Source organism: Eumetopias jubatus, unplaced genomic scaffold, assembly GCF_037043125.1.
Source record: "Eumetopias jubatus isolate StellerSeaLion01/CBP00866 unplaced genomic scaffold, mEumJub1_p1.0 scaffold_2, whole genome shotgun sequence".
Lineage (NCBI taxonomy): Eukaryota > Metazoa > Chordata > Mammalia > Carnivora > Otariidae > Eumetopias > Eumetopias jubatus.
This window is the reverse complement of record NW_028274808.1, coordinates 102,588,971-102,733,149: the sequence shown is the minus strand read 5'-3', so window position 1 is coordinate 102,733,149 and position 144,179 is coordinate 102,588,971. Positions and strand designations below refer to the sequence as shown.

Here is a 144,179-nt window from a genome sequence, read left to right as displayed (position 1 = left end):
AAGTGAAACTAAAAAAAATACTTCAGAGGAATATATAAAGTATTAAATATGTGTCATTTTCAAATTTGATACGGGAAAAATTAACAAATCAAAACCAAAAACTACTCACCAACTTACTAAAATAAATCAGTTTCTAAAGGATCCGGAAATTGTTGAAGGAATAATGACATGTAATCTTGGAAGTATCTAGATATAAAAACTTGAGGTCTGTGGACTTTAAAGTTTAAATCACATTTAGTTTAGTGAGTTCTTAAAAAAATTGACATTGTAACAGGACCCAATATCCAGCTGTTCTGTGGCCAAATCTGTGTCTTTATCCCAAAGGGAAAAATTTGCAGAAACATATTGCCAGTTCGCTTTTATTCCATACTGATCAAATACCTTACTCTTAATTTTTAAAATGTAAAACAAGCAACATGTTTTAAAATCTTGGGTCAATTAATATTATATATTTTATAATTTCCAAATATTTCAAAATACTAAAATGCATGGATTCGTTGGCTTGCAGTTTTTAGTGATACAAAAGAAAGAGGGAAGGTGTGAATATAGCATCTTTGGGTTTAGGAAATGTGTTCAGCAAGTAAGCAGCCAGGAATATACCTTCATTTGTCATTGGCTTGGGCATTGGTGGGCTACAGAAAGCAAATGTCAGGTGTCATCTCAGAACAGGCAAGAGATCTATACACATATCCAAACACAGCTTCATCCTAAAATGGTGTGGTTTTTCCCAGAAATATTAACTGAATTTAGGATCAGCATACCACCATATGATGCAATAAAAGATTAGCAGTTTTGTTCTGTATGTCATGCTATGTGATTCTTTTGAACAATAACAGCAAAGTATTTACTTTTCTTCTTAGGTGAAAATTAACATGTGGAAGCATGAGTGTGTGTATCATGGGTGTCAGTTTGCACTGTAATATAATGTTAAAATAAGGCAGAATTTAGTCTAACTCCAGGGTTTAAATTGCAAAGCATTAAGTGGAGTGTTTAAATATTGGAGCACTGTAATTTTGAAATCCATTTGAAAGTAAAGATTTAGTGTGATTTCCTATTTACTACTCAACTATAACTTGTTTAGTTGTTGCTTCTACTGAATGATTGTGAACCAACTAGAAAAGAATAAATTATATTCTTTGGAATAATTGTTCCAAAATAGACATTTAGAGGTTCTAGACATTGTTTCGAGGTCAAGTGAATAATCTGAATGACTTTTGTAGATTACACTTGCTTTTGACCCCATATGGATGGCTATGGGATATGCTTTCTTCCTGGTGACTAAGATGATGGCAGCTGACCCTGGCGAGGTCCATTCATTACTTGGATGCTACCAAGAGTGCAGGGCTCCTCAAAACAAGACCTAACACAGAGATGGGGAGCAAAAAAAAAAGTGTGAGAGCACTGCTTGGTCACTAGACTCAACCACCTTGTCACTGGAATAACTAAGGGAGAAAGATTAAAATAATTTTAGTCAGTGCACATTATGTGGAATTCACACTACTCCTTGCTATCTGTTAACTCAGGCATAGTCCTTACGTTTCCAATATCTACTCATTCACTGTTGCAAAGTGAAAAATAAGTTCTGTCCTAACAAGGACAACAAAAATCAGTTTGAAAATAAAAATTCTGGCCTCTTGATACACTGAATAGAAATACTATAGGAACAAACACAGGAAGATAACAATGGACAGGTACATTTTATTTCTACCTTACAAACTCCTTCATTCCAAATAGAGTTCTACAACACAAGTTTTCCCTTATCGCACAGAGAGTCTGGTCAATAAATCCAAGTGAGAAAACTAATATCGGAATCACCGGGTTCAGGAAGCCAGCTGAAAAATTTGCTACATTAAGTTATCTGCAGACTGATCCACGATGGATGGCTACCTTGAATGTAAGCATTCCCTCAGCATGGTATTGCCAAGATTATGACATCACTCTTTGCTTTTTACTATTCATGTTACCGCATGAATGTTCAATAGACCCAGGACAAATAAAATGAGGGTCAGGGCTTCCCTCATTCTTAGAAGGATATTTTTCAATTATATATTTTGTTACATCTTAAGAGATAAAAGCTGTGTCTGCAAGTGATTAAAAGATGTTTTATATTCATGGTTTCATTTCTGCTGAAATAAATGCATAATTTAAACCACACATAATTCCTAGCAATTTAGGCCCATTACAGAGTTCTAGCTTCTTTTTTATGACAGTTACTAATTAAAACAGAGTGTTGCTGCCACGTGGAGCCTGCGACTTCCACATACAGGTTTAATGAATAAAATGTCCTGACATAAAAATGAAAACAACAGAGACAAAGCTGCAAGCTGTTGTGTTTCTAGTGTATGGTAAAGATTAAGGACCTTCGCTGAAGTTAGGAATTATGCAGAGAAAACACTTGTTAATTTTGTTCTTTAAAGGAAGCATTAAAGGGTTTTTTAGTGAAATCTGAAATAGTCACTAATTTTTCTAACTTCTGGACCCCTCGTTCCCAGCTGACTCCTCCTCCCAAATAGTTTAAACTCATCAGAGTCACGTTTAAAGGATAAATGATGGGATATTTTAATGTAATCCTGCATATAGGTTTAGATTGAAAATGGGAATTGGGACCATAATTAATTATGTTGCCAAGTTTTTTGAACTTTAAGGAGACAGACTGAGGCAAACGAGGGCATTTCATAATACTGCAACCTTCTAAAAGTTCATGGGTTAAAACTTTGGTAAAATGACAGTATCTTTTTGACATTTAATTAATTCCATATGCAGAATGAGTGTGAGGAATTAATACCCTTTTGGTGTATTCACTTTCTGAAACCACTGTAGTAAGAGACTGACACAAAATCAAAACCAAATATAAACAGGGTCTTCAGCTGGGGTATGGCCTTATTATCACACTTAATAAACAATAATTAATAATGATAAATACTGAGATCCCTCAGTACACTCTGCTCTCGCATCCATCCATCACATCTTTCAGGATAATAAAACAATTCAATCCCATCAAATCCTCAAAACCGCTCCCTCTGGAGGGATGTTTTATCTCTACTTCTGCCAGCCCAGGGAGGATTTTACTTGTTCAAAGGGGGCGGAGAATGGAGCGGGGTTCCTATTTATTTCCATTGACGACTCCCCTGGTTCTCACAAGCGCTCAGGGACCGGGTGGGAGGAAAAAAGGAGGAGGTGCGGAGATTCCCTCCTTCAGAAAAGAAAAAGGGTTCAGGAAGCGAGGCAAAAGAATGGGTGGGCGAGGGCGGTGGGGGGGAAGAGGGTAGTGTGTTTGGAGAGGTCAGCGACTAAATGAAAAAAATAAATTGTTTTTTTGATATAGCAGGATAGAATGATGATGAGAAGTAGACAAATTAACCAGCACAACTAAGTTGCTAAAAGGAACTATGTTAAAAAAAAAAAAAATCAAACCCAGAGACATTTTCTCAGGTTCATTTCTCGCTCAAGGTCTTGGTTTCAGGGAGCTCCTTGTACCCAGAGCAGGAGATGGACAGCGCCCCGAAGGGGACCCGGAGGGGAACCGCGATCTGGCCCGAAGGACAGCTCAGCGCCCTTGCAGAGGTGCCCGCGGCAAACTCCAAGGGCCTCGGCGACCCGCGTGGACCTGGTGCTGGGGGCTGCGGCGAATTCTCCAGCTCCGGGCGGGAGTACAGGGGGGAGGGGGCAGTAAGGGCGCACAATGAAACGAAACCGCACCCTAAATTGTGCAGTTTGCGAAGTGTCCCAGGAGAACAGCTGGGACCTGGAACCACTCGTTCGGATTCCTGAGTGTCGGGGCCGCGCCACCTCTCTGCTCGGTGGTACTGAAGGTCGCGCCAACTAGAGCGGACACCGACTGGTGCACAGACAGGGCTAGGGCACGACGCCCTGTCGGCTGGGTCTGGGGCGGGAGGGAAGGTCCCCTCGGTGGCTGCTCTGGTACCCCGGCAAAAGCAGGATCAGGTCCCAGGCCTCCCTGCCCAGCTCGAGGAAGTTTCTCTAACGATGCTCGCCTAGTCGGCAGAGGACTAACGAGGAGCCAGAGCGGTGGGGGTTCAGTTGGCGGAAGGGGACCGAGATCTCAGAGCCCCGGCTGCGGGGCTGGGGGCCGCCCGCCAGGAAGCCGCTCCTGCCCTGCCCGCGGGCGAGCCCCAGGCGCAGTCCAGACCCCTCGCTTTTCGTCCCACACTCACGCGCCTCCAAGACCCCAGTCCCGCAGACTTTCTCTAGAGGAGGGTAGAGGGCATGAACCTGAGGGGGAGGCAGCAGCTCTCCCGGCAGGCGGGCAAAGTAAGTGTCCAGGCCAAGTCCGGGATAAAGGTTCTGTGGCTCTCCGAACTCCGCCGCGCCCTGGGTACCGGGAACCCCGTGTCCCCGGCCTGTGCACGGTCTCTCCACCTCTAACACGGTTCGCGCCGCCCAGCCACGAAGCCAGCGTGGAAAACCGAGAGAGACCTGCTCCACGCCCCTTAAGCCCTCGGCTCCTCGGGATCTGGTGCCCTCGTCCAGCGGTGACGGAGAACCTCGCTGGGTCCCTCTGACTTAGGGGACGCGCGCCTCCACCCCCCATCCCAGATGAGCCCTCGGGTGTGAACACTCCCTGTGCCAGGTCTTGGGGTGGCGGGCTAAGGCGTCGGGGCGTCAGGAGTTGGCTTTCCTCTCGCTACTTACCTTACAAAAATCTGTTTGATTTTCCTGGGAGGGGGAGAGGAAAAATCCCTCCCCGAGGTGTGGTGTGCGAAACAGTCCACGTCCCCGGCACCGGCCAAGATGCTAAGCACCAGTACTCAGGAACCGAAGGGGCTGGGAGACGGAGGAGGAGGCAGATAAAAGAGAAAAATTAAATCGGCCGAAGTGTCCCAACTTTGCCGTGGGCGCTGCAAACTTCAAAGGCGGGCGAGGCTGGCGGCGCGCGGCCGCCGAAGTTGCTGCGAAGTGGAGCGGGGAGAAGCGCGGGGCTGGGGGATCCCGGGACAGAGCGGGGAAGTGGCGGGAGGTCCTTTTAAAAGGCGGGGAGCGTGCGGGGGCTGGGCGGCGGGAGGATGCTGCCGAGCCCAGCGGGGCTGTCGCGGGCTCCGCGGGCGGCCGCTCGGGGCACCGGCGCCTGGCTGGAGTGCGACGCAAGGAGAGCCGGGCGCGCGGCGGCAGCGGGTGCGCGGCTCGGTTCGCTCCGCTCTCTCGCGGCTCCGAGCGGGGAGTGTGTGTTCGCTCCCGAGTGTCACTGCTGAAGCCCAGAGCCGCTCCCCCTCCCGCCCCACCGCTGCCCGCCCGCCCCCTCCCTCCTCTGCCCGATGCCTCCCCCTTCAGTTCCTCCCTCCCTCCCGCTGCGCGCCACCGCGCGCGCGCGCGCAAACACACACACACACACACACACACACGCACGCACGCACGACCCAGCGCTCGCCAAACAGGGACCCGCGGGCGGCATCGCAGGGGACACCCCACCGTCCTTACCGCCCCCCGTGTCTCGAGGAAGAAGAGGGAGACCCACCGAGACCCCCTCAAAGCCACAAAACCTAGGGAGAGGCGTACGCTGGGCCATCGCACCGTCAGAGAGACCCGGGTGCACAATAAGGGGGAACTCTGGGGTTGATGGGGGGGAAGTGGAGAGACGAGCTAAATCCAGAAGGTTGGAGGCGGAAAGCAGAGTGTGCAAACTGTGCATTCATGTCCCACTTTTCACCCTACCGCCTGCCTACCACAGCCTTCACTCAGGGAGCGCTTCCCCCTCAGCGCACACCGAGCCTCCTCCGTTTTGAAACTCAGCAGCTGTTTTAACAATTGAAAAGCGGCCCTACAGGACCAGTGAGAGACGGAGCAGAGTGTGTGAAGCCATTAAGGCTGACTAGGTAATTATGATAAGAAGTTACCTAATTAGCAACCTGGCCAGGGCATAGAAAAAAGGCGGGGGGCGGGGGGAGGGGAGTGAGTGATTTAGTGATCTCATTTTCCCAAATGCGAACCTAATTTCCAGCAAACCTGGTTTTTATACTCTCGAATTTTAAGTTCTCAGAGCATAGTTTATTAAGATAGCGTGTCAGTATTGAAAGTGTGAAAAATACTTGCCCTCTTCTTATTGCCACCGAGAAATGGAGATAAATAAGATGAAAATCAGCCTTACCGAGGTCATATGAACAACTATGGTCTTTTTGTTAAATACCTGGTCACAGGGGGCGGTGCAATGAGGCTCCCGAAGTTTTGTGGCTCCTAGGTGAGAATACTGCTGTAGATGGATTTATGAAACTGTTTTTACTCCACAAAGTAGTTTTGTAAAAGCCATGGAACGTTTAGACGCCAAAAGAGATGTTGATATCACCATGCAGGTTTGCTTATTTATTTATTTAGGATATGAGACAATGAGGTGGGAAAAGGGGATCTCTTGGGCTCTGCTCAGAAGATCTGGAGAAGTGACTCCAGCCCTTACTTAACAGATGTGACCCAGAGCTGGTCCTTGGGCATTCATTAACAAACATTTATTAAGTGCCTACTGTGTACTATGTGTATCTTTGTGCTGTGATTTCAAGGTAAGACAGAGTGCGAGCTGACTTTAAGGAGCTCACAGCCTGGTGGGGAGACAGAGGCATTAATGTAAGTAGAATTATCCCCATAATAAATGTACCTGTTGGGTACATTTCTGTGTAGGACCATTGGAAAGGAAACAGCTAATTCTTCCTTAGAATACTCTTGATAGAGATTTTAGTGTAGAGTCCTGAAGGATGAGGAAGAGAATGCAAGGCAAATAAGGATGGGGAGGGAAGAGCATTCCACTGAGAAAAGCAAGTGAAGAGGTTAAGAAAGTGTTAAAGTACTTGAGGTATGTCCTGGGAACTGGGAGAAGGTAGGTATGGTAGATTGCAGCTGGAAGTAAGCATGGCCAGGCCACACCAGGCTCTACAGGCCCAAAGAGCCAAAACTCTCCTGAAGGTGGTGCATGGCTGGGAAACTATTAAGGGCTTTATGCAAGGACAGATTATAAGGTTTCTAACTGTCATCCAATAAGAGTTTTAGAAAGTTTTGTCTGCTCTTGTTGTGGAAGACAAATAGGAGAGAGATGGCAGTGAGGAGGTTATTTCCAGAGAAAAAGTTAGGGCTCAACTAAGGCAATGGAAGTACCAGTTGGGAGGTTGGGACAGCTCTAGAGATATTTCAGAAATAGAACAGACAGGACCTAGTGGTTGATTGGATATAGAGGGTAATGGAGAATAGGAGTAGTCTAGACTGACATGGAGGTTTCTGGTTGGGGCAAGAAGGAAGGAGATGGTGCTATTTGCCAAGAGAAACAACATATAGAGAGGAGCAGTTTTGGTAGGAATGTAATGAGTTCTGTTTTAAATTTCTTGAGTTGGGGCCGAATGTGGGATATCTGAGTGCAGCACTATTTAGGCTGTTGGAAGGAGTGCTCCTAAGAGAGAGGATCCAAGCTGGAGGATCCACGAGGAATCATCAGGATTCAGGTCTTTCTTAAAGCCAGGGAGAAGAAGAGGGCAGCCAGGAAGAGACTTAGAATGGAACATGGCAGAACACCAATGTTCCATCCATGTACGAGTAGATGGAGGAAGAGGAGCCGGCAAAAGAAAGAGATGGAGACTAGAGAAGGAGATGGAAACTGGGGAAGAGCAAGATTGATGAAGCCAGGAGAGGAAGGGACTGTTGACCAGTGCAGAATGTGGCAGAATGATCAAGGCAGCCAGACTGAGAAGCAACTGCTACTCCTTACAAATGTCTCAGTGATCTTCACCTAAGCAATTGTAGCTTATAGCATATGCGTGTGAAAGATCCAGATCATAGCAGGTAGACAAGGTGGGGACCATGGGGACAGAGAACACAAGCTCATTTTCCTAGCAGTTTGGCCTTGAGGGAAAGAGGAAAAAGTTACAAGAAAAGCACTTGTGTAGAGGTTGTACTTTTGTTTGCTTTTCTTATGTGAGACGCTTGGTCTTAATTTCATGATACTAAGGGAAAAGCAAGTGGAAAGGGAAAGGCTGAGAAGTCTATGAAGTTCTCTGAGGGTCAGTTCCCTCCTCAGTATGGACAGGGCACCCTCCCTGGCCCGTGAATCTCACAGAGTTAGTGGGGAGTTTGAATAAACCAGAAATGGAGATAGTACTTTAAAATTGCCATTAGGAAGAAATGGAGTCCAAAAGGTGTGAAAGTGACTTATCATTAATGCAGACAATTCATGACAGACCAAATCTATGTGACAAGTTCTGTAAGAACTCTGTAAAGGATATTTTTATGAAAGTTCCTAAAAATATTTCTGTTTTGAACATCAGGGTTTGCGTATATCAATATATCTTTCTTCTCGAATAATATATATGTCTTAAATATCTTCAGACTTGGGTGATGTGCTGTATTAGATAGAACATGCATTATTTAGTCAGACAGACTTGTATTTAATTCTAGACTCAGGTAATTATTTGCTATGGGGTAAATAGGTTAGCCTCACTGAGCTTCAGTGTTTTGTTTTTTCAAGTATAAAAATGGAACAAATTATAGCTGATTTACAGATGTTTTGTGAGGGCGAGGTAGTATGCCATATTGAAGTGTTTGGCAGAGATTTAGTTATTATTTCTGAAATTACTTTTAGATTATGAAATTTATTGTTATTTAATTGGGGGAAAAGCCCCAAATGATTATAAAATTAAGAATATAATTAAAGTCTGTGTAAGAGAACTCTTGGTTCAAGCCTGTGTCTTAAAGTAGCAATCCTCAAAGTATGGTCCATAGGCCCTTTGGGGATTCTTGAGACCCTTTCAGGGAGTTCTGCAAGGCCAAAGCTATTATTATGTTAATTAGAAGATGTTAATTTTCTTTTTTTTTTTACTATGTTGACATTTGCACTAATAGCACAAAAGCAACGGTGAGTAAAACTGCTAGCACTTTAGCATGAATCAGGACAGTGGAACCAAACTGTCCTAGTAGTTGTAGTCTCCGCTGTCACAAATGTCACTTTCACTTAAAAATGTCTTTGATGAAGCAGTAAAACTTATTCATTTTATTAAGTTTAAACCCTTGACTCTGTCCTTTTACTATTCTGTGTGGCAAAATGGAAGGCACACATAAAATTCTTCTGCGGTATCCCAAAGCACAGTGTTAGTCTTGAATTAAAACCCTCAGGTAATTGGGTTGTGAGCTAAACTAGCTGCCTTTTTTCATGAGACATATTTTTACTTGAAAGAACAACTGACAGACAAGCTATGGTTATTTACACTTGGATGTTTTGCAAATATTTTTTTTTCAAAACAAATTAAGTGAGCCTGTCACTTCAAGGTAAACAACTGGAAGTATTTATTTTCAATGAAAAATATGGGCTTTCAAGTAAAAAATAGAGAATTTAGAAAACTTGTCTCTGCCACCATGAGCTTGGTAGCTTTCCTATATTCAAAGTCTTTTGTATTAAGATTGTGATCATTTTAATTAATGTGTTTTTGGTATTGTAAAGCGAAAAGTATTGACATTTGGAATATCTTCATGACTCAGTGAACCAGTATTTTCCAAATGACCAATGATGGGTGATGTTATAAAATCATTCATGAGTTAAAAGATCCATTCAAAGTACAAGATAGATCGAAGAATTTTAATATAATGGAGTATGAAAATTTAGCTGACACAGTTTCATATTCCACACTGAAATTAGAAGGTTTAAGAAACTACCACTTGTTGAATCTTGGTGTAGCATCAAAAAAGAATATCCAGAATTATTAAAAGTGTTACTAAAATGCTGCTTCGTTTTCCAACTACACATCTGTGTGAAATGGGATATTCTTCATCTACTTCAAACAAAACAACATACTGCAATACAGATTGAATATAGAAGTGATATGAGAATCCAGCTGTCTTCTACGAAGCCAGACACTAAAGAGACTTGCAAAAATGTAAAACAATGCCACTTTTCTCACTAAATTATTTTCTTTGGAAAATATAGTTATTTTCAGAAAAAAATGTTATGTTAACATGTAGCAGATACACCATAGTTACTTTAAAATAAATCTATGAATAGTTTAAAATGTTATGTTTACATTTCTAACATAATGAATACTGATAGCAATAACCCACATAAACCAAAGTTCCTTGGGTTCCTCAATAATTTCAAGACTGTAAAGTGTTCCTGAGAACCACTATCATATGGAATAAGCTCAATCATGAAAATAGATTGAAACATTATCAATAGACTGAATGATGATTGTTGGAAAGATCAAATAGAATGAAGATCATCCATGCTATTAGAGTATTCTGCCTATCGATTGGCCACCACCTTAATTGTATCTCTACAATATATTTCTCATTTCACACATATACATACACTTTCTATACATATAGGTAACTTCACAGAGTGTTGTGGTGGACATCTCCACTCTGGGGACTGGGACAAAAGAACTGGTGGAAACCATCGTACAGATCCTGAAGCTTGGATGAAACAGTATCATAGTCCTGGCCATACCACTGAATCGGTACTGGGTAGTCTTTTGTCTGTTGGCTCATTTTCAATCCCTTTCCCACCCCAACCCACCCTCTCCATGGCAAGGGTTGTTACACAGTTCTTGAAGTGGGTCTCTAAATTTCCTTTGAAATTAATGATTACCTCTACTTTGATGACTCTTACACACTGAACCAATGTAAAGTTGAAACGTTAAGCCTGAGTCACCTTCCATTCTTCCTGAGGGCATTCACTCATGTAATAAATATTTGTTAAGCACATACTATATGCCATGGATTATGTTAGCTGCTGGAATAAAAAGAATAGACAGGGCCCTTGCTCTCCAGAAGCTGTAGTTTAGTGGAGAATTAGGTAATTACCGTGTGATATAATAAGGGGTGGGGGTGTGATGTGCAAGTCCATGAGGAGGGTGGGAATGGGACATCAGGGAAAGATTCTTGAAGAAAGTAATATCCAAGTAGAGACCCAAAAGATGGATCAGTCATCTTGGGCTACAGGATGGGGCCGTGGAGTCAATGAGGGTTTGAAGGAAGAAAGAACTTATCTAGGGAATGTTATCTACTGGGGACATATGTTACTTTAGGGAGTGACATATTTAGGGAATGTTACAAAGAAGCCATTACTATAGAAAATTGCCTTAATTAAATCACTTAAATTATAAGGGTCTAGATAAGATCAACACAATTTTCTTGAGTTTTAGTTTGAGAAAAAAATGGTATATTTAAAAATTACTATAGTATATTTAAATACATTAAACTTAAATCAGAATCACCATTATCTTGTAAAAGCATCACTGGATTAAAAAATATTTAATATTTTTTAGAAACCTCAAACATTTTGCATGGATTTTCAAAGATTAACTTAGTACATGGAAAAGAAAATTACTCTTACTTTGTTCAAGGCACTGTGGTCACTGCTGAAAGAGATACCAAAAAATACATAGAATAGTATGTATGCAGGACAACTCTGCAAGAAGAGTTCCGACATTTTTTCTTTCCTTTCTTTAGACATTCAATAAATATTTATCGGACAGATCCTGAGGAAGTATTATTAAAAAGACAGAAGTTGCCCCTGCCCAGAGGGCTTACAGCACAATGGTGCCAAACTAGTTGGCTTTCAAATTTTGGTCACAACATCAGACAAGGGATAATTGCCACGGGAGTAGTAAGCATCATAACATAGAACTTACTCACCTTGGGAAAGGTTTGGATCAGTGGAGAAGAGGGTGAGAGCATTAAAGCCACAGAAATGTCGTTGGGAAAGGTTCAGAGGAAGGAAATACCAAGAGGCATTAAGAGGCAGTGAAGAGTACAGTTTGGCCAGGATGGGTATTGCTAATGGAATTAATATAGAAAAAATAATTAGATATATAGGTTGGACAGATTGGAGTGACCGTGGTAGAAGAGGTCTGGAGTCGATGCTCTTGGCAATGGGGAAAACTTAAATAAATAAAACATTAAAGCAAGCACCATTTGCCACACTTAAGAAGGACCCTCCTGGTTTGTAAAAGAGGCGTTCTTTCGATTATAGTAAATGAGTTCCTCTTACAAAAAATCCCCTATTTGTCTCACTTCAAAGTAGGTATCTGTTCCTTCATTGCATTTCAATCTACCTGTGCATTTCAATATATATTTTAATATATCAATTAATAAAAGCAACATTTCTGATATATTACACTTTATCAGTTATGTGCTAGAAAAACTAAAATATTTTTAAATGTCAATCCAGAAAACATTTCCTGAGAACCTCCTATATTCTAGAAGAAGGAATCTACTGATGACATTGAGTCTCAGCCTGTGGTATCCTATCACTCACTATTCTTAATTGGTCCAGGCTGGTTGACCAAATCAGCATGGATTGCTGTTTTCAGTACCCCGCACCAGATCAATTATATAGCCATGACAAACAGTGCTAGCCTCAGCTAATAGCAATATTGTAAGGATATTAAAGGTATATGCACACAAAGATAGATAAGAAAAGTCTGGAGTATAAAAAGAGCTGAAAGAAACAGGGGTTAGGATGCATTCTTAGCTATAACAGGGAGTCCAGGGGTATGTGATTAATATGCTCCTATAATGTGGGATCGATCATTTAAAAATTGTTTTATTTTCTATATCTCATGGCTTGTTTAGGCACAGCTGAAAAGAAAACTCTTTCGTGCGGGCAGTTTGGCCCAAGTGCCCAATAGTTCCATGCCAGTGATATCATACTGCCTTAAGGCCACACAGACACCAAGCCTGGTTATTTTTTAAATGTTGTGAAGCTGAATGGCATGAGATAGAGTGGAAAAAACACAGACTTCTGAGTCAGAGATCTTGGGTATGATTTCCTACATTGCCTCTTAATAACTCTGTCACTGTGTGAACTTGGAAAATTATTTAATCCCTCTGAGGCTGTTTTCTTATCTGTAAAATGGGGATAATAGAATTTCTCTGGTAGGGTTACGGTCAGAATTAGACAGTTTTAAATATGTAAAGTGCCTGATACAAAAATAAGTACTAAATAATTGGCAGATCTTATTCCCTGGATTCAATTTGCCTTAAATTTAAATTCAACTTGCATAAATCATTTGCCCCTACCTAATCAGAAAACCGTTTTTAAGTGAAAAAATAACATGAACGGAACATTCAGAACCTGCTCATTAGGATGACCAAAATGAGAGATTCGTGTTTGACAAAATGTACTATATCTAGTACTCTTCCCTTTATAAATTTTATCTAGTTTATTCCTTAAAATATCCAGCGAAAAGGACATAATTTTCCGTATTTCTCAAACGAGGAAACAGATTTAGAGGCATAAGTGGCCAGGCTGGGGTCTGATCCAAAGCCTCTGCACTTAACCAACTCTCCAGGCTGTCCTGATACACTACGTGGAGACTTTCTAGCAACTATTTTCACAGATTCATTTTTCTCCTTTTGGAGCTGTCGTGTAAATGGGCAATTTTTAGAAGAGGATTTTACCACAGAATTTGATTTGGTGGCTCCTTGTTGGCACTCCATAAGAGCAAATGTAACCACACATACTATTTTCACAAAAGCGTCCGATTTATCAGTTCTGGCCACAAACCTCTCAGGTCCCAAGTCTGGAAGATTAAACCAGAGGGAGGTGGAGTAGTCCAGACTGAGTCAGCCACTTGAGTCTTTTACTAGACAACCATTTAAGCTCCATCCTATTGACACAGTAGGTTCTTCCCTAAAGGTACTTAACAAGTGAGCTTGTCTATGAAAAATGGGATGGATAGGAGGCCTAACATAATTTCAAAAGTCTTAACATGTGCAGCTCATAAAAAAAATAGACATATGATTATACGTACCTTTGAGTCAACCAGTTTTCATTGCTAGTAATTTGTTAACCCTAGAGCTCAATTACTTAAAAAAAAGAAGAAAAGCCATCTCCACATTAATGCTTTGAGTGTCTAATCCTTGTATTGAGTGGTGTCTACATGCTTGCTACTGTTACTGCTCACCAGTATGCACAAAGGCCATCTTCCAGCGGTATTATTATGATCCCCATTTTAGAGATGAGGCTATTGAGGCTGTCGGAATTGGTCGTATTTCTTGCCAAGAAGAAATTTGAACCCAAGCAGCACTTTCTTCTATGACACTCTCTTCTCCCCTTTTGGAATAGATTCAAGGTGGTCCCTCACAAATGTGGGGAATGAACTAAATTATGAAAGAATAAGTCAACTCCAGTCATAGCAACATCCATTTTCAGCTATTTCTTATAAACATTTTCCCTTTGAGAAAATAAAACTTTTCTTGAATAGAATAGCATTATTTAAAAATTCCATTAAGCTTCTTTGGGTGTGTTATCAGACTCAAATACACTAAATTCCTTTTTGGATTAGAGCAGTTAAGGTTGGATTTTGTCACATTTCTAGTTTTAAATCTAGGAAAGAAATGTATTAATATTTACTTCAGTGTGCCAAATCAGATTCTGTTGTAAAACTAGATCAAATATGAATCACTACTCTAAAATTCAAAATCTCTATGTTCAAGGTAATGAGAAACAGAGGTGGTTCTCATTTTCTGAGCGTAACTTCTCAACTCTTATTATGCTCTATTGAAGAAAAAGATTGCATTATTTCGGGTCATGTAAAAGGAGTTAAGCCATTTTTTCTGGACAATAAATTGTAATTGAATCACTGGAATTATTTGGGGAAAACAGCTTTCGTTCCAACAGAGTCTGATGTGACTCTGAAAACTTCTGCTGTTATAAAGGAAAATTTTGATTTTTGCTTATGTAAGCTTAAATGATTTAACCTAAATCACCTTCATTCTTCAGATTAATCCTTATATGACATTTTCTCCCTATAGAATATAACCAATATAGAACCTTGAATTTTTCTCTTTTGTCTTCCTAGCATTTTGTCAGTAGCTGTTGATATTTCAAAGTGCATATATTTCTCTTAATGTGATAATCATAGTGGTACTGTATCCATTCCAGTCCCTAAACCTGAAACTGCCCAGTCAAAATTGGAGGGAATTCCTATTGTGAAGGAACTGCAAGTTGAGGGGTTGGACATTTTTCCACAATTAGAAGAAAATAACATCATGAACATTCAAATAGGTTAGAAATTCAGAGGTCATTTGAAATACTAAACTCCAAAGAACTCATTTGTGCATCTGTCAAAACATAGGAAAATCATTCTGATTTTGAAAGAACTTTTCAATGACCTTATCTATGTGGGAAATTGCACACTGACCTCTAAGGCGTATGTAATTTGTGTTAAACACTGAGTCTCATTCAAAAACTAAAGATAATCTTATAGCCAATCAATTCTAGACCAGAATGTTTGTAATTTGACTGGGAAAGTTCTTAAGGGAATAAGTGATCCAAATCCAGCAGGATCCAAGTGCAGAAAGACCTTCAAAAGTGCTAAAATGTCTGACTCTATCTTTGCATGAACAAACACATTTATGAGCCTCCTACTTGCTCTTCCTCTGTACTTTGAGCCAAGTCCAGCAAGACACATGTAGGGGAAGAAATACAATAAGAAGGAGAAGAAAAGCAGTGGGAAATAGGGATAGAGAGGCGAAAGTAGTGAAGAGAAGAAGAGATAGTGGTTAAGAGTTTAAAATAGAGAGTCATGAGAAAGTAAAGAGAGCTAGCAAAATGGTTAAGGTGAAGGACAGTGGTAGAGGGCTCAGAGGCAGAAGATTTAACAAATGAAGAAGGCAAGAAAATAAAGAGCGAATGCATCAGAGGAGTGGAGAAATCCAAGAAAAAAAAGGGGTAGTATGTGACTTAGCACCAAATCTAGAGTAACATCATAAAACCAATATTTATACAATGGGAAACAAATCGGAGTAGGGACAATGACATTTACTGGTGGTGGGTGTGGGCAGGGTAGACTATTTCAAGAATTTCCACCTCCTTACCAGTTAGGAAAGCTTCAAAGAAGAGCTTGATTTTCTTCTGAGTGAAAGGAAAAGGGATAGAAAGGTGAAGTAAGGAGGATCTTGAAGGTAGAGGAGTCCTCTTAGAAAAAGGAGAGAAAGTAAATTGGTTTGTATATTTGTACCAAGTGGGATTTGAGCCAATATGCCTTAAAGCAGAATTTCCCCAAAGTTCTCTGTATTTAAACATAGCTTCTACTATTACTTGATTTGTTTAAACTGCAGACTTTCTTTTTTACTAAATAGCTTATCTAAAAGGGAAATTAACAACCTAAACAGTAATATCTGTTTCGTATACTGGTTATATTCTTCTTTTCTCATACACATAAAATAAATAAAATATTTGCCATGGAACCAGTCTAAAGAAATATCTCATGACATGCTGCTTTGCATGCACGTGAAGTGACACAGTCCTAGGCTGAGAAGAAGGCAGGATGGATCTTGTCGAATCTACAGTGTTGGGAAGCTCCTGAAGTATCCTAAGGAGACAGGAAATACAAGAGAGCAATGGGCAGTGAACCCCAAGGCCTGGAAGAAAGGGGGCAGAAATGAGGAAATGGCCCCTTGACATCTGGAATGGAGGTCTCTCTCACCCTGCCACTTCTGTCTCATTCTGTTGATCAAAGCACCTCACGAAGCCAGCACGGTGTCAGGAAGTGAGGAAGTAGACTCCACTCCTTGATGGGATGAACTGTAAAGAATTTGTGGCCATTTTTAATCCACCTGGACTCATATAATCACGGGCTCAAAAACTTAAGAGTCATCAACATAATTCAGAAGAGGTGATATGAATCTGGAAAGTCATTTTCATGTTTTTTTGGAGACATAGTATGTTTGGGGCTGACTTTGACAGAATTAGGTCAGGTAGGAGAGGAATGGATCGACAGTTTTATTCTAACTCTTGCCCTTATTTTGGAATGCCGAGTCTCGTAAATCCTGTTTGACATAAATACACACACTCACGTAAACACACCCCTTCCAGGTCTGTAGGTCTATTGTAGGTTTCTTGCACTATCTTTGTTCCATTGAACTAGAAAAGCATTATAATATAATATGAATGGGAAGAACCAAATTAAAGGCCAACTTAATTTATTTTAACCTAAAGTAAACACAAAATGGCTTGTTTTTATATGACATCTTTCTGTGGGTGAAACACCCAATTCAAGCATTTAAAGAGACAAATATTCATTTAAGGTAGAAGAATAGCTCCACTTCAGAGTGGAGATGGAAAAAGGATTTCTATTCCCCTTAATTCTTAACTAAGAGTACTATTGTAGTGTTTTATTGAGCACTTCTAGAATATTATTGTTACCTCCAAAGTAGAGAAGAGAATAATTTATACATTCTGTTGACCAATAGTTAAGAAGCAGTGGAAAGTTCACAAATCTTCCTAAAACAATGGGTTAACTGAACCTTATTTTTTTTTTTACGTCATTGCTAGGGCTTGGAAATGATGCTTTTCCTTAAGTCTAAACATAGATGAGGCTCTCTCTCGAATATATAAATGTGTATGTTGCATACATAATATATACCATTTTGTGCCTGGTATTAAGCTCTTTTCACTCCATTTTGTACTTGCCTCCCGCTCCCTCCCCTGCTTTGTGGTGTTGAGGCTGGGACCCTGCATAAGCCACTTGTGCTTTGCCTTTGCCGCTGCTCGGGGTCGGGTGGGGTTCTGCCAAGGGGGTGCAGGGTGCGGGGTGCGGGGGGTGGGAGCGTGCAAGGCTGGAGGGGGAGAAGGAGCTCATTCCTTCCTCAGCGCTTCCGGTTTTACTCCGTGGCTGCTTTCCTTCCTGTGCCTCCCTACCGCACCCAGACCGAGACCCTTGGCAGTGGTGGGGTTTTGCAGTTCCCAGCCCTTAGAGGCAGGCAGCCTCGCGACACCCCCTCAGGGACACAGCGCTGCTGCGGGTCCTGGCGGGGGAGGGAGGAGGAGGGGTCTGGGTTCAGTCCGGGTTTGCAGGCCAGCAGGGCCCTCCCCCACGGGTCAGCGACCGCAGCATGAGCCTGACTGGGCCTCGCCCTCAGAGTGGGGCATTTCAGCTGCTTGGAGCTCCTCCACGCGTCTACTCCAGGCTCTTGGCTTTGGGAAGTCCATCTCTTTGTGCCCGTGGGAACCCACTGCTTTCTCACTTGCTACCTCTGCGAGACCTCGGTGTCCCCCTTTTTGCCCTTCGTGTACCCTTTCCAATTCTTTCATACTTGGCTATATTAAATTCTCTCTGTTTTAAAGAACAGATCTGATTTCTGTTTTCTGATGGACCTTGACTGACACACATGATTTCTTGTTTGAAAAGAAATTCGAATTTTTATATCAGCTCCCTTCTTAGTGAAGAAATTTTGGTCAATAAAGTGACTGAAGGGTAACATAGATGATAAAATAACAATATAACGGTCATCTTGATCATTTTAGGCACAGTCTTTGAAGTTCAGGATGTACCTCCCAGAAGGCTTTAAAGAATACAATCTTTAAGAAGTTTCAGGCTTTACCACAGTGGGAGTAGTTTAAGATTAGGGAGACTCTCTAATATGAAAACTACATAACATAATGCAGACTTCTTACCTCAAGATTTGGAAGTGCTCTGTAATAGGGACACTTAAATTAGTTAATCTGCACAATAATCTTGTGACTACGATAGGAGGTAAATATCACATACCTGTCAGTCAAAGATTGGGATTGGGATACCAAACAAGGTATACTTGTTTCAAGCTAATAGAGGGGAAAATCCAAATAAATCATTTCATACACATCTAAGTTAAGCAAGGGCATGTAGAAGAAAAATAAAACAATTGATTTTCGGCGGATTGCAGCTTCAGTTGGAATGTGTGAGAATAGGGACCATTTAAGTTGTTATGGTTCTGAGCAGAAGATGTAGCAACTTTGGGCTTCACTGGGCCCTGTGTCCCCTGTGGGGATTGTGTGCCGAGAAGGATGGTCTTTTCAGACTTGTGACAGAATTTTTCTCAGTGACTGAGTGATTCTTAGTAGTAAATACAGTTAACAGAGCAAGTAGGCCAATCGTAGGTGTCAGCCCTGGGTGTTGCTGGCTTTAAAGGTGTTAAGTGGAAACTTAGGTTGCAGGAAGGTGTGGGGGGCAGTTGAAGAGTTTATTAAAAGGTACATAATAAATTTCATATAAATGTAGTATCTGTGGGAGTATAAATTAAAAACTGATGATATCTCTTGTCCTGAATGAGGGATCTGAGTGGCTGGAAAGGCTGGAAACAAGACTGGGAGAGGACTTGCCTGTTACTGTGCATTTGTATTTTTTGAATTTTATGCAAAGTTTACATATTACCTATTCAAAATTAAAAAAAAACCAATTGTTTAATTCATATTTGTATTGCTCTCTACAGTTTCCAAATGGCTCCAACTTCCATAATTCTCTCTGCTCCTTACAAAAAACCTGTGAGGTGAATATGGCAGGATTCTCCTCATCCTTATGCAATGCAAATGTCTGACTTCTTCAGTATCATGCAATCATTTAAAGCTTAGGTTAAAAACAAGGGTTTCTTGCTCCAAATTGTTCTTCCATCATATTGCACTGCCTTAGGTGTGCAAAGGATTACAAAACAGAGTGAATAGAAAAAAAAAATCTGCCTTTACGAACCAGAGTTTACAGGCCAATCTCTGGGCCATGTATCCCTCAATGCCTGGTGGAAAGACAGTTACTGCAGCCACAGCAGCCTACAGACCAGAAAGCAGAGCAAAGCTCCACGCTGTGTGCATTAAACCGATCACGTATTAAATAATGATATACCTCTTTACTAGTTCAGGGCTGAGGACCTTATACGCATTATTTCCCGTCTTAGCCGAAGTATTACAAATAGCTCTTCTCCCCAGTTTTTGTAGTTGGGGAAATTGAGATACAGAAAAGTTACATCACCAAGAGATGAGGTCAAAAAAATTATAAGGCTAGGATTTGTCTTCTGTTCGTCCTTCCCAAAGGCTATTCTGTTTTCAAAGCACTGGGCTAGTTGTTCTGGTGGATGCATAGGTAAGTGACAGCACAACAGTCTTCAAAATAGAAGTGTGCAGGGTGCCTGGGTGGCTCAGTCAGTTGAGCGTCTGCCTTCCGCTCGGCTCAGATCCCAGGGTCCTGGAATTGAGTCCCGCATCGGGCTCCCTGCTCAGCGGGGAGCCTGCCTCTCCCTCTCTCCTTGTTCCTCCCCCCATTCATACTCTCTCTCTCTGTCAAATAAATAAATAAAATCTTACAAAAAAAATAGAAGAATGCATTGTGGAGAGGAGTGGATGGCAGAGCAGAGAGAAGACAAGTACTGCGAAAGCTGTGTAATGAACCCAAGTATGATAAAAGGAGTCTGAGCAAAATGCCATGGGGTTTAAAGGATGAAGCAATCTCAGCCTCCTTTGGGTGAGTTTGACATGACTTCATGAGAGAGCTAGGATGCGAAATAAGCGTTGAAAAATGACTGAGAAATTGAAATATGGAGTGGACTTGGAGTCATGAAAAGGAGGAAAGTGACGCACTGCAGATGAAATGTGTGAATGTTTTTATGGCTGGCCAGTGCCTGAAACATAAACTATGTTAATAAAAAGAAAGATTTGTCTATTGATTCCCCAAGATCAGGTCTCCAAGCAGCAGGAGTAATAGCTGAGATGCTGGGGACCAAACCCCCTCAGGGGAAAAGAGTACTAAACAAACAAACAATTTAAAAAATGTTAAGTGACTACATATAAGGCAACAAACAGAAAAGAGAGCACCATAGCCCCTGTCCCCCAATTTTCTATCATTTTGTCTTGGGTGATCTCTGAGTTATATTACTATCTTATTGTGGTAATTATTATTTAGTGCTTGCTTGTGATAAAAACAAAACAAAACATGACAACCCTCCACACTATTAAGGCACATAAGAGCTCAAGGAGAATGGCAGAATCCAGAATTCCTGTTGCCAAATATCCACTTCCCTCAGGCTCGTTTTCCAACTCTGCTCTCTAGATATGTTGGACCTTTGAAAAGGCTTCAGGAATTCCACAATGAAGATTTAAATTGCCTGGAAAACTCATCCTTTGATTTTTTATCTGTTTTTTTTTTTATTGTAGGTCCAGATAAGATTTTATTGTTAGTAGTAATTGTATTTCTTTAGAAACCCAGCTAGACAACACATGTCATTGAAATACATCCTCAGCGTTGCAAGACTTAGAAATTCTGAGCCAGGCAAAGGGCATTTAAATGAGATGCAAAGGAAGGGAAATGAGGGAGGTCAGCAACAACACAGTGTAATGGAAAGAGCCCTGCGTAGGAAGGTGTGACAGTGGTTTCCACTATGATCCTACTAACAAGAGGGGGATTTGCCCTTATGTGGTGGCATGACCTGAGCAATGAAATCTGGCCTCTTGGGACTCCTTTCTCCTCATCTATACAGTGAAAGAATTGACAAAGACGACCCTCTCTTGTCCAGCTATTGCCAGTTAGGTACTGAATACTTTCTAGGATTAAAACACACTGTTACTTATTTATTTCTTTTATGCAGTTAGCTATTTTAGACAGTTAAAAATGTTACATTTCATGTGACTCTATAAACTGAGCTGAAGAATTCACTTTAATTTGTGATGGCTAGAATTGTCCAGCACAAAGTAAAGTGATTTCTCCAGTAATTCAGTATAACCTGTATAAATTGCTTCTTTAATACAAATGTTACAATATATAAATACATACAAAGGCTGGGTTTAAATTTATGGAATGTACAGAGTGTCTCTTAGCCAATTCTTTTATTTTGATCCTCTTAAAGGTCATTATTGATTACGATAGGATGACCCACATGTTATGATGTGGCAACCTGTGTAGAGTTGCCCATCTATGTATTTGTCAAAATACAATTTGATAGAATCGCCCTACTATTCCATGATAGAGCTTATGTATATGACCACGTAGTTGACTTCTTAGATGAAATTGCTATTGTTTATAGTTAGTCACATGGCAAAAAAAAAAAAAGACAAAAAACTATTAACCAACTACAGATGGCCTTTTTCTCCCCAGTGTCGTAGGTTTGATTACTTTTCAGAATTCATCGCATATATACATTATTGTGCACCTACAATCGCTTCAATATGTATTATTCACCTCTTGTGCCAGGTGCCATATTAGGCACTGTAGTTATGGCAGTGCAAAAAATAGACATGATCCCTATATACCAATTCCTGAGCATACCAGTGTTTGTAAATAGTCAAGAACAATTAAGTATAATCTATAAAGTGTAAGATGTTATTGGAGGTACGTAGGAAAAATACCTGACCCAGGTATGGTAGGTGAATGGAGATTTTCTGGAGGAAGAGATGTATAAAGTGAAAGGCTTGGTAGATGGAAAGAAGTTAGCCTTTCAAAGAGGTTAAGAGGTAAGAATAAGGGTGATCTAGACATAAGGAACACAATGTGTAAAGGGCCCGAGGTGAGAAAGCATGGTATGTTGAGGGAACTTGAAGACCTTAGAAGAGCTGGAATGTTGGGTTTGAAGGGATATGATGACAGATGAGGCTAGAGAAGTGAGCAGTGCTCAGGTTATGAACACTAATGTAAACGATTTTAAGGAAGTTGGATTTTGTTCTACGAGTCATTAGAGTGATTGATGTGTTTAACCGGGGGTGATGATCAGATTTGTATTTGTCAAGTTCACTCAATCTTCAGTGTGGAAAATGCATTGTCAAAAACCAAGACTAGAGGCAGAGTGAGTTAGAAGATGTGGTAGAAATCTAGGTGAGAAATTATAGTGGTCTTAACCAGGGTAATGGGAGAGAGATTGGAGAAGAGGGGCCATATTCAAAAGTTTTGTAGTTGGTAGAATTAGCAGGGCTCAGTGTTTGATAGATTTTTTGGAATAAAAGAGAGGAACAATCCAGGGAAGATACTCTGGTTTCTGGCTTGGGAAGCTTGATAACTGGTACAGCCTTTCAGTGTGATGAGGAACAAAAAATAAGCAATAGATTTGGGTGAAGGGAGAAAATTTGATGAGTTTGTCTTAGAACATACTGTACCTTGGGTGCATGTGGACCATTCAAACAGAAAAGTCTAGCAGGCTTTATGTGAGTATAAAGCACAGAAGAAAAGACTAGGATAGAGATCAGACAAAGATACACAAATCGCCAATCTAGCGTCTGAAGCTATGGATTAGATGACCATTCAGCAAAAGTGTGTGGGCTGAGAATAGAAGGCCAAGGCCAGCACACTGACTGAAGTCCACATTTTAAGAGCTGGGTTAAGACACAAGAGGAAATCCAGAAACAAAATGTCACAGAAGTTCAAGGTAGGAGGGCACTTGAAAGAGGAAAGAATGGTCAATAATGTTAGGTGATATAGAGAGGCCAAATGAGGAAAGGTTCAAGAAGTACCCATTGGATGTAGCAACCAGAAGGTCATCGGTGTCTCCAGTGGGAACAGTTTCACTTGAGTGATGGAGATGGAAGCCAGGTCACATAGGGTTCAGAACTGAGTAGGGGCCGTAATCGTGGTGACAGCATGTGTAGAAAAGCCTCTCAAGAAGTTTAACTGTTAGGGAGAGAAGAGAGAGTGCTATTTGAAAGTGTGTATCAGATGGTAAAGAAAAAGTAAAGGAGAGACTTAAGCATAATTATATGCCCTTGCAAAGGAGCCAATAAACAAGAGAATAGCCAGTGGCAGGAGATCCCTAAATAGGGGGGAAGAAGGGTATGAGATGGTGCTCAAAACATTAGCCTCTATCACGAAGAGGAAATCCCTCCAAGTAGCAGGAGGAAGGAGTGATGATTGTCCAGATGGTTGGGTAACAGGAGATAGTGTGATAAGAGCTTTCGAGACACAAAGATGAATATGCCAGGATCCCAGTCCTCTCTCTGTTTGAGGAGGGAGATAAAACATATGCAAATATTTCTGTTATTAAGTAGAAAGTGATACATGACACGAATGACCTAGAAACAAAAGGCAATGAATAGTAGCTCAGAGATTGAAAAGGTTGTTTCTGATTTGGGATGGAGTAGAATCTCATAGAGGAGGTAAAATCTAAGATATGTCTGGAAGAATGCAAGAAACTCAGAGGTGTAGACCATTACATAGCAAGAGAAGAGTTTAAGGAAAGGGAAAATGTCAATAAAGTGAAGGTGGTGTTTAGAGAACAATGCGTAGATAGTATTTGAGTGAAAGGTAAGCTACATGGCATAGCAGTTGATAAATCTCAAAATGTAAGGTGGGAGCTCTGTTGAAGAAAGCCACTCACATCAGACCCAAGAGTTTGGAGTTGGACTTGTTTTCAGTAAGTGGTGGGAAGTTACAGAAGATACATTTATTTTAGTGTTTAAAAAGCAGAATATTTGGGAATCATATTAGAAAGGTATGCAGCATACTAAGAATAAAGACATGGAAAACATTGAATGCTAAAAGAGGTATATTAGGAATTTGAGAAATATTGATTAATGAAGGGGTAATTGGGTGGATGAACAAGTAAGGGAATGCAGTTATTCAAACACTGGAACCAAGAGTGTGTTGTTTTGCACTTACCACTAAAATCATGTGAAGAGGCCGCCTTCCGCTCTATGTCTACTATTTATACCAAACATCAACGGTGTGCAGTCATTTCTTTAACAAGCTCGCCCACAATCCCCTCGTAGGTGAATTTAGTTGGGTAGTCCTAGGACTGGAAAATAAGCTTCTAGATGTTTCAAAAGTACACTTGACAAAGTGTGAACTGCTTTTGTATTTGTATGTATAATAATCAAAACCTAATATTTGAAACTTCCTTTTGATGAATGATTTAAATGAAGAATATGAAATTACTGTTAGTTTTTGAGAACCTTAATTTATTTGCTAAATTTTACTGCCAAGTAAATTATGCAAGGAAGAATATTTACTCTTAAAACTTTAAAAATATTTTTCAATAGTGAGGGCTTGAAAAACATTTTAAGAATGTATTATGAGTATTTCAGTTCAATTTTTTAAAAAACTTCCCTCTGCTTTTATAGAGAAAAAAAGAACCAAAGTATTTTCAATGACATCATGGTGACTCAGGTTTGCTGTGTGAAATACCCACTCTTTGATATTTCAGATTATAAAGAGTTGGCCAAGGGGCTGATTGATTTCTCTTTATCAATTGTTGAAAGTATTATACTTGTGGAATGACATGTAGAGGAAGCTTGTCATTAAGGTGGAGATTTGAAGCCGCTAACTAAAATGTTTTTATATGGCATCATAACTTGGCTTCCTCAGAATTACAGTTCTTAAAGATAAGTTAATAATTAGCCCCAAAGCTATGTTTAATTATAAAACATAATACGCCATAAGACATTAAGTAAATGCTTTAAAAATATTAGTCATAAACATTATAGTAAGAAAACAACAAAAAGGCTTTAGAAGCTGCCTTAAGTATACTAAACTAAGGGCAAACCATGACAAATTTCAGTTAATAAAGAGAATTTTTATATTCATGTCAGTAATTGCAAACCGGAGTGGAATGTAATTTGCAACTTTACTATGCCATTTGCATTAGCAAATAGTAAAACAGGCCCTTTAAATACAGTTGTGTACTCCGGACAAGAGTACGTGAATGCACAATACTGTATTTTTGAGCACTTGACAGATATACCTAATAGACACTCACATTTAATCTCTGTATGTGTGTTTCCACACTTGACAGGTTTTTTTTTTTATTTTACTATAAATATATATATATTTTTTTGCTAAGCCCTTTAGCTGTAGGGTTTTTATTTAAGCTCTGTGAGTTATTTCTGGCTCATTAAGCAAGTTCCCAGGATTCTTATTTTAAGACAGATTTTACAACTAAGATATTTTCATTTGTTTTCATAAACCTGTGAAATATACAGGAAAAACTTAAAAAATAGAACTCAGTATTGAGACATCTTAACTAAAAAATTCGTAGAGATGAAAAGGTTTTCAGAAGGTAAGCTGTCAAACGGCATTTATTTTAGGTGCTAATGTCATTTTTATATATAAAAAAAGTAGTTAAAAAAAAACAGAAAAAGAATGGGCATTCTCTATCAGTTTTCATGATGTAACTTCCAGTGAAAATGTTTTTAGAAATGGGCTCTTTCTGAGGCATCTCTCTCATTCTTTTGAAACAATAGTTCCATCTAGTGGACATTGTACTTAGAAACAAACCTTCGATTCCAAATGTTGGGGTTTTTGTTTTGTTTTGTTTTGTTTTTCTTTTAACAAAATCAGCATTAGAAGAAAATCACTGGATTTTAGCAGAGATACTTTTTTTAAATCTTAAATTCATAAACAATGAACTAGAAACCAAATGATTATGTTCGAAAACAAACAACAATGTGTACTTGTAAAGAAAACACTTTCCTGTGTTTAAGAACACAAGAGAAATTCGGCAAAGATTGGGCTCATTTAATTGATGTAGAGGACCGAGCTCCATGGCACTGGAGTGGCTGAGATGAGTCTGGTACAAGTGTTTCCAAAAGTAAAAGCAATGGAGATCGTTCATTCGTTCATTTCAGCAACCGCACTTCTTGGGCTTCTGCTTCAGCTATGTGCTGGTCCCTTCCTAGCACCTGGGATACTGACCCCTGCTTTAGTCCTAGGGCACAAGGAGGCCTACCTACCAATATCACTGGCACTACAGACCGGGCATATAAAAACCTGACCTCTGAGAATGGCTTAATTTGCAACACATGAGCAAAATAGCCAATCTATTTAGATGTTTCATTCAAATATTAATCATCTGGACGTATTCCTAAATATTAACATGCTTGGATTTTTAAAATTGGTCTGGCAGGGGCGCCTGGGTGGCTCAGTCAGTTAAGCGTCTGCCTTCAGCTCAGGTCATGATCCCAGGGTCCTGGGATCCAGTCCCGTGTCGGGCTCCCTGCTTGGCGGGGAGCCTGCTTCTCCCTCTGCCTGCCGCTCCCCCTGCTTGTGCTCTCTCTCTCTCTCTCTCTCTCTCTGACAAATAAATAAATAAATAAAGTCTTAAAAAAATTTTTTTTAAAAGAGCTTTAAAAATAAATAAAGTTGATCTGGCCGTGTTACTTCTAATTACATTGTCTCCAAAAGCAGATTGAAGGCCTACACAGTAAACTTCTAAACACTTGGAATAAAGTAAACTGAAGTCTCAGTTCTTGTCATTGTTATCCTCCTGAACTTAAAACCTGACTCTTCTATGAATGGCTGTATTAAGTAGAGCTATCACTAATTTCATTTCAAAAGACCAAAACGGTTGATTGAATCATTATTTACTTTTAGCTTGGTTTAAAATTAAAATGATGAAGGTCTGAGTAAATCTTTTAAAATGTGCAGATTGTGTGTCCAGGTGCAAGGCTCTTTGCATTAAGGTAGGGCATTTCTGGCTCTCATCTATCCCTTCTATGACTTCACTATGACTGGCTCAACCCAGAGCTGACAGAGCACCAAGGTAGTCTTAGGTTAAGTAGTATGTCTGTACCTCTTTTTTCACATTGGAACCAATCCCAGGGCCTCCTGATGTTATTCTTGATTTAGGCATGTGACTAGTAGCCCTCCTTGGATCCCCATATTATTTGTGTGGTGACAAAAGGCCACTTTGCAATTGTAAAACAGTGGTTCAGTGATTCGGTCCTTGGAAGTCTTCGATCTGGGTGTCAGAGGTTAATTATCCTTGCCCTTTCACCAGGGTGGAAGGAGTCTTACCAACTGTCTTTGTTAACCACATAAGTACTTTTCAGTATATGAGCCTCAAAGTAATTCAGACAGACATGAATGGTCTTGAACCTCTAAAAATATATTCTCTAATGATCTTTCTCCATAGTAGAAGTTATAAACTAGACTTGAAGGTAAACATGCTGGATAGACCTTTTAATGAAATGGTAAACAGTTTAGAAAATTAAGGAGTGTTATTGTGATCTATGCAAACGATTGAAATCAAACTCTTCATAGCAATGAGAGAAAAAGTGGGAACAAAGCCCCGACCTGTAGCAAAGGGATGAAGGAAGCAGCTTGGTTAGTTTAGAAATGTAGGGGCTGGAGGATGGGGCCATTTGGAAATAAAACCAATGACTACCCTGTCACTCTTGTCTTACTTGGCACCAAACATTATACTGGGTACTTCCATATGTTGTCTCATTCATTCTCACAACACTCTGGGCAACAGAAATTATTGCATTGATCCATTTAACAGACAAAAAACTTAAGGTCTATAGGAATTAAATTACTCCCCCAAGTTCACACAGAAAATAGGAGGCAGAATGGCCTTTACTGTCTGACTCCAAATCCTCAGTTTGTTCTTCACCAGTGAAACTATTATTTTCACCCTCAAAGGAAATGCTGATATATAAAACTAATGGAACTTCATGGAAAGTGGTTGAAACCACTGCAGTACTCCACTCAGAAAAAACTTTACTATTCACAGCAACATTATTCACAATAGCCAAAAGGTGGAAACAATCTAAGTGTCTATCAGTAGGTGAATGGATAAACAAATGTGGAATGCACATACAATGGACTATTTATTATTCATCCTTTAAAACGAGTGAAGTTCTTTCTTTCTTCTTGAAAGGACTGAAGTTCTGACACATGCTACAACAGGTTTGAACCTTGAAAACATGACGTGAATTAAGCCAGATACAAAAAGACAAATATTTTATGATTCTCCTTATACAAGGTACCTAGAATAGGTAGACTCACAAATACTGAAAGCAGGATGGGGAGACATAGGAAGTTATTGTTTAATGAGTACAGTTTGGGATGATAAAAACAATTCTGGAAATAGATAGTGGTGATGGTTATACAACATTGTGAATGTCCTTAATGATACTGAATACTTAAAAATGGTTAAAATGGTAAATTTTATGAGTATTTTACTACAATTAAAATATAAGAGAGGCGCACCTGGCTGAGTCGGTTAAGCGTCTGACTCTTGATTTTGTCTCAGGTCATGATCTTAGGGTTGTGAGATCCAGCCCCGTGTCGGGCACCGTGCTGAGTGTGGAACCTGCTTAAGATTCTCTTTCTCCCTCTCCCTTTGCCCCACAGCGTCCCTCACCCCTGTTTGCGCTCTCTCTCAAAACAAAAAAAAAAAAAAAAAAGGAAAACAAAAAAGAAGGCTTTATTGAGGATGAAAGAGATTTGAAGAATGGTCAAAGATTCCAAAGAAAATTAGGAGCAGTGGAGGGGAGTAAACTGTGCACTTGCAACACATCCTGAAAAGTCAGAGGATAGAGCTTGAAAGTTTCTGGGACTGAGTTGGGATCCAAGGATTAAGCCAAGTCTGAGTACAGATAATCAAAGGGAAAAGTGTACACAAAGAGGACATCAACCTACCTAAGAAAGTGTATTGATTTGCCTGTTCAGATCCTAATAGCTGAACTTGCTCCTGACTCAACCAGGAATAGGAGATATGGTGCTTTGTTTTCACATACGTTATGGGCTGAATTATGTTTCCCTTCCCCGTCAATTAGTAAGGTGAAGCCCTGACCTCCAGTAAGTACCTCAGAATATGAATGTATGTGGAGATAAGATTTTTAAAGGGGTGATTAATTTAAAATGAGGCCATTATGGTGGACCCTAATCCAATCTGGTAACCTTATAAAGCAGAGAAAATTTGGACACACAAAGAGACACCAGGGATGCTTACATGCCAGAGGAAGGACTGTGTGAAGCCACAGGGAGAAGGTCACCATTTGCAAGCCAAGGAGAAGAAACCAAACATATGGACACATTCATCTTCAAAACTATGAGAAAATACATTTCTGATGTGGCATTTTGCTATGATGGCCCTAGCAGCCTAAAACAAGTAAAAACCTTGTTTCTTTCTTTTTTTTTTAAGATTTTATTTATTTGAGAGAGAGAATGAGAGATAGAGAGCACGAGAGGGAAGAGGGTCAGAGGGAGAGGCAGACTCCCTGCTGAGCAGGGAGCCCGATGCGGAACTCGATCCCGGGACTCCAGGATCATGACCTGAGCTGAAGGCAGTTGCCCAAACAACTGAGCCACCCAGACGCCCCAAAAACCTTGTTTCTTGAGGTATTCTTGGTCTATGGTAGAGTACTTTTAGAGATGTAGGAGCTAATCCTTCATATGCTATGCTGACAAGGGACATGGAAGGGGAAACAAAGGGCCATAACTCTAATAAAAATCGTCTTTGGGTGACTTGAGAAGCAGTTGTCTGGATAGCAAAATGCTGGGACAATTTTCTACAAGTGTCACATGTTCTTGGCTCTGGTGTTTCACCCATATAAGTCCAACTTCCCAGTATCCTTAGACTCTTGCTGGATTAGCATCTTAAGAGTCCAGCCATGTTCATTCCTTTATCCTTTTCCCACGTAGATCTAGAAATGGAAGTAAACGCTGCCCTTGACAAATCACAAGGGGCTTGAGTATTTTAATAAACAAATTTTATTATTTAACTAGGAGTAAGCAAGACCACTGAACAAGAGGAAAGAGCACATTATTTCAGGCACAGTAAGAAAAGAACTTTTCGAGCATGAGTTTTTGAATTGACTGGAATTTTATGGAAAGAAAACGGCTAGCCCAGGACCCTTTGGGGAGGCACCGATTCCTGGCCTCGTGACTATTTTATTCTTTGCCTGGTTGTTTGTGTCTTCTTCCTTTGCTTCCTGCCATGAGAACTGAGTTCCTATTGCGGACCAAGCACTGTGCTGAGGGTACAGAAATGAAGTCCAGAAACACAGTTCCTACTCTCAAGAAGTGCCAGTTGAAGTCATGGAAAGAGCCAAGTAAGCCAATGATTTCCTGCAGTGCAATACATCCCATCACCCAGTGATACAGAGTCCTGCGAGGGGGCACAGCCAGATAAGATGGAGGCTGGGGGAAGCTTTTCCCAAGGGCAGTGGGGGGAGGGTCCTGAGTTTAATTTTGATGGGAAAATTCATTTATTCATCCAACCAATAAACATTTACTGGGTACCTATCATGTGCTGGGCATCTTCTAGTGTGTCCAAAGTTAGGAGTGGATCAGAATCATCTGGAGGGCTTATGGAAACACAGATTGCTGCTTGCTGAGGCAGAAGGTCTACAGCACGGTTCGAGAATTTGTGTTTCTAACCCACCCATTTCTAGGTGATAGTGCTACTGGCCCAAGAATTATACTTTGGGAACCACGGCTTTAGACAGAGCAGTAAGTAATGGGGAAGAAGACAAGCAACACCATGGGTTGGGTTGTGTAGTGTTAGCATGAAACAAGGCTTGAGGACAGGTGGTTGTGGCAAGGGGCCTTGAAATCCAGCCCCTTCCACACTTGCTGAGTTCTCAGGGCTACCTCAACCTGAGGGAAGAGTTACCTGTCTAATTTGTCCATTTGGCAGGGCCCCTTTGTAGAATGTCTGTCCTGTGTGTCTTTTCATCATTGGTCTGCTCAAAGGGACCACTTTCTTTTATAACTTGTATAGAAGCATGGAATGTGGAAATGATGTGCCAAGGAGGACGTGGGAGGTAGAATTGGAGATAGTTCTGAATGCTCAGAACACACAAGCCATGGTGAAGCCATGGCACCATCTTGGCCAAGCCGACTTCTACCCGTGGTCTATTCTCAGCAACCTCGATCCTCTTTCACACACAGATGCTGTGTTAAAATGCTTCACCCACAAGGGGGCGGTCCTCATCTCACCGTGTCTTAGATTCACGCCGTCACTGTGGACAGCTCTTTAGTTTACCTACTTACAGGACAAGCGATGCTGCCAGATATTAAATAGATGCCAGAAAAAGGCAAAGATAAGGGACCCAAAGGACCAATCGAAGGACACTAATAAAATAATGGCTTAGGTGAAGATAGTCCACTAACAGAGAAGACCACATAGGACCAAATTGCCTGAAGATGGCCGCAGGATATGCGGGCTCCAGGCCCGAACTTGGGGACTCACGTGAAAAGATTAAAGGGAATGACTGGCATGGCAAGTCCATAAACAACAACAGAAAAGATGATTAGAGTGACTGCATTTAGAGTTGACCTGAGAGGATTAAAGAAACTTTGCTCTGAGAAGAAAGCCTATTAGGAAACCAGAGTCCTTGGGCAAAACCCATTATGAATAAGAGATTTAGCTTCAGTAATGAAGAGAGAGAAAATCCTGCACATGGAGATTTGTATTTTTTAAAATATTTAAAAGAGGCCCATAGCCTGCAGGTCACTTTGGGGGAACCAGGCTGGCTATCGCTATCTCTGGGGCTCCCGTGGCCTAGAATTGTTCACCCCCGTCTTTTCAACAGGACTTGTGGTGTCAGAGAATATGATTCATGTGCTAAAAATGGATTTAGGTGAAAACTAGAAAATATTGGGGCGCCTGGGTGGCTCAGTCATTAAGCATCTGCCTTCGGCTCAGGTCATGATCCCAGGGTCCTGGGATCGAGCCCTGCATCGGGCTCCCTGCTCCGCGGGAAGCCTGCTTCTCCCTCTCCCACTCCCCTTGCTTGTGTTCCCTCTCTCGCTGTGTCTCTCTCTGTCAAATACATAAATAAAATCTTAAAAAAAAACACACACAAGAAAATACTGAAATTTCACCATTTCTGGAGTAAAGGCAAAAGGCTGAAAAAAGATGATGTAACGTCTTCTCTGCACTGCTTTATTAAGACTTTCAGCCACACAAGACCCTTTATGTTATCCAATTCATGAGCAGGTAAAATCTGCTGTCAGCTAAGTATCTCGCATGTGAGAGCTCAGCATGCATCAGGCCCCTGGAGGGATTGTTCAAACAGATTGGTAGACTCCCACTTCTGGAATTTCTGATTCAACTTCTGGGTTGTGACCCGAGAATTTGTGTTTCTAGCAAACAAGTGCCCAGCAGATGCTGATGCAGCTGGTCTGGGGACCACACTTTGAGAACCACTGTTTGTAAACACTAATAACGTCATTTCTTACAACAAGGAAATCAGTGTTTAAATGGCAAAAGTCACAGCCTTTGGACGGTTCATGAAGCACTGTGGTCAAGCCACTGGGTTAAGACAACACTTGAGTAAACGTGAGCCCTTCTCAAGCTGCTGTGAAAAGATCTCGCCAATTTTGGCCAGCCTGTTTCCCGAAGATTTCATACACAGGACGAGACGTGCAATATGGAAGCATTTGATAAATTTTACCTCAGTGGGAGAGAGTTGATTATCATTTTAGGCAAGGCTGATTGGGTCATGCCAAGTAAATGCAGGATGTGAAAAATGCAAACATTTGTTTTGAATTTTCTATTAGATGATAAAAAGATTCCTTACAGGTAAATCTGAGGGCATGTATTTGCTCCAATCACCAATCAGAGCACACCCTGCACTATATATCCGTTTGAATGTGCCACTCCGTTTGAAGAACACTGTCAGTTGGAGACAAGCACAAAGAGCCTAGCACAGAATAGACTTCCTGGTGGTGTCCACAAGCAGGTCCGGGAACCCGCACGGATCTTAAATCAAAAGAGCCACTACTGAGATTCAGCGAGCTACAGCTCACCCGTGCATTACTTAAGCATTCCTAGATTAAGTGGCTTCATTGGCCCCAAATAAATCACTGAAATAATCGGAGACTGAAGTGGCTGTTAGACACTGTTGTTCTTTCTTTGACTGCTGAACACATCTCCTCAATGAACAGATTTAACCCAATGAAATGATAAGTAGATCAGGACTCCTATGGAATAAGCTCGAATTGGTGAAGGGGTTTCCAACATTCATCTGTGAGCGACCAAGCCTTCACTAGTATATATTATGTCTAGAAACTGACCTGTTAATATGTAGCCTTCATTCTACAAGCTAATTTGGGAAAGCAGTAGATGATGGGGGATATTTCAAATGGACAAGTTTAACGTAACATTTATTCTAAAAAATAGCACCGTTGGTTCCAAAAATGAAAATGTGAAGGCGCTGAATAAGTATCATAGGAAACATTACAGAGTCTTATTAGGAATGCTGTTGGAAGTAGCTGCGGTGGGAGGGTGGGGCTCAGTCCCTTTAAGAGGAAGGTTGGGCCTATTGAGTTCCAGCGGCTCCTCATTAAAAGGGACTTAAATGAAGACTCCTGACTGCGCTGGGGAGGCCAGCCAGGCTGGGTGAAGGAGGAGGCTTCGGCTAACAAGCCTGGTATGGGGCCTTACACAGAAAATCAGCACAATTGACTTCCTTTGTTGTTTCTACATGGACTGATGTATGGGAGAGAAGGCCCTGATGGGTTAGTTAGGGGTATCCCTTTTGAGGGAGCCCTAGAAAAGGAGCCAGATGGTAAAATAAAGACTAGCTGAGATCAATGTGACCCAGCCTCCATGGCACCCTTTAGTTATGGCTCTGTCATACTGGAAAAAATGTGTTTGTTCCCCCTGTAGTTACATGCTATGCTGGGTGGTGTGATGTCTTGAATGTGCCCATATAAATGCAAAACGCTAAGACCAATGTAGAGTGTTACTTCACTGTACACACAAAGGCACCTCGATTTAGCCCTCTTTCCATGATGCAAGTATTTGCATGGTCGCCACTCTGCAGATGGGCTAAAGCCAGGGAACCACAAATCCCAGATGGACTGATCGGGAGAGACCCACTCCTAGCCCACTTCAGTCAAGCAGCTGGTGTTCTTCTAAGCACTCACCATGTGCTTGGCACCCTTATGTTCTCAGCTTTTGTGAGTATTTGGGCTTCTCCACCATGGAGGATGACCCGGTCCCCACAGTTTATTCCCTTCTGCTTTGCCTTCAGAAAATGTGCTCATCCTAAGTGAGTCCAAGAAAAAGATCAAGTTCAAAACCAGATAGTCGTTATTGTAGGACTGTTTTCATTAGGAAAGTCTGAGGATATCATGCATAAATTTGTTTTTCTCTTTTCAACCAAATAGTGTTTTGAAAAGAGCTGTGAAACCAATGGGAGAGAACCTGAAATAAAAACAGCAAGATGAGTGTCCTAGAGACCAGAAATGACACAATGATGGTAATTGTCATTTTTCTGGCTTCATTTTTGTTGCTTTGCTGGGATTCCCTACAGAAGTTTGTTTATTTCATTGAAGCAAGATGGCTGACTCTTTCAGAATATCTATTACCGACACTCACGCTAGCTCTCCAATTTGCCAAATAAGAATTCTTGCCTTATCTTTGACATCTTTAAAGTAGCTCTTCTCCTTATCTTCAGTCAGTGCCCAATGGAATTTGTTTTTCATAGTTTGGAGGCTGAAATCCAGGATCAGTGTGCCAGCAGAGTTGTGATCTGGTGAGACCCTCCTTCTGGGTTGTAGAACTTCTGCCTGCTTCTCTCTGAGTCCTCTCATGGTGGAGAGGCAAGCTAGCTCTCCGGAGCCTCTTTTGTGAGGGCACTAATCCCATTCATGAGGACTCTGTGCTCATGACCTAATCACCTCCCAAAGGCCCTAATACCATCACCCTGGGCATTAGGTTTTCAACACAGGAATTTGGAGAGGGACGCTTCAGACCATAGCACCAGGGTATCTTTAAGCCAGAAAGGGACATGGTTATGGGTTGAATTGTGTCCTCTCAAAATTTATATATTAAAATCCCAACCCTAGTACCTCACAATATAATTTTATTCAGAAATAGGGTCATTACAGATATAATTAGTTAAAGTTAGGATGAGCTTATACTGGAGTTGGATGAACCACTGATCCAATATGACTAATGTCCTTATAAAAAAAAGAGAAATTTGAACACAGACATGCACACACGGAGAACACCTTGTGAAGATGAAGACAAAAATGGACTGATGTTTCTACGAGCCAAAGAACACCAAAAAAAAAAAAAAAGTCAATTAACCACCATAAACTAGGGAAAAGGCATGAACTGGATCCTTCTCCATATCCCTCAGAACAAACAACCCTGCTGGCACCTTGATCACAGATTCCCAGCCTCCAGATCTGTGAAATGAGAAGTTTCCATTGTTGAAGCCACCCAGTGTGTGGTACTTTGTCACAGCAGCCCTGGCAAACTCACACAGATGCCATTGTCTAGCAGTGCTTCCTCCATGCTGATCCTATATATATGTCACACGATCAGCCACTTGTCAGGACACTCTCTGCAGAAGGTGGCGGTGGCGTAGAGCATGTTGGGAATGATAGCCTGGGTAGCAGGGGGCAGGGTCCTTCCTATTTACCTTGGTCAGGTCCACGCCTGCTGAGAAGTTTCTGAGGTAGTTTTATGTGAGGATGTCACCTCTGTAGGTCTTTTGTTTTCTGGTTTCCCTAGGCCTGGGAAAAATTCTGTAAGGAACTCTAGGCTGAAATTATTTACCATGTCAAGGGTGGGATTGGGGAAGGAGATGTTCTTTTCCTTCATTCCTTCAACCCCTGAACTTTGACCTACAATGATGGTAAATGGCCTAACTTGGGGTGTCCTGAGAGCAGGAGCGGAAGAAGTACATGCAGAAGGCTGTGGAGGCCCATTGCTTTAAGTGCCTTTACGTCAGACATTTGGAATGAGTCTTTTTTCCTACCTCAAGTTTTGTCACCAGATTAGTTAAATCTAAGTACATTTTCAGTTTCCAAGTAGAGAATAGAAAAAGCTAAATGGAATTTGATTTTATATGGAAAAATATTTACCTCTTAAATGTTAGATTCATATTAAAATTAATTACAACGTATTAAAATTAATATTATAACTTAATAATACAATTATTAATAATAATATTCAACACCACCATATTTATGTCATGGTAATAACGTAGTTTCTGAGGCTTTGCTGAAACATGCCTACCGCTAATAATTACTGCCTTTTGAATGCCTCCTATGTATCAGGTGATTTATCTGCATTATTAATCTTCCAAAAACTCTGTCAGATGTGTAAGCCTTGCAATTAAGATATACGAACTCTGATTTAAAAAAAGAAAAGGTCAAGAAAATTGTTTAAGATTGTTCAAGTAGTAAGTGGAAGGACTGGGATCAAATGTAGTAAGTCTGTCTGACTCCAACTCCCACGAGTTTTCCACCACAACATTTTGCCATTATTACTTTTTTTCTTTAAAAAGAGAGAATGATTTCCACAGTGTAAGAGGGTTCCCCTTTCTCCACATCCTTGCCAACATCTGTTAGTTTCCTGTGTTGTTAACTTTAGCCATTCTGACAGGTGCGAGGTGGTATCTCATCGTGGTTTTGATTTATATTTCCTGATGATGAGTGATGGTGAGCATCTTTTCACATGTCTGTTAGCCACTCTGGAAACAGTATGGAGGTTCCTCAAAAAGTTAAAAATAGAACTACCCTATGACCCAGTAATTACACTACTAGGTATTTAACCAAAGGATACAAAAACTGATTCGGAGGGGCACAAGCATCCCAATGTTTATAGCAGCATTATCAACAATAGCCAAACTATGGGGAAAAATATCTATATATATCTATCTCACCTCTTTTATATATATTATATAAATATTACACACACACACACACACACACACAATGGAATACTACTCAGCCATCAAAAGAATGAAATCCTGCCATTTGCAATGACATGGATGGAACTAAGATGTATTATGCTAAGCAAAATAAGTCACAGAAAGACAAATATCATATGATTTCATTCATATGTGGAATTTAAAAAACAAAACAGGTAAACACAGGGGAAAGGAAAAAAAAAAGAGGGAAGCAAGCCATAATAGACTCTTTAACTATAGTGAACAAACGGAGGGTTGATGGAGGGAGGTGGGCAGGAGGATGGGCTAGATGGGTGATGGGTATTAAGAAGGGCATTTGTTAGATGAGCACTGGATGTTATATGTAAGTGATGAATCACTAAATTCTATACCTGAAACCGATTTTACCATACATGTCAACTAAAATTTAAATAAAAATTTGAAATGAAAAAAAAACAATGATTTAAATATATTCAGAAACAATCATATCTTTTTATTAAAAAAATTCAAGTTTGAATATAGCATAATCTATCATAATAGCAAGTTTGGTATCCCAAACTCCAGGAAAATAATGGATGCTTTCCTAAGATGCATCCATCACCCTCCATTGATTTCACTAAATTTCACAAAGCCTTTTTTTACAGCACTTATCTGCAATTTTACTTCTCTTAGATTCCTACTGGAAAATATCCTTATTTTAAATAAAGCTACTTTATGCCTCTTCTACGTTTATGATGCTTCTTTTTAAATGTACTAATATTAACTTATGGACATCGAACTAAAGAATTTGTACATTCTGGTAATTTCTATGAGGTGGTGGCACCTATTGACGACGTGTGATATTGCAGTCTAACATCTTTAGAAACAAATTCTTAAGATTTTAAAATAGGAAGAGACTATTTTGTCAAGTTTTAAAACTACAGAATGCATATTCCTTGAGAAATATGGTTTATCTGGAATATAAATAAAGTGGAGTCACAGAATATGCATGGTGCATCTTTCTGACATCTCAATTTTAGTCAATATTTACATACGAAAACAAATATATATCATGACTTAGACAGCAACATTGGCCTAAGTATTTTATCTATGATGGAAATCTTCCACAAAGTGTTTGTGTTGCAAACATTTTCATTTTTGCTTTGCCATTAGAGGAAAATTTTTAGAAAAATTGGGTCAAGCTCATCTTCCTTGTGTGAAAGATGAGAAAATGATGTTCCAGCTCTAAGTCTAGGCTCAGTGCAAAGAAGACAGAGTTCCAAATTCTTATTCTACATTCTTTCCATATAAATTCACCACAGGATCCTCATTTATATAGTATATACCCAATTAAAAGTAGAAGAAATGTTAAAGTTAGAATCACAGAAATGTTAAGGAGAATCACAAATGTGTGGTCAAAAAATTGGGGGAATATGACAAGTTCCATAACCTTGGAGTTACTGGAAATTGGTAGTGATGCTAGAATGAAAATATCCCATCTGAGAAATCTTTGCAAGTTCTCAAATAACTGTGAAGAATATTAGCAAGCACATTTTTGAACCTGATAGTTTCTTTTTGCTGGAAATTTTAAAATTCAATTCTCCCTGGAGGAGTTTTTGGTTGGGAATATGCCTTTAATTTTATCACGTCAAACAACAAATAAATCACCAGCATTAGCTTTATAACATAGCTATTCCATATAATAAACAATCCTCAAATTTACGCCAAAATTTTGAGTTCAAAGAGTAACTGTGAAATAAGACTGTGGGAGAGTCTATTTATTTGTAGCTAGTTAGATCTCCAGATTTTTTTTCTCATATATGTCTTTTGTGTTCTACTTTGCTTGTTCAAAAAGCAAAGGGATTTAGATAGACAAGAGACAGACCACTTAAAAATTCGAAGTGATTCCTCAAAATGAAATCATAGACTGAGGTTGGCAAAGATAAGAACTGAAAACATAGAAGGATGTGTTACTATTGCAAATAACCAAACCTGTCTCAAAAATGCACACATTAGCTGCTACCATATTGCAGAAGAGGCACATCTTCAGCTTTTATTCAAAGTGGCTTGGTCAACATGGAAACTTTATTGTTGCACATAACTAGTGTCTCAGATGGAGGGAGGCTCCAAGTTCTGTTAATTCAGCAACTTAAGAATGCCAGTAAATACTCAGTCATTCCTTTTGTTCTACCAGCCTTGGCATCTTGGATAGGCCTTTCATGTTTGCAGAATGACTCTATCTGCAAATTATACATCCTCACAGATCAATGTGCAGAGGAAAAACAAACAAAAGAGTCTTCTCTCATTAAAAACAAAAAACAAAAAACAAAAAACAAAACAAAACAAAAGAGTCTTCTCTCTATGTCTCTCTTTTTATTTTTATTTTTTTCTAATGTCTCTTTTTAAGAGCATAGAATCTTTCCCCGAAAGCTACTCCAGCAGATTTCTACTCATGTCTTATTACTTAGAATTGGATCAGGTACCTCTTTCTGACTCAGTTTCAAAATGGCAAGGAAACAGAACTATTGTGCTATGGTTGATCGAAAGTAATCAAGATTCATCCTCTGCGGCTGAGACTGGGGCAGGGCTAATCTTCCCTGAGACCTAATACCGGCACCAAATATGGGTTTTAACAATAAGCAAAAAGACCCAGTAAAAAAGCAAGTGTCTGCTACACAGCCCATCATAAAGCAACAGAAGTCAACTTCCCCAAAGACCAGTGGGGAGAAACTTTTAGCGTGGAAGGTACCATCCTAAAATAGAATGTGTAAGTGAAAGATACACTTAGAGGAACTAAAGAAAAGAAAAACAAAACAAAACAAAACAAAACCATCCAGCCAATGTTTTCATTTATCCCTTCTGCTATTTGGGAATTTAATCTCTGACTTCAGATTATCAAAGGCGAAGGCAGCCTACGATCTTATGGCCACTTCGCATAGCTCGTGTATATGAAGTGTAAGAAGAATTATGACTTGGCTTGCAGAATGCTGGGAGAGCGAAAGAGTCCACCCCAGCTCCCTCTCTCCCCTGCACCACTCCGTGGCTTCTCTGTGCTTACACATACACAACTTCATGAAAGCTACATCTAGCACTGTTGTGTCCTGATCCTGGGCTTGCAGTATCCTGTGGCAGAACAGGCCCAGGGGATGACAAGAAAGCCATTTGTTCTCAGGAAGAATCATGAACATTCCACGCATTCAATTTAAAAGTACTGTCAAAGGACGTAGACTGTGTAGATAACATAGTGGAAATTTATGTAGATCACTTCGTCCATATTGCATATTCTTCTTATGCTCTGCATTATCCTTGGAAACTAGATTATAGGATTTTTTTTTCTCAGACAAGATTAAAAGGGTCAAAGGGATATTATTTTAATAAATCACTAAGCCAGGATCACATGATAGGATCACTAGAAGAGTTCTTAATCTCCTCTTTGAAAACTTGAAAAACATTAAAGAAAGGCAAACCTCAAGAAAAGTTTCTACTAGAAGCTGGTTATAAACCTTTCTTAGCATAAAATAAATACTATACTTAGAGAGCCTATCTAGTAGTGAGTAATGTCCTAAAACCATGTTCAGCTAAGCCATATTTATCTATACTAAAGAGAGCTCAGACTCCTTTCAGATACTATGATTCCAAGAAGTCTGAGATTCTATGAATTACTGAAGTGTGTGTTGTTCTCTTTGTTACTGAGTATTTCGGAATTATATATATCTTCATTAATTCAACAAATATGCACCAAATGCCTAATATGTTCCAGGCACTGTTCTGGGTGCTTGAGATACATTGTGAACAAAATAGAGAAAAGATCCAAGCCCTTGTGAGTTAATGTTCTAGCAGGGGTGATACACATAATAAATTAATAAATATACCATGATAGAAGGTAGTAAGTGTAATGGGGGAGAAAAAGAGCAAGAGAGAAAATCTAGAGCACGAGAGATGTTGCCTTTTTAAATGGGATGGACAGGGTAGACCTCATGGAGAAAATTGTACGTGTGTGTGTGTAATATATATTTACATGACTACAGAAATACAGCCTAAATTAAAATTAAATATTAACTATATATGTATACATGTATTTTTATACTGAATATCCATTAATATATCCCTCACTATTTTTAAATATGTGATAATCCAAACACTAAGTTGGTTAAATAATTTATCTTTGTGTTTTCCATGAAGAGCTTCTAATATAAAATAACTCCCAAATAATGTTTTTGTAATTTTTTTGATTTTTCTTCGTTCTAAAATTTTGCTTATTTTAGAAAATTCAGAACATTAAAAAGAAAATAAAATCAGCTATAATTCCACTCTTCCTAGATAACTACTAATATTTTAGAAAAAATTCCTCTTTTTCATACCTGCACTCTTTCCTCTTCTCTCCTCCCTTCCCCCTCCCTTCCTTCCTTCCATCTATCTATCCATCCTGATAGAATGAAAAATAAATATAGAGATGGATATGTCTTTTTTTTTTCTTTTTTAGTTGAGACTGTGCATAGGTCTTCAATCCCTTACCTGAAACTTTTGGAACCAAAATATGCTTGGGAATTGAGAATTGATAAGCTATAAAAAGATAATATGGTATAAACTGCATATTACATAATAACCCTAGTGTGGTCTGGGGCAGGAATCTTTAATCAAATACATTAATATTGAAATGTCTGAAGTTTACAATAAATAAGATAAGTAAAGACTATAAATAGCCTCATATGAATTCAGGTCATATTTTGCTATTAAATGAGTTATAAAATAGTTTTTATTGCTTAGAGCTGCTAAATTTCAGAATTGTAGATAATGAATTGTGAACCTAAGTTCATTTTTTTAAATGGTGATTTTTCTTTACTTAAAGCTAAATTAACATTTTACTATGTTAACTTTTTGTAAATAATTTTAATAATGATAAAATGGCTCTTAGACGTGTTTCTCAATTTATTTAACAACTCTCATGTAGACCTTTGATTACATTACTGACTCTTTAATTTAGATTCTTAGAAGAGGACTTTACTGGATCAAAGACTGGAGCATTATTAAAACACATGATACATGGCATCAATTGCTTTCCAGAAAAGGTAAACTAATTTATATTCTCTCTACTAATATATGAAGATTCCAGGCTCATTTTAGGTAGCATAGAATATAAGTGCTTAACAAATATTTATTAAATAAATGTGCTTTTAAAGATTTATTGAAACTATACATTAGACATGTTAGATAATTGTCCATCATATTTGATGTACATATGTATTTCTGGTTAATGTTTACATATTTATGTTGTTTTTAAAATATTCACCTATATGTTACATGTAAATACCAGATACGGTATTTATGGTGTTTACCTACATGTTTCCTCCTTTATATTTACATATTTATGATTGCATTTTATAGATCAAATATATTGGTTTCAGTTGTTGTTTCTTCCATTTTGCTAAATATTGCTTTTAGGGTTTTATATTTTTCTTTTTACTGTTTAATCCATCTAGAATATGTTCTTTAGCTACAAAGTATCTTTAAAACATTTTTTTCTTGGACTTTCACATGGGTGATATGTATTCTGAGCTTCTGTATATGGGAGCTCATGGTACAAGATTTTGACAAGTACATTGGGTCACAATATTTTCTTTTCAATATTTTATAAGGATCCTCTCTGACTTTTGAGAGCTGGTCTGGCTCAGAGAGGTGCTCTCAGCCACGTAGAAAGCTTAGGAACACCGTCCTGACCCTCTGATGGAAGGACTGGTGCCGGGTCAGCATGGCTGGTGCCGGGTCAATATGAGAAGGTCCTCAGTCAAGTATCGTCTTCAAAAAACGAAAGACAGTAATTGTGAGTAAATGAAAAAGTGAAGAAAAGAAGGCAGCTTTTTTCTTAAGAAAGTTTGTAAAGAGTGAAAGAAGAAAATCCACGGATTTTGGTGAATGCCAGTATAGCAGAGCAAAGACAGCTGTTTTCTCTTATGGGTTCTCAGAGCTGACCTGATGCTAGCAAGGAACAGAGAAACTTCTTAGGCTGTGAACTGTGTGCTAAGATTCAAAAACTCCAGAAAAGAACATGATGACTCATACCATGAGCCATACAGATAGCATTTCACAGAACAGTTTTCTGGTGGCTAGCCTGGTTGATGGTCACCATGTAGCTTGTCGTGGGTGCTAATTTACCAGAGGACCTCAAGGCTTCAGAGACATTGGCACTTAAGTTGGCTTCTGGCTGTAATGCTCCTGGAGTTCTCAATTAAGTGAAGCTGATTGGTTTTGGTCATGGATGTGTCAGATGATGGGTGTTCATTGATGTCACCCTTCCTCAAACTCACCTATAAACCCCGCATCTTCTCTTTGTCGGCCAGCTCCTTTCCCCTTACTCCCAGAGCCTAGTGAAATCAGAAGACTGTGCGGGGGCAGCTTAGATGAGAATGGGAGAAGAATTTTTTTTAAGCTTACTACACTCTGAGTTCTGCTTCTGATTCTAGCAATCCTCTGTCCAAGAACATGTAAATGCCACACCAGCATGCCTGTTTCTAACTTTTACAAGCTACATATAACATCCTTAGCAATCGATTTGGATATCCCATATAAAGAACCTGAAATGGGGAGCCTGGGTGGCTCATTCAGTTGGGTGGCCGACTCTTGACTTCCACCCAGGTTGTGAACTCAGTCAGGGTCCTGGGATAGAGCCCTGCACAGGCTCTGTACTCATTTACGAGTCTGCTTGAGATTCTCCTTCTTTCCCTTTCCCTCTGCCCCTCCTCTTGCTCGCTCCTGTGCACTCTCTCTCAAATAAATAAATCTTAAAAGAAAAAAAAAAGAACCTGAAATGTACCAGGTGGCACATTTACTGGTGCAAAAAAACTTTCAGAAAGTTACCAGAAAAAAAAAAAGTTTTATCAAAAGTTTAGTTCATCTTTCATTGTTACATTTCTGTTAGAATATTTTCATTGTCTGTTTTGTGCTCTACTTAAGATATATATGTGATATTTAATATGTATAATTTATATATAAGTTGTTTTCACAGATTAATTATAAAGAAAAACATTTGGATTTTATGCTTTTTTTTACCACTAATTTCCTGTTACTTCAATAGCTTCAGGTATATCTATGGAGTATTTATACTTCTAATTTTTGAAATAACCTAATTAGGAACTTGGATGAAACCAATCAACAATTTAATTGTCTTTTGGAAACTGGAGGCGCCTTGCAGACATTAATATGAAGAATGTGCCTAAAGTTTCTTGACTCTGGAATATTGACCAAAATCTCCAAAATTCCTCTATATAAAGTGGCATATGTAAGTTTGGCTTCATTGGGGTGCCTACAAACTAGAAAATTATATAAAAAGCTGCAATTCTGCTAGATTGGTAACTCTATATTGACATCTGTGATTCAGTTTCTCCTTCCATGATATGATTTGTTTTTCTAAGGGAGATAAACATGAAATCTGAGTTTTACTTGAAGTTCTTCTGAATTGCAAGATAGAATAAAAATTATAAAAAGGATTTTGTGCAATGGCCAAAATGTAAAATGCTCTTAGGTTTCAAAAATAAACACTTCTTACTCAATTAGTCTTTGGCTTTGAACTGTGACCTATATATTCTATATATATATATATATATATATATAGAATATATATATATTATAAAAGTAATAAAACCTTCAGATTTTCAAAAATTGGAAGATAAACTCTCAGAGAGACAGGCTCCTTGCAGTATCATTGGTACATTCTAACTAGCCATAGATATGGTAAAACTTAAATGTATTTTTAGAAGTGCAAATATATATTACTAAGAAATAAGGTATTTATCTTTTTATTTTTAAAAGATTTATTTAATTGGGGCTGGGTGGCTCAGTCAGTTAAGCGGCTGCCTTCGGCTCAGGTCATGATCCCAGGGTCCTGGGATCGAGCCCCGCATCAGGCTCCCTGCTCAGCGGGAAGCCTGCTTCTCCCTCTCCCTCTGCCTGCCTCTCTGCCTACTTGTTCTCTCTCTGTATCTCTCTGCCAAATAAATAAATAAAATCTTTAAAAAAAATAAAAGATTTATTTAATTAAGAGAGAGAGTGCAGGCAGGGAGAGGCAGAGGGAGAGAGAAACTCAAGCAGACCCTAGCAGAGCAAAGAGCCTGAAGTGGGGCTTGATCTCACGACCCCACGATCATGACTTGAGCTGAAATCAAGTTGGATGCTCAACTGACTGAGCCACCCCGGTGCCCCAGAAATAAGGCATTTATAATTGCCTTATAATAAGTTTTTAGGACATTATAGAGCAATTTATATAAAATTTAATATAATTTCAGTATATTATTTATATATATATTCAGTATGTTATTTGCATTGATACCTGAAAGATGAGTGAAAGGATAAATGAAAAATAGGAGTATAACGTAAAGAAAAAAAGACAAGTGCTACTCCATTATCTTCCTGTATGTCGCATTGTCCAGGATTGGTTGGTATCCCTCTATTGTTCCTTTATAGACCAATTGATTTTTTTTAGCTTGGAAACTTGTATGAGGATTATTTTTAAATTCATGATTATTACCTTTTCTTTGTAATACGAAGTTTTCCAGAATGTGTCCAGATATTCTATTTTGTTTCATTCTTTCTGGATCAGGATAAGCCCTTTTGATTTGCATGCTTTGATCCATTTTCAGTCACATTCATCTTGAACACCATTGTTACTCCTTGTTGGATTTTCCTGGGGCTTACATCTAAATTGATCTTCCCTTGTATCTGTCACCTTCTATCTGGCATAGCACACCCATTCACAGGGCTGGGCTTCCTCCGATCATCTGCACCTGTCCATCCCATCAGGGTGTATACCTCCTTTTTTGTTTACTTCCTTTTTTGTCCTTCTACACTGTCCCATCCCACGGAAGCTAATCTTAATGATACGTGATATCGTAACATTTTCTGTGTTTGGTCTAACCTTTTAATAAGCCTAATATATCTAAATTTAGTTGAGAATTTAGAATTTTATGCCTCTGTCTTGCAGAGATTAATCTTGAATGGCATCGGGTTTTTGTGTTAACTCTATGTATGAACTTATCAACATAACTTGTCAACGTAACTTAACATCTTAACATGTTGGGAACAATTCACAAGGTAAGTAATGTCACATAAAGAGATATGAGTAGTGTCCTACAGTAAAAGCTGAGTTGGACAAAACACATTTTACATTCATGGGCACGGGCAATCCTTTCCTGCACAGCTCCTATTTCCCTCCTACCAAGGACACTTTGGGAAATGCTATCTGAGAGAAATCTCTTTCACCATCACAATAAGTGGAAGGAAGCTAACAAATACGGAACACCACCCAGTGCCAAACGTTACATGTTTGATATGAATTGGTTTTTACAAAAATCTTCTGAGAGTGTTTTCTTGTTGTCCTTTCTCAGTTATGGAAACTGAGGTTCACTAATTTCGGCACACTTGTTCATGTTCACAGCTGGTAAAACCAGGAACAGAATCTATACCTGACTCCAAATCCCATGCTCTTTCTACAAAATTTTGTTATAGCCGCTCATTACATTTTGTTATAGCCACTCATTACATACATTTGATAAAAGTGGCTCTCTTGAAGGATTTAGGATAGAAGTTCTTAAACTACTGTGACTACTTCTATTGGTAAACAACAAAAAACCCACAAAAACTTATTTTTACATGATTGATTTTTCATTTTACTGGAAAGTAACTTAGCACATGTTGTCTCCCCAGTTGGTAGAGGAGGTGAAGGAGATAGGTGTTAAATTACTTGGTGATGAAGCAAGAAAGAATGTCCAAAGGAAAGTTAAGTTTGCTCAATAGTGTTAATGATAATTTTCTTTAGGAAAATATGATAAAACAGGGAAAAGTTAATTTAAGTCAGAACACAGACTCTCCATTTCCTGTATTTAAAAAAATCCATTTTGATTTTGCAAATTTTCTTTTTTTAAAAGGTTTTATTGATTTATTTATTTATTTGACACAGAGAGAGAGAGAGAGAGAGAGAGAGGGAACACAAGCAGCCAGAGGGAGAGGGAGAAGCGGGATCCCCGCTGAGCAGGGAGCCCGACGTGGGGCTCGATCCCAGGACCCTGAGATCATAACCTGAGCCGAAGGCAGATGCTTAACTACTGAGCCACCCAGGTGCCCCAATTTTGTAAATTTTCTTAATAAGTAATCTATATCCTGGGACTAATTTTTAATGTTTTATGGGAAAGATGGATTTTTGTCATAGTGCTAGAGCCTTATGGAGCTAGGAATAATATAAAAATAAATTAAAGGCTGAGGGCACATTCTGCGTGGAGCACCGGGTGTTATGCACAAACAATGAATCATGGAACACTACATCAAAAACTAATGATGTAACGTATGGTGACTAACATAACAATAAAAAATTATTAAAAAAATAAATTAATTAAAGGCTACTTGCCCTTTTGGATAAAATGATTCTAGATTCTGCTAATTATTGAAAGAATACATTTTTGTAAAAAAAAACTTACAAAATTTTGCTAAAGCACTTGAGTATTATAATATTTTGCTCCATATAAATTGCCAAATTCTGACTGTCTTCTGTGCTTTACGTAAAAATATGATACTTCTAAAGACATTGAAAGTCCAAAAAATATGTTGGAAATTAAAAGGAGCTTTACTCTCCCTGGCTTCAGTGCATCCTCCCTACAGCTGCTAGAATAATTTTCTTTAGACAATAGAAAGAATAGAAAGTGCCTCTGTTTCTTTTGCATGGCCCATCACTGCACACACCATACATTTTTATAAAAACGAAACACATTTCTAGTAAATGACATTGACAAATAATAACATCCAAAATAGATATTTGATCAAGGTGAGACTTAGGATATGTGTAGAATTAATCCATTATCTAACACTGTACTGACTCAGACAATTTTGAAGCCATTCAGGAATTTTATCTTAACTTCTCATTGAGGAACTACTCTGCATCTGAATTAACATTCTGCTACAGAATAATCGTAAGTTTATAATGTTAAGAATTTAACTTTGCTGGGAAAAAAACCCATCATCCCACTGAGATGTTAAAGCAAAATTCACTTGGTATAGTTCTTACATAAAGGCATTTTATTTCCTGTAATTTATTTATTAACAACCTATGAAAATGTAAATTATTAGTTATACGCAAGTTAGCACTTCAGAAAATGAAATAAGGAAGTTAGACGTGGGCTTTGGTGGTTTTAGTTCATTGGAAATTTTACCAAGTTTGCCTCATTAAAATATTTTCCTAGGGGGCTTTTTGGATATAGGAGAAAATTCAAATGAAGAATTGTATTTTATTTTTTATTTTGGTGTTTTCCATATTAAAATATACTGCACAATGATCCAAGGTAATATTTTGTAAGACTGGCAAGCATAACATTTGAATTAACTTATCTGATTGTATTATTATAAGGTTTATTTTCCACTTTAAAATATATTAAAAATGTGTGTGTGTAACATATACATATTCCTCACAATATCCTTGACAGTCTCTGAGCTTTAACTCTCACACTTGTAATTAATGAAGGTTCTTTTGTTTCAAACAAGAAAAACTCTGACTTGAAGAATTGATTGGAGAGACACTGGGTTGCTCATATCAAATACATGGAAGTTGCAGAACACGATCAAATGTAAAGTGCCGTGTAAGGACCATGGCCTCCCCAGGGCTATGTGGGCTTGAAGTTCAAATTCCAGCAATGGAGTGTCCGGTTAGCCTGGTTTGGATCACAAGGTTGCCTCTTGCCTAGGAGAGGCCAGGGCACTTTAGATCAAACTGGGTCCAATGAGGAAAAATAACTTTCCTAAAGGATACCCTGGTGCTATTCCAAAACAAAACAACAAAACAAAACAAAAACAAAGGAATGGATGTTTGGAAACCAAGAAACAAGTCTCTCAAACTCATTTTCTTCTACTTCAGCATAGCCAGATATGCCTACACAGGTGTCTCGGAGTGACAGGGGGTGGGTGTCTCATTTTTTAAAAAAGATTTGTTTGTTTTAGGTGGGGTGGGGGGAAGGCAGAGGCAGAGGGAGAGAGTCCCAAGCAGACTCCATGCTCAGTGCCACCGAGAGCCCCACTTGATCTTACGACCCTAAGGCCATGACCCCAGCTGAAACCAAGAGTCAGAAGCTTAACCAACTGTGCTGCCCAGGCGCCCCTAGGGGGTCTCATTCTTATTCTGCCAGCTGTGCGTGTGTCTGTGGTTGACTGAGGTGGGTCATCAAACTTCGGCTGCAGATAGGAGAGAGAGGGGAGCCATGAGGTTCCCCCACAGACGTGCAAATTAAATTGCTAGTCCATCTAAGCACACTCCTGCCAGGCAAGAGCAGACTCAGGAAAATCAGTTAATAAGCTGGATTCTTTCAGCAAATTAATGCTCAGTAATAAGCATATCCAGGAAGCCCTAAGGGTTGGGTTTAGTTTACCAAATAGTATTTCCTGAGACCCATAAATTGTGCTCCTCCTTCTGATATTGGAATGGAATAAAATCAGAGGAGAGCAGAGAAAAATTATCTTATAATTTAAATTTATATTTAAACTATAAAATAATTTGTGCAGTACACAAATTAGTCAAATTCACACATTCCCGTAAACATTAAAAGTCTCATATTACTTAGCAATTACTGGCAAATTATTTGGTTCTAGATCTCAACATTATTGCTTCCTGTAGGAGGCCTAGGATGGAGTTGGTCAGTATTCTTGGCAATATATTATACATACAGGGATTTGAGGCAACGTGAAAAAAAATTAGCTTTATCATGCAAAATTTCCCATTTGAATAAATCTCACCGGTCACAAATGGAGAAAATGAGGACAAATAGGTAAGAAGGGAGAGGCAGGGTGTGTGGAGTGTGTGATACATGTGCACGTGTTGGGTGTCTGTGTGGTGTGTCTGTGTGTGGTGAGCATGGTGTGTGGTGTGTCTGGGTTTTGTCTCTGTGCGTGTGTGTGGCATATACGTGCATGTGGTGTGTGTATATGGTGTGTGTGGTGTGAGTACAGAGTGAGTGTGTGGGTGTGTGATTTGTGTGTGCTGGTAGAAATTTCCTTTTTTACAGAATCACAGACACTGGGAGTACAATTGTTCCCCCAGAATACCTTTCTTCCTTGGAACAAAAGACTGATGGGAGTGAAGAGGGAGGTATGTAAGAAGGAAATGAAGCAAGAGAAATTATTTCTAAAATTATTAAAAATTGCAGCAAATATTTTCTTTTCTTGTATAATTGGAGCTTAGGCAATTTTGAGGCAGGGAAGGGAGGATCGTAGTGTAGCTGCAACAGCAATGCACCTGATTCTATATCTCCTTCGGATCTAATATTGTTGGGGTCCCTGGGAAGATGGAAATAAAAATGGCAAAAATGAAAAGGGGGCAGAAGGACCCCCAAATTGGGGAGAATAAAAGCTGCTAAATGGCTCTGTCCTTCCCTCCAAATATGGATTCAACCAAAAATAGTGCATAAAGACAGAGGCAGTGTGTGATGTTTGGCGCTGCCTAAACATTTTTGAAAATAATGGGTATTCATCTAACAATTGTTGTGCTGACTTAAGCAGCGCATATACTAAAATTGGGATGATACAGAGAAAATTAGCATGGCCCCTGAGCAAGGATGACACACAAATTGGTGAAGTCCTCCATATTTAAAAAAAAAAAAAATTAATAAAAAATTGTTAAATTGAATTACTGAGTTGGGAGGTCATAATGTCTTTTAGATTTGATTTCACTCGTGACTGAGCTACATTAAAAGTATTGATACATGAAAGCGACCATTTAGACCCATACTTCTACCATGTAATGCACTTGAACATTAAGTGATAGAGCTCAGTAAATAAAGAAAATTACCCGGAAGTCTGTTCATGCTTCATATTAGCAATTTAGTCCGAAATATCCTTTTTGTCAGAAAAATGGGGTCAACTAACCCCCAGACCTTACCAGACCCAAAGGAAGGTTTTCTTTTTGACTTCATGTCACAACCAAGACAAGGTGAATATACCTTTTTCTTCATGTGATACCTTCAAGGTCAAATTCTCCATGATCATCAAAAACTTAAAATGTGCCCTCATGTTCCATTTCCGGGATAAAAGAGACTGTGTGGTACGACTTCCTCTCCTTTCAAAGGACACAGCTGTTCCTCACATAATTTCCACAAATTGTGTATGATAATGAAGCAAGTGCCACAGATGAGGATGACCCTTATCATGGGCTGAGACAGAAGCCCCCAAACAAATGATATGGGGAGAGGGACACAGGAGGGACTGGCTGGCTCTTGGGCCAGGGCTGTAGAAATCTGTCTTCTTGTAGAAATTCTGTCTTTTGTTGCACTCTGAGCAAGGGCTCCCCTTTCTACATTTGCAGTCACCCACTGGGAATTCAAATTAAATTAGGTCCCACTTAAATTGGAGTTCTTCCCATTACATTAGCATTTGCATAATCTTGCCAATGTTTGCCAACTTGCTAATTAATAATAGGATGACTTCAATAATAGTAGTAGGATGGTTAAATCATGTTTTATTGCTGTTTGATTTACCTAGAATGAATCTGTCAAAGGGTACGTCTTGTATGTATGTTCAGTTTTTATGCCAATAGGTACAATCTCAGTTGGCAAACTTAATCCACCACTAAAAGTTGTTATTGCAATGACTTCTCCACGAATCTGAGGAAATGGAAATTAAAAAAAAAAAAGCATCAATGAAACTGACTTGTAAACCCTGTTGTTTTTCTGATTCACTTATGCTGAAGTATTGCTCAAGAATGATTTGTCTCTTTAATAAGTAGCAGCAAAAACAAAGCTTTAGAGAATTAACGTAAGAGAAGGATAATTCTTTCCCAGGAATTATCTTCCCAGTAGCCAGACTGAGGCTGAAAGTATTTAACTTTCTAAGGCTGGTTCACCTTCCTGTTACACAAAGCTGCAAGTATATTCAGAAGTTGAAAAAAAGGAAAGAGTCTGAGCTGGAATTAAGTAGTATAACTTCTGGAAGCTGGAGCCAGATAGTTTTAGCAGTATGTTGGATTGTTTTTTTGACAGCAGTATGACAGCTTTGTTTTATTTTCTTTCTTTAGGTGCTTCTAGGATTACAGATATCCACGGATCTCACACTCATGCTATACATCTCCTCACAAAGAGGACCTCCAGTTGGTCCTAGCAGAAACCTTATTAAATGGATGAACGTAATACTTTTAAATCTGCTTAGTCTTTAGACATCTGTCATGCCACTGTATAATTTAATTGCAATAGAATTTGGATACATTCATTTTTTGCTTTCATAGGTTTGAGAAGTCAGACGTGTTGTTCATCAATAATTACTCAATCCATGGGAAGAAAAAACAGATTTCACCCCAAATCCATGTGTCTCTGAACTACTACTGTAAGTACATATGAGCACAGCAAAACCATCATCATCACAGTAGGGTTTTATCTTTCATAATCTATCCCACCAAAAAAATGAAGGAGGCTCACAATTTCTCCCCACCTTAAAGGAAGGATCTGTTGAAAGCATAGTTTTGAGGTTACCGTTTTATTCAGATTGAACCATTCATTTAGTTTAAGGACATCTATACAGGTCTTCAGTCCTATTCCCAGGTTCACCAAGGTCAACAATGACGAACACAGTATCTAGTCAAACTGGCTAAAGAACCAAGCCCTACAGAAACAATAGGAGCAATGTTACAAATTTACAACTGCAGAAACTTTTCCCCCAGGGAATATATATTTCAATCAACAGAGAGCATCGCTGTACCAAAAGTGGAGTTGCTGAAATCATGAAATCAGTCTCTGTAAATCCAGCAGCAATATGCTGAAGAGAGTTTCAAAGAATGGCACATAATCCATCTGCCACATCTCATTTCGAGGAAACTGGACGTTGCGTTGGGTTGTGTAATGCTGGCTTCTCAAACTTGATCGGGATCTCAGCTGTCCCAAGTCTTTTCCTCTCTCCGTGCCAAAGGGAAACACTACCGCACACAAATCATGGAGTAGATGATGTGCAGTTGTGCCGACACAAGCCACCAGTAAAAAGAAAAATGAGGGCCCTCAGCCAAGCTCTCCCTTTGGCCGGTATGCTCCTCCACTTGTGTGTGTTTCTACTGATGGGCTTTCTTTTCTGAGGAGAAACCTATGAAAAACAGAAGGAAAATGTTTCAGATTAAAAATTAAAAATTCATTTCTTCTGGCTCAGGGCTAACATAAACTTTGAGGCTGGCAAAAAAAAAAGAGAGAGAGAGAGAGAAATATTTTATTCATGAGCTCCCACAAGTTTACACTGAAAAATCAAGAGGCGGGCAATGGAGGGTTATTATCTTAAGCATTGACATATGCTTACCACTTTGTGAAATCAGCTGTGGCCTAGTTCTACTCGTGCCTGAAGAGGAATATTCTGTACTACGTCTCATCTTTGCTGACCTTTTGGTGGCTCAGGCATTTGCTTAGGAAAGTAAGTCGTATATGTTACTATTAGGTTTGGTACTTAGCCCACGGGAAGGTAACTGCCACATAAACTACTTTGAGTATGGCGAAGGGTACATTATCATCAAAGTGATAGAAAAGATCACAGTGCTTAAGATGTGTCAATGTACCATGAAGGCCAATAATGAAAGCCGCCGTGTATTTCAGAAGGACTAGAATAGAACACCACAGATGAGCACTATAAGGAAGACACAGTCGAGGAGAGCTACTCGCGGTGACAGAAAAAATACATATAAATTTCAAGAAATAAGGTATTTTCCTATTCATGATAACAATTGAAAATATGTTAAATGTTTTATTCTTGCCACCCTGTATTTGATATTTCGAATAAACAAATATTTAAACTAACAGTTTTCTTTCCAGGCTTAAAAAAATATACTCTTCTAAGGATGGTGGCCGTTACACTAAAAAGAAAGATACCTAATATGGTAAGAGCATAAATTTGGACCCAGAACCATAATCCACTGGACTTTAGATTTAATCCATTTATGATGCCTGCCCCTAGATATCTTAAAACATTAAGAAAACTTAATTCCTTTGTAGTTTTTATAGCACTCTTGTGAAATAGGTATAGAGGTGAGGGTCATTATCCCCATGTTTTGGACAGAGAGAGGTTGTGACCCATGAGAGGATCCATGGCAGAATGGAAATGTGAACAAAAGCAAAAAACAGGTCTTCAGTTCCTTGAAGGGAAGGCGGAGGGTCCCCAAGCAGTGAGTGTGGGAAGAGACTTCTGTCATCAGACTTGGCTCCATGGTTTGAATGGCAGGGTAAGAGAAACGCCACCAGGGAATCGAGGGTTCTCACAGCGCTAGACACAATCCGCTGTGCCTTATTGGTTGGTAAAGAATTCCATTCACTAATTGTGTGCCTTATTATTTATTAATGGTATGCGTTGCACTCTATCCTTTTATGTTCACAAGAGTGCACGTTAAGTACCATGACGCGGAAGTGATCTGAATAGGACCCAGAGATCTTGGTGGCAGAGTCCATGTCTGCCTCTACATCAGGGATCGGCCGAATCTAGAGTCCTCTGTGAGAGGAGGATGCACCAGTGCAGCAGACAGGTTCCAAGGGGACTCTGCTCTCTCTACATGCGCACTCACCTCAGAATGTGCATGCTTATGCAGCAACAGTAAGGAAACATACATAAGTAAACGTTCTTACCAGTTGGGATGCAATATCCAATAGAAACCTTGTTTCCCAACAGATTTTTATTTTCCATTTAAGAGAAATAGTGCAGTTGTATCCACCTAGTGGAACTGTGGCTAGTCTAGCCTTATTGTGTGCATTTTTCTCATCCAGTCTCTATCCATCCACCTCCCTACCTATATCTATCTATATAGAACATTAATCAGAATGTTTAGTCTTTGCTTATAAATCGGTGTCTGCACAGGAATATATTTACCACCTGTATTTTCATATGTTCCTGTATATATAAATATACATTGACACTTTATTTAATATTCCCTTAGCAAAATCACTTAGTTTACCAATAAGCCGGCCTTTACAGCATTGTAAGGTGAGGATGCATTCCTCCTGCAATTCTTCTCTACAAATCCAGAAATAGACATAAAACTATCTGTCTCTAAATTTTTATTAATATTTTTATTAACTGCTGGTAAGGTAAGTAATGTATTTTATAAAAGAAAAATATTAATATTTTATCCATCTGTATTGAAAATCACACAAGTACAGTCTCTAAGTTTCTTCTGTTTCTTACACCTCTTAGGTAACTTCCACTATTTATACTGACTCCTATATCCCTTCATACTACTGAAAAAAAATCCAGCTAAGCCAGCCATTTTACCGAACTAAAATGATCTGTAATGTTCAGTTATAAAGACAGTTATGAAAAGACACAAACTGAGAAATAAAGGTTCTGGCTTTCAGGATAGGGCCATTAGAATTTATTTAAATAAAATACCTCCAAATGATGACACTATTATATTTTAATATGTAGCCTGGGGTTGTCCATATTGCTCGGTGGTTACAGTGTGGGCTTTGGAGGTTGACTGCCCAGCTTGTCTATGTCCTAGCCAATAACCAGCGATGTGGACTTGGACAAGTGACATTATCTCTCTGTTCCTTGGCTTCCACAATTTTAAAACAAGAACAACAGTAGTACTCACTTCATAGAGTTGCTATAAGGTTTTGATGAGATAATATACAAATAGATACAGTGCCTAAAGTAGTTTCTGGCACATGGTTAGTATTATGGGTTGAATTGTGTCCCCCCCAAGAGATATGTGTATGTCTTAACCCCTGGTACCTGTGGATGTGACCTTATTTGGAAATTGGACTTTGCACACATAATCAGGTTAATATGAGATTATACTAGATTAGCCTCATCCAATATGACTGGAGTCCTTATAAGAAGATGAAAATTTGGACACAGACACAGAAAAGAGGGAAGATGGCCAAGTGAAGAGTGAGGCAGAGATTGGAGTTATGCTGCCACAAGCCAAGGAATATCTGGAGCTACTAGAAGCAGGAAGAGGCAAGGAAGGAGACTTCTCTAGAGACTCTGGAGGGCGCATGGTCTGCCCACACCTGGATTTCAGAATTCTAGCCTCCAGAGTGTGAGAGGATAAATTTCTGCTGTTTTAAGCCATCTAGTTTTTGGTGCTTTATTATGGTAGCCCTAGGAAATGAATTCAGTCAGTATTCGGTTAATTAGTTATTACTAGACATTAGTAAAGGCCAATTATAATAGTTAGGCTTTGATCTTCCATATTGTAAAGAAATAATTATGTTTGCTCGCGACACAATCTCACATGCCTACATTTCATGTCCTTTCAAACGTGTAAGAATTGAGCTCTAGCTCATTAGACGAAGTTCAACTCTGCACCATATGAAAAATTTGGAAGGTACAGAAGAGACTGGCATGCAATGTAGTTAGAAAACATAGCCTTTTGACATGTCACAAAGGAAGAAACAAAACAACATGTTTTCAAGGTTATACTAACTCAACTATGCCATAATTGTTCTAGAAACATGGAATTCATTTTGCATCCTATTCTGATAACAGATGAAACAAGATTAAAATGTTCTTCATAAAATCACATTTCTAAACAGAAACTGTAACCCCTTAACATCTGTGGACTTCGATATATAAAAATGTGATTATTTAGTGCTGTGCAGAGAGAAAGCCAAGTAAGTCTTAAATGTCTCGAAAACCTTTATTTAAATCTTTAATTTTTGAAAGAAGAGTTAATCTCCAACAGGTCCGCAAAGCATTCTAAACTAACCAGAGACAATAACAGAGCAAAACTGGAAATTAGTTGACCCAAAGACTGTTCAATAATACTCAGTACCTACTGACTTTAGTCTTTGGTCAGGAAGCCCTTCTTTAGGTCCGCACTTTTAGAGGACCCTGCTCTGGCCCTCTTCCAACCACCTTCCTCCCCAGTGTGAGTCTGCCTGATTCTAGAACAAGCTCTTGGTACCCACGTGCAGACCCCAAAATCCCTGCCCACGTGACCGTGTTTCTGCTTCTCGGCCTCATGTGGTCCTCTTTCCCAGGCCTAAAGCCAAGGGGTGCTGTTTGTAGCATAATGAGGGGTATATGGATGAAGTTGGGATGTGCCAACTGGGCTGTACTCAAATTCACACTCAAGATTCCTCCCAGGTGAAAGGTGGGAAGAGAAGGGGATGGGCCATGGCTCAGGTCTTCCTGTGCCATTGTGTCCTGGAACAGAACTGTTTGGAATGTGAGCATTTTAAATGTCACTCTGCCCTTCAAGCTATGTTTATCAATAGGGGAATAGACTATAATAGCTTCTATGCTTGATTCATGATGTTTCAATATTGAACCTGAAGTACACAGCTCTCCATGTATTCTTGCCTCAGGGAATGTTAAAGGAGGATCTAGTGATCACAGCAATTTAACCACTCATTACCCACTGTACATTTTAAAAATCATAAGGCTACTGCCCTGCAAACACTTCACGTATAGATGTCAGAGCCACTATTTCAGGTTAGATACCATGAGAGGAATTATAAGGATGGATACTAGGATCAAACTATAATGTGCTATATATATTGGGATCAGAAAAGTAAAATTTGTCGGGAGTCATAGGAAAGTAATAAAAACTGAGAATTAGGACAATGTACAAAGCACACATACAGATTAATATTCATTTAATTATCTATATTTCTGAAAGGGTCATTTTCACTGAAATACAAGTCAAATACTTCAGTACTTATTTTATGAGTAAAATTTATGAGTTTTAAAAATACTTTCTGTTCATAATTTACCAAACACTGAGCCTAACTTTTCCACTCATTTTTTCTTCCATTGTTTGAGTTTGGGTATTTATAGCCCAAAACACAGGGTATGCTGACTAGCAGTATATTCCTGAAGAGTGAAAGATAAACATATTAGCCAAATAATGAGTCAATGAGTAATATCATAACAAAAACGTCTGTATAATAAAAAGATTTCTAAATTCCTATTTAACAATACCACAAAGTTACTTTTAAGGATTCTGAGCAACTGCATCGGACCTACAAATCAAAAGGAGCTTTCCAATTAAATGACATAAAAAATAAGAAAAATCACCACTGAAATTAAATAATGGCACATGAGAGATTTTGTTTGACGAGGGTGATCTCAGAGCTTTTGCCAATTTTTATGAACTGGCTTGAACCTTGAGATAGCATCAGCTTTGGAAGCTAGAAGAGGAGAAATAGAAATCAAAAACAGGCAGATTTCTGAATAAGGCATTTCTTTCTCCAGTGGTCCCCTAGCCATGACCAGCCCTCCTCGCAGACAAGCCGCAGTGAGCTGCAGAGAAGGAAAGGGTTCAAATGGCAACATATCCCATTGGTTTCTACTAGGGCTGACCGAGCATGAATTCGTTCATAATGTATTTATTACATACTTAATCTTACATAGTACTTTGTCTTTTACCTGTGATACTCAAAATACCAAATGAGTAGCACAAATAACATGCTATGGCTTCACAGGAAGAAAAGATTATTGAGGGATAGGTTTAAGTCATATAATTATCCAAGTTAAATCCCCCATTCTCATTTTATATCTGTCATCGTAGAAAATTCTAATAGAGTGAGAGAGGTAGGTTTTCGAGGGCACTATAGGATGTGATTCAAAGCACAGGTTTTGAAGTCCTATACATCTGGAATCTAATCCCAGGATTAAATTTTACCAACTGTGTTATTCAGGCATGCTACTTAAATTCTCCAAGCCTCAGTTTCCCCATCCATAAAATGGTATAATATAATAAAACCTATTTTATAGCATTGTTGTGAAGATTAAAACATCTTAAAAATACTGAGGTTGCTACATAATAGAGGTTTATTTTTCATTGTAATTTTACATCTGTAGACTCTTAGCATGTTTACACACGGCAAACTTCATTATGTTTCTTCCCAAGCAGACAAAAATCACTAGGTCTTATATACTGACTATAATATTCTATTTTTGCATATGTAATTTAGTTTCCGAAGATCATCACAATTCACTTTTCTACCTTATATGATTATTAGCTTCTATTACACTTGTCCAAGAAGAATCTATTAGTGATACATAAATGGCTCTATGATATTACTGAATTCTCTCCTGCATAATTGTATTTTCTAGTGGTTAAACTCCAATTCAGGGAGAAAATATCTTTAATATTCATTCCAGACCGATATAATACGAAGTGGAAAATTATAATTGGGTGGCAGCTCAGCTATTATACAACAAGAGATTTCAAAAACACAGACATTATGCAACAATCATTATGGTTAATAGTATGCCTTTCTAATAAAAGCTCTCTACTATGGCTGGAACCCAAGAACTTCATTAAAACCAATGGTTATATTCATAGTGGAAAGAAAAGAAAAAAAGAGTCCTACAGTTTTCTGATAAATACCTAGACATTTTTTTATAGAGTTCTCCCTCTTTATCTTTCTTCTCTATAATGCTACTGTAAGCTATGGCCCTCACCACTCTTAGTGCTGCTGTGTACGGCTGTCCAGGTTGTGTACTGTGCAATGCTAGGAGGTTCCACTTACAAAGATAACCATGAAGAACTTGGACTTGTGAAGTACACGGCCTGCAAAACTACATGTGTTATCCCTGGCTATCAATTTCTACTCCGTAATGGCCTCCTTTTGGTAAAAAATAGAATTCTATGATCTCAGATCAGAACTAAATGAGATCAAGTTTCAAGTATGGCCTGAAATTGGAATATGGCTCATCGTCAGCTTTTCTAGATAAATTAAAATCTCTGGAAATTAACAACATAGAGTCACAGGTGTGTGTCATATGAGATTTTTTAAACATGTAGCAGGCATGGCTGACTTTTGATTATATGTGATGAGAATAAAGGTGGGATTATGGTTATAGCCCAGTTTATACAGCCCATTCCTGAGTGGTCTCATGAGACCACAGAAACAAGCAGTAGAAAGTGTGGCAGATGCTGGAAAGAAGAGGAGAATGGTCAACCAAAGAAAAATACGATAAAAGAGTACTCAATTGTGAGTACTTGATAGGTGACTTTTTTAGTGTTTTTTTCCAGCATACTTAGGAGGTGGGTGTTGTGGGCTACCTTGGCCTAAACTTGGAGTCTGACATTTAGTCATTAGGGAACACAGTTCTGAGTCTTTGGTTTCCTCTGTCTGTCTGCCAGTGACATTTAAAACATCTGTCTAGCAAACTCAACCTGGAATAGTGGATGTGCATCTGCCCTTTGTAGTGGAATCCCAGAGCTTTGCTGTTGTTGTTACAGAATAGCTCCACTTGAAGTTTTCATTTCTAGCCCCAGATGGAATACTGACTCTGAGCCTGGAATGGGAGCAGCAGCCAGAACTGAGATTCCTGCATTTCTCCATTCGAACATTTTCTGTTTCTTAAGGAGTTCAAGTTAACCCCAGGTGCATCAAATTAGAGTTGTGTATGCAACACAACTTTTTAGAAGGCCCTCCCTGAGTACGAATGAATGTATGTTGAGTAAACATCCCAAAAAGACCCCATTAAAATGTAAACATGAAAGAATGCTCAATACAGCTGTGGTCTTACCATTCGCCTTGTGCTGCACATCTGGCGGAAACTGGTCAGGAGCATACCACTGATAGTCTGGCTGTGTGGAACAATACAACATGATCATAGCAATATGGACTTCAAGCAAAACATAGTGGCGTATTAAAAATGTAATTACACTGTGTGGCTTTTGTTACACAGGCAGCACAAAAATCCTTTCTATCCAAACCTGTTGCCAATCTTGCTCATCTCTCTTACCTCCTTCATCACTATTCCCATCTCCCAACCCACCCCCCTCTAAATCCACTCTGTGTTGGCCAGAGTTTCTCCTACTTCGGGGTTGTGGCATTTTTTTTTTTTTAAAGCAGTTGTGTTTTGGATATCTGCAGAAGTATAAACACTTCTGTAAAACTTACTACAGCCCATAAATAAAACAGAGCAGTTTACCATCAATAAATAACTATATTTAAAGCCCTCACACAGAAGGCAACAGAGAGACCAAGAACACAATGACAAGTTTTAATGTTTCGGGGTACAAGGAAGAAATCTAAGCCTTTTGGTGCGGACATGGCTTATAGAAGCTCAGGATGGTGAAGCAGGGTGGATCTTTCCCTTAGTAGTACTACTGTTCCTCCGTGGAAACTACTCTCTAGATTGTTCAGAGAGTTTAGACTAGAGAAGCAGTCAGAGGTGAGAGCAGACTAGGATTTTTCTTGTGGGATTGTGTTGTAGGCTTCACCAGTTAAGAACCCCTAGATATTGAACATCGGGGAACATGTCAAACAAACTGCTTTGGATAATCATAAGCTACAGACCTGAAGTTCAAAATACAGTTCCAAGATGAGTACCTCTGTAGTTAACCACTTGGAGCAGAGCAACCCAGCTTCACCTGCCCATGAGGATGGTCTGTCTTCCTGCTCCTAGTGCTCACCCCTGCCTCCTACTTCCCCCCCCACCCCGCCCCCGCCCAGACACAGAGAATACAGACCTTTTGTTCTATTAATCAATTACCTCCTGAAAATAACTCCGGGAAAATGTCTCTACCAATGAGCCAGCAGGGAATATTTACAGGGCTGCCAGACCACTGAAAGTAGCCTTAAAGTTCAATTATCAGACAAGACACTAAGAAACGCTGCATTTAGTACAGTCTGACCCCACTTTACCCCCACTCAGACACCTAGGCTCTTGGCTCCTTTTGGTCCATGAAAAAGCTAAAAGAGGAAATGAGATCACCTCTGTTTTTTATCTCCTCGTTTATTTTTAGATGTCTCAAATAACACGTAGGATAAGTGACGTGAGCCTCAGTTTTAGATTCCAGGAGAGTTGCCAAAGGAAGGCGAATATACTGTAATTTTACAGACACGACTGCTTGGGCTTTAATTCAGGCTTAGAAATAAGCATAAAACACAAAATATTCTTTTTACATGAACTCCGGGAGTGAAATTCTACTGTTATACCAAGATTCTGTTTAACTGAATACTGCTTGAAAATGTAAGACATTATACACGGCTTGGAATCTTTTTTCAAATCCTTTATTTGGTGACAATTTTACACAGTCTGGACCACCTTACCTCTTATAATTGATCGGGAGAGTTTGATGAGTTTTTATAGTAGGTGAATTTCTGCTTTCTTTCCGTAAATGAGTATTTGAAGAAAATAGTCATTTTTACTTCTAGATAAACTTGCATGACTCATTGGCTTTATCGTTAACCTGTCACAAGACTATTTCTCCAATTCCCCAACCCGTAGGAGCTAACTCCAAAGTAAACTTCTATCTCTTTATGTTTCCCACAACATTAATTTACTCCTACATTCTGAAAGAAAAAAAATTTAAGGAATGATAGCTGTGTTTGGGGAGTCCCAGAAATGTTTCTTGTAAAGACTGAAAAGCAAGCAAACAGGTAAAGAAAAAAGGGAAATGGGGCGGGTGAGCAGACAGAAGTGACAACGGGCAACAACACAAAAAGAACCCAATTCACAGCAGTGCGCTGTGTCACACCGGGGTCAGAGAAGGGATGCTCATTAAATTCTGACAGGTCTCTGCCACCCAAAGAGTCGTTACCTCCTCCCTTGGGGAAAGGGCTTTGAGTCACACTCAGATACAAAAGTATGGCAACCAAGAGAGTCATGCTCTCCGTAAATGCTCTGCTAGGAAAATGCTGGTTAAAATCTCAAGATTCTTTGCATAATTAAAAACGCAATACAAACTAAGGGGGAGGGGAGTTGTCTGAGCATTTCCAAAATGCAGAAAAATGCATAATGTTTTTCCTGTGTAAAGATGCTGTCTGTGTAGCCAAAACACAAAGTAGAGACCAGCATCCAGACCATGGGGGAGGGTAGGAGGAAGAGCACTATGGAGAAGCGAAGGAAGGATGCTTTGGTTCTGGCTTATTCAGGCTGACTGTCCAAATCAATTCCACTCACGAATAATTGCTCCACTGTTCATTGCATTTTGCCTGGCTAGACACACCACGGAGAGCAACTTAAGTGGGTCACTTTTTCTTGGATCCTTTAAGAATATCCTTTTCATTGGAAAACGTCAAAGACTATATTGCACAGATGTAGCCATATCCACAGTAGTTCAGTATAAGTTTACAACTGAAAAAGGCATCCCTCAGACTTGCTATATTCACTTTGCTTCTCTTAACGCACAAAAGTGCCCTTTTGGAAGAGTCAGGTATGTCATTTAAAATGGCCCTTATAAAATGTGGTATGTTTGTTCAAGAATTACAGCTCAATTTGATACCGTTCAGTGAATTTATTCATAACCATGCGTGTCCTGTGGATGCCGTGTGCCAAAAAGATAATCATAGTGTACAGTGACCACTGTAACTCTCTAAATTAAAGGCTGAGATAAAAAGAGGCTCTTTCTGTGGACAATAGTATACGCCCAAATTACAGAGACAGACAGCATTTCTACCAAAAAGAAAAAAAAATACTAGAACTTATTAGGTAATATAAGCACTTCTGTGTTGAGATGCAAGCTCTTACTTACTGGGAGCTTCTGTTGATCCTGTGCAGCCCCTGGGCCTGCTGGCGCACGTAGATTCCGCAGGTGGGAATTCAAGCCACAGTTACACATCGGGAACAACATCTGAGGAGGAAAATGTTGTCGGTTCATAGGAAGTGGGTGAAACTGGGGAGTCACACTGACACTTGCTTTATACAACCACAGGTTTGGCTGAAATCTTAAGGTTCAGTCAAACTCTCGCATAATCCCGACTTGACATAGTGGGTGCACAGATGTAGGCTCTGGACTGATAGAGATGAGGCTCACAGGGGAGATTTCACTTAAGGTGAAACTCTAATTAGCCTTTCATGTTGGAGACATCAGAAACACTTAAAAGGTATAGAGGTAACTTTATGTTTCTGAGTTATCTTCACAGAGGGTCTTCGTTCAAGAAGAACCAGCCATTAAGCCATAAAACAAGTTTTAACAAGACTCTTACAGCATAACTAAGTCCAGAGAGTAAATTAAGAATCAAGAGAAATAATATTAATTCCTGAAGCCCCCTAGAGAACCAATGGGACAGAACACTTCAGTGCCCAAGAAGATACTGTATTTTCTCAAAAGAGGCACAAACCTTTGATGTAATTTTTCCACTGTAAATTGTGTAAGCAACTGCAAGAAATACCAAGGAAATATACTTCCCAGGCGTTCATGGGTCAATGAAGAAATCTCTATTTGCGTGAGCACACACTAAGGCATGTGCTACTGGTAACATGTTCTGGAAAGCATGTGTTTTTCATGAGCGTTAGGGCTGACAGGCCTTGGTGGTACCTAAGCATTAATCTATCCACTGGCATTTTAGTCCATTATGCAAAGCCTGGGTTGTTCTGGAACATCCGTAGCAGAGCTTGAATACACCTTTAATTGGAACCATGAGGAACTGCTGTGCTCAGGAATAAATGTGGGGGCGGAACTTAAAGTTGCCACCTCAACTACGACCAGAAGATTGGTGAATTTAGGTAAGGAGCAACGTACCTGTTTTAATTGCTTTTCGAGTTTTTCTTTCTCCAGCTGACAAGCTTTTATCTATGGACAAAAAAACAAAGGCATTTGTTTATCGAAAGAGTTCACATATTTCGTTCTAAAGTTACTCTTGACCCAGCTGTCAGTGACCTGCTCAGAAGCCCCAGGGGTGAAGCTCTGATATAGCAGTCATGCCACTGAAAACTGTCACGTTTTGGATTTTCCAGACCGGCATCGGTTCTACCTCGAAACGCCCAAGTGAAGTGCGGAATGTAGAACTGTTCTAAACTGTTATTCCGATTTGTGGAAATGACTGTAATTCTCAGTTTTAGGTTGATATCCTGAGACACAGATATAAATGTAGAGACATGGGGAATAGATAGAGACACAAAAACAGCTTCCACTGCTTATTGAATAGGACTGTAATTGGTCAGCTGAACATTCAAGAGCCGTCACTGTGAATGCTAGAAGTTGTACATGCACTTAATCCATGCCGGACACTGATCTACAGCTTTACATATAATAACTCATCGACTCCTCCCAATGCCTCTATGTGATACTTCAATGCTATTATCTCTATTTTACTGATGAGGACACTGAGATGTGAGATACTAAGGAACTTGTTCAAAGTCACACTGCTGTACTTTATGGCTTCTCCCTATGTAAGACCCAGTCTCATCTGGCAGAGTCACCCACCGTGAAGTCCTTCAACATCTGACAAAACTAGAGAAGGCTGTTTTTGCTTTGACTCATTAGTCATGCTATTGTCATCCCTACACGCCCTGTTCCTCATCCCTGTAGGGCATATATCCCCACCGAATGATACCGTTCCAAGTCCTGCCTCTCTCCTTCCTTTGTCCTCCCATTTAGCATTATACATTTTCCCTGCGACTTTTTGTAGTCCAATGTGTACTGTGTACAATCAGTTTTCATTATCCACAGGAGTTATGTTCTGTAAAGTCACCATGAACACTGGAGTAGTGAGAACGGAACCACTGCTCCTTGGGAAATGCAGGGTTAGGTTCCCATGAGCCTCTGGTCAGACCATTTTTGTTGACTGATCAATAGAGAATCCTGTTTTATGTGTCTTTCTATTAAAGGCATCTTGTTGAATATAGATTGTTGGCCCATTAACATGGGACTCTTGGCCTATGGCACTATGTTAATCCCTGAATGAAGCTTATCTAACACACCTTTTCTCCGTAAGGCGAGCATGACCTTCCTACCACGAGTAGCACCTCAGCACTCTGTTTGGGGGCCATTTTAAGCAATGCAATAACCAACAAAAAGGACAAAAATGAGAAAATGTGGCATGAAATAAACCACGAAAAGGACATTTGTTACAGTCTGAGAGCCGAAACAAGGAGGCAAGGCCTTGTTGGACCTCAACTGAGAACAAGTGTGTAAGGTGACTCAAGTTTTTTTCTGCTCTGTACATATTCACAGATGGATTTAGTTGGCACCAGTATTGATTTTTGGAGTGACAAACACATTTCAGTAAGCAGGCAAATTCACAAATATGGAATCCAAAAATGGTAAGGATAGACTATATATGTCCCCCTTACTATACTGCAAGTATTTAATAGCAAGGATCATTCTTTTAGTTCCTTATAGTATATAACAAATGCCTTGCAGAAAGAAAGCATCAAAATTAAATTACAAGAAACCATATGTGGCATATTAATTATACAACTAACTGACCCTATTTAAAAACTCCTCCTTCCAACAAACTAAAATCGTTTGTGAAATACCTATGAGGCATGACCTGAGCTTGATGTTTTTGTGTAGATTTTTTTCATTTCACCCCGAGAACAACTGTGTGAAGTCATGAAGTGGAAACCATCATCTAAATTTCACAGGTGAGTATACTGAGAGATTTAATAACTTATTTTTAGAGACAGAGGTTTTAGAATTATAAGAAATATTTTAGAGACCATCTGGTTCAACTTTATCATTTTACAGATAAAGGAAAGGAAGCACAGAAAAGTTGGAGAACTTGCTTGGTGTCATCCCTGATAGTCAAAGCAGGCACAGACATGAAGATTTTACCCTACTCCTATTCCCAAGAATCTCGAAGTATCTTGCTCTTTACCACACTCCTATTTTACTGGTCATTGGCTTAAAACATCCTTAGTGATAGAATGAATAAACTCTGGTATGTAAGAAACTAGTGCCAGAATAATTTGACCTAAGAATTCCTTTTCTGGGACCACAGATAATATGCTATTCAAATAACATCATGTCCATTCTATTACATCATGGCATTCAACCTGCCGTTAGTACATTAAACATGGGTTGTTAAGCCATCTACTATGTCTCTTTGTGAATTCTATCATCTTTTGACCACAGCGAATGAGACCTTTGAAAAATAAATGTTTGGGGGCACCTGGTTCATTCGTTAAGTGTCTGACTCTTGATTTCGGCTCAGGTCATGATCTCAGGGTCGTGGGACTGAGCCCTGTGTCAGGCTCAGCATCCAGCAGGTAGTCTGCTTGAGATTCTCTCCCTCTTCCTCTACTTCTGCCCCTCCCCCCACTCGTGTGCGCTCTAGGGCTCTCTCTCTCAAATAAATAAATCTTTAAAAAAATGAAAAATAAATGCTTGAACTATCATTATTTAAAAAAAATTTTTGGTAGTTTTAAGGCATCACCAAGATTATCCCTTAGTTCATTAATACAATTATACCATACTCTACGTAGACAATGCACTGTTTTGTTGATATCAATCAAAAATTAGTTTATAGATGATAGGGAAATGAGAATTACTTGTGGATTACAGTCTCTAATATATTCAGATTGTTATGTGTTTCTGGAAGCACTAGAACGTCTACAATGGCAAGAACATTGCCAATCTTAGACACGAATTTATCATCAATCTGAACTTAATATAGAAGAATGAGCAAATTAAAATATGGCTGAAAGTAAAATAATTAGTGCAGTGACAACTCAGAAGAAATTAAGGGAGCTCTGCATGTAAGACATACAAATTGAGAGTGATTTCCTCACTGAGAGTCATGAGAACATTTTCTCACCCCTTGTTTGTACAAAGTAAGGTGCATGAATTATTTTCAGAAAAGCATTTGTATTACACTTTTGCCACTGTTTTATCCCTTTTAATTTCTTAGAAAATGGTTCTGCCAAATAATTTTTGCATGTAAAATTAGGAATTTCAAGTGAATCCTTGACAAAATGTCAGAAAAGAAATTAAGTTTAATTCACCGTATACTTTGTATTAGGAAGAAGAGGATGACAAATAGTTAAACATTTCTTTTGAGACTAAGAATCCTGCAGCTCCAGAGCTGTCACAGCATGTCCCGCAACAATTTCCTATTTACTGAAAAGCACTGGATGATTTTGCAAATCAAAAATTCTGTGGTTCATTTTCTTTTCTTAAGCCAAAGTTGTGTTACCTATATTTTCCTCATTAACATCAATATTTACCCATCATGCCACTTTCTGAGTCTACTTCTAATATATCCTATTACATTTAATTGTAATATGCTTACATTTAATATATTCTATTCCAATAAACTAACATTATGTGGCTTCCTTGACAGTGCTCCAGTTACATTTAATAGGGGAACCCAATGAACAAAATTCTCGGTTTCACTGTATTTTATATATATAAATGACATTTAGAAATATGTATGTTTTTGGAAGACAGGAACATTCCAACCTAGCCCTTCAAAGAAAATGACAAGAGTTTAGAAACAATTTCACTATGCTGGAGTGTTTTGGATTTGAATTTTGAGTACTAGGTAGTTCAACTCCCTTTCTACCAAGATAAATATTATGAGGAAAAAGATCAAAAGAATTGGATTCTATAAAAGACTTTGGAATCCAATTTCTTAGGTAACTCCTTAATAGACTTAAGTTAAAAGAAATCTCCAGTCATTTTCATCTCTTTACACTATTGTTTAAGAATGATTTCATCCCAGGGGCTTACCTCTCAAAGAAAATCAATGTCAATTAACAGAAGCCAAAGTCTTGAATTTTTTTTAATGAAAAATAAAAAAACACATATGTGCTGGCAAAGATTATTTTGTTTTGACTTATACCTGAGAATTCAGCCTGTTCAACTGTGACTGAGAAGTTTGATTAATTTGCTGTAGCTCCTCTTTCTCTTGATTAAGTCTTTCTCGGTCTGATCGCTCCTTTTTGAAGTCTTCTTCGTATATTTGCACCTAGGAAATATTAACTTGCTGTTATTGTTAGCATCTTTTTCTCTAAGCCATTAAAACGATTTCAGAAAAGGTGCTATCTGGGCTTGTCCAATCTGAGTAATTCCTATCTTCTTTTCATGACTATTTCTTCATGGTGAGACTCTATCCTATTTGGATCTGGCCATAATTGTATCTCTTGCTTTGTTTACAATGGCAGTTCTCAACTTTTTCCTCCTTGAGTATGTGTCAGGAATTCAGAAGTAAAGTAACAACATGGATATTTGGGAAAAAAAGCTCCCCTCACCCATTATTCTCCTGCATATTTCCTTATCGTGATGAGCATCCCCCTCCCCCCCCTTGCCGAGTGTTAAGTATCACTATTTTGGAGCAAGCCATCCATCTCCAACACAAGGCTTTGATGTAGGAATAGTGCTTGAAGTTCTAAAAGACAGTTTACTGACAATAGCTGTTAAGTGAAGCCACTAAATATTGGCATGCCAGTTTCCAAATATAAATAGTAAACTGAACACAAAATAGAAATGAAAGACTCATGTATGTGGAAGAGCGAAGTAAGATTGTTAAAAGGTATTCACAACTGGCCCCAGGAATTTTGAGGGTACATCATTTTTTAAAAAGTAGTAATATTTTAGTGGAACACCTCTTAAGAAATACTCCACATAAGCACTGGGTGTTATGCACAAACAATGAATCATGGAACACTACATCCAAAACTAATGATGTAATGTATGGTGATTAACATAACAATAAAAAATTAAAAAAAAGAAATACTCCACATATTCCAGAAAAGCAATCAAACCAAAAGAAATACAGATTTAATCATTATTGTTTTTAACCGGCATAGGGTTGACTGATGGCTTGGAGGCTAGTAATGTGGAACTATGAAAATAAATGAAGCTTAGGGAATGAGGCAAAGGAATTCCTTTAAGACAATGAGTTAAATTACAACTTCCATGGGAACCTAGTAGCCAGATTTTTGTCTATTAATACTAATGCACTCTGCACCTTCACCACAAATAATGCAACACATTTTTAACTAGAGGCTTATTAAAGTCAATAATAATAAAACAAAATGTAATCGGCAAGAGAGGATGAAATTAAACATGTTATACAGCTCTAGATACAGATATAGACATTTAATTTTTAGGGTTTTATTCACCAGAAGTATTGCAAGGGAACTACACCCAGCTGAGCTGACATTTTGTTTTGGGTTTGGTTTGGGTTAAGATCTGAGGCTCAATTCCAGACATAGTCACACTAATGCTCTGTAAACAATTACCAGAGGCATTTGAAAAGGGAGAAGCTCATCGGATCCGAACTGAACACTCTTTATCAAACACAACACTGATCGTAATGTCATCACTGCAGTCAGGTGGCCAAGAATCTAGCTCAGTTTCTTCGTGAATTGAAATCCTTTAGTGTATCACATGACACTCAGTGATACAGTGATGGTGGGTGTCCAATTAAAAATGTGCACAGTGAAGGGCGCTGGGGTGGCTCAGTCGTTAAGCGTCTGCCTTCGGCTCAGGGCATGATCCCAGGGTCCTGGGATCGAGCCCTGCATTGGGCTCCCTGCTCGGTGGGAAGCCTGCTTCTCCCTCTGCCACTCCCCCTGCTTGTGTTCCCTCTCTTGCTGTGTCTCTCTCTGTCAAATGGATGAATAAAAATCTTTAAAAATAAATAAATAAATAAATAAATAAATAAATAAAATAAAAATGTGCACAGTGAAAATGTGTACTCATAAAGTTAGCAAAAGAGTCACGCAAAAACTAAGGAGATGGATTCTGGACCTCTTGGGGATGATGAAAGAAAGGATACCTGTCATTGTCTGCATCCAATACGAGCTAAACCATTGCGGCAAACTCTGTGCATGTGTAAGAGTGACTCTCTTGCATGTGGGATACATTATATGGGAGCATCAAAGATGACTCAAGTGCCTGAACATAAGAAGTAGGTTTTTTCAGAGGAATCCTGGCTAGTGGCAATGGTACTTTAGGGGTTGAGAATTTGGCAGAACTTTAACACTCCGAATACTACCCTTATTCTCTTCATAGGTTTATTTTTAAACTATGTATTTGATCCTGAATGTAATGAGGCAGATTATTCAAAAGGGGGTTGATAGAAGAGAAAATGCAACTTTACCATCAAATGCTCTGAATTTTCTAGATTTTCAGATAGGCTACTTCCTAGGAAGTAATAACAATAAACAACAACTACAAGAGTACCTTTGCTTAATTCTTTGGCGTATGGCATCAAGAATCCTTGGAGTTGGCCTTGCTCAGAGCAAAACAGCCAACAAATCAGTTCCGGGGACATACTTCTCAGCCCTTTGTTCTATCACATCCTGTCCCCCACCACTAATATATTACCGACAATGTGTGCTTCAGAGATAGGTTTCCTGTATGTATCCTATATTTATTGACATCACCATGAACTGTTCCAGCCCTTTACCTTCATTAGTTTATTTAACCTCTTACAGGAAAAGAGATGTGATATGCATGGGTGGCCCCTCAGCTAAGCCAGCTCCAGCTGGCTGAACTAAATTTAGACCCAAATCGGTTAGGCAGTGCTATGTGCCTACAGCCCTCTATTGCTGTGGCAGTAAGCAGAAGCTTACTCCTTTACTCTCCGTCCACTTGGTGACGTGGGTTGAGGTTGGGTGAGTGGGGAGGAGGAAGGCCTTGTGCATCAATAAATTGCTAGGTGGTGCCATCCACATGCAGCTGTAGATGAGCAGAGCGGGCTCTTCAGTGATTATGATCAGTGCAGAGTCGTCCCTTATTGCCCTCATTGTTCAAAGGCCTGGAGGCCAGTAGCTACAGAATAACAGTCTGGCTGCTACCATTTTCTGAAAAGGTCCCGGGTTTGGGGTGGTAGTGTTTTCAAAATAAATTGTGTCCACACGAAACTCTCTAGACCAGTGCTAATTAAAATCTCACCAAAAGGTTAATTAGGAAGCTCTTCTTCTAACTGTATGACCTTAGACAAACTGTATGACCTTGGACCCATTTGAAACTCAAGTCCCCCTTTTATAAAGTGTGAGTTGGGCCAGATCATCTACATTCTCTTAACAAGCTTTAAAATGAGATAATTCTAACGAAAATAAATGCAAGAACTTTGGACACATTTTGAATCAAAAGATTTCCAAAAATGTCCAAAGGAGCATGAACAATGGGCCCTGTGTTCTCCGCATGATCGTGCCACTTTCACCTTCTCACCTGCTGTTTGAGAACTTCCATTTCTGTTTGCATCTCTTCATGCCTGCACTCCATTTCAGACTCTCCCAAACGGTCCTCAGGAAATGAAGAACACTCGATTTTCAAGGCATCTTGAAGAGCCTATGTTATATGATAAGCACACAGTTGAGCTAAGTTACCACATCTTATGAATTCCTCTGTAATTGTTACAATGATCTCAAATGCCCCCCTACAAAACAGAACTCCATTTTTGATGTTACTTTTCTGACTGAATAACTTTTCTTCTTTCTCCTTTTCTAGCATACAATTTTTTTTTTTTCCAGAATCTCTGTCTTTTCTCCATGACGATGCTTATGTTATTCAACTGTCATTATTATTTAGGAGGGCTTTTGATATTGATGTCGGGGATCCCCCTCTCCACCAAGTCAACCATGGAAAGAAAACATATCTGTAGCCTTCCTCCAGATTCTCTGCTTCAGTCAAACACATACTTTATCAATAATGCTCAAACTTTAGAGAGCATCAGAGTCACCTGGGGAGGTAGCAAACATGCCCATCCCTGGGCACTGTCCCCAGAGATCCTGAATCAGTAGATCTGGGAAGAGTGTCTGAGAATCTGCATTCCTCAGAAGCTGATGCTGCTGGTCCCAGATGACATTGTAAGTGATGGTGTGCTATCCAGCTCTGCCCCCAACAGGAGAGAGGGAAACCCACGGAAATGTGAACCCAGGTAGATCGCTATTTCTTAGATCTATTGTACTGCTGCCCTTCTGCCCTGTCCTCCTCAGTATACCATGCCCTGGCCTAGCCACAGTCATATTTATTCTCTAATAAAGCATCCATTAACTCACTACAGGGTGCAGAGAGTGCTCTGCTTCCTTTCTTTTTCTTTCTTTTTTCTTTTCTTCTTTTTCTTTCTTTCTTTCTTTCTTTCTTTCTTTCTTTCTTTCTTTCTTTCTTTCTTTCTTTTCTTTCTTTCTTTCTTTCTTTCTTTCTTCTTTCTTTCTTTCTCTTTCTTTCTTTCTTTCTTTCTTTCTTTCTTTCTTTCCTTTCTTTCTTTCCTTCCTTCCTTCGTCTTTCTTTCTTTCTTTCTTTCTTTCTTTCTTTCTTTCTTTTTCATTCTTTCTTTCTTTCTTTTTTAGAGAGAGAGCACAAAAGCGTGCAAGATGGGGAGGGACAGGGAGGGCAGAGAGAGAAGAGAGAGAGACTCTCAAACAGGTTCCATGCTCAGTGTGGAGCCCGACGCAAGGCTCGATCTCATAACCCTGAGATCATGACCTGAGCCGAAACCAAGAGTCGGACACTTTCTTGACACCCAGTACAACTTAGTGGTTTCACTGTGGGGTGGAGGAGGTGAAGGCAACAAGAGACACTTAGATTTGCCAACAAGATTACCATCATTATTCACTAGCCCATGATCTCTTACATTTACTATACTTCATCAGGTCATATAAAAGACATCACCTCTATTCTGAAGACCTTGGTACATGATGAGTTCAATAAAACATAATAAAATTTGAGACACAATACGCCTCATCCTGGTGTGGTCTGGGAGCCCACATACAATATGACTACTTGCTCATTATCAAATGAGTCCTTTATACAAATAGAAAAGTTTCACTTTCAGAGCTCCAAGATTTCACTTCCTCTGAATTTCTTTGGTAGCTTCGATGATGTGCCTTTGATGATACTATTAGTAACTTACTTTCCTGCATTATTGGGCCATATGGTTATAAAGTAGGAAAAGAAAAGCAAAGTTACTGCTTTAATACGTGTAGATAGGCTAAGAATTTCCTAATAGAATGTCTTTTAACGCTATGGATACTGTCTAGCCTGATTGTGAGTATCATTTTTCAGGAAGTTGTAAGAAACAAGAACTTCTTTCTTCCTCCAAGAAGAATTTAAAGAAACAACAAATGTTGTTTAATAATTTATGTTTTGTTAGAATTTGTTGCTAAGCTACAGACTTTTAGGAAGGATCATATTAGTTATAATTTTTAAAAATGTGTTAGTAGTAATGGAGAGAATCTAGGATGGGGTGAGCCAAATGAGTTAAGACTTAAATCAAAAATGCTGATTTCCTATCCTACCCCTATGAACAGATTATTTTTGTGGGTCTTGTTATATTTGAATTTCCTGGTCTACCTTTCATGCTATTCAGGCTTCTAGAAATTTTGCAAATGAGTCATAAACGAAAGGTGAGTTTAATCGACATTTATTCCATCTTGGGGTTTTCCAACTTCCTTGAACAAACACCTGTAACCTATTCTAGAATAGTAATTTACAATCAGCACAGGCAAACTAAACAGATCTACCCATCTCACAATGGTGAGATATTGGACAAATCCATTTTGCCCATGGGTGGCACTGGTTGACTAGCCTCAGGTAATTTTTCTCACTTTGGTTAAACATCTGGCTTCTCTTTAAGAACTCAATGAAAACAATGCCCTCGGGTATTTCCTTCAAAGCAAATAAGTTGAATTGAGTACACATAGTTGTGTGAACTTCTGAAAACCATATGTTAATTACTAAACTGACATGCTACAAATTTCTGCTGAGTGAATGGGTCAGCAGGCACTCTGCTTGTGCAAGTAGGGTGGGCCCCAAATTCCATGCTGTGATGGATGATATGCACAATCCGCTACCCAAATCAACATTTTGAATAACTTCTATTTATTACAGTGGTACAAAAAGAAAAGAAAAGGAAAGAAAAGTCAAGTCTACCGTGCAAAATTGAATAGTAATATCTTACATTTCTTTAGACACTAATACGTGCACTAAATGAGAAAAAAAAACTTTTCATAGCTCATCACTTTATATCTATGCTTTTTAAATGACACTTTAAGGTACAGATGTGGCAGAAAAAAATCTTTTCTGGCTTGAAGTGCCCTTTTATTTTCATGTTTTTTCACTAGTCATAAGTAATGCATTATGCCTGCTAAAGCAGGAAACTCAGAGCCAGAATTGGCTATTGAACATATTATGTACTAGATAAATTATTTAATTAATTCATCTATTCAATAAATATTTAAGAACATACTGTGAGCAAGGCTCTGTTGCTGGCATTCAGAACACAGCAGTGAAAAAAACAGAAAAACTTAGGCCACACTATGACTATTGTATTTTTGAGCCCATGCCTTCAAATAAATATGTATTCAAATTGTGTTTTATAACTGCATTCTTATAAAGACCAATATATTAATATTAATATGAAAACTTTTTTTCAACCTAAAGGTCCATTTTTTTGTCCTGATTGTAAGGGAAATTAAACATATTAATAGGCCATTAGAAATATCACGAGCCCTCAATACTGTGCCTACTAGTCTAATAGAGAAGTCAGTTCTTCAAAATTCCTATCCTCATGGAGCTTACAGTCAAGATCAGGAGACAGGAAACACATTTAATAATAGGAGACCCTGCGCGCCTGGGTGGCTCAGTCGTTAAGCGTCTGCCTTCGGCTCAGGTCATGATCCTAGGGTCCTGGGATCGAGTCCCACATCAGGCTCCCTGCTCAGCAGGAGACCTGCTTCTCCCTCTCCCACTCCCCCTGCTTGTGTTCCTGCTCTCGCTGTGTCTCTCTCTGTCAAATAAATAAATAAAATCTTTAAAAAAAAATAAAATAAAATAAAAATAATAGGAGACCCTGAACATATATGAGATAGCAATAAATTCCAAAGAAACATTAAAACAGGAAATATCAGTTAGGATGGCCAGAAAAGTCCTCTGAGAAGGTGACATTTGTATAAAGACCTGAATTTTACTCAAATTAATTGTTCTCATTTCCTCAATTTTATTATAATCACAAGGGTTAAAAATTTTTTTACTGATTTTTAAAACATTTCTGTTGACTATAGATACAGATACACAAAAATGAAGGGTACACATAGACATGAACAAAAAACAGAGTTCTTGGCTGTTCTAATTTCTACAGGGTTTATATTCTTGTGCCAACATTTACAGAAATGAGTTAGAGAACAGAAGAAAACTTATCAAATAATATAGCACAAATGGGAAAGATTTCAAATATAATCTCAATGCTAGTTCCTCTAATTCATCTGTGGAGGATTTCCAACAGAGAATAGAAGGGAAAATTTATTTGCCCTAAATTTGTATCTCTGAACATTGTTTTCCTCTCTTAGAGGACAGAGAAGTACATTGTTTATGAAATTAGTCTCTACTTTCCCATTTTCTCCTGATCAGTAACTTGTGTCACAAACAGATCGAATATAGTAGCACATTTGTAAAGCATCCTGTCAATTATACAGGCACAAACTTAACACTTTGGGGATCTTTAAATGATGCTCTGAACACTAGTTAACTACAAGATGCACAGTCCAAAATACAGGCACTGAGCACTTTTTCAAGGCCAATTACCTACTCTTGTTTTAGAAGGCAATTTCTGTAACTTTGGTCAAGTAATATCCAACTTGAGGGGCGCCTGGGTGGCTCAGTCGGTTAAGCGTCTGCCTTTGGCTCAGGTTATGATCCCAGGGTCTGGGATCGAGCCCCTCATCCAGCTCTCTGCTCGTCAGGGAGCCTACTTATCCCTCTCCCTCTGCCTGCCACTCCCCCTGCTTGTGCTCGTGCTCTCTCTATCAAATAAACAAAATCTTTTAAAAAAATGAAATAGCTAACTTGAGAGATGAGTATCTTGACTCAAACATGTACTACAAGTATTCCTATGGTCCACATCTGATGTGGCTCCCTGAAAAATCAACAGCAAAGGATTTGTTTCCTTGAACAAGTCAGCAATCCCTTCCCCAGGAAAATTAAGCTATTAGTCTACAAAACTCTCTCTCCCTCTCTCTCTCTCTCTCTCTCACCCCCGCCCCCCCCACACACAAATGCACAAACTCTCCCTAGTCATCCTTTGGCAGCAATTCATAGGGAGCCCCTCAGAACAGCTAAGTTGAAGCAAAGGCATTTAACCACTCGTGTTTTTCTAACAGACTTGCCTCTCCAAACGCCCCCGCCCCCCGGACCCCACACCCCAATTAAAAGTGAGTTTTAGGCTTATTCTCTGGAAGGCCACCATCTCAGCCTTTGGTTTGGCATTTAGCATGATTCCATACAGCCTGCATCACAGCCAGTTCCATAGTGATGGTTTTAAAGAGCAGCCTGTTTCCTCAGGAAACTTTTGCGGTTGACCAAGAGGTATGCTATTGTTCACAAACACCCACTTGCTTTATGTGGTTCTTCGAACTAAAAAAAAAAAAAAGTTCTTTCTGCCTTCTAAAATTTCTCCTCATTTCTCCTTTTAATGATGATTCTTTGCAGGGACACTAATTCCTGAAAGCCTCCTTAGTCAAGTATGGCTAAAAGATGCAGATAGGAGTGATTGATAAAATTACAGAGAAGCTCCTATGCAAGCTCCCAAGACTAGGAGCAACACAGCAGCAGAGATTTGGTTGTGACTCTCAGGTAGGAACATGCTCTTTATACAGGGACCTCTCCTTCCATCTCCCCAGCTTGACCTGGCTGATACCTTATTGAGGCGTTTTATTTCACATTCATAACGTTCCTTCTTCTTGTTCACAAGAGCATTTTTTTCCTTCAAATACTTATTTTCTTTCTTCAATTCATGTAATTCTTCATTTAGGCTCTCCTTTTCCTTCTGGAGTAAACAGCAAGAAAACAAAATCGAAATCAATAAAATTCAGATGACATAATATTGTAGGAATACTTCTGAAATGCAACAAAAACAGGACCTGCTAGATTTCCTTTAATGCTCCATTTAAGCAATATTCTCTAGGTGGAGGACAGGGTTCAAATAGAGAAAATCTTTCTTTAATCCTTAGTGCTACTAAGTTTTATGATGCCGGAAAAGGCTCAAAATGCCCAATCCTCACTTTCAAGGGTCAAATGGGTCCACAGAAGAAGCTAGTTCCATGTACTATTACAAAGTGATAGATAAGTGACTTAGTAAAAGTAATTAAACTTCTAAAAAAAAAAAGTATCACTGCAACAAAAAATACAAAATATCTCAAAACCCAATCCTGCCTGCATCATTCTGGACTGAAGAGAGGGAGAAGAGAATAAAACTTCAGGCAAAAAAGAGCCTTCACTACAGATAATTCTTCAGAGCACCATATTGCTGTGATTACTTTTAAAAGGCAGAGATCAAAAAAAGAAAAAAAAAGGTAGAGATCAATTAGTCCAACTGCCATCACTCCTCCATGTTCCAGTTAACCTTCAAGATGTCCTGTGTTTTAAATAACTGAAGCAAGGTTAGCTGTTTTGACACTAATGGGCTCTGGATTTAGACATCTGTCTTCTAATTCCTAATTTGTGTTTTAGATAGTAAATTTTTTTGTGGCGTGAACTGGACTCTTCATGGCATTCAGATTTTAACCTAATAAAATAAATATTACAGAATTTAGGTAAATCAAGATGAGAAATTAGCTAAAAATATGTTAAAGTATGTTCTTTTAGGGATTAATATTTCCCAATACAATAATTAGATTTAAGATATCTACTTTAGGTGATTTGTTTTTGTTTTTTAAGTGAGAACATTTCTATTTATTTTTACTTAGAATGAGCTCATATTTTGTTGGAACAATTGCCATGATTTCTGGTCAGGGTCTAAATGGAAAAGGAAGGGACTGCTCCAGGACCAGAGGGAGTTGTTAAACCTTGTTTGTTTTCCTCTGACTCACTGAGACACAGATACCCTTCACAAAATAAGAAAACCTACAGTGAGACCGTTTGCACTGATTTTAGACATTGCCTTAGGATTGGTGCATGAGTTAAAATACAGTCAATGCCTCACAATATCAGTCACAAGACCACCTGAGAATATTTACAGTTGTTTTTTAACACACGTAAAAAAAATGAGAGTCCATTAGAGAGTAAGGTTTTTCTCCCATTTTCTATAATATCCATAAACCCCGTAAATAAGAGTAAACCCAAGAGTATTTCAGAAGCCTGTCGCCTTCAAGACCACCATCTTGCTCTCAGCGGGGATTAATGGAGATTTAGTATCTGGAAATGGGGGTTCAAGTCCCATTTTCCCAGGTACTAGGTTGGCAAGGTTGGCATGTCATGCAACATCTTCACATCTCAGCTTTATCCTTAAAATGGCAAAAATAATATTTTCCTCACAGATGGGAGGAGCTTGTTAAATGAGATGAGGGTGAGGCCATTTTTAAAACGGTTTATTTTTATGATGATAAAAGCAATGCCTCTTCATAAAACTCTGTAAGCTGAAAAGCAGCTGTACAAATACAAGGTATTGTCCTATTATTATTAACACTAGTAATAAAATAATATAGCTAATAAAATAATATACAGGAGTAATCTTCTGGGCTAGAAACGCGCTAGAAACATAGCTCCAAATCTCCGGATCAGCTCTCTCTGCCGGTTGAGCCTGGCACACGAACGCATGCCCATTTGGTCGACAAAGCAGGAAGCGAGCAGGCCACGTGCCCCGTTCGGATCGCGGAGAACTGGCCCTGCTCTGGGGCTCCGGGGGCGCGCTCGCAGGTGTGGGGTACGGCCCTGCCGCGCGCCGCCGGGGAGGTCGGCTCCGCGAGCCCCGCCCACCTCCTGGCGCTGCAGCTGCTCGCGGGTCAGGTCGCGCAGCCTGTCGCTCTCTCTCCGACTCTGCTGCCGCTCCTTCTCCTGCGTGCTGAGGAATCTTTCTGCGGCGTCCAGTTTCGTTTTCAGCTCGGCGACCTGAGGAAGTCGTTCACAGAGAGTTGCGGAAACCTCTTCTGAAATTCACAGCCCCCTCCCCCCTCCCGGATTTATTCCCACCCCGTGCACTCGGGGACAGACACGCCCCACTCCTGGGCGGGCCCCTAACGGGAGGTTCTACTTCCCACCCTTCTTCGCCAAGATCCGGACAAGTGCATTCAAGAAAAGGGCTTCCTCTACGGGAAAATGCAAACCCCCGAAACAGCCTTCAGCCCCTTCCCTCCTTTCTCCAAACCACACCACTTCCGAGGGGATAAAGATTTAGACCTCAGACGGGGGGGGGGGGGGGCACTTTTGGGCCTGTCATTCTTCCTAACTTTCAAAATGTGTCTTTTCCTGACCTGAAAAGGGCAGCAGCGAGGGGTAGGGGGTAAGTGAATGTGTCTGCACCAGAGAAAAACAGACGTGGCTTTTAACTTATCAGTAATGTGCAATGTTTGACCCGCTACGAAATGCCAAATTAGTCCTCAGAGTGATGCCGGTCCAGCTGAGAAGCCTTAGAAAAGGGTGCCTCATCAAAGATGCCCGTTGTTAACCCCGGGTCTTCACACACCTGCGAGCCCTTCTTCCTGAGCATCTTAAACATCTTCTCTGGGACCATGTTCTTTAAAATTTGGAGACGCAAAGCCTGCCCCAGACTGAATATAACAGGGTGACCTGACCATGGCCTGATCTAGTAGGAACATTCTCCTGCATTAACAAAATTTAAAAACTTCTGTCTATCAAAATGGGGAAGAAAAGAGCAATACTGCTATGTTACTCACTTGTGGTCAGGTTTCTTAATTCTGAATTATTTAGGGAAATTTACTTTCTCCTTTTCTCTCTTTTTGAACGCGGAATAGTTTAAAATGATAAATTGACTTTTACCTATTAAAAGGTATTCTCTCCAAAAAGTTTCTCACCAAAGCAAAAGATTCTTTGACAGAGAACATACTTTCGGGGGGGGGGGGATGCGCCACTTCTCCTCACGCTTTCATTGTTACCATTGTTTACTTCTTTATCTGTGGAAATAGCTTATGCTATCTAATTGATTAGAGAACTAGCCTAGCATAAAACAGTATGACCTTTAAACCATCTCTCACCTCACATATAACCTTGTGTGTTCATGGCTGCTAGTAACAGAGCCAAAGCCAGGATATTCTGTGAGCTATGATAAATGTGTGCATAAGAACTGGAGAGACAGCTCGAGAGGCTATTTTTAGTACTTTTTTTTTTTTTTTGCCATGCTCAAGATAATTCACTGATATCCTTCATTAATCTTCAGTACCAAGAGGCCAATAATACACTCAGCACCTTCCCCACGCCCCCATCATTTTTCAACAGTTGGCTAGCCACAAATCTCCTTCAGCAGAAATCAGTGAGAATCTTCACAGATTTTGTCCCCCAGCTTATTGATCTAAAGCAAATACTAAATAGAGAGGTGTTTACCTTTCTTTCATATAACTCTTTCATACTTCTAAATTGCTGATCCCATTGCTGGTTAACTTCCAAGAGCTGAAATTATTAAAATTTGGTAAATCAATATGGATTTTTGCCCATTTGGAAATTTGGCCAAAATGAAATCACTTTTTGGGGTTACCAAGATCTTGCAAGCCATGGGTGAAGACAATATTCCTTTTGCCAAGTACTGGTAGGGCTGGGATGATTTAACTGAGTATACTTTTCCCATTTTCATAACTGTCTCATACATGAAAAGCTATTAAGTCTTTGGTATATCTTGACTAGTCAGCTGAACCATTTATTAGCAACTTTCAATTTTGCTTAGTTATTTGAATTTTCATCTTTGTTTAACCCAATCAAAATCCAGTAAAAATTTGTGACTATTGATGGTTTTCTGTAAGATTTATTAATATATGAAGGGTCTTTTTCCAAAACTTTCCATATTTTTCTATGTGCTTACATTGTTTAATATAATGAAATATTTCTTCTAGCTTTTTAAAAGCAGAATTTATATTAACAAATTCCAAATCACAATAACCGATCACCATGAGCTTGCACTATTGTGCTTCTTAAAATCAACGCATGATTTGTAATGTATACTCAGTGAATGGATAATATCACCTTTTTCAAAGCATAGATTTTCAAGGAATAATAGTGTTACCATAAGACAATATTTAGAAATAATTTAGCCTGCAATTTGAAAGCTTTAAAATTATGTGCTAGATAAAAGGAAGAAAAAACACTATGACCCGTGTTTTAGGTTTCTTGTAAGGGAAGTCTGTAACTTCCTACATTAAGAGAAATTCCAACACTTTCAATATGGGACAGAGATCAAGAAGATAGTCACAATGACTAAAGGGAAGCAAGATATTCTCCTAATTATAAAACAATATATCTAATCCACACAGGCAGTCACTAGGTAAATCTTATGCTGGAAATAGATATGGCTATTTAGTATAGACTATATAATATTACTATATAAGGATATCTGATCTGTTGGCATTTAAGGATTAACATTTCTATGCTATGGTAACATTACTCTGCTATTGTTCAGTAATTTTCCAGAAAGGCACAATATTTTATGCAGTATCAACGAGGAGTAGAAGGCACCATAGAGAAGACATGAAGGATATAACATGTATAATGGTTTAGAAAAGTAATTTAAAAATTGGTAACATACACAGTGCTAAAATTATTACACTTTTCACCTCTTCTTCTGTCAAGAATAGAGGTTCTAACATTCATTAAACTGAGAAAAACAGAACTCAAAATAACGTCCATCACATCCCTAATGACATTTTAGAAAGAAACATTTTTTTTTATGATAATGCTCCTTAACCCCTATGTGGTTGGATGCCCAGCTCATGAAGTCATAATACCTAAGTCAATTACACTTAAAAGCCTGTGACAGTTTGGGTCTCAAGGTGTGTCAGGTTTCAAGGCATGATGGCACAGGTGATAAGCTCACATAGTCCATGTGGAGGAACATCTAAGTTTTGAGAAAATTAAGATTATAATTATCTGATTTATGACTGTCATTTTTCACTCATTTACACAAAACTAAGACTGAGTAAGAGAAATATATGTGAGTAAGAAAAAAGCACTCGCTCTCAAAATAATACTGTCCAATATCCTAGAGATAAATACTGTGACCCAATAACAAAAATAAAAGACTCTAGATATACATTCTATCTTATTAGTATTAAATCATGGTACATGTTGCTTCAACTAATATTTCTAAATTACCTCTTTTCTCTGTTTTTCCAAGCACCTTATCTTTTGTTCAAGAGAATTTGTGAAGTTCTTTCTGCTTGATGATTGATCACACTAAAAAAAAAAGAAAAAAAAGAGAGAAAAAAAAGAGTGAAATAAAATAGTCTATAACATAAGCAGGCGATATATTGTCCTTCACAAACTCCATGCATTTGACCAGCTCTCCTGTTGTGATTCATAAACATATCTATTCTAGCAGTATCAACCCTTACACCATAGTCCCTCATCGAGACCTGTTGATGGATAAGATTTATATTATGTTTCAGATTCCTTTATATGAAATAATTAACAAAATAATTCTCTAATAAATTACAAATGTATCTATACAATAGGCTAGCGAGAAATTGGGATTTCATGAGTTTGGATTAAAACGCTTTTCCAAAAAACAAAACAAAACAAAAAAACAACAAAAACAGAAATTAAGAGTATAATTCTTATAGAAATCAGGTAGGTTTTATGGATACATTTTGGGTGTTTCTATTAAGTCATAAACATTTCTAAAAAGTCATTTCTGTAGATGTGTCCATATCTGAAGAGTGGCCCTGGCAAAAGTCAGAGGAATGATAGAACCATCAAGAGAAAAAGACCAATACATATAACTAAAAGGCAGCAAATTGATTCTAAAACTATAATAAATTATCTACCTCAATGTCCATCATACAATTCTGTTATAGAGATGGTGGCATAGATTATCTGGTATTGTGTAATTTTAACCAGCCCTTTGAATAAAGCCAGTAGGTTATAAGTCTAGATAAATAATAAATCATTGGCACAGCATAAAAGTTAACCACCTTTCTTTTCAGCTTTTTTTTTTTCCCCAAAACTTTGGGGGTATTTATTTAAAGAAAGCACAACAGCTCTGGAAACTGTGGGCCATCTGTCTAAATGGACCACCAACAAGGTTCACTTAAGTGCTGTTTTCTCTATACTAACTCAATAGTCTTGTTACCATCTCATCTCTGAGTCATATAAACAGTACAGCTAATCTGGTAATGAGGATAGTCCTAAGTCTGCTATTCAGTTTTAGGCTCAAAAGTTACAGAAATTGATTACAGATATTCACGAACAATTAAATATTTTCAAAGTGTGTTGGCTTTTGCCAAAAACATTTATAGGAAGTGTTCTTTTACCAATCATCATGGGATTTCAAGGACTTTTTTCATTAGAAATGATTCATAAAACTATTCTATCTTTTCTCTACTTATCTATGTCTCACTCAACATTTTAGGTCTAGAGGATAATTTATATCCCTATGGATGCTGTCCTTAGTTTTCTTAGCTTCTTCTTATTCAGACCCATGTACAATTAAGACCAGATTTTAAAAGAGATATTCTTCTGTAGGTCAAAAAATTCAGAATTATTCTCCTTGTTTCTGACCTCAAGAAGCTGATTTTGGCTGAGTTGCAAAAGTAACATCAAAACCCCGGTGACAATATGTTGGGTCTTATAATTGGGCTTTCCCTTTTTTAGGAAGTCTAGACTCATTCTGCATCAGAACAGACTGAGTATTAGATGCTGTGAGCCAACTGTACTTAGGGTGTCCTGAGCTCAGCAAAGCAGAGGTGCAGTGAGACCAGATTCCAAACCAGTGGTTCTTAGTACAAGAACACATAAAAGTCACTGTGGGAGCTTGCTAAACATAGGGCACCATGAACACTGAAACAGAATTTCTGAAAAGGGGGTCATAGCACCTCCATTTCCTTCTTAATAAACTATTTTTTAGAGCAGTTTTAGGTTCACAGCAAAATCTAGTGGAAAGTACAGAGACTTCCCATGTGCCTGCTTCCCCCCATACCTATGTATGCATTATCAACATCTGCCACAAGAGCGGTGCATTTCTTACAATTGATAAACCTCTACTGACACATCACTCAAATCCATAGTTTACATCAGGGTTCATTCTCGGTGTTGTACATTCTATGAATTTGAACAAATGCATAATGACTATGGTATTATACAGAATAGTTTCACTGCCCTAAAAATCCTCGGTGCTCAGCCTGTTTATCCTGTCTCTATTTTTAATAAATTTCAGAGGCTACAGTGGTTCATACTGAAGTTCAAGTTTCCCCTATTCCAGACCATGCTTGGAGGCACAGATTTGGGGTCCTCAAAAAGTCTCCTCTCTATTTGTGATACAGACAAAAAAACTCTGTGAGCAGGAAACATTTGTATGACCTAGTCTTCTGGGAAACCAGATTAAGAGTAATTAAATAGTGTGCAATTTTTGCCATATATAATTTTCTCCGGAAAGAAATTGTACAACATTTGGACTTGGATTTTTATTTTATAGACTTACTGAATTGCAGATACTAAATCTACAAGAGAGAAAGAGGGAAAGCACAGTAATAGGAATTGCTTATAAGCCATAAATGTATCACCAGGGGTTTCTCTGGAGATTAATCAACATGTTACCATGTTTCATATGTCTCAGGTATGTATTAAAAATGAAGCAAAACTCAATCAAACACAAAGTTTTGGGAGAATTTTCCATTTGTATTTGCTCTGTTTTCCAATTGCTAAGGAAGGTATCTGATGTCTCAATAAATAACAAAGATTTTTAGTCATTGGTTCTACTAACGACCCACTTACAGAACAGTTATTCCTTGTATAGTGTAATCTGTGCTTAAAGTATCTGGGTATTTCCCTCTCATTTACCATAACACCAAAACCAACTTCTAATATATTCAAATTCTGACACTGCTAAATTAAATATCTAAATAAACAAAAGAGTTCCATTTAGTTTGCTATTATACCTCGGTTATTTCTAAAAAGAACTTTAAGAAAGCACTTTCATTCATTCATTCATTCATTCATTCATTCAGTGAGTATCTGTTGCAGTAACCAGTAACCCGACAAAAACTGTGGTATTAATTGTACATACATAAATATTTTACTATGGCTACTCTTTTGCTATAATATGTTCTATCTCCAACTACACCAATATTCTTTTTTAAATTTTACATTGAACCAAATTTCTCTAAATCAAGAGCAAAATATGGAGCCCACAGAACTGGGGGGCTGTAAAGACTTTGGACAAGATTTAATCTCACTTCGTAAAGGAAGAAAGGTAGCTCAGAGGGATCAGAGGAAATGCAATGGTCCACCCAGATACTTCTTCTTTGTTAAATAACATTGATCAAAAATACATAGCAGATATTATCTAAATAAAGTGAAGTAGCCATTTCTACTCTTATTCATCATTGCACAATTAACCATACGACATGCAATTGATGCTAGATATGGTCAATTCATCCCCTAGAAATGTGTTCTTACCTCTGCATGCTCCGTAGAACCTTCTGCAGCACTCATTCTAGTTGTGCCCTGTACAAAATGTGCTGTGGAAGCTGTTTTTCCTGGAGTCTTGGAAGACAGAAAGATAAAGAGAAAGAAAATGTCTCCTGCGGTATCTTTCAAAGTGAGATCAAATATATAAAATTTTAAAAAGACCACACAGTTAACTCATGATAGAAAATAACAGCAATAGTTTTTCATTACAAATGAACAGAAGTGACTCCGTATATGATTTACACAGAATAAGGTCATAAGCACAGCATCTGTGATTTTAACTTTTCTTCTCTTCCACATAGGGATTTCCCAGGATGTCTCAAGGACGCAGGCTGTGACTAAGACAGGCCTATTAGCCTCGCCTATGGTAAGTAAATTGTCATTCTTCCTTTACTGGCAGTTTCTCCCACTGGAGGAGGAAGTTACCACAGAAAGCCTGGGCAAACCAAGTCTTTCCTCAGTAGCCAAACTGCCATAACTTCATTGTATTTCCCAGAGAATTAAGTAACTGTTGACTTTCTGACAACTCGGTTACTTTCTAAAGGCAAGATTTTCTGGCAATGCCTTCTAACTGTGAGCTGAGCCGTGTGGAACTTACTGAATCATATGCAATTCTGTAAGTTCTACTAATTCCTGTGGAACTAAAAGAGACAATTCATTACAACAAAAACGGGCATTGTTTGCAAAGCTTATCTTTTATATTGGTAGAAAGTTTAAACTCAGTTCTCAAGTTTAAGACTGTCTTTTCTATAGGTCAAGTCCAGATTTTCTCCATGATTCATTTGCAGTTCAATGTTTTTTTGTTTTGTTTTTTGTTGTTGTCGTTGTTGTTTTTTTCACTAATATTTTTGTGTTAACTAGTTGACTCATCATTTTACAGGGCATTGAGGTAATGGAATCCTGGGTCGTGCAGATAAAAGCGTGAAAAGATGGCTGCTTGGAGCTATACAAAAGGGTCATGGTAGAGCAGAAGACTTCATTCTGGACTTGGAGGAGAGGGAGCAAAAAAGAGCCAAGAATACAGAAAACAAGGAATGTGTTGCTGAAGGAAGAGAAGAATTTACAGTCAATTTACATTTACATTTTACATTTTATTTACATTTACATACTGAATTTACGTTTTTTCTTTACACCTTCCAGGAGATAGTCTCTTATATGTGGGATAAATCCTAAAACTCCTGAAATTCAAACTCTTTAAAAGAGAATAATGGGTGCCCAAGATTTGGCTGTCCTTTTTCTCTTTCATATCTTCTACCACTTCCTAACTCTTCCTGTGCTCCAGCCATCCTGAATCCCCTTCATTTCCCGAAAAAAGCCATGTGTCTAATACACGCTGCTTTCTCTGCCCAGAACATTCCCACCTCTGGGCCCCTTCCAACCAGCTGATCTGGAAAACCTGGCTAATACTTCTCTTGCCCATGACCTTATTTGACCTCCTTTTACCAACCAAGCAGAGCCCTTACTTAGTATTTATAATAGTTTATTTACATATTTGCATGGTCCCCTCTGTACCTACAGCACTGACACACAGCAGGTGTTCAACACGTTCGGCTGAATGAATAAACTGATATATACCTACATGCCAAATTTATAGATTTTTTTTGCTGTGTGTGTGTGTGTGTACATGGTTTTGTTTTCTGCTGGATTCTTGGTCTGTCTTGGGGGTACCCTCGAGTGAAATGGAGTGATGTTTCCTTAAGGCAATATCCAAAAATGCAGGTGGGAATCAAATTGTTCAGATTTCTAAAAGTAAGAGTTATGACTCACATATGATCTGATTTTAGGGGCTATAAGTGGAGACTTCCTGGAGACGGACACTTCATTGACACTAAAACCTGCTCATCAAAAAAGAAAAAACAAACTCTAACATGAAAATATTTTCTTCCAGTCCTCCTCCCCCACAACACAGTTATATGTATATTGTTCAAGGTTCCCTTCAGCCTTATCTGTGTATTTGGTAATCATAAACCCAGTAGATGTGGTTAACATTAACCTAGGGGAGTGGTTGGAAAGAATATTTCTTGCCAGAAATTGCTGTCCTTGGCCTTGGTGTCTTTTGGGTCTCCACCGTACAGTTATCCCGATGCACACTCATTGTTGCAGCACAATATGATGTGATGGCTTCTATGGAATGGAAATCCTCTATTTTTGCATTTTTCATTACAATACCTTTGCCTCTTCTGCTATGCAGTTTAACAGCAAATAGATTTTCCATTAGTTCCAGAGAGCCGTGTGGTAATTTATAAATTAACAATAACTCTTCTGGAGAACCCCAAGTTTGGTTTGAGAAAAAAGGCACTTACATTAGGACAGCCCGAGAAATAAGCTGGATATTTTCTGTTACACATGCCCTCTTTACCTCATCTCCAGCCTTCTCACATGAGCCATGTTTGAGTCTGGCTTGTAGTCAAACTTTGCTTCGTGACAAGTCTTACTAGCTGCTATAACCCTCAGAGGAAAACACATGTCACTCCATGTTTCCAAGAGGATTCTGAAGAGTCCTCAATTTCTCAAGTGACTAAAATATTACACAGAGGAAAATAATGAACAAAGAGAGATATGGTGAAGAAAAAGGACCAAGGAACTACCAGTCACTCTCATTTAAGTTGATGATAATTCTCTCAAAACTAGTCTAAGACAGATCATCCCATTTCCATAAATGCTTGGAGGCGTTCTTTGTCAGGTAAAATAAACATGGCGGGGTTTTTTGTTTGTTTGTTTTGTTTGTTTGTTTTACTATCCTTTTAGAATAAGGGTTGACACCCTACTTTGCTTCCTGAAACTTCATGAATTTTTAGGTGAGTGTGTTTTCCAGGCAGGACTGAAAGCATTGACTGGGGATGCAAAGGTCTGACTGGAGTCAGCTCATCTGGATTCATAACTTGGCTCTACAATTCACTGCTTGTGACTTTGGGCATGATCCCTAAGGCCTCTGAGGCTCAAGTTCCACATTTGCTGTTTTTTGTTTTTTAATTTTGTTTAATTTTAATTTGGATCAAATTTTAATTTTTTAATGTTTTTAAAGATTTTATTTATTTATTTATTTATTTATTTATTTATTTATTTATTTGTCAGAGAGAGACAGACAGACAGACAGACAGAGCACAAGCAGAGGGATAAGCAGGCTCCTTGCTGGGCAAAGAGCCCAACGCAAGACTCAATACCAGGACTCTGGGGTCACGACCTGAGCCAAAGGCAGACACTTAACCACCCAGGCATCCCTCAACTTCCACATTTGTAAAATAAGAATAGTCACGGTGTCCTCCTTGCTATCTATGATAATACATATAAAAGCTTAGATACTAATAATAATATGACCTTAAAGAGAGGGATATTGATCAAATTATTTGTGCAACAAATTATACAACAAAAGGAAAGGGCTATCAATCAATCAAGGTTTCATACTTGGCACTGAATGGATGCCAAAGGAAAATAAGCTAAGGTCCCTGCTTCTAATGAAATTACTGTATACACACATACACTTGCACACACACACACAGCTGCCTGTGAGGATCCAGAGGATAGAGAGCTCATTCTCAGCCTTGATTGCTATGGAAGGAGCTTCAGTTTCTGCTGGGCCTTGAAGGGTGGATTGGATTTTGAGAGGTAGTGAGATCTGAGGTATATTGCTGTAATGAGAGCAACATAAACAGAACGGAGGTGGACAAGCCTAAGTATGAAGGATTCTAACAAGCCCAATGTAACTAAAGCAGAGCTCATCTAAAGTTGATTTGGATCAAATTGTGAAAGGCTGTACATTTCACATGAAGAAATTTTGACTTTATTGCATTGGCTATGGAGCCACTGAAGACCCTTGAGAAAAGGAATTTTACATGATCAAAGTGTCTTTTTCACTAAAAAGAAGCCTGCATATATGCATTATGTACCAAATGAGTGAGGTTGACAACTGCAATACCAATTAATAGATATCATCAAAAATAATATTTGAAATATTTAATGGCTTGTGGTAATCCAAATATTTAACAGTCAGTTTGTCTACGGCACTCAGAACAAACCAGTCATGCTGCGATATTAGTCACACACTTGTCAATTCTATTTGGATACACCTCCTTCTCCACTTGTATAAAACCTATTTCGTGATCTTTTCCATAAAACTTGTCTTCCCCATCACAGTCAATGGCAACTTTCATGCTCTATATTACAAATCTTGGAGTTGATATATTTGGTTCCTCTTTCTCTCACAACCTGTATCCAATTTATCTGAACATTTTGTAGGCATTTTGAAAGTATACCGGAAAGGAGAGCAGCACATTGGCCCAAGAGCCTAGAAGCTTCCTAATTCAATGAGAGAGCGGCAAGGTGAAATAAACATGGCTTTTGATAACTTTTTCAAAATGGGAACTTTAGTGTTTGTGTCCTGATTTTATTCACGTGCAAATTTTTAGAGAACATCCAGCCGTGGCTGAAATCTGCCTCTGTGTCAGATCCTGTTTCCACGTTTACTAGTTATGTGACCTTGGGCAAGGTGCTTAGCAGCTTTGGACTGATCAAGCCACGCTCAACCCTGAGGTGCAATAACTTAACAGCCTCTGTGTTTCCGCTCTTGCTCCTCCCCGCCCCCATCTATTATCATAATAGGAGCTATTGTGAATCTTCAAAAATATGTCATTTCATGACACCCCTTGGCACAAAATCTTTCAGTGACTCCTCATTTCACTCAGAGTGAAAGTAGAACTCCACAGAGGATACCACAAGGCTCTTGGCTGTGCTTCTCTGAGTTCTTTCTCACTCTTCTTCCCTCTGCTCACTCTGCTCTGTGTCTTGTCCACATTGCTGCCCCATGAACCTGGCATGCACGTTCCTTGTTCTCACTGCTGAGAACTATCTTTCCCCGAGATATCCACATGACACACCCCATCACCTTCAACAGGTGATTGCTTAAATGTCCCCTGTTTCTTGAGTTCCTACCTGACCTCCTGATTTAAAGTTGCTCTCCATACCAACACTTTCTATCTACCTCCCCTGCTGTATCTTTCCATACTGTTATATATAACACATCATAGATTTTTCTTCTTTGTTGTTTCCCACCGTTAGAATGTAAACTCCATTGATAATAATTTGTCTGTTGTGTTCATTCCATATTTCTCAAATCTAAGATCATGCCAATTGTTTTAGTGCCTACTCAAGTACACATAATGCTTAGACACACATAAAGCTTCCTCTCTACCCAAAACTAAATCAAGAATGTTCCTGAATCAGCTATCTTCTTAAGAGATTATAAAAGATCTAAGGATCAAAATCTTCAACTTCTTAGCCTCCAAACTAGGAAATCACCTCTCCTTTCAGACTCCAAATTTGGGCTTGGACTAGGAGAGTCAGATGAGAGAGGTGTCCCATATTCTATAACATTAGGGGGATATATGCTTTTGACCCTCCAGCTTCTAACTCTGAAGCAATCCTTTCAGGAAATTTAGAATGTTGCTTGAAGTCTGTTCCCACTACACACTTTTACTTTTAATTAATCAGATACATCCTAGGATCCTAGGGCAAATTGGTGTATGCTGACTACTCTGTAGTCTTTATGAAATTGCAGACCTTATGCGACTTCCACATCTGAAGATTTCTCAGCACTACACAAAGCAGGTAACAATGAGCCAGCTGGACCATCAGCCCTCCCTTGAAGGCCCCCCTGGTTCTTCAGAGCAGTTAGTTATTTCCTCCTTTGTGGTTCCAGGGTGCTTTGTGAGGCATCAGTTCCAGCATTTACAGTAAGTCATTAATTTTATATACCTTTTCTTCTGAGAGGCTGGAAGCTTCTTGAAAGTAGGGTCAATATTTATCACTTGAACGTTGAGAATTAACATAGTACCTTCAGATTTCAGAGTAGTGATACCATATATTTTTATTGAACGTATCTGTTTATGCATGACTCTTCAGTAGGAAATCGTAGCACACCTCTGCTTCTAAGAATACAGCCCAGAGGAGAATGAACACAGTGATACACAAAGCTATATATTCTGCCTCCAAATCAAAAGAGATCGAGTAGGAGTATCAACCCATTTTTAAAAAAACTGTTCTATTTCTGTGTATTTTTATTCATTTTATAAGTAAATATTTTATCCTTCCCTATTTTGGTTATATGATTCTCTCCATATTTTTGCCTCCATACAAATCCTGATTTAAATTTTTTTTCTTAATTTTGGCTACTATTTAATAAATAAACAATATAAATAATTGTATATGGGGGAATTTTTAAAAGGCATAAATGTGGTCTTCAATAACATTTCTTACAATTGCACAGTGCTTTATTACATCTTATGAGATAAGTTAATATCTTGAAGTATTAACTCATGATCCTTCCAAATAGGAACGGCTCTTTGTTTTATGTAACTCGTCCTTTCTTTGCTTGGTTAATGATATCTTTTGCCTCCAGGGCTGATTAAGTTTGCCATTGAATGCAAAGGGAAAAACAGTCCCTGTTCAAAGTTTGATTTTCTTTCTTTCCTTTTTTTTTTTTTAAGATTTTATTTATTTACTTGTCAGAGAGAGAGAGAGAGAGAGTGGCAGGCAGAGGGAGAAGCAGGCTCCCCAATGAGCAGGGAGCCTGTTGGGGGGCTCCATCCCAGGATCCTGGGATCATGACCTGAGCTGAAGGCAGACACTTAACTGATTGAGCCACCCAGGCATCTCTAACCTTTGATTTTCAAAATAGACTCTCCAAACTCTAGGGACCATCTTGAAAACCAAAGCCTTGAATTGCAAAAGCTAATTTTTTTTTCTGAAAATTATCTTTAAAAGAATTTTTAAAGACTAACTCCTCTTGAGCAGTTTATTTTGGGAAATGACTCAAAAAATAACACAGATTGATGCATACAAGGAGGAGTGAGTAGGTAGATAGGAAGTATAATAAAATGTTGGTGGCAACATTTAGGTGGTGGACATACAGGTGTATATCATAAAATCCTTTCAACTTGGTTATATATTTGAAATTTTCAGAACAAAATGAGAAAAAGTCAGAATCCAGGCAATAAACCTTAAGCCATTAACAACTGATAGAAAAGATGGTAGATGAAAAGTCAATACAGCATTTTCCTTATTTCTTCCACCCCCACTCCCTCACTGAAGAATAGATTTCAAGGTTTCATGGCCTGAGGGAAAATGAGAAAAGATCAGGGAAAAAGAGTATCTGGATGGTTGTGAGGTCTCATGAAGAAATGGAGTCCTACTCCCCTACTTTTGGGGACTCATCTATCATCTATACACCATGGTACCCAGCTGAGACTTTGTGGCATGTCTAGGTCCTGAGACAGCTCAATCCCAGAGTGCTGTGGAAGCAGAACCAGAAATTTCCTACATTCCTGAGAAGAATGCAAAAGTGCTTAACTGAGAAGGATGCAGTATTTACCATATGGCCCTGAGGATAGGAAGTGAAATGAGTGACATGGAAGCTTAGTGACTTCTAGTGAGGTTATGGGCCAACGAGAAGACCATAAAGAGGAGTTTACATTAGTGCCAATGGCATTGTAAGATGGTGGATTATTGTGGCCTAAATGCCTTCACCCTAAAGTTTCCAGAAAAATACAGGACATCCAGATAAATTTGGATTCAAGATATACTTTTTTTTTTTGTATAAGTATGTCCCATGCAATATTTTCTTGTTTGTCTGAAATTCAAAGTTAACTGAGTATCCTAGATTTTTATTTGCTACAACTGACAATCCTATTCCACCTGGATTACCTCATAAAATCTGCTTCACAGACCTTATGGACCATTGGACCATTACGGGGAGAAGGAGGGAGAGGAGAGAAGTCCTGCAATATAAATTGCTGGAGAAGACAGTGAAGTGGCCGACATTCCCTGTAGCAAAGCAGACTACATTATCTTCTAAGAGACAGGATGGGGGTCCTAGATGGAAACTAAATTCAGTTTAGAAAACAAAAATTATATACTTTTGCACACATGAGTTCTGTGGTTTGGAACATTTTATTTGCTTTAATTTGAACTTCATAACAGCCCTATGAGGTTTCAGGAGAGTTATCTTTGATGGTAACATGGATTAAGTTGAAATTCAGAGATGTTAAGTGACATGCCCATGGTCATTGCATGACAAGTGGGTAGCTGAACCCATACTGGAGTTCACTTAGCCCCCCATGTTTATTCCCCACAAAGAACCTTTTATCTATATGGGGAAGATACAAATAACACAGCTGAAAATTATTAGACAAAACATCATGCAGAAGCCTGAGCCTTTAAGGAACAGAATTCAGGCAAATTTCAAGCTTTCTTGAGGGCTCGATATGAATTGGCTTGACCTCGGAGGTCATATCCAAACAAAATCTTACCAATTTCCACCACCACTTGCCTAGAGATTAATTTCTACTACAAATAACTAGTCGTCAGTGAAGAGAAATTTAGCTTCCAAAAACTATAATCCTACTTGAATTAAAATTTTTTTTCTCTTCTCAGTAAGGACATTAATTCCTTATCACTCTATATCAATGCAGATCACTTTATATTTCTCGTACTTTGCTCATGTGTTGACCTCACCTTCATTCATGTACACATTCTTACAACAAATATTTATTGATTATGGGCTATGGATTGGGTATTGTGCTAACTATAGGGATATAAAGATGAACAAAACAGACACGTCTTTCACATATTTTCTGGTTTTTGAATATAAATCTGAAGATCCGAGGGACCACTCCATTGAGGATGGAAATGTTTCTGTGTCATTTTGTAATCAACAAGTAATTAGCTTGGACATTTCAGGGTAAAAGAGACTACTTTCTTCCTGAGACAATACATACCAACATCACATGCATAGGTTTGGATACTATTTTTAAATAAAAAATTATAACTATGTATAATTAAGAAAAAGTACGTGCATATAAAGATGATGCTGGAGGGGTACCTGGGTGGCTCAGTCAGTTAGGTGTCCGACTCTTGGTTTTAGCTCAGGTCATGATCTCAGGGTGGTAAGATCGAGCCCCACGTCAGGTTCCATGCTTAGTGAGGAGCCTGCTTGAGATTCTCTTTCTTCCTCTCCCTCTGACCCTCACCCCCTAAAATATATAAATACATCTTTAAAAAAATTATACAGCCCTCCCTGCTGAAATTAGATAATGGGATTCAAAGAAGAAGCTAGTCATTATATGAGAAAAATATGAAAAATAAATTGGGGGGCTCAAGCTCATCCTACTAGCATAAAAATAACAAAGAAGAAGATGATGATGATGGTGATGATGGCAATAATGCTATGCTCATTTAGCCCTTTATACTTACAAAATGCTTTCACATTTTCACTCACTTTATAGTTTTATCACAGTCCATTTTACAAATTAGAAAACAATATTTTGATCACCAAAATTGTATTTTGATAAAGAATACTAGCTTGGCTTTAAAAAAAGGAAACAAGGAAAGGGAAACTAATTTTTTTTTTTTCAACAATGTGGTTACAGAAAACACGTGTCAACTTACTGTAGTTTGCAGGAAGTTTTTCCTTTATAATCTTTCCAAGTGTCATAAGTTTATATCACTCTCTGAATCATCAAAAAAATTTTCCCAGGGCTTTTTATGTTGGGAAGAATGTCCAGATCTAGAATTTGTCCTCAGTTACTAGGAAATCCTCCCTCAACTTGTGCCAAAGTTATTAAAAGCCAATTTCAGGTACTGCCTCTTATTTAAAATCAGAAAAAAAAAAAAAAGAATCCAAAGACAAGACAAGCTTCTTAAGCAAATTCAGTTCTAGTGGATCTTCTTAAAATTTGAACAGTTTTTCTTCTTACTCCCAAGTTGCATCTTTATTTCCAAGAATTACTGGAAATGTATTTGTCCAAAAAATACATTTCAATTCTCCTCTCACTTCTTTTGTATTTCAAGACCTACAATTACAGGGTCACAAATTAATGTTCATATATTAATTTTCTCATAGTATTAGGACCATGTCTTGGTTTACTGTACTTCTATTTAACATTCATTTTGGAATTTGAATATTATTCTCACATAGACAATTTTGTTTTAAAGATTTATTTCTTTATTTGAGAGAGAATGCATGCACACATGTTAGTTGGGGGAGGGACAGAGAGAATCTCAAGCAGACTCCCCGCTGAGCATGGAGCCCCACTCAGGGCTTGCTCTCACAACCCACGAGATGATGACTTGAGTTGAAACCGAGTCAGAGGCTTAACTGACTGAGCCACTCAGGCACCCCTCACTTAGGCAATTATTATTCTTTTGCCTACAAGACATTCAATGCTGTTTGTTGGCCAACTGTCTATTTCAACTCTCCCAGAATATTAAAGAATGTTCTCATACTGATGGAGTTCCTCATGTCTGTCAACAATGTTTTTCTGTTTCCTCACAGCAACGAGTCAGTCTGTTCATTTTCTCTTATAGTCTTTCTCCCTCTTTACTTATTCTTGGCAAAGGTAGTTGAGCAATAAAGGGAACTTGACATACGTCTCAGGTCCTTTCATTAAATCATAACTCTTTCATTCAGCCACACTTTTTCCCATCTCTTAAGTTATAAAGAAATGCATTTTCTGTTCTTGGAAAGGGAGTCTACTGTACTGTTCTTATGGCTATCTCATTCAGTGGAAAATGAGAGACACCCTCCACAGTCTCTCTGTCATTGGCTCACCCTTGTCTTACACCAAAAATCAATTTTCTTATACTTTTTTCAGTCCTATTGATATCTCAGTGAGAATGCAAAAGTTTTTGTTTTGTTTTGAATGCAGGATTCCCTCCTAGAGAGTGCTATTGGGTAAATAGTAATTCAGCTGAGATTCCAACTGGAAACTAAACTGTGTCAAATGATCAAATATTTGAAGATACCTTCAGAGGACAATTGAGAAAGATATGCTTGAAGTCTGTTGGGATGCAGAGAGACTCCCAGGGGTTGTTCCTGGGAAACTTTTCTCAGAGAGAGAGAGAGAGAGAGAGAGTAAAAATACAGGCTTTTTTTGTCTTTGTCAAATATCTTATTGGGGAAAATTCACACATTCTGACCCTGTCTTAGACCAGAGGATGACAAGAGGGTGACAGGAGCGCTGGGACCCTAAAGTGGCTCAAATAGAGGCTGCAAGAACCATATCCAAAAGCCTGTTTTTTAATGTCTCAGTTATGAAATGGGAGGGTTATATTCCCTTCTGGGTCTGAAACGCTTTTGAGAAGATAAAAATGGAGCAAAAGCCACCAGAAAGAATTTCCCCACTCCCAGAACCTACTCTGAATCTCCTACCTCACACCATGGAGGCAGAAAAAGGGAATCTGGAAATTGAGGATAAAGACAGCCATATTTAAATGTCGTTATAGATATCAAACATAATATAAAATACCTCCATACCTGTTATGGTAGCTAATCTACAAATATTAGATTCTATCCCTACTATTTTATTCTAACTGTGAGCAGGGACTAGATCCTGGAGGATTTTATATATTAAGCCAAGGCATCTGGACTTTATGATGTAGGTAAGGAAGTCTACTTTTACGTTCTAAGCACTTGTACATTAGCAAGATCCATATTGGTAAATACGAATTAGTGTGGAGCAAAACTTAAGGAGAGCAACCAGGCATCTCCTGGGTAGTCTAGGCAAGAGATAATGAATATCCAAACTTTGGCACAGTAGGAAGAGTGAAGGAAAAGAAACAAAGTCCAAAGATTTTATGAAGGTGGAAGAGACAAGAACCTGAGGGTCCAGGGTGAAGGCTGGCATTATTCTATGAATGCCTCCTGGAGTTGGGCAGCTTGGTAGCCCTGGAGGAATCTAGGATTATACCCAAATTTGGATAACTGGATGAATAATGATCCATTCACTAATGCAGAAATATAGGGGGGAAGAAGCAAGCAGTTTTAACAGGAAAGATGTTGAATTCACTTTTGCAACTACTGAGTGAAATTGATGTGCATGTGGAAAAGAACTCCAAGTTTAGGAAGTTATATGTGTGTGGAGTAATTGGCATATATTTTGTAGTTTAATGAGTCAAGGGCTACGTATAGATCCTTGGGTAACACTGATATGACACAGGCCCGTTATGTAAGTGAAGCCAGTGAAGGTGAATGAGGAGGAAAGATTGGAGCAAAAAAAGGTGTGTTTATGGGGGAGGGGGGTGGTGAGAGATTGATTTTATAACTGTTGATGGAAAAAGACACTTTTAAAAGGTTGAATTAGTGCATAGCATAAAATGCATATGAGAGGACAAGTGAAAAATCAGATGCAAAATGACCATTGGATTTTTCAAGGCAGAGCTTATTAGTGATGTGATAAGGGGCCAAAAAGCTTTGGATGCCCTGATCAATAAGTTTGGCTATGATGCACAAGAATAAGTTAGAACATTATCCATAAAATAATATGGGATCTCACATATGTTTAAAAGTGGAGGAGTGCTAAACTATGGAAAGAGCCAAGATGTCCATCAACAGATGAATGGATAAAGAAGATGTGGTGTGTGTGTGTGTGTGTATATATATATATATATATATATATATATATATATATAGATATATATATATAATGGAATATTATGCAGCCATCAAAAAATGAAATCTTGTCATTTGCAATGAAGTGGATGGATCTAGAGGGTATTACGCTAAGCGAAATAAGTCAATCAGAGAAAAAAAAGTATCATATGATCTCACTGATATGAGGCATTTGAGAAACAAGACAGAGAGCCATAGGGAAAGGGAGTTAAAAAATGAAACAAGATGAAACCAGAGAGGGAGACAAACCATAAGAGACTCTTAATCTCAGGAAACAAACTGAGGGTTGCTGGAGAGTTGGGGGGTGGGAGGGATGGGGTGGCTGGGTGATGGACTTTGGGGAGGGTATGTGCTATGGTGAGTGCTGTGAATTGTGTAAGACTAATGAATCACAGACCTGTACCACTGAAAAAATAATACATTACATGTTAAAAAAAAAAAAAAGAAGAAGATAGTAGGAAGGAAAAATGAAGGGGGGGGAAATTGGAGGGAGAGACGAACCATGAGAGACTATGGACCCTGAGAAACAAACTGAGGGTTCTAGATGGGAGGGGGGTGGGGGGATGGGTCAGCCTGGTGATGGGTATTAAAGAGGGCACGTACTGCATGGAGCACTGGGTGTTATACGCAAACAATGAATCATGGAACACTACATCAAAAACTAATGATGTATGGTGACTAACATAACATAATAAAATAAAATTTAAAAAACAGTGGAGGAGTGCTGAGCATATTTTAAGCTGGTGGGAGGTGATGGGGATATTGAAGACATAGGAGCCCCATACCATGGAGGGATTGGTCTTATTATCAAGTAGTGGCTGTCTAGCTCAACTCCATCCTCAAGGCCATTCAGCAACTCATTGCAATTTCATTCCTCTCTTCCTTCTCCCACTGCCTATGCCATACCTTCCCCAACTTCCTTAAACACTGGATCTCACCTCTCACCTTCTCACTTTCTCTAGATTTTTTTATCTCACACTTCACAAGGGAAAAAAAAATCAACTAGAAATCCGCAGTCCTTAGCCAGGATGTGTGGTGTATAGGAAAATGAGCAAATTTCATAAGGGAAGTGATGGGAGAAGCAGTATCTTAAAGAAAAATAACAAGTTTTGGTTAAGTCCCCAAAATAGAGGAAACTAATTACCAAGAGGATAACAATGAGGATGAAGAAGAGGTCTTTACCAAATGAGGAAGAATCCAGAAGACAAAATGAACAGAATTGGGAGGGAAGTCAGTCACGAGCAAACAGTTCTCGGGGGCTGATAATCAAAGCATGTGAGGATCAGGGTACTGGAGGGGATTCAAACTCTCATCATAAAGTAGACAAGAAGGTTACTTGAAAAAAGCATACATTTCCACGAAGGAGGAAAATCCTAACTGGGAGTTAGAGGTGTATGTATGAGGGTTGAGAGGAAGGGGTGAGATGAGAAATGGAGAAATAAGCCTTTGGGGGCTCTAACGATCTGCAGACATTCATTTCTAACTTTAAAAATAGATACTACTTGGGCACCTGGGTGGCTCAGTGGGTTAAGCATCTGACTCTTGATTTCGGCTCAGGCCATGATCTCAGGGTCGTGAGATTGAGCCCCAGTCCAGGCTCTGTGCTCAGTGGGGAGTCTGCTTGAGATTTTCTTTCTCCCTCTGCCCCTCCCCCCCACTTGTGTGCTCTCTTTCTCTCACTAAAATAAATAAATAAATCTTTAAGAAAATAGATACTATTTTGTCAGGGAGAAGTGAGTTTCTCAACAAGAAAAAGTACATAGATACCAAACACACACAATTCTGTGTTTACTAAATGCATGAAAAAAGAGGTACAGGAGTATCTGCAACATATTTTTAAAGTGAAAACAGGTAGGTTCAACAAACTGGGTGTGTGCCCGTGTGTGTGTGTGTGTGTGTGTGTGTGTGTGTGTGTGTGTGACAAAAGGCGAGACACAGAGAGACCCCAAATGGTGGTGGGCCAAGAGGAGATTTCAGAGACAGATCTATGTTCAATGAGGTCTGGAGTTTTAACTTTATTCAATTCCAGGGCCTCCTTTAAGAGAAAAAGATACAAATGTATGAATGCAACTTAGGTACATAAGTAAATATTTATCTGTAGGATCCAAGCTTCATTAACTCCACAGGAAATCTATCTCTACATGATTTTTATAGTTTTCTCTATGCTTAGTATAGCTTTTCCACAATAAGCATGAATTACTTTAGAAATAAGAACCGAAGAAGTTATGTAAGTTTTTCTAAATGTCAGTCATACTGTCAAACTTATTTATGTTAGATATTTTTTGAAAAGATCATTAGAGATGGTTTCTAATCAGGAGACTATAGAGCTTGACTTTGTGTTGTCATTTATGATGGATTCAAGAAAGTCATTCAATTTGCTTCCATGAAGCACCATAGACAAGTATTCTGAAATAAGAGGAAACTCAAAGTCAGACAACTGCTTTTATCCGGAAAGCCTGTCTTTTCTTTAAAAAGAAAACTGAGCCTGGGTGGCTCAGTTAAGCTGTCTTCAGATTTGACTCAGTCTGCCTTTGGCTCAGGTCATGATCCCAGGGTCCTGGGATCAAACCCCACATTGGGCTCCCTGCTCAGCGGGGAGTCGGGTTCTCCCTCTGCCATTCCCCCTGCTTGTGCTTTCTGGCTCTCTCTCTCTCTCTCAAATAAATAAAATCTTTAAAATTTTTTTTTAAATTAAAAAAAATGGACAATGAGTTGTACTCATTTTAGTAATCCAATGTAAGAAGGTTTACACAAATTGGGTGACTTCCTCCCCAAAAAAGAGATGTCGCTGTACTTAACATTCTTTTTCATAGTGTGAGATCGTCCTCACTTCCCTGTAGCAACACTTGCCTGCCTGGCATCACACTTTAAATGGGAAAGTGTTTCTGCTAGAAGGGTTTCCTCAGTAACAGGAAGTGACTGTGTAAGAAAGGTCTTATAGTGGTTGACTTTATCCTCTCAGTCATCAAGGAAGTACATTACTGTAAATGATTTGGGGACTGTCCCCATAAATTCTTCTCAGTGAACACACTGTTGAAGGGTGTTTTGAGAAAATGTGGAAAAAAGGTGGTTTCTTACCTTTAGAGAACATGAACTTCTGTGACTTGGTGTGGCTCCTGTGGCGGCCCCTTTAAGATCCGGAGAAGCATTCCTCTCAATCAGATCTCGGATTTTATTGTCCAGCTCCATGCTTTCACATCTGCCCGGGGGAAATGGGAAAGACACATTTTACAAAGCCAATTAACAATTATTTAAGGGTACAATGAATTTTCAATGACACCTTTCTAGAATCTCCCGATCTCTGATCTCATTTTGTATTAGTCCATGACATTAGAGCACTTTAAGGAATATTGGAGTTTAATTTTCACTTACTTGCACATTTATACAAAGTGATAAAGTAAGATACAAACAAGTTTAGGCATTTTCACAGTCTGATAACAATGACCAGAACTGAGCACTCACAGTGAACCGGGTGACCTACAATTTCTTCAATTTCTTATTCAGTGACACAACAGTCCATTGAAGTATCACCCATACCTGCATTTTACAGATAAGCAAACTTGGATTTAGGAAATTAACTAATTTAAGAATATATGCAAAGTCAAAAACTGGCAGGGTCAAGAGAAAACTCAAATCTATAGGATTCTATAGCCTTTGTGTGTGCGTGTGCGTGTGCATGTGTGTGTGTGTGTGTGTGTGTGTGTGTGTTTTGTTTTGTTTTCCCCCCAGTTCTATTGAGAAATAATTGGCATACTTTACTGTATAAGTTTAAGACAGGGCATGATGGTTTGATTTACATATATTGTGAAATGATTACCACAATAGGGTCAGCTAGCATCCATTTTCTCATATAAATACAATAAAAAGAAAAGAAAGAAACATTCCTCCCTGTGATGAGAACTCTTAGGATCTACTCTCGTGACAACTTTCCCATATATCCCACAGCAGTGTTAGCTCTAGTCATCATGCTGTACAGCACATTTCTAGTCCTTATTTATCTAATAACTGCATATTTGTACCTTTTGACCACCTTCCTCCAGTGGTGCTCCCCCACCCCCTCTTGTAACCACAAATCTGATCTCTTTTTCTAAGAATTTGGTGGGGTTTTTCTCATGTTGTGTTTTTTTGTTTTGTTTTGTTTTGTTGTTAGATTCCACATGTAATTGAGATCACATAGTACATATAGTATTTGTCTTTTTCTGTCTGACTTATTTCACTTAGCATAATGCTTTTAAGGTCCATTCATGTTGTCACAAATAGTTGTATTTCCTTTTCTTTTATGGCTGAATAATATTTCGTTGTATAGGGGCTCCTGGGTGGCTCAGTCGGTTAAGCGTCTGCTTTTAGCTCAGGTCATGATCCTAGGGTTCTGGGGTCCAGCCCCACGCTGGGCTCCCTGCTCAGCGGGGAGCCTGCCTCTCCCTCTCCCTACCTGCTCGTGCTCTCTCTCTCTCCCTATCTCTTTTTCTCTCTCTCTCCAATAAATAAATGAAATCTTAAAAAAATATTCTAATATATATATGTGCCACAACTTCTTTATCTATTCATCACTGATGGACAGCTAGGTAGTTTCCCTGTCTTTGTTATTATCAATGATGATGTAAAGCCTGTTTCTTAACCATTTTTGCTATATGTTTGCAATTAACTTGAGAACAAATGCCTAAGAAATTATTTGCTACCAAATGGAAATATTATATTAGAGTCAAAGAGTATCTACCTTAAGGAGAATCTAGTCCAGCTGCATCATTTATCTGAGAACCAGAATGAATTGCTCACCTTCCCATGACCATTAGTTAATAACACCAAGATTTAAACCAGATTTTCTTCTTTTTATTTTATTTTATTTATTTATTTGACAGAGAGAGAGAGAGCACAAACAGGGGGAGTAGCAGGCAGAGAGAGAAGCAGGCTCCCCACTGAACAAGGAGCCCAATGTGGGGCTCAAGCCCAGGACCCTGGGATTATGACCTGAGCCGAAGGCAGACACTTAACTGACTGAGACACCCAGGCACCCCTAAACCAGATTTTCTGACTTAAGTCCACTTTTCTGTCCCATTACACCATGTTGACATGATAGAGAAATTCTCTCACTAAAAACCACAATTCACAAGAAAAATACATACATTGCGTGATTTTTCTTTACATATTTTTTTTTGCCTGCCTTATCATTTCTCACCCCTTAAAAATTACCCCTTGGTTTGGGGTAGGAAATCCTTTAGGAGTACTTTTCCAAGTTGCCTGCACATAAAGTAAATGTATTGGTGGATGACCTAAGCGTAGACCTATGTGGCAGAGGTTGCTTGGCTTGTCTGCCCAACCCACTACCCTCTTTGAGAGTGAACCTCAGGAGCAGGCTCTGACAGCCATGCTTGTCGATACTTCTTGATCTCACTTCTTTGGTTATGACTGATTGGACCAAGAGAAAACAAATGATCCCAGCCAAGAGATTCTCTTCTGTGTACAGAGGGAGCTAAGCATGAAGCATATGGGTAGGAAAATGTAGGGCTGTGAGATGGAGAGAGTCTTGACAATTTTCTATTTCTGAATAATCCCTTTCTAAGGCATAACTGCCTCCCACTCTTATATTCTGGGAACCACTCCATGTCCTTATAGTGAATTATCTCTGTCTTTTTTTTTTCTTTTTATAATCCAGCTTTGTTTGGTTTCTATTATTTGTGATATAAAATCCTTAAATAATATACCTTGACTTTCATATTTATATTTATTCTTTCTCTCAGGCTGTAAACTTGTACCTCATGCCCCACAAATGATGTCACTGTATGTTACAAGCTACTGGGTCTATAGTAAAATTATTCATGGCCCAAACTGTTGCATATGCATGACATTGAGTCTGTAATGGTTTCCCACAACTCTCTGAGAAGAGTTGCAAAATTATTTTGAAAACTACCTCAAATCTTTCAGATTAACTAGATTCCCAAGTAGCCCTGGAATTGGACTAGACCGAAGGTTAAGCCCCTGACGTAGCTTTCAGACCTAATCTGAACCAGACGTGCCTGCCACAAGCTCACAATACTTTCTGTTACAACATCCCTCTGTGGCAAACATGTTACTGAGCCATTTCAAACCCTGGACAGGATCACCACTTTGGTACGACTCGTTACAACCTCCAAGCCCCAAGATGATCTAGCTTCCTTGCTATGTTTCTGAGCTCATCTTCTATTCCCCTCCTGCCTGTTTTTTTTTTTTTTTTTTCTTTCAAGCACTCTTGCCCCATTTCAGGATACAGAACATGCTAAGCAAAATGCCCACTCTGGGGCCTTGGTGTTTTCTATCATCTCCACATGACTTGCTCCCCTCAGCCATTCAGGTCCTACCTCAAATGTCACTTTATCAAGAAAGCCTCTGCTGACTAAAGCATCTGAAATAGCTTTTTCATACCCATCACTACTGTCCCTTAATTCTGTTTTATTTTCTTCTTAAAATTTTCTATTATTTTGATTTCTTCTTTGTTTACTGTTCTCTCTGACACCCAGAGGCCCCATATATGTCTCAGAAAAGAAGGGTCTTTGTTTTTATTCACTGCTCTGTTCTTTGGCACATAATATGAACTCAATAAATATTTGTCATTAAATAAATGTGACTTCATGATGAAATTTAACTCATAACAAATTAACTCAAATCTAGCCATTAAATTAGATGCTTATTTAAAATGTATGTGAATAACCTCAAACTCATAGGACTGACAAAGTTGAGATATAAATCAGGAAGCAAGGAAACACTGACCACCACTTTTGAATGGACACTTGAGCTCAGTTATCACTATCTTCATGGCTGCCTTGTTTTTTGTTTGTTTGTTTGTTTTCTTTTCTTTTTTTTTTTTTTATGTAGGCTCCATGCTGGGACGTGAACTCACAACACTGAGATTGAAACCTAAGCTGAGATAAAGAGTTGGATAGTTAACTGACCTAGCCACCCAAGTGCCCCTGCCTTGTTCTTTTATACTTGAATTATGCGCATTCTTCAACGTTCAACAATAATTCATTGAGTATTCACTATTGCAGGATACTCACTTTTCACAGAAACAATCACGTGCCACGTTGATTCTCACACTGTCTCAACTTTAATGGTGAACAAGCTTAGAGGCCAACAGCCACCCTTTCCTTTTTCATTTGGACAAGTAAGTAAAGGTTTTGCTTCTGAGCAGGGACCCTGTTCCCTCTCTTGAGGGTGGGGTTCGGAACAATAGCCCAAGAGGGAAGGTCTTGTGGGGGTGGTGGTCCCTGGACTTGGTGCAGAATGAGACTCAGTGTGGTGACGTTGGCCATTACAGGAAGAGGAGAAGTGACAGCAAAGAGGAAGAGAACCCCATGGTGGCGACCAGAGGCAAGGAGCGCCTGGTCACGTGTATGGAGATGGTGGGTCTCAGTGCTGACCACTGGGGCAGGGACAGGGCTTGAGCACTCAAGACCCCAGCTGGGAACTGAAAGAACACAGGAGGGGGTGGGACTCCAGAGAGCCTACCTCAGCGAGGACTTGAGCTCATGTCTCATTGGCATTGTTGTCACTATAATGAGTATGCCTCAGAACATACCGGCAAAGCTTCTGAAAGAAGCATTAGATGCAGTGGAAAGTAGAACATAGCCTTAAGAGTTGAACCTAATGATGGGACCTAGGGTAAGTCCCTTAACTTCTCTGAATCTTATTGGTGTGGTTTATAAGAAGAAATACTGTTACATTGTGAGACTATTGGTAGGATTAGTGGTAACATGTACGAGGGTTAGCACAATGCCAGACTTGCTGTGGGTGTTCTGTTGTCATCCTGAGGGTCTGGCCCAGTTACCAAACATTCTAACAAATGAATTTGGAAAATAAGAACCATACGTTTAGTAGATTGCTGAAAAGAAAAATAATTTTAAAAACACAAAAAAATCCAATTCAGTTCACAAGATAAGCAAAAAGTTTAGTCACACCTTGGATAAACAAGAGAGCCATGTTGCCTATTTGGGTTTTACAACATTCTTAGCAAACCTCTTAGATTATTCTTTAATATAAGAATTTGCTAGACAAAATATTTTATATTGTTTTTAATTAGTGAAATTTGTTATAGTTCATGAATTTCAACTGGCCTTGGATTTATTCTGCAAAAGAAAACAGTACTTACCAAGGTTTATTTCTTTCTATTAAGCTCAATAATCTGACAGTTGAGAGGCAGAATGAATTGAAGCTGATAAACTCTGCTTTTCTCTTTAGATCACCAAATAATCGCATGCAACATAGTTATAGTCTTAATATAACATTTTGACTCAAGGTCTGGAGTAGAGTTAAAAAGAATAACACTCTACCAAACTTTTACATACAAATAGAACAAATCCTACATGACTCTGCATAAGTTTTACTAGGTACATATTATCCTCACCTTTGGATCTGTTTCCTGCTTCTACCCAGCTGATTAGGTGAGGTTTATGTCCCCAGGGACCTATGCTCTGGGCCCTACTCCTTAATCACCCTGATTTTTCAGATGAGAAACTTGAGCCTTAAGAAAGAAGTATCAGAGTGTCTGGGTGGTACAGTTGGTTGGGTATCTGACTCTTGGTTTCAGCTCGGGTCATGATCTCAGGACCATGATCTCAGGGTCTTGAGATTGAGCCGCACTTCTGGCTCTGCACTCAGTGCAGACCCTGCTTGAGATTCTCTGCCTCTCCCTCTCCTACTACCCCTACCCCCCGCTCATGTGCTCTCTCTCTCTCAAATAAATAAATAAAATCTTAAAAAAAAGAAAAGAAAGAAATACCTTTCTTAAGGTCTATTGTCTTATAAGGGGCAGGATAAGGATGCACTCTGAAGCCCATGACGTTTTACTCTGCGATGTGGCTGTTCATGATGTTAGGAATTGTCAATACAGCAAGACCATAAGAGTGCTATGTTATCTCCAAATAATGGGGTTTAGGTTTTCCATCTTGCCAGGCGAGTCTGCTTTAGATTCAAAGAAAACAACCTACTGGTGTCTAAACTGAAATGTAGCTGATTTACAAAGTCTGATGTTAGGAGAGGTTTAGGAGACAAGGTATGAGGATCAGGTGTCTCACCTATGACCTATTTTCTATGTGGCTCCTTATTTTTCTCAGTTGTGAGTTCTTGACCAGGGTGCATAGATGAGATGCAGGGGGGGGGGTCCACGAATCATCCCAAATAAAATTGAATATGCAATAGTAGATGTGTTATATGCTCTTTGTCTCTTTCTAAAGGAAGGGTCTATAGTTTTTATTAAGTTCTTGACTTCCCCCCAAAAGCTGAAAATCACTGACCCAACTTAAGTTATTGTCATGAGTAACCACTGTAAAATCAAATCTCAGCGTAGCTTTCTCTAAGGGGACACTTTAATTTCTTTTTTATCATGAAGAAAGTACAGAAATTCATAAATGTCTCTTTGATTCAAACACTATTACTAAAATTTTTATTTGATTTGGACTCCCTACTAAATTGCAAGTGAACAGAGAATTACAGAGAAAATATTGTTAAGCCCAGAGTTCTCTGAGGTAAGCATGACAGAATTCAGTGAAATCTAGTAAATCCCTGTTGGATCTCGGCTTGTTCAGAGTTTATTTTAAAATTACATGAATATAAATCTCCTGCATTATTGTCCCTCATTCCTACCTTTCACGTACCAAAATAAACCAACATAGAAAGTAAATAGAAATGGTATTAATATGAATTAGATTTTACCAGTAGGATAGTAAGTTAATCCAATGTGACAATGAAGCTTTAAAAAAAAAAAAAAAAGAGTTTCCCTAAATTATGTATGATGTGTGAGCTGATTTTCCCTAAACAACCATCAGGAAATAATGATTCACCCAGTGAGCAACCAGAGAAAATAGGGAAAGAGGTGAATGAGTTCCAGGTATATTTGGAGCCCTCAGACTTCTATTAAATATTGGAGAGTCTCCATACAGAGGCCTTCAAAAAATTATCTGATAAAACAAAGCATATAGCGTGTCTTTGAATGCCATGGTGTAATAGGCTTATTCAAGGATTATTTAATTATTTAAATTTTACTATTTGATTAGAGCCTAAACATTTTTCATTTGTGGAAGTCTCTCTGGTAGAAAAGATAATCCCGAAGATTATGGGTTCCTGCCTTATAGGGCATTAACTAGTATCTAACCATCTTATTCTAACATTCCTTTATTAAATTGCCTATAACTACCCAGCTCCTCAAATCCTCTTTGAATGTGTCTCCTTATCTTTTTGGGTATCATTAATTAATGAGTTAAATTAAAACCATGAACAGGGGTTCATTTTATATTGTGTGATGGTCCTGTTTTTAACTTTTTGTGCATTGACGTTAACATCACTGGATATCTATACTTTAAAACCATCAGATTTTTAGTTGCTGATAATGACTCATGGTGAGCATGCAACCCAAATCCACCAGACTTCGTTGTTATGGTTACATGCTACGGTTGCATCATCGGTGTTGGCCAGTAGGGTAAATTCCTGAAGAAAATAATTTTACTCAATAGACAAAACAAATAACTACAATCTTGGAAATAACCTGAAATTCATTTAATTCATCTCCTGCATTAGAACACACAAAAAATTGAGGCTCAGAGGGGTTAAATGACAGATTGCAAAGCCAGGGCAAGAATTAAGGACACTAATGTTCTTCCTTCCTCCACACACTCGCCCACCTCAAATGTCCACATTTCCTCCCAGCCTGCTGCCAAGGTCACATTTTATGCTTTGATCTTACATCCTAAGCCAAGACCTTTTAGGGAAGAGTTTGGAGAACAAAGCACATCTGCAAATATAAGACAAGGAAAAATCGATCGTGGGTTCTTCTCTAATGGAAATGCTTCCAGATGTTCAAAGCCCAGGAACTGTAATCTTTGGTGACCCAGAATGAGAAGTGTTGTCTAAAAGACTATAATCAAAGGGTAATTTTTTTAGGTTTTACTTTTTGTTATTATGACTAGTACTCTGAGTATGTTCCAGGCCAATGTGGAGAGAAACAAATTACTCAATAAAGAAATCACTTTGTAATATGTGTTTTGTAATATGTAATATGTGTTATGTAATATGTTACTTCGTAATATGTATATGTGTTTTAGATGAATAAGTCATGATGTCTTAATTATTTTAGTAATTGGGAACTTCAACGGTTGTGGCTTAAGAAGACAGTAGAAGAGAAAAGTTTTCTCAGAGAATTTTTAAAATAGCACTGTCCTCAGGCAAGAATGAATATTTCTAAAGTTTTACCCAAGGTTATGTGGCTTAATAATTTAAATAACTGTCTAAAAATGGCCTTGGTATGTCTGATACTAAAGTCCAGAGGATGGGGTTATTTCTTAGAAACATGGACTCTGGGGGCCCCTGGGTGCCTCAGTCTGTTAAGCGGCTGCCTTCCGCTCAGGTCATGATCCCGGAGTCCTGGGATCCAGCCCTGCATTGGGTTCCCTGCTCGGTGGAGAGCCTGCTTCTCCCTCTGCCTCTGTCTGTTGCTCTGCCTACTTGTGCGCTCTCTCTCTCTCTCTGTTAAATAAATAAATAAAAATCATAAAAAAAAAAAAGAAACATGGACTCTGTTCTAGCCCTCCGATTTGCATTCCTGGCTGGATCCCTGTCTATCTCCCCTCTCTCCCGAAAGGTGCCAGGTTGCCGAACTGCTGTGCCTCATACCTGAGCCAAAGCTTTATGCTGCACCAGGAGGAACATGTGCACAGAGGAGCCAGGTTGGGGCAGAGATAACAGTGTTGACCGCAGGTGCTGGTCAGACCACGAAAGGCCACCAGGGAGCAAAGCCTTGTAGAAACCACATCCTCCTACAGTTATCCTACTGAGTTGGCCTCTTCATTGGAGCTGTTCCGCACAGGTGAAGCACTCTCGTTCACAAAGGCAGAAGGACAGTCCAAGACAGGATATAGTGTTGGGAGATACTCTAATACATGCGTACATTGGCCTCTTTGCTTGGTTTAATGTTAACCACCCTACAGCTGTCACCTTAAATACGGGAGGGAAACTGAATCCTAGATTGCATGGGATAGTCCAACTCTGTATTTCCATAGCAACCTGTCTTTCTCCCATTACAAACATTATTACGCTTTATTGTAACTGTGTGTTTGCTTATATGCATTCTCCATTAGATTATAAACCTCTGGAGGCAGGGATAGGCTTAGCTTGCTTGTCTATGTCTATGTCCAGATCCTCGCCAGGATTATTAAATATTGGACAAGAGAACAAATAGTTAAGAACAACTGGATGTAAAGTCAACAAAGATAAAAGGTAGTCTTGAAGAAGGACCAGCTTCTATTAAAAAGTCACACGTAGGCTGTCCCTCTGTCCTTTTTAGATGCATTTTTCTCCACGATATCTATGTTATTTCTTCCCTCCTCATGTTGATATGTCTGTCTCTGAGAAAAGAAGCTGACAAAGGCTTAAGAGCTGTGAGTATCGTGACGGGGACACACCTTTCTGCTACAAAGTGTAGTTTCAGGCATCAGTAGGCAGGGCTCGGGAGGTATTTCTGAGTTGGGAAGTCCTTTCCATTTCCCTGGAATTAAACTCACAGTCAGATCAACCCTTGAGAAGAAACATAAATAAGGATAAAACATTATCCGAAGGCAAGTATCAAGCACGATTCTCTCCTAACAATCTGTCTGAGTTTTAATAACAAGAGGAAAATGACACCATACTAGATCTCATCATGAGCAGGCTGAGCCCGGAAGAGCACAGCATGTTAAGATGTGAGTTTCTCTACTCCAGGGATCCGAGGAGAGGGAAAGGAGAAAGAGGAAGAAGGCATGCAAGCATTACTATTCTGCCTATCATTTATTACAGAGTTATAAATAACACAAAATGCCCCCTCAGACAAGGCTGCCGGAAGAACATAGCTTCACAGGTTTGTGGATCAAGATTCCTTGGTATTTTTCTTGTTGTTTTTGTTTTAATATGGGATACTATCATCAGGGGTTTTTTTGTTTGTTTGTTTATTTAAAGTTTTGTTCTCTTCAAGAAGCAGACTATAAAAAGTGAATAATCTTAAAGATTGAGGTGATAGGAAACACAGTCCCTAAGCAGCATTATGAACCAGTTAAGCTTTCCCTTTTAAGTCAAGAAAACTTTGGCACTTAATTTAACATTTGCATCACCTAGTCAGTGCTTTTGAACCATTGTTCTGGAGTGTAAATATTCTCACATTGATTTATTGATGAACACCTAGAGGTGAACAAAATTAAACTAGCTATACATGCACAGAAAAACTATATATTTTATTGTTCATGTTGAAGGGTGGCAGAATATTCCATTCCAAAATATGCCACTTCAGTGTAAGGATTGTTTTTGAGCTAAAGTCACTCAGAAAATAGCAGATGTAAGAAAAGCATTCTGATCTCCCCTTTTCTTCCCGAAAACAGGAGATAAGCCTCCATTTGAAAGATGCCCTCCCTCTACTAGGAGAAAAGGAACATTCTTATTACCAAGGCCAGGAAGACTGAGAGAATTCTGCACAAACAAACCTTGTTAAGATAATTCTGATTTTCCTTTAGCTTCACTATATATTTTACATTTCCACAAAAGCTTCTCTTTGTTCAACCTAGTAGAAAAGCTTTAGGTTTTGCCATTTCTTTGGCTCTTCATTTCCACAAAAGGGCTCCCATATCACAGAAACATTTGTATGTTTTTCTCTTGTAAGCTGTCTTTTGTTACAGAGCCCTAGCCAAGACCTAAAATGGGTAGAGGAAAGAATTTTCCTCTCCTATAATGTTCTTGGAAATAAGAATTTCAACAGGAACATTAAATGGTATATTTTACAGTTGAGTCTGTATCAAAAAAGCAAAGGAGATAAGTTAGGCCGGGGATTTTCATCTGATGTAACCACATTCTTGTGTTGACTGTAGTTTTCCTTTAACATCTAAAAATGTATCTCTCAACTCTCAATACAAGACCAACCTGTGACTAGGAAGACTGGGAGACTAACTTTTGAGTCAAAGCTAATAATTATAATATTTCCCCTTGTATCTCAATGATGTTTCTTGACTATGTATTTAGGTAAGAATTACCATCAAACAACAAAGCAATATTATCTTAAAACGATTCTCTTAAATCAATATTGTTAAAGCTGAATTTCATTGGGACAAATATTTGAAAGCACTTTCTATTTTAAAGGAACAGCTATTGGCAAAATGATTTCATTCAAATTCTTTTAAATTATAGCAAATATGGTGAGAAAGATATGCTTTTAATATCTATATCTGAGGTATTAAGTAATTTAGACACTGTAAACTGAAGAGATTTATAAAAATTTTATAATAGAATAGTTTACCTTTCTAAGTGATCCTTAAATAATATTATGTAAACTATATCAGCTTAAATGTGATTTTTTTTCGCATCTATTTTGGAGTTTCATTAAGACATGGTTGCCATCTTGGTTTTAATTTATGAGCAGTCTGTGGGTTTGGAGCGCCATACAGCATACGGAGGTGCAGAGTCAAGTAAAGACTGGCCAAGGGAGGCAGCTTGCTCATCGGAATCCACACTGGTCTGTCTGTGGATGTTGAGGAAATAATGGAATAAGTTATGAAGATATTCCTTGTGTGAGAAATTTGAGGGAGATTTCATAACAGCTCTACCAAAGGTCGCAAACTGACATAAGACAATTTTATGTCTTCTCGTATCTCCTGATGGCATGTTCCCAATTCTTTTGTCTAGCTGATTAGGCACAAGCCTAATTTTTGTCAGTTCCCTTGCATGTTTTCTTAAGGCAGTACCTAATATGCTGAATCAACTCATGGTCAACTATTATTATGCGTAGAGTAATCCTACGGATTTAATGAGAACTGTGTCTGAAAACCCACAGAAATTTAAGTAGGTTCCTCCGCTGTTGGAAATACTGCATTGATTGAATGAAGCCTCTAGAGGGCACTCTACATTCAGTTCAGGTAGAAACTAGTTTTTGGGTTGCTCACAGTTTCATTTTGAATTTTACGGAAGAGAGACAGGGAGAGAGAGAGGAGAGATGTGTAGTGTACACATGTGTAATAATTGTAGCTCATTTCTGCTTATTTTCTTTTTAAAGCCTTTTAATAAAAATTGTATTTATTTTTTAGTGAAGTGGTTTTTTGTTCTGTTTTTTTAAGTTGCAGTCTTTATATAACATTTATGTAATAGACTTACACCAAATAGATTTCCTCCTATAGTGGTAGGTTGGTTTATTAAAGATTGCAGTAGTCCCTAGTCACTTTTATTTTTTTGCCATGTCCATATAAATGTGAAATTGATGAACCTAGAGTTTCTTTTTGTGCCAGAAATTAGGAAGTATTCAAAAGACTGGTTAAAAATGGGGCAATTTTGGGACAACTGGGTGGCTCAGTGGGTTAAGCGTCTGCCTTTGGCTCAGGTCATGATCCCAGGTCCTGGAATCAAGTCCCCCATCCGGCTCCTTGTTCAGTGGGGAGCCTGCTTCTCCCTCTGCCTGCCTCTCCCCCCTGCTTGTGATCTCTTTCTCTCTCTCTCTCTCTCTGACAAATAAAATCGTTTTTTTAAAAAGGGGCAATTGTAGGGGCACCTAGCTGGCTCAGTCTGTTGAGCTGATTTTGTCTCAAGTCATGATCTCAGTCAGGGTCGAGGGATCGAGCCCCGCATCTAGCTCTGCACTCAGAGCAGAGTCTGCTTATCCCTCTCCCTCTGCTTCTCCCCTGACTCTGTCCCTCTCTCAAATAAATAAATAAATAAATAAATAAAATCTTTTAAAAAACAAGTGGGACAATTTTAGCATTAAAATAATGATAAAAATACATTATAACTCATTAATTTATACTTATATCAATTTTAAAATAAACATAAATAGGAACAAGAGAAATCTTCACATTGGAATGCCTACTAATAAATATAAAAGAAACTATGGTATTAGAAAATCAATATTTGGCAGCCATCACAGTAATAATTCAAATAAGAAATATCAATGGATGCTAAAACTAGTGGCTCAAATTTTGATGAAGAATGGAATATTTACATAATTTCATGGGATCTCCTGCCCCCAATACTTAGTGAATACTGGAGGAAATACTAAAGGATAACTTTACATTGGAGAATCTCGGTAAGCACCACCTGAGTCAAATGATCAAGGTTAAAATTACCTGTAATGAGAAAAATCCGAACTGTGGCCATCTGATGGGCTGCGTTAAAAGCACACAGCTTCACGTCTGTGGTATTCCTGCTCCAAATGCATAATCTGAATCTAATTATGAGGGACATTAGACAAAAGCCAATTGAGAGACATTCTACTGAGTATCAGGCCTATAAAGTGTCAGGTCATGAATGTCAAGCAAAGATTGGGGAAATATCTCAGATTGAAAGAGGCTTAAAATCATGAAAAATAAGTGCAATGTATGATCCTGGATTGCATCCTTTTTTTCTATGAAGGGTATGTACAGGAAAATTGGCAAAAAATTGAATGGGTTTGAGGATTAGGTGGTAGTATTGTACCAATGTTCACTTTCTGATTTTGACGTGTAGCATTTTATTTCACTTTAACATAGGATGATTTGAAGCTGAAGGCAATTAAGAGTAGACAAATACAAGAAGACTTCTCTGCCCTCTCCTTATCTCCCTAAAAGCAGAGCATGCATTTCCCTTTGTGAAGGTGGCATAAATTTCACCCATCTCCTGTACCAGGGTGGGAAGAGAGACTTTTATCCACAGAGATGGAGAGCCAGCACTGAGATGAATCTGCATAAACAAACCTGACTAAAATGGTCCTTATATCCACTGGCCCCTCCCCATATATTTCCTACTCATTTCCCTACAATTTATCTTCCCCTGAAGCTCATACCCTCTTTCCTTTGTTAAGAAGTATCTATAGGCTCCCAAATCTGTTTCTTTAAGTTTCACTTGTTTCTGTGAACTCCTGTGCAAATAAAAATATTAATAAATGTCTATTACTTTTGTTCTGTTAAGCAGCCTTTGTCAGGTAAATTAGCAGGCCCCTGATACTGAACCTCAGAGGGTAGAGGAAAAGGTTTTTCCTCCAGGATAGGTGGTTATCTTGTGGTTACAGGGAAGAATGTCCTTGGTTGTAGGAAACACACACTAGATCATCCAGGGGTAATTTATTTCTGAATGGCACAGGAGTAAAAAGATGTTTGTACACTTAGAAATTTTAGTTTGAAATTATTTTAAAGTAAAAAAGTGCTTAAATATTAATCCTACAAACTAAAATCTGATTTGACACGTAAATTTTCTTATGCTCAATGTTGGAATCATTTTATAAAAATGAAATTAGCATTTCATTATGTAGCAGACACTAAGACACAGGCCAATAAGTCTTCTTTGAGATTTGTGAAATTAGTGTAAACCAAAACAAAGCAAAGATGATAAGTGTTTTGTTTTACTTTTGTAAAAGAATGCAGAGGAAGAACATTTGTATGAATCATATTACTTTGATGGTCTGTTCTAGCCATTCCAGAAAAACGAATGAGCTATTTTCACCATAGTATTTAAAAACCAGTTGGGAAAAACAACACACACAAAAAAAACCAAACAAAACCCCAAACATTGAATGTCTTCACCTTTGCTCTGTAATAGCTGGCATTTCACCTCCCTGTGGACTTACCAGAAATATATAGGCTCTGTTGAACTTCTCATATTATAGAAACCTACTTTGGGAAATACGGGTTAGTGCTAAAATCCATGCACAATAGAAAAAACAAAAGTCTCAGAGAGACATTTTTTCTCATTTAATTCCACAAATATTTCTGTAAAACTTCTTTGTGTAAGGCCCATTAACCTTCAAAATCAACCAAGACTGTCCTCATCATTTTGGATGAGTTTCAAAAAGAAAGGAATGTGCATAAAAGGGGATTTTTTTTCTTTCATTAATTACATTTTTTTTTATACAAAGATATGACCTTTGACATGAGAGAACATCACAGGGATTTAAAATGAGTTTTTGTCATGGTATTATTTTTAGATGCAAAAGCTCTAAAACTATATGGACCTTGTCTATTCAGTTCTGAGTATAGAAAATGGATTAGTTATTTGTAGGTGAAATGGAAAAAACCACTGGCTTCTCCTTGTTTTCACAAAATATCAAACCACTGAATTCAGAGTGAATTTTCAAGGACCATGATTATGAGAGAAACCAGCAAAGCAAAATAATTTTATTATTTGGTATAAAATTGGTTTTTGTTCTTAATACATCTTTACAAGATTGACATTAGAGCAATTCTAGTATTTGTATAAATGCAACTACACACACACACACACACACACACACACACACAAAGACTGGAATAGGAGTTACTAAAACTGCATAGGTCAGATTACATGGCAACCTAGTGAACCTCACATACAACTGGTATTTCAGAGGTCCAGTGGAAAAAAGAGTATCTTCAAAGGCCAGGTAGCATTCTATAGTAAAAACAGAGACCAGCAGGTGGGGGGGAGGGTGACATTGTTTTGATGAGTGATGACAGGATGGATGGAAAACAGTAGCATTCTACTAAAGACAGGACATTCACCCTCACTCAGGGACACTGGTAGTATGACAAACATGAAGTCTGCCTGCCCAGGCTAGTCATGGGGATGGCAGCATTTACTGAGCACCACTGTATATGCTTTACCTCATTCAATCCACAGAAGTCCTTCTTGAGGTTGGAGCTGCCTCCCTTGTCTTAGAGTTGAGGAAAGAGTTTCCCAGAGAGGCCCAAGGGGAGCTCTTAACTCTCGCATTCCCCTGAGCAAGGATTATGTGTACACTGCCGAAGGTGAAGCACTAGAATAGATCCTAGTGACACTGGTAGAGGTAGATCTTTTTATTTTTATTTTATTTTATTTATTTATTTATTTATTTGAGAGGGAGAATGAGATAGAGAGAGAGAGAACATGAGAGGGGGGGAGGGTCAGAGGGAGAAACAAACTCCCCGCTGAGCAGGGAGCCTGATGTGGGACTCGATCCCGGGACTCCAGGATCATGACCTGAGCCGAAGGCAGTCACTCAACCAACTGAGCCACCCAGGCACCCGAGGTAGATCTTTTTAAAAAGTGTTCTTTTTTTTTTTTATAGCAAGTATCAGTTGGAAGAAAAAGACAGTAAGACAAGAAAGGGCCATACGCAAGATGTCCTGAAGAACTGAAAAATCAGGAATCGGTAGAGGAAGTAGTTGTGTGAGGTTGACTATGTCATGGAGATCATAACACAACTAGATTCAGAATTCCAGTGATATGTGGAAACCCAAGACATTGGTCAGACTATTTTTAGAAAAATGAAATCATAAATATCCAGGGGAAAGAATTTAGTTTTGTAGATGAAAAAAAAAGTAATTGCTTAAAAATATACATTCATGCTAAATATAAGTATGAATATTTAGCAAAGTCAAGTCTCAAATATGCTGAATAAATAAATAGGAATAACAAGTATTTTAATCTTTTAATATTTTTAATATTAATATTAAATATTAAATAAATAAATAATATTAAATAAAAGTAAGCAATGGAATAAGTAATAAATATTTTTATAATAATTAGTATAAGAATACAACTTTAATGCAGAACATTTAGAATAAATTCTTTATATACACATACGTATGTTTTAAATTGGGGTTAAGGGCACATAAACTTTTATATTTTACCTTTTCTGATTAATGTATCATCAGAGTATTAAAGGCCTTTCCTTTAGTAAAGATATCCATGGGTAGGATAGGAATTCAATTTAAAACATTCAAGAATAAACATGAGCCAACTTGTCTCAAATTATGAGGCTTAGTAAATGTTAATAAAATACCAAGTATTTAAGTACCCCAAAGACAGGCAAAAACCAGTTAGAAAGCAGTGAGACTATCAGTGCAATGTAAAAGCTGATGTATGGAAGTGTTGAATCGCTCTGTTGTACATCTGAAACTAATATAACACTGTGTGTTAACTAACTGGAATTAAAATAAAAACTTAAAAAAAATAAAAGAACAAGCAGATGGCTGTTCAAAGTTAAGAAACTTGATTTTCGACTTTCCTGTTAAATACTTTGGATGTTTCTTAGCACCTAAGTCCAAGCTTAAGCCCATGTAAGATCTCTTCTAAGTCTAGTTATACAGTTACACATAAACAAAAAAATTGGGATTCACCCAAAGATTCTGAAGGAATTTGAGGGCAAATTTAGGAATCTTCCTCAAAATGTTAGCCATCATGAAAGAGACATGAGGATTGCTAATAATATTTTAATTAATAAGAAGAGCCATATAAGAAAGTCAAAGACTTTGGGGCGCCTGGGTGGCTCAGTCGTTAAGCGTCTGCCTTTGGCTCAGGTCATGATCCCAGGGTCCTGGGATCAAGCCCCGCATCGGGCTCCCTGCTCCGCGGGAAGCCTGCTTCTCCCTCTCCCACTCCCCCTGCTTGTGTTCCCTTTCTCGCTGTCTCTCTCTCTGTCAAATAAATAAATAAAATCTTTAAAAAAAAAAAAAGAAAGTCAAAGACTTTATCTGTGAGCAGTAGAATTTCATGATATAGATCCACTAGTATGAAAGTAAATTTAAGTTGTAGAAAGAAACCTTTCTGTAAGGACAAATCTTGCTTCACTGAATAAACACACATGGGAAAACTTCACTAAGATTGTAGGTAGGCAAAAGCAATTTTAAAAACTGAATGGCAATAAAAATATTTTGTCGTGTTTTTAAAAATAGGTTCTAGAAAAGAACTGAAGGGTATAGATAATAGACATATTTCTGGGTCAGTATAAATCTTTGGCTTCTCTTAAGGATCTAAGCTAGGAAAGATTTCAGGTTTTTGTTTTTGTTTTTGGTAAATTATAGGAAAGAAAAAGTAAGCAATGACAATGAGATTTTTAAAAGCCTTTTCAAAGCAAAATGCTAAAGCAAAAGCAATACACTACAGGAAAATACAAAAGCTTATGGGTAGCTATGAAAAGTGGTACATGATTTTCATTGTAAGAAATTGCATTCAGAGAAAAAATAACCCAAAACGTATTGTTTGCTTATGAAATCATCCTCACAGCTTTACAGAGGTAAAAAAGCAAAATAAAAAAAGAATGACTAGATTTTATCATTTATCCATTCAGCAAATAATTATTGAACACCTACTATGTGCCAGAAGCTCTTCTTGATGGCTGGCACATTATGTCAACGAACAAAAAAGAAAAAGAAAATCCCTGCCCTTGTGGAGATTACACTCTAGAATTTCATAAAAATAACAATAAGTATCGGGCCTCCAAACAAACTTATAGTGAATTTGCTGTCAGGTTCATTAATAAACATGGCTCAGAAGATCAAGTGAGGGTCAGGAACACTGATGGAGAAGATTAATTGCTTTCAAATAATTAAAATTTTAGTATATCTGTTTCAAAAATATGGTTTCAAGGGGAATATTAACAAAATCATGGAATATGTTATGAGAACAACACTTCCTCTCCAAAAGCGACTATGGTCTGCATTATGATCCTGGAGTTTACGTCATAAAATACACACATAGCTCTGAAGTATTTAAAGTATTTAAATAAAAATGAAGAATTAGGGAGGTTCCTAAGAAAGATATCGATATCGTTAACCTGTAAAACTTTTCAAAATTTCTTTGAAAATGGTACAGATCCTTTACGACGGCTAGAGACACAAAGCTGTAGAAAACTTGAGAGGTGGTTTGGTGAAACTCTCCAAGATTTAAGAAACCCTGGGGCACCTGGGTGGCTCAGTCGTATAAAGCGTCTGCCTTGGGCTCAGGTCATGGTCCCAGGGTCCTGGGATCGAGCCCCGCATCGGGCTCCCTGCTCGAAGCGGGAAGCCTGCTTCTCCCTCTCCCACTCCCCCTGCTTGTGTTCTCTCTCTCGCCCTGTCTTTCTCTGTCAAGTAAATAAATAAAATCTTTAAAAAAAAAAAAAAAACAACCCTGAGAGCACGAGGGCGCACCACAGCAGCCCCGAGCGAAAGCATTGGGCAAGGATGAGAGAGAGGAGATAGACATTTCCAGCCAAAATCAAAACAGAGAAAGAAAATCTAGAGACCCTGTGGAGGACGGGGAAGCTGGGAAGTGCTCATTGGGATGGGAAGTTGGCACCACCTCAGGGAACAGCCAGGGCAAGAGCTAGGAGTTTGGTCAAATATTTGTGATAGCTATTGACAGCAGTTTGTATTTAAACAAAAGAGAAGGCGGGCATGAAGCCTGTGAGGAAAAAGTGTTGCTCCCCTGTGCTGGCCAGGGGACACACGGACTCCACATGTCCTGGCCAGGAGCTAGGCGTCAATGGATTAGAAAAGTGGCAACCGGCAACCATCGATTAAACATTTCAACCCACGGCAAGTTGAGAGATGTGAGATTAAACTTATTTTTAAATTGTTTTACTGTTTAAACTGATTTTTATCTCCCCAGTTCTCCCACACTCAGCTGGAACGGATGGTGTGTGCCAGGCTGCGAGACCGAGAGAAGAATGTGTCAGGGAAGAGAAAACAGATCATGTAAACCCAAGCTCGCAATGCCCAGGGGTGAAGCGTCCCTTTGGTAGCCTCAATACGGAAGGCAGCTAAGGGATCTTGCTCCTTCGGAGGTGACATCGGGGCAGGGAACTTGCCAGGGTCACTGGCAGAGCGCAGTGGCTCTTGTTGCTGTGTAAGAGCCCCCAACCAAGGGGGGCAGGGAAGGCTGGGATCTCCCCGTTCTCCACTCGCCACTGCGCCCTGCTCCGGGCTGCCTATTCCCAGAAGGAGGAGCACCTGTTTCTCAATTACAGGAAGGCACTCCATAGGCTAGGGGTGCCCAGGCGACTGTGTCCCCTCTCAGAATCCACAGGCAGAGGCAGAGCCCTTACCTGGCAACACTGGGGTGGCATTTGGCATCTCCTCTGCCTGTATGCTGAGGCATTGCGACCACTTTGAATCAGCTCCCTTACTGCCCCCACACGGATGCAGATATGCAAAAGGAACTTGCTTGCACCTGTTCTCAACCCAATAGGTGACACCCATCACACCTGAGAGTACCAAGCGCTGGCGATGGGTGACTAGGACAACTGCAGAAGAATTTTTATGACGACGACGACAACCCTATGAAAATTACAAATTCCCTTTGCATAATCTTAAATTAAGAATAGGGCACTTTACAGTCCAAGATTTCTCAAAAACTATAGTAGGGCCCTCCACAGTCTTTATTTAGCTCCAGTTTCTCAAAACTGTACCTAGTTAGAACTTGTCAGGCTGAGGGGATTTTCCACGCTTCTGAGCAACGTTTTTCATCTTTACACACAGCTTTGACAGTTGGCAGATGCAGACCACTGGCAGTCTCTGGATACATAAAGAGATCCCTGAGCACACAGGCCCTGAACAGCAGGCTTCCAGCTCCCATGGTGCTTTTGGTAACTACCAAACAACTGCTGATTAGAAAACTTCCTTTGCCTATGACAGAACCATCTAATTCAAAAAAAGAATTCTGGCTGACACTCAGGGCATGATTGATTTAATGATCAGGGAATTACAGCCAAACAGGCAGGCAAACAGCAAACAGGCACACTGGCTAGCCTTTCTTAAACAGATTGTGTGTGTGTGTGTGTGTGTGTGTGTGTGTGTGTGTGTGTGTGTGTGTGTGTGTGTGTGTGTGTGTGGTTTGTTTTTATTCCCTCAGAGAACTTTTTGTTGCTTTTCATCCGTTGGATTTCTGGAACTCCAGGCTTGTTGTTGGCCATTCCAAGTCCCCTGTTCAGACTCAAAAGAAAAAGCAGAAATGTCCTGGAAAATCATATATCTTAGGTAGAACGAACCCAGAGGAGATTGGCACAAAGTGAAACTGTTCTTTGGATCTGCTAGGTGAGAGTGAAAGTAAAGGTCACTTTTTGGTAAGAGACTCTGAATATTAGTAAAAATGGAACTGTGTGTTGGGGAAGAGAGTAGGAGTTGAAGGTCAAGGGGGAAATTTGGTGGCTGCAGTAACTATGGTTAATTTATGAATGGACTCTAAGTTACGTCAGTGGATGCTTCTGATGAGCCTGAATGAGTAGGGGGCAAGAGAGGAAGTTTTGGGGTGTGAGGAAAGTCCAGAAAAGGTGCTAATCAAATGTTCCACAAAAAAGAATGACTGGGTAGCCATATTAATGCTTTATTTAGTGCTTGGAAAGGACCACAGGAAGACTCACAATAGAAACCATGCAAGATGGCATGTGGTCACTGGCCTGCTTCTGACAGAGCAGCAGGCTCCAGAGTAGAACATCTGGTTATTAGGTATTGTTTTCTGTCTCATGTGTTTAAAATTAATTTCTAAGCGTTATTTTGCATGTTTCAGAAAACAAAACACAAAAGCAAAAAAACCCAAAACAAAAAATAACAAGCTTTCTAAGAGGGAAGCATAGTTAAGAGTTCCTCGCTATGATTTTGCCTTAGGCAAATTTAGAGCTAGAATATTTCTAAGAGTTTTTGGGATAAGTCTATCATTGCTTCAGGCAATACATCTTTCTCCCTGCTGCTCTTTCAAGCATATGTGGTCATGGAAAGAGCCCTGGACCCGGAATCAGAAGATCTGGATTCTAGATGTATCTCTGCCCCTACCTACCCGTGATTTGGGCAAGTAGTTAGCTCATTCTTTGCCTAGTAATTAATGCATCTATTCATTTATTCAGTGGGCCAGATGCCAAGAAGCTGCTATGTGCATGAAGGATCTCATTTTCCTCATATGGAAGTTAAAGGAAATACCCTAGATCAACTCAGTGTTGAAATCACATGGTTGATTTAAAAATGTCACTTTTTTCTTTTTGAGAATCAAGATAAAAATCTAGGTCCTCTGATATGATACATAAACTTATTACACATTTATCAAAGTATTGGGCTATGTATTTCAAATAATAAACTGGTTTAGTTCTTTACTGAATATTTTGACCCTATAATAGTACATCCATTTTAACAAGCAGACAAAAGAGAAGACAAAAAGAAAAAGTTAATAATATTTGTATTCTTCGCTGAGTTCTACCTTACTGTGATAATTAATATTAACACAAGTATTCCATGTTTTTCCTTATGCTCATAACAAGTGTAAGTATATGTGATATTTATATATTTCTTTTCTTCCTTTCTTTTTAAAAATAAAAATATAGCCATATCATACATTACTGTGCTAATTTTGGGGTTTTTTTTATTACTTTCAACATTTTTTCAGGTTCATACATATAGCATTAACCAATTATTTTCAACGGCCAAATATTTTTTGAAAATTATGAATGGACCAAATTTATTTAATCATTTCCCTATAAAGGAGTAGCAAGTTGTTTCTAATTATTTTTTTCTTTTTAATTTCACTAGAATCAATCTGTAATAGAAATACTTGTCTGGGGGGGCCTGGGTGGCTCAGTCAGTTAAGCGTCTGTCTTGAGCTCAGGTCATGATTCTGGGGGTCCTGGGATGGAGCCCCAGGGGCTTCCTGTTCCCTGGGGAGCCTGATTCTCTCTCTCCCTCTGCTCCCCCTTGTGCTCTCTCTTGAATAAATAAATAAAATCTTTTTTTAAAAAAGAAATATTTGTCTGGATATATTCTTACATACTGATACTTTATTTATATAGATTTACCGAAGTTAGATTGTTGGGTCAAAGGATATGAATATTCAAACTTTTTTTAAAAGATTATATTTATTTATTTGAGAGAGAGAGAGAGCACAAGCGGGGGGGGGGGAGGTCAGAGAGAGAGGGAGAAGAAGACTCCCCACTGAGCAGGGAGCTTGATGTGGGGCTTGATCCCAGGACCCTGAGATCATGACCTGAGTTGAAGGCAGATGCTTAATCCCTGAATGTTCAAACTTTAATAATGCTTCCAGGTTACTTTCCAAATTGGTTATAGCAATTTTCATTTCTATCATCTATGTGTAAGACTTCTTATTTTTCCTATAACTAAAGTCAGCTCTACATGTATTAATATCTTTGCCGAAATGGGTATCCCAGTGTTATTTTAATTTGTATTTTCCTAATTACCAATGATGTTGATCATATTTCAATATGGTTATTATTTATTTGCTTGTTCTATTCTATAATTGCCAGTTCTGGTTCTTGACTGACTTTCCCTTATTGGTGTCTTTTTCCTTTCCCATCTGCAGCAGTTCCTTGTTTAGTGGGCATTTTCACAAGTATAGGGGTTATAGAAAAAACACAGAGCAAGATAAGTGAGATTAGGACTCTGGGTGCTGGCTTGGGGAGGTAAGAATTGCACTTTTATACCGGTGATCAAAGGTAAGTCTCCTGGGGAAGGCCACATTTGAGCAAGCCTTGCAGGAGATGTAGCAGTGAGCCGTGTAACTTACTGGGGAAACAGTATTCCCTGTTAGTGTAGCCAGTGCCAAGATTCTAAGACTAGGGCTCGCCTCCTGTGTCCAACAAATAGCAAGGAGGAAGGTATGACTGGAGTAGAGGGAGCTGGGAAGGGGGCTGTAGCTCATAATACTAGACATAAAAGGGAGTCAACTCAAGGAGGCTTGTGTGGTGAGCATTAAAAAAATCTTGGCTTTTTTTATGGTGAGCATAACAATGTACAGAGTTGTCAAATCTCTATGTTGTACACCTGAAACTAATGTGACATTGTGTGTCAAGTCTTCTCCAATTAAAGAAAAGAATCTTGGCTTTTATTCTGAGGAGATGGGGGTTTTGAGCAAAGGGGTGAAATGATGTGATATATTTTGGAAAGATCCCTTGGTTGCTGGGTTTAGGGAGGTAAGGGAAAAGGTACAAACCTACTCAGAAAATAATTACAGTGATCCAGGTAGAAGAGCTAGTGGTTTGGACAGTGGGGTAGCGGGGTAGTGGGGAAGTGTAGAGAAAAGGTTGGATTCTGGGTGTAATTTGAAATTAACCAGTAGGACTGGAAAGGAGGTGGGGGAAACAGAAAGAGAATAAGCAACTGAAAAAAATGGAGTCGCCCTTTATTGAGACACAGAAGACTGAGGGAGGAGCAAATTTGGGCTACTTAGAGAAGGAGTTTTTTTTTGAGCCTCTTATTTCAGATGTCTTTTAGACATCTCTACAAAGACATTTCTGTAAATATGTTGAGTAAGCAGATTAATAAGACTTGACCAAATTTAATTCCCTCCTTAACACAATAAGGGAGCTGTGGTTATTGCCTGATTTACAGGTAAGTTAAATGTAATCATGATCTACTTGTTTCTTTAAAGATAATCTATAAATTTTTCATTATTGTCAGAGGCATTTTATCAGAGACACAGTACTTAGTGTTTTGATCTTTTAAATGCAAATTTATTTAAAGGTGTTGAAACATTAGGCTTGGACCTATTCTAGGTTTTTTCTTGTACTAAGCCCCTGAGGGTACAGAACTATCTAATTTTGTATTTATGGGGTTGCCTCTTGGCTTTTTGACTCAATAGAAATAGGTTTAAGTATTGACTCCAAAGGGCAAAGAGCTAAGAACAAAACAAGGTGGTCAAGTAGAGGAAAATCTTGTTGGAAAAGAACAGTCATGGAGGGTCATATTAGTGAGACTATCTTGTGTATGTGGTCTAGGTTTTTTTTGTTTTTGTTTTTGGTTTTTTTTGGTTTTTTTTTGCTCTTTTTTAGCACTGTTAACTACTGGCAATTGAAAAAATGACCCTGAATGTTCAAAAGTACAAAGAAAAACAAGCACAAGATGAATAAAAAACAATGGTCAATGATGTATTTTAATCTAGAATATAAAGAAGACATTAGATTCTGATGATTATAAAGCAGAAACTTCTAAAATCACAAAGAGCAATTAACAAGTCTCAGAAAACTTAATTAAGGTTAAATCTATTCAAGTTTGGTAGAAACCAGGGAACATCAATACATGATTTGTGATAGTCAAATGTCCATGACTTAAGCAACTAATTCTATGTAGGTGCTATATTTCTTTAAATCTTCCTCTCTACACTATTTCATAAGGCAGGTGATTTTTAAGTGTTTTATTTAACGGTTCCAACACTGAGTTAAGATACTAGTCAATGAAAACAAGAGAAAAAACAAACATGCAGATTTGGACAGACATGCAGATTTGCAGACAACACAGGAGCAGAGCAAAAAACTGGGTGTGGTATAATAAAAAATATAGTTGGTGTTGGGGAGTCTGGGTGGCTCAGTAGGTTAAGTGTCTGCCTTTGGCTCAGGTCATGATCCTAGGGTCCTAGGAGGGACCCCTTCATCAGGCTCCCTGCTCAGCGGGGAGTCTGCTTCTCCCTCTGCCTCTGCCCCTCCCCCTGTTTGTGCTCTCTCTCTTTCTCTCTCAAATAAATAAATAAAATCTTGATTTAAAAATAAATACTTTGTCTTTGTCCCTTGTTCTTAGCCGACCTCCTAACACCCTTGGAATTTCCTAAGTGATAAGAGTGACTTGTTAATCACAGAGAGCTCCTTCTGACCACACCTAAGTTTATGCTAATGAGGTGACTCAGGGTGGGACTCCTAGAGCGCTTGGGTGGGTGTGCCAGAGGGCAAGGAAGCTCAGCACCACCTCCCCTACCACCCTGTACCTCACCTATATGTCCCTTCCTTTTGGCCGTTCCTGAGTTGTATGCTTTATAATAAACTGGTAAATGTAATTAAAATACTTGAGTTCTGTGAGCCATTCTAATGAATCATTGAACCTGAAGAGGGAATTATAGAGCCTCCAAATTTATAGCTGGTCAGTCAGAAGCATAGGTGGCCCCTGGGGCTTGTACCTGGAGTTCAAAGTGGGGTCAGTCTTGTAGGACTAAACCATTAACTTGCAGCATCTGTGCTAATTCTAGGGAGCTAGTGTCAGAATTGAATTGAATTGTCCAATATCCAGTTGGTGTTGGAGAATTTTGTGTGCAACTCATTTGCTGTCAGAAAGAAAGATGTCACAATGAGTATAAGTGATGTTTATATTAACCCAAATATCTTTATAGATAGAAAGATTAGTGAACCCAGAGGAAATAACAAGTCTCCAGATTAGCCTTGTAAATTCAGATCAATAAAATTATGGCAAATCTCACACATATTTATTTGTACCTCTGAGGCTCCATAAAATAACTGCAAAAGAATCAAGATCCTCTATTCTTTGATCCCAAATGGGGTGAGATAAATATCAGTTACATCATTTTGTTATGTGATTGTTATTTTTTTTTTAAGATTTTATTTATTTATTTGACAGAGAGAAAGACAGCAAGAGAGGGAACACAAGCAGGGGGAGAGGGAGAGGGAGAAGCAGGCTTCCCGCGGAGCAGGGAGCCCGACGTGGGGCTCGATCCCAGGACCCTGGGATCATGACCTGAGCTGAAGGCAGACGCTTAACGACTGAGCCACCCAGGTGCCCTGTGATTGTTATTTACTCACTCAACAAATATTTATTAAAGTTTACTATGGGCCAAGGACTGTCCTAGATGTTTCTTATAACATATCTGTTATTTTAAGAAATAAGCCAGTGATACATTTTCTGGTAATACATATAACTATACCTAATCTTATATTACTGCTTCTAAGAAAATTACTGAAATTTGAAAATATTTGTAAGCAAACTATTTTTCATACCATAGCCTAATTTGGTTGCTAGTTGGTTGTTTTAAATATATCTACATGGTGATGGAGTGCTTACTATGTGTCAGAAGCTCTATATGTATTATCTTATTTAATCCTCACAACTATGATTATCCCCATTGGGAAGATGAGAAAATGAAGATTTTAGAGAGATTAAGTAATTTACTTAAAAAGTGTGATTTGAACTCAGGCAGTCTGACTCAAGAAACCACATTCTTAACCACAATACTGTTTTTAAGTGGTATCATTGAAATAGTGGATGCCCTTTACTTGTCAGTAAATAAGAACCGCTCTCAGGTTTGCACAAAAGGATAGGTGTGAGTGACCCTGAGACATTGATGAAAAGGGGTTTCACCATCTTCTAATAAATTGCATCATATAATAATTAAACCAAGATTACCACTATATAGAGATGAAATAATTCTTTGTACCCTAGAACATTTCTAATAGTATTAAATTGAACTAGGTTTGGTAATCATATGGTTGATACTAAAAGTTCTTGTGGGGTTCTCTAAGGAATAAAATTGCCTGAACTTCTAGACGCCTATTAGATATTAGCAGCTGCTAATCCAAATTGCTCCACACATGCTCCCAAATCCTTACAGATCAACAAGAATGGCAAATAAAATCTATACCATGCACTCGCATCATAAATAAGTGTCTAAAGCTGCTCGGGCTTCCATAACATAACATAACAGCTTCCAAAATTGCAGATTGGGTTGCTTAAACAGGAGAAATATATTCTTCACCATTCTGGAGTCTGGATGCCCAGGATCTCTTAACAGTGGCAACCTTGGGAAGGCACAAGTGAGGAGGGGAGGGTGAGACCTGGAAGGAAGGAGTGTCCTGTGGGATTTGGTGGTGAAAAGATATAAGCAAGGAAGCTGTGGAATTGAACCCTATGGAAATAATATCAGAATATACATCAACCTCGAATATATCAACTACCAAAGAAAAAGCATTTATCTTTATCAACAGAAGAGGGTTCTCTTGAACTAAGAAACCTAATAATACACACTCATCATATCTACATAGAAACACCTCCTATCCCCAGTTCATGAAAATAATTGTAGAATGATGGGCAGCACCCATTAAAAACTGAAAGAAGAAAATAGAAAATGAGAATAAAAAGATTTTGGCTGATGGAAATATTCTTTAAAAAAACAAACAGGAAACAGGAAAACTGCAATAAAACACATACTCCAACAAGTGTTAAACATCTCTAAATGAGTATTTTTAGATACAAAAGAGGACCTTAAATCATAAATTCAGAACACTCAGGACAGAAGTGGACAAAAGCACAATTTAAAATGAGATATGATCAAATTCAAGAAAGAAATTGAAGAAAAAAATAAAAACCATCTTACCCATGAAGCCCAAATTGCAAGTATCCAAGGGAGAATAGATGTGACTGGAAGTCTAATAAGAGATTTTGAGTAAAGGAACAAAACTAAAATGAAAGGATCAGAAAAAAGTACTAGATATAGAACAGCAAAAAAGATCCTACATACATTGAATTTTCCTCAATAAGAAAAATAAAACAATGGAGTAGAGCTACTATTAAAACTATAACCAAAGAAAAATAAAACCTTAAACTTATTGTTGAGGGCTCCTGGGTGGCTCAGTTAGTTGGGCGACTGCCTTCGGCTCAGGTCATGATCCTGGAGTGCCGGGATTGAGTCCCACAAGCGGGCTCCCTGCTCAGCAGGGAGTCTGCTTCTCCCTCTGACCTTCCCCCCTCTCATGTACTCTCTCTCTCTCATTCTCTCTCTCGAATAAATAAATAAAATCTTTAAAAAAAAAACCAAACTTATTGTTGAAAGTGCCCACCATATACCTTGGAAATTACAAGAGAGAGTCTAGCAAAACTGTTTATTTTAAAGAATCAGAAAAAAATATATATGATTGGGGAAAAAATACCAAGAAACTTACAAGGTTTCTTGACTGAAACATATAAAAACATGAAAAAAAAAAGCCTGTTTTTTTCTTTTTTTACTCAGGGAAGTATGAGTAAAGAATTTTGTATCCAGTTTTACATGTATATATAAAATGTTTTATACGTATCAAAACTAAAGGAAATTTTGGCAAATAGACTGTTGATGAGTATTAAAATAGTAGATCTAAGAATATATCCAGGACTAAAACAAAGGTGAGAACAAGTATGAAAAAGTCTTATGTAAATTGTGTATGTTCTGACAAAGTAAATATAACTTAAAAAAACTGGAGAAGGATGGGGCGCCTGGGTGGCTCAGTCGGTTGAGCGTCTGCCTTCGGCTTGGGTCATGATCCCAGGGTCCTGGGATCGAGCCCCACGTCGGGCTCCCTGCTCAGCGGGAAGCCTGCTTCTCCCTCTCCCACTCCCCCTGCTTGTGTTCCCTCTCTCGCTGTGTCTCTCTCTGTCAAATAAATAAATAAAATCTTTAAAAAAAACTGGAGAAGGAAAAAAGTAGAAGTTAGAATAAGTTCATTGATTGCTGCATAGGTTATAAATAGGAGTCAAATAATATCATTTAAGTCTAACAAATCATAGAAGTCTAAGAAAAAAAAGATAAAGGGAATTTTAAGAGTTATTAGCATAGAGTTAGTCAACTACTAAAATAAAAATACAAACTTTCCTAAATGCAAAAATAAGTATCCAAAATAAGCAAAGTAGACAGATTAAGAAGAGGAAGAAACAAAGTAAATCTAATATTAATATTGACATCAAGTAGTAAGACAGAATTGAGAACAAACATACTGGTCATATCAACAAATGTAGACGGGATTAACTTGGCTAGTTAATAAACAGGATTTTCAATGTGGCTTACAACATAAGACAAATCTTTGCTGAAGAAAAGACACTCAAAAACCAAGTGATTCAGAGAAGCTAGAAGTAAAGGACTGGGCTAAGACATAGCAGACAAATGAAGGCAACAAGAATGATGGGTTTGAGATCAGTGAGGTTAAATTCAGAGTCAAAGCATTAAATGAGACAAATTAATACGCTGTGAAATTAATTGGAAATAAATACACTTGATAGTTCACCTATCTCTGGCCACTAATTTGAAAATGTTAGAATCAGATAGTATCTAAACACTGGTTCACTTATAAAATTTTTTTAATTTTTTTTTTTTTTTGAGACAGAGAGCATGAGCAGGGGGAAGTGCAGAGGGGGAGGGAAGGGGAGGAGGAAAGAATCTCAAGCCCACTCCACAATGAGCCCAGAGCCCAGAGCCCAACGTAGGGCTCGAACTCCAGACCCTGAGATCATGACCTGAGCCAAAACAAGTGTTGGACGCTTAACTGACTCAGCCATCCAGGTGTCCCTATAAAATAATTCTTAAAATTGATCTTGAACATACTCTATTTAAGTAACAATCAGATAAGCATTATATCAATAGGGTAGATAGTACAGGGGTGCCTGGGTAGCTCATTTGGTTAAGCATCCGGCTCTTGATTTCGGCTCAGGTCATGTTCTCAGGGTCCTGGGATGGTGCCCTGTCTGGGGCTCCATGCTCAGTGGGGTCTGTTTCTCCTTCTGCCCCTCCCCCTGCTCATGCTCTCTCTCTCTCAAATAAATAAATAAAATCTTTTAAAAAATAAGGTAGATTGTACATATCAACTTAACTCTTTTCTTTTTCTTGAAGTTCTGTTAAAATCCCAACAAATTAATTCTTTAAACTATCATTAACCCACAAGGACAAAGAGAATTGGGAGAGGAGATACTAGTAGATGAGATTTTTCTCAATCAATTTCTAGAAGAAAAAAAGCAGAAGTTGCAATCGAAATTACTGGGACACAGGAAGTTAAAACCCATTTTTTTAAAGAGAGAACGCCACCAAGAAATGAGGACGATTTGCCCCAAAGAGTCTCTGAGCTCTTGAAAGGAGTGAAGAAAAAGTTGAAAACAAGGGAATTGATTTGGTGTCTGATTTTGGAGCATTTGAATCCCTGAGGTCTCCTCCCACGAGGACATGTGCAGCCTGGCAACTATCTTTAACACCCCTTGTGTGGCCAGAGGCTGATTCTTTTGGGAAGATAAAACCAAGAGCCTCTGGATTCAGGGACCAAAGGCACAGAGGAGGACACAGGGGGTGGGGGTGAGAGGTTGCGTGAAAATCTACAAAGTCTACTGTAGTAGTCTGAGATCTCTTCCCTCACTTTTGCTCTAAATACCTATTAACCAGTTATGTATCCCAAGACTACACATTTTGAAAAATCCTCACTAGGAAAACTGGACGGCCAGAAAAGAACCAATGATCAGAAGTTCTGAGGTGTAAAGAAAATTCTAGGGAAAAAAGCTGCACTATAGGCCAAAGAATAATAATCCAGATTGGAGAACTGAACAGAGTTCAAGAAGTGAGGGTGTTAGAAAAAACAGTATCTGATGGGATTGACTGCAGAGAAAATATCATAGGTAGGTTATCTCATTTAGTGAGAAGGACGTCTAAGAAAGCCAACCAACACAAGTAGCAGAGCAACTTTTAACTCAAGTAAGGGATAACATTCTTAGGGTAGAAATTTTGACCAGAGTGAAGTATTTGCTTCAACAGTGAATAATATTTGGAGCAATAAAAATACTGCAGAAGAAATCACTCTATTCCTGCAGGGAAGATAAACTGGTGTTATTTTTCTTGAGAGCGTTGTGAAGTACATACCAAAGTCTTAAAGTTTTCTAAACTTTCACTCAACAATCCACTTTTAGGAATTGACCCAAAGGGGCGCCTGGGTGGCTCAGTCCATTAAGCATCAGACTCTTGATTTCTTCCGCTCAGATCATATTTCAGGCTCCTTGAGATCAAGCCCCACATAGGGCTCCACGCTCAGCAGGAAGTCTGCTTGAGATTCTCTCTCCCTCTGCCCCTCCCTCTCTCTCTCTCTCAAAAAAAAAAAAAAAAGGAACTTACTCAAAGAAAACAAAAGTGAATGTGCACAAAAATTTTAAATACAAGTGTGCTTGTTGTAGCATTTTTCCTAATAGTAAAAGATTGAATTCAACTTAATTCAGCTGGTTCCCTGTTTGAACAGGGAATCAGTTAAATAAATATTGAAACAGTTATGTAACTGGATGCTCTTAAGATGAATATTTACTTGGGAAAATATTTATAATACACCTACTAAAAAAAGGTTTCAAAAACAACCTTTTGCTATGGTCCTATTTTTAAAGAAAAAAAAAGGAGAGCCAGAGAGACATCTGAAAAATTCTAGCAGTAGTTATCTGGGCTAGTAGGTCTAAACCTGACTTTTGTTTTTTTTCTTTTTGTCTGTATTTGAAACATGAAAGCCTTTTGCATAAATACAGCAACTCTGAGGGTTGCCACACACAGAAAGAACCGACTTAGAGCTAATGTTTTAATGTTGTGATTAGAAAACAAAAACTTGTTTCAAAAAGAAAGAGAAAGAGAAAGACAAGGAGGCTGAGAAGATGGCATGGTGGCAGGTTAATTTGTAATGACCAGAAAATGGTTCTTCTTAGCATAAGAGTAGAGCAACCTTCCAGGCTAAATTAATCTCTACTGTATCCCCTCATTCCGTAAACATTTTCAGGGCACTTACCATGTACTGCTCACTGTGATCAGCTCTTTCCCTATAAAAAGCGACTAACTATTCAGCAGATAAGACATGGAAACAACTAGAAGAGAATCACACACCAAAGCTTACTTTTCCATGTAGCTTGGAACCCACTCTAAATTTATGATACAAATTGAAAAGACTTTCCAAGCTGTGTAAACTAGTAAACAAAGGTAAGTCTGATTATGAATAATAGCACCCCAACAATGTCATATTCCAGTATTTCAAGTATTAATAATGACAGTACAGGGTGTGAAACTTTAAATTTCCTGCTAATATTTATTTATATTTCCTTTCTTGCTTGTGTTCTAATAAAAAGTGTGATATGGTAAAGAGCAAAATGAAAAATTTTTTTAAAAGGCAAAGAAACCAAATGGTTTCAATCTTAAAGTAAGTTTTATTTTGGGGCGCCTGGGTGACTCAGTTGGTTAAGCAGCCGGATCTCGATTTCGGCTCAGGTCATGATCTCAGGGTCCTGGAATCAAGCCCCGTGTAGGGCTCCGCACTCAGCAGGAAGTCTGCTTAAGGATTCTCTCTCTCTCCCTCTGCCCCTCACTCCTTCAAATAAATAAAATAAATCTTTAAAAAAAAATAAGTTTTATTTTGTTTTTTAATGTGCTGGTATTTTCTACAACAACTGAAAACACTGAGCTGGTAATATAAAGAGAATAATGGAACTTACATGGTTAAAACAATGGAAGTAATTGTGTTTGGAAAGCAGATGTCCCTTGCTTAGAAATATTTTCTAGATGTGAAACGGATAAATAAATCTCTAGTTCAGTTGCCTTGAAAAGTGAGGTGATGTGTGATGTAAGTAATTACAATATTAACAGAGCAGTATATTCCAAATGTAAAGTGACAGCTAGAGTACTATGTCAAAATAAAAATTAGCAAATGATATAAATGTCTAAAAGTGGGGAACAAAAATTTATATCAAACAAATTCTGCACATAACCTGTCTACTCTCTAAAGTAAAACCTATGTTGGAATAGACATAGAGGGTGTTCAGAGTAGAAGCTTGCCAGAGATGAAAAAACCCAGTTTGCGGAGGGTATTAACTTTAAATTTTCAGTTTATATTAAGGAATAAAAGAGAAAGATAAAAACCAAACTGAATTTTCCAAATTCGAGTTCCTTTATTTTTTTTTTCATGATTTCATCACATAGTATATTTACATGACTTCCTGTCCAAACAGCACAAAGAGAGTCGTGAATTTGTTATTTCCAAATTGCCCTGAAAACCAGAATTTACTAAGGCAGTATCCTCCATCATGTTCCTTGGCTCAAACTGTGTCAAGTTTGATCCATGAAAACTGACTGTACCGCCTTAGAAGGGTCTGTGTATTTAATTAGCACATTGGAGGAGATGCCTTCAGCTTAAATTCTGAAGCCTTCAGCAAAAAAGGCAACTCTAAGAGTTGGCGCACGCAGAAAGAGAATACTAATATATAACTCATTCAGCTAACTGCATGTTGTCTGTGACCTGCCCAGCAAGCTCTGTCCCTCCACAGTTAATCTCAGACATTTCTGTTGAGATAAAAGCTGGCACAGCCAGCCTCGGGATACATACATTTCCTGCGGAGAGGCAGAACCTGTCCTTCCCAGATAACTGGTAAGGAGATTCTTTGGGGAATTCTCATTTGGTATTCTTTCCACCAACATTTCCCCAGCACTTCTTAGCACACAGTAGGAATTTTTCAAGTGATTGTTGCATTGAATCAAAGAGTTTATGCAGGGATAAAATATTAAAAACAGACAGAACAAAAGATAAATATAGGTATCTGTTTAGGCATTCTGTGTAAGTGAGGCCTCAGAAAACAAAAAGTCTGTGTTTATCCCATGGGTGTGGTTTACACGGAAGAGGCTTTTCTGAAATGTGCTTTATAGAGTCTGGCTGAAAACACAAGTTTCAGAAAGTCCCACGTCTTAAACCTCTGTGAATTTAACCATTCCAATAAAAAATTAATTTTATTTTATGTTATACATAAACACATATTTGAGATGCCACATTCTTCTTTTGGAAAGAGAAAAGACTTAATTAGACTACTGTCCAGAAATCCAATATGACTTTAATGTTTGCTAGTTTGACTATCTATAATTTATGAAAAACTGACAAATTTGTTTCATGAACTTTGATATTGACACTACTTAAAGCATGACTAAGAATTAGTAAAATTTATGAGAAAAAATTATGATGATCTGCGATGTTCTTTGAGTCATTAAAAATACTCAACACTTCAAAATCAATTTCTCTTTTACCTGATGAAACAATCTGAATGGACAGAAAATAATTTATGTCTGTCTGAGAAAGATGGTACCACTAACTTCTCCGCAATGTGGACAGCAACTATGTAAGCTAGCCTTTTATTCTGCCTTTCCAAAATAGTTTAATTTAGGGTCAGGTAAGAAGGAAGTTAAAAACACAGAGGCCAAAAGAATTGTAAAAAATGCTGATGATATCATAAAAGAGATCACTCTAGCTTTCTCTTACCAAATACATAGCCTTGCTCCAGCAAAAACATCTGCCTGTCACCCCATAAACGTCCCCGCACTTCTCTTTCCTTTATGAGCAAAAAAATGGAGCTTTAAGGGACATTTAATAGCCAGCAGCTGTTTGGCTGCCAAATACTGCATCTGGAGGGGGGTATACTATTCATATGGAAAAATAAAAAAAATAAAAAACCAACAACCAAAAAACCCAGCTACTATTGCTTAATTTTCTTAAAGTACACCAATGTTTTGCATAAAGGCATTTGAGTACTCTGAATATGGAGAAAGACACAGGAGCTCCTTAAGTGCGTCTAAAACCAGTACATTGTTCTCAGAAAGCAATGAATGACTGAGATTGTATTCAGTCGTGTTTACTACATAGTTTGAAAGAGTGCTATCATGAATAAGTTTAATGCCAGGTAAAAGAGGCACTTCATGAGAATTTAACATTCATTTTATCCTTCTGAGATTACCTCTACTTGAGGCTATAATGAATCATAGTAGTTTTCCTTGCTAGGTTATAATTTTTTGAACAGATAATTCGTTTAAAAAATACTCACATTTCTTAAAATAAATGTTAAGACAGAGAAACACCTACCTTAGAAAGATTAAGATGAGGAGCTAACATTATAAGAGTACTTCAAAACAAAGAGGCTTTGAGATCCTGCTAAAGAGGGATATAAAAACTATAAAGTACTGTATTGACTTTGATAATCCCAGGGAGGGATTCCTCTACTCTTTGCTTTGCAAAGAAGCTTGGTATGACATCCATAATATCACTAGGTAGTACTGCAAGAGAGGGCAAATTTTACCCCTGCAGAACCTAAAATGGTTCAATTAGAAAGGAGTCCTGTCAGGAAAGCAAGAGGGAAAGATGACTCAGCACTCACTCTTCTGTCCCTGCCCCGTTGCTTCTCATCTCCCTTTTTCCTTCTTTCTTTCTCACCTCCCCTGAGACAGACAGCCTGCAGTACCTGCTTCATCCTTTCACCCTTCTTCTGGACCCTGAGTCACAGACACCTTAAAAAGTTAACCTGAAAACTATCTCTGGAGCATTTCAAATTACGGTTAAAGACCTACCTCTCTCTCTTTCTCTCAGAAATATACATGTTTTACTACTGTAGAAAAAAAATACGGTAACTACTAAGTTCTGTGTAATTTTCATCATTAGTAAATGGAGAGAATCACAACATTACTGTGCATTGCAGGAGGAAAAAACAGAGTAAGACCCAGGACCCCGCGGAGTCCTTATAATTCTCCACATGAAGACAGTGGTGTGTGGGCCGGGGGGGGGGGGGTGCTGGTGAGGTTAATCCCTACCTCTTCGGAGTGGATACACTGCAGAAAAGCTAAGGATATACAAATCTTCAAAACACAGAAACCGTGGATTTGACTGCCTTCTTTTCTTTCTCTTTTCCCTCCTTCCCTCCTTCCTTCTTTCCTTTCTTCACTTTTCTTCTTTCTCTTTTATTTTTTTTTTACTTTTTAAAAAAATTTTATTATGTTATCTTAATCACCATACATTACATCATTAGTTTTTGATGCAGTGTTCCATGATTCATTGTTTGCGTATAACACCCAGTGCTCCATGCAGAACGTGCCCTCTTTAATACCCATCACCAGGCTAACCCATCCCCCCACCCCCCTCCCCTCTAGAACCCTCCATTTGTTTCTCAGAGTCCATAGTCTCTCATGGTTCGTCTCCCCCTCCAACTTCCCCCCCTTCATTTTTCCCTTCCTACTATCTTCTTCTTTTTTAACATATAATGTATTATTTGTCTCGAAAACAGTATGGAGTTTCCTCAAAAAGTTGAAAATAGAGCTACCATATGACCCAGCAATTGCACTACTGGGTGTGTACCCCAAAGATACAAATGTAGGGATCCGAAGGGGTACGTGCACCCCAATGTTTATAGCAGCAATGCCCACAATAGCCAAACTGTGGAAAGAGCCAAGATGTCCATTGACAGATGAATGGATAAAGAAGATGTGGTATACACACACACACACACACACACACACACACACACACACACACACACACAATGGAATATTATGCAGCCATCAAAAGGAATGAAATCTTGCCATTTGCAACGACGTGGATGAAACTGGAGGGTATTATGCTGAGCGAAATAAGTCAATCAGAGAAAGACATGTATCATGTGATCTCACTGATATGAGGAATTCTTAATCTCAGGAAACAAACTCCCTACACAAGTTGCTGGAGTGGTGGTGGGTGGGAGGGATGGGGTGGCTGGGTGATAGACATTGGGGAAGGTATGTGCTATGGTGAGCACTGTGAATTGTGTAAGACTGTTGAATCACAGACCTGTACTTCTTCTTTCTCTTCTAAACTGGTAAAATTTGGCAAACATGGACCTCTGCTACCAAAGGAGAAGAGGGTATCATCTTTCTTAGAAATCGTTCAACACTGTAGGTTGTATTCTATGCTTCTGTAATATCTATAGTATCTTAGAGGTTGTCAATATAATAGGTTAATTCCCAGAGTACTCCTGTGACATAAATTTTGTATTTTGCTTACATTTTATGAAACTCTGTATGAAATAGATCAATGCTTATTGTAGTAAAGACTAACATGCTTGTTATAGATACTGGTTGAGAGGAATGGGAGAAATTGACATTTCTATATTTATTCAAGCTTCTAATTCTCCTCCTTGCCAATTTTAAACACTGTTGCCAGATTAGCCTATTGTCAATCCCCTGCTCAAAATTCCCTCCCCTCATGTGCAGTCATGATTCTCATACTGGAAGTACATACGGACCCCTTTTCTTGAATAGGTTTTCACAGACCAAGAACCCTGAACATATGTCTCCAAACCTACAGGTTATAAGAACACTAGTTTGAGAAACACCGACTTATGCACCTGAGTCTTATTATTTCTTTAAGTTAACTTTTACTTGAAAGAAATTTTGTCTTGATAGACAGAGAAACACTGCTCTACAGAGTAAGTTGCTGGCTGTTTAGTCGCTCACTCAAGATGTGTTTTGTATTACATGCCAGATGTGGAAGCCAGAATGAGCTGCTTACTGGTCCCTACACAAGTCCTCAACTTTCCTATGAGGACATAGTTGTACACATTTTGCCTTCAGCCTGGAACATTCCTTCCTTCTCTTTTTCATCTTTTCTCCCATCTTCTTTTTGCCAGAAGTGAGGACAAACAACTCCTTCCTCTGGCACCTCTTTATGGCCACAACTAGGATTCTCAGCTTCCTCTGATTTCTCAGAGCAGTGTATATGTGCCTTACTTATGAGGCAAACGCTGAATGTATATTATACTGAGGTATGTGTCTGGCTTTTTACTTCTGAACAGCAAGCAGTGAGAGGATAGGGTCTGTATCTGAGTCATCTTCTGCAAGTAGCTAGCAAAATATCTTGCATCTAAAAGGTGCCGAATAAAAAGTCAAAGAAATAACTATGTGGGTCAGTGAATAGAATGCTTGAGAAAAGCCATAAAGCATTGACAGAATGTAGAAAGTGACTGAAGATGGGATTTTTTTTTTTGATAAAGGACTTAGTAAATTTCTCACCCTATCACTCAACTAAGGATTTAATAACTCAGGAGAGAAGATATCGCTACCACTTCACCTTATTAATGAAATAGAGTTGTTTTCTAGGAGATAATATCTGCTATTCAAGAGAAATTATCTTAAGGTCCAAACTTGCCAAGGGAAATTTACCAAATACCCCAAAAAAAGCAAATAAAAACCTCCATGACCTACCATAATTCTTGCCCCAGAGATAGCAATGGAAGAAAATATATTCAAATAGTCCACACTGTTATCCACCCTCTTTCTCTTATCTACTCTATATGGCTCGATCCAGAGAGGTTCTCATCTACTCTTAATAGGCTCATCATCTTTGTCTGACAGCAGAAGTGTTTGAGTTAGAACATCATTATTAGAGGCATGCATCCTCTAAATAAAGTGTCATTATTACCTTTCAGAATCCTCTGGCTGACTGGTGAACATTACCAATTTCTCTTCGTGTTTCTTGTTTTTGTTTATGTGTCGTCCATATGGAATCTAAAAGAAAAAAATATGAAGGACATGAGGCTTGGATGGGTCTCAAGGGACGATAACCATGTCAGTGACTGGAGGAGAAAACCACCTGTTAAATACATGTTTCATCAAAAGCCATGTTTTCATTCTCATGTGTTGTTTTTCAGCACTGACAGTTATGAGAAAACAGACCACAAAGTCGCTTCTGCCTAGTTTCAACTGAAGGTAAAACACTGGGTATAAACATAAAGACTCAGTCTTTCAGTTATAGAAGAGTCTCATGACAGGGAGAAATTGTCCAGGAGCAAGTAAAAGAGAGCTGGACATTTCAATGGACGAGTCAGAAACTGTTAGCGTTGTCAGACTGACATGTTTGTAGTTCAATTAACCACAGTCCAGGAATGAGTTTTCCAGGAGTCCTAATGACCCCAGGACACGAAGAACTTTCTTCTCCGAGCACCATTCATTCCAGCCTTTTCTCCAATGAAAGCTGATAATCATTTCTATGATTTTCAAGTAATAAGGGAACTGGTGACATGACCATTAAAAGAGAAGGAAGTAAAAAGAAAACTGTATGTAAGACACAGAATTTTTTTATTTCCCATGTTTTTTTCTATTACTTGCAACGTAAGCACCCAACTTTGGTCAAACATTACATAGACATCATTGTACCTCATGGGGCTTATAGTAGATGCTTGAGATTGAAGCATTTGAAGACCTGGGTATCTTTAAAAGCCAATTCCTATAGGCACTTAACACATTTTAAATGCATCTGGAAACCACTAATTGCTGTGATCCCATTAGAAAATTTAGGCAGTTCAGGTCTGTGGGAAACATGAAGCCGGCTTGTCTGAGTTTTATGAGTTTCTATTTAATTGTAACAATAAACAACAACAACAAAAAAGGTTGTTTGTTAAAATGATCTTAGAAGGATTTGTTTCGGCTATTGGCAAGCTGTCTGTACATAGTGTGGGAGGGTGGCTTTTTTTATTTTGTTTTGTTTTGTTTTCAGGTCCTAACAGCTGTTTAAAAGTCATCTGTTACCTCCATGGTAGCCAGTCACTGGACAAAAGCAGATGCCTTTCAGGCCTGTTGTAGGAACTGGACCACCAACTAGTACAGCTGTCTTTTAACTCTGCAACATTGCAAAAGTGCCCTGTTTATATGGCACTCTGGAAACATTACACAATTCTGCAAATGCATCGAGGGGGCAGGCAAATGAGGTGCTACCTGATAAAAAGTGGCTTGCTGGAAGTGCCTATGCCCTAATTTGTGGAAGATTTTTTTTTTTAATGTATTTAATTGATTAATTAAAATAAAGTTGTAGAAAAGCTCTTAAAAATGTCTTCAATGCCTTCATTATTCTTAAAATTACTTTTCAAAATGTGGTGATTTCAAAAAAGTCCTGGAGTGTCAGAGAATCATAGGATTTGAAACCATGGAGAATACTCTGAGAGTTATGGCACCATCATCTTATAAGAGAAAAAATCAGAAGCTGGAAGAGAACAAATGATTTGGCTAAGTAATGGAGGATCTAGGATGAGATGTCATAAGTAATGGCGGATCTAGGATTAGAGGTCATAAGTAATGGCGGATCTAGGATTAGACGTCAAGCCATTTGAACTCATAGTCCATGATTTTCTACTGTTGTTTTATATTCAAGCATTATATGGACAAGATTTCAAGTTTGAAATAAGGGAAGATCTCATTTTTAATACTAAAATACTTTAAGCATAACATACAAAAGTTTTACATCATGAATGAAAACTCATAAAAGTATATTTCGTTCTTTTTTTTTTTTTTTTTTTAGAGAGAGAGAGCACGTGTGCTCGAGCAGGGGGAGGGGCAGAGGGAGAAGGAGAGAGAGAGAATCTCAAGCAGGCTCCACGCTCATCACAGAGCCTGACTCAGGGCTCGATTTCAGGACCTTGAGATCATGACCTGAGCCGAAATCATTAGCTGGACACTTAACTGAGTGAGTCACCCAGGTGCCCCCCAAAACTCATAAAAGCATATTTCTTAGGTAAGGACATTGTATTAATTGAACTAAGTCTGGTGGTAAACAACCTCAGAACAGCATGTAGAGAGGGAAATTTCCAGACTTGGAATTTTATAGTTTAGGATTCACAGAGGAAACCTCTGAGGCAGTGGAAACACACAAGACTGCTATCATCTGAAAGGTATTCGTTTACTGAACATTGTATTTCCTTTCTAAATAGCCTTTACATATGCTGAGATTTTACACTTGTTATTACTGTATATAGAAGTCAAAATATCAAGTAGTGATAATCAGAAAAGCCAATAGCCCAGGCATATTATAACTTCCAATAGTTTAGCCATTTCCACTGATAGAGAAATTTTTCCAACGGAACAGTGACAAAGAAAACAATCAGTAAAGGACCCTTGGCAGTTAAAGGACTTTCTCTTTCAAGTGGAAGCAAATAAAATCAAGCCAACCCTAAGGACACGGGGCCCTTCTTAACACCAGTGCCTCATTTGTTTTAGTCATAGACAAAATGAACAACTTCAGAAGTCTCATAAGACTTAGCAAATATTCGTTTGCCTCTGAACTTTATCTCCACGAATTACAAGTCAGGGTGACATGAAACTGTAAGATAAGGAATTCTCCTGAAGTTCTCTCTTCAATAGTTCTTCACTGAGCAAAAGCACAAAATCAGTCCAAAAAGGAGGGAATGGATTTCCAAAATTTTTATTGGCTGGTGTGGAGACATGAAAACGGACAGGAGTAAAGCCACTATAACAAACCAACAGACACTGTAGTCAGAACCGCCAATTCCAGCAGCACCCTGCAGTTACCTTGGATTGGGATTCATTAATGTCCTATAAAATGTGTAATTCAAACATTTTTACCTTGCTAACCATTTTAAGTATTTGAAACAGATTCTAAATGGGAAAACCAAGTTAGACACAGAACATGGTGGATTTTCATTATAGCAAATCGAATCGGAATACCAAACAGAACAAAGATAAAGGAAAGATAGGGTACCTCACCCCTCTTAACCTTAAGATTTAGGATTTAAATCTTAACCAAAAGACTTGCAATTAAAGACTGTAGAAGTTAGAGTACCTGATTGGCTGACAGCATCCCTCTAAACTAAAAGCAAACACATTTCTGTTTCCATCATTTGGTTGCTTTCTTCTTCCTCTTCCTCTCCCCCCTCCCTTCCTCCTCTTTTTAAGGAGGGATTTTTATTTATTTATTTATTTTTTCCTGCTCAAGAAGCAGTTGTTGCTTTCTGTTTAACTTAACCAAAAGATGTCCTGGATTCTTCGATGGATTTCAGTAAATCAGTGAAGATCATAAGCTGTTTGATTGCTTAAGCAGAAGTTTACATACTCCACAGTTCCAAAATAACCCAACTTTAAAGGATAAACTTACTTTTGGAAGTGAACCAAGTTTTATGAGCTTTTTACCATTTGTGGTGACAGCTTTTAACACACTTGGATTTTCTAAAGTCTGATTCAAGGACTAGGATGTGAGTATTACCAGTCAGAGTCAAGGCTGTGAAAACAGGGCTTACAGACCTTGAAAATGTCATGTTAAAAATTACCAAAGAATTTTTCCACTGTCGTGTAAGTTTTCGTCTTGGTCAAGCCCATGCTACAGCATTGGAATGTCTCAAAGCATATGTGGAATCAAAGGCAGGAGACCTCTACTTAAGAGAAAGAACTTGAAGCCGACAAGGAATTTTTATCTATATAAAGTGCTCTTTCCTTTGGGACATATTATTTAGAACTTATAATTCTCACCTAGAAACTCTGTTTCATTCCAGGATCCACATGTACTAAAAGCAAAATTGAATGTGAACCAGATTCAGTACATTAAGGATGGAATGTTCTAGGTAAGTACTAAACTATCTTGAAAATTACTATTCTTATATCTATATATGATAAAAAATAAATATTTTATAAGGCAATATGCTTCCATACATACCTACATATAAAGGCAACTTCATTGACTTTTTTTTAGAAGTGATATTTTGGTGTCTAATACGTCAAAAAGCTATCTTATCATTCACATAAGAGACCTACAGAGAGCGAGTTGATCAAAAGCTTAGTTAAAGCTGGGAGTCATGAAGAATAATATATTAATACCATATTAATTTATCCTAATTTAAAATACCCAGGTGCACATCAAATAGCAAGCTCTCTTTTCCAAGTAGGAGTCTACTGATGATATTCCACGTGGGCTTTCTGGCCCGCGA

At 38.6% G+C, this 144,179-nt stretch overlaps 1 protein-coding gene and 1 non-coding gene across 3 annotated transcripts; one reads left to right on the top strand and one right to left on the bottom strand.

Moving 5' to 3' along the window:
- Nucleotides 1-50,556: 50,556 nt before the first annotated feature.
- On the top strand, nt 50,557-50,663 carry LOC114208303 (U6 spliceosomal RNA). Its single transcript, XR_003609003.1, has one exon. It is a non-coding gene; the product is annotated as a U6 spliceosomal RNA (small nuclear RNA).
- A 1,855-nt stretch (nt 50,664-52,518) lies between these two features.
- TNIP3 (TNFAIP3 interacting protein 3) lies at nt 52,519-139,938 on the bottom strand. Of its 2 annotated transcripts, XM_028102292.2 has the most exons (13): nt 139,892-139,938; nt 101,539-101,659; nt 86,007-86,093; nt 82,707-82,787; nt 80,949-81,014; nt 79,368-79,499; nt 77,311-77,439; nt 71,847-71,966; nt 68,506-68,631; nt 64,461-64,511; nt 63,471-63,569; nt 60,515-60,575; nt 53,017-53,134 (listed from the first exon to the last, which is right to left on the bottom strand). In XM_028102292.2, exons 1-13 carry the CDS (start codon nt 139,921-139,923, stop codon nt 53,103-53,105), a joined length of 1,137 nt encoding a protein of 378 aa, XP_027958093.2. In that variant the 5' UTR covers nt 139,924-139,938; the 3' UTR covers nt 53,017-53,102. The 2 variants fall into 2 exon arrangements, with proteins under 2 accessions (XP_087877183.1, XP_027958093.2); XM_088021057.1 differs by lacking the exons at nt 60,515-60,575; nt 101,539-101,659; nt 139,892-139,938 and having other exon boundaries at nt 52,519-53,134; nt 86,007-86,238.
- Nucleotides 139,939-144,179: the final 4,241 nt, after the last annotated feature.

Bases quoted from the DNA above. Each gene is read 5' to 3' on its own strand.
- TNIP3 (XM_028102292.2), bottom strand. From the start codon at position 139,923: ATGTTCACCAGTCAGCCAGAGGATTCTGAAAG. The intron at 77,440-79,367 runs GTGGGCGGGGCT...TGTTTACTCCAG, and splicing joins AGCAGCTGCAGCGCCAGGAG to AAGGAAAAGGAGAGCCTAAA. The intron at 63,570-64,460 runs GTACGTTGCTCC...TTTCCTCCTCAG, and splicing joins TCGAAAAGCAATTAAAACAG to ATGTTGTTCCCGATGTGTAA.